The sequence below is a fragment of the Archocentrus centrarchus genome, chromosome 11, assembly GCF_007364275.1.
Source record: "Archocentrus centrarchus isolate MPI-CPG fArcCen1 chromosome 11, fArcCen1, whole genome shotgun sequence".
Lineage (NCBI taxonomy): Eukaryota > Metazoa > Chordata > Actinopteri > Cichliformes > Cichlidae > Archocentrus > Archocentrus centrarchus.
Window position 1 is genome coordinate 36,088,989 of NC_044356.1, and position 142,260 is coordinate 36,231,248.

General features: G+C 44.4%; 7 protein-coding genes and 3 long non-coding RNA genes across 12 annotated transcripts; 7 read left to right on the forward strand and 3 right to left on the reverse strand.

The window, feature by feature from the left end:
• Positions 1-6,151: 6,151 nt before the first annotated feature.
• Positions 6,152-8,974, forward strand: LOC115787783 (uncharacterized). The gene is made up of 7 exons (XM_030740504.1): positions 6,152-6,325; positions 6,407-6,543; positions 6,863-6,956; positions 7,128-7,457; positions 7,537-7,693; positions 7,778-7,902; positions 8,475-8,974. The coding sequence occupies exons 1-7, from the start codon at positions 6,314-6,316 to the stop codon at positions 8,790-8,792; spliced, it is 1,173 nt and encodes a 390-aa protein (XP_030596364.1). The 5' UTR covers positions 6,152-6,313; the 3' UTR covers positions 8,793-8,974.
• A 777-nt stretch (positions 8,975-9,751) lies between these two features.
• LOC115788696 (uncharacterized) lies at positions 9,752-12,055 on the reverse strand. The gene is made up of 3 exons (XR_004020614.1): positions 11,989-12,055; positions 10,489-10,584; positions 9,752-9,778 (listed from the first exon to the last, which is right to left on the reverse strand). It is a non-coding gene; the product is annotated as an uncharacterized LOC115788696 (long non-coding RNA).
• An 11,132-nt stretch (positions 12,056-23,187) lies between these two features.
• psmb8a (proteasome 20S subunit beta 8A) lies at positions 23,188-36,033 on the reverse strand. Its single transcript, XM_030740332.1, has 6 exons — positions 35,597-36,033; positions 35,254-35,395; positions 35,051-35,162; positions 30,501-30,630; positions 25,775-25,979; positions 23,188-23,890 (listed from the first exon to the last, which is right to left on the reverse strand). The coding sequence occupies exons 1-6, from the start codon at positions 35,738-35,740 to the stop codon at positions 23,796-23,798; spliced, it is 828 nt and encodes a 275-aa protein (XP_030596192.1). The 5' UTR covers positions 35,741-36,033; the 3' UTR covers positions 23,188-23,795.
• Positions 35,283-39,530, forward strand: LOC115787586 (uncharacterized). Of its 3 annotated transcripts, none has more exons than XR_004020519.1 (4): positions 35,283-35,403; positions 38,150-38,370; positions 38,475-38,635; positions 38,852-39,530. It is a non-coding gene; the product is annotated as an uncharacterized LOC115787586 (long non-coding RNA). The 3 variants fall into 3 exon arrangements; XR_004020518.1 differs by having other exon boundaries at positions 38,494-38,635; XR_004020520.1 differs by lacking the exon at positions 35,283-35,403 and adding an exon at positions 35,428-35,551 and having other exon boundaries at positions 38,494-38,635.
• Positions 37,015-41,889, reverse strand: LOC115787583 (proteasome subunit beta type-7-like). The gene is made up of 8 exons (XM_030740330.1): positions 41,730-41,889; positions 41,398-41,485; positions 39,236-39,333; positions 38,832-38,972; positions 38,626-38,741; positions 38,487-38,545; positions 38,081-38,232; positions 37,015-37,821 (listed from the first exon to the last, which is right to left on the reverse strand). Exons 1-8 carry the CDS (start codon positions 41,789-41,791, stop codon positions 37,710-37,712), a joined length of 828 nt encoding a protein of 275 aa, XP_030596190.1. The 5' UTR covers positions 41,792-41,889; the 3' UTR covers positions 37,015-37,709.
• On the forward strand, positions 41,742-46,583 carry psmb12 (proteasome 20S subunit beta 12). The gene is made up of 6 exons (XM_030740333.1): positions 41,742-41,944; positions 42,580-42,650; positions 43,159-43,290; positions 43,395-43,524; positions 43,605-43,749; positions 46,191-46,583. The coding sequence occupies exons 1-6, from the start codon at positions 41,897-41,899 to the stop codon at positions 46,316-46,318; spliced, it is 654 nt and encodes a 217-aa protein (XP_030596193.1). The 5' UTR covers positions 41,742-41,896; the 3' UTR covers positions 46,319-46,583.
• A 1,638-nt stretch (positions 46,584-48,221) lies between these two features.
• LOC115788736 (uncharacterized) lies at positions 48,222-48,740 on the forward strand. Its single transcript, XR_004020616.1, has 2 exons — positions 48,222-48,255; positions 48,354-48,740. It is a non-coding gene; the product is annotated as an uncharacterized LOC115788736 (long non-coding RNA).
• Positions 48,741-52,724: 3,984 nt separating this feature from the next.
• LOC115788541 (uncharacterized) lies at positions 52,725-55,167 on the forward strand. Its single transcript, XM_030741603.1, has 2 exons — positions 52,725-55,059; positions 55,143-55,167. The coding sequence occupies exon 1, from the start codon at positions 52,770-52,772 to the stop codon at positions 54,735-54,737; it is 1,968 nt and encodes a 655-aa protein (XP_030597463.1). The 5' UTR covers positions 52,725-52,769; the 3' UTR covers positions 54,738-55,059; positions 55,143-55,167.
• A 799-nt stretch (positions 55,168-55,966) lies between these two features.
• Positions 55,967-66,869, forward strand: psmb9a (proteasome 20S subunit beta 9a). Its single transcript, XM_030741841.1, has 6 exons — positions 55,967-56,356; positions 56,484-56,551; positions 56,771-56,902; positions 66,135-66,264; positions 66,384-66,525; positions 66,639-66,869. Exons 1-6 carry the CDS (start codon positions 56,306-56,308, stop codon positions 66,764-66,766), a joined length of 651 nt encoding a protein of 216 aa, XP_030597701.1. The 5' UTR covers positions 55,967-56,305; the 3' UTR covers positions 66,767-66,869.
• Positions 66,870-67,876: 1,007 nt separating this feature from the next.
• Positions 67,877-93,322, forward strand: tap2a (transporter associated with antigen processing, subunit type a). The gene is made up of 11 exons (XM_030741601.1): positions 67,877-68,443; positions 68,700-68,814; positions 68,897-69,027; positions 69,113-69,318; positions 69,630-69,827; positions 69,937-70,065; positions 82,913-83,101; positions 83,194-83,367; positions 83,549-83,708; positions 83,894-84,030; positions 92,762-93,322. Exons 1-11 carry the CDS (start codon positions 67,933-67,935, stop codon positions 92,954-92,956), a joined length of 2,145 nt encoding a protein of 714 aa, XP_030597461.1. The 5' UTR covers positions 67,877-67,932; the 3' UTR covers positions 92,957-93,322.
• Positions 93,323-142,260: the final 48,938 nt, after the last annotated feature.

The window sequence follows — 142,260 nt, forward strand, 5'->3', positions numbered from 1 at the left end:
TTACACAGATAATGGGCAGAATGTTGTGTGTGCCATCACCAACCATGAGCTCTGAATAGAGTGTAGCTAGAAAGACAGCACTATCAATTCCATCTGCAAGTGCTAAAGTCTCTCCAGCTAACGTGCTTCGTACCACTCTCTTGATCCGTTTTGACTGCCAGCATATAGGTGAAAATTTTCCATCTTCTCCCATCAGCATGATGAAGTGTCCACCTTGTGTTCCTCCATCCGCGAGGTTTCCCATAGAGGAATCACTGAACACCAGTAACTTGTGGTTTTTGTTGTCTCCCAGATATTGGAACTTCAGGGTAACTTCTTCGGATTTAAGTTTTCTGACCAGTTTGTTTGCACAGTGCAATGTCTGGATGGTAGCATGTTTTGTATTTGACGCCAAGATGGATATGTCACACATGATGTCAGGTCTGCTCTGTCTTGCTACCCACAGAATCTGTCCAATCTTGGATTTTAACATATCCATCTCTGTGTTTGTTAAAGGAGCCTCCCGCTGTGGTGCTCTGGTGGGATTTATAAGAACGGGCTGTAGGTTTTTTATGTATGCACGCTGTTGTACTTTTATTTCATTCTGCAGAGAATGAACCTCCATCCCAATGTAGTTGAAGCTGTTATGTTCTTCTCGTCCAACTTGAAAAGCAGCTTTCAGTTTGGGAATAACAGCTGAAGAGAACATGTCTGACCCACCCCATACAAAGTCATCCACATGGCATGCAAGGACTCCTGTCACCTTACAGAAGTCATCTTGCCAGTAGAAGACAGCTGGATCGACTTTTGACACAGTGCCTCCCAGTTTCTGCATGGTTTCTCTCACCTTGTTGTACCAGAACAAGGAAGCATCTGCCAAGCCATACACACATTTGTTTAGCTTCCATACAAATCCTTCACTTTCTGCCTCTTGAGGTGGACGGATATACACATCCCGGGTTAAATCTTTACCTTGCAAGAAGGCTGCTTTGATGTCCATGGAGTTCATTTTCCATTTATTCTGACATATGACGGCTATGACCATCTTCAGGGATTCGGAGGAACAAGTGGGTGAATCTTTAGGAAGTTCTTGAGTGTTTATTTCTTCAAAGCCTCTTGCAACCAGTCTAGCTTTGGGTACAATGCCCACTTGTGTTTTCTTGAGTGTGCACACCCATCTCGTTGATATGCATTTCTGACCTTCATCTTTTTCCTCTGTAAATACATTGTTCGTTTTCCAGTTGTCAAGTTCAGTTTGTTTGGCATGTGAGAAAATATCCTCATTCACCATTAATATTTCATCTCTGTTGCTGTCGGTGTTTGACTTGACATTTTCAACTATTTCAAGGTTGTTTACCTGTCCCATATCAACTGATCCTGTGGATCCAGCTTTTTCCTCTGGCTCACTGTATTCCAAATTGTACCAGTTTCTGTGTTTCCCACTGGCCTTTCCTGCCCGGCTGGTTATTCTTCCAGAATATTTTTGTCCTGTTTCTTTGTCTGTATATTTAACTACTTGTCCAGCTTTCAGTTTCAGTTCTTCACTGACGGTTGTTGAGTGTGCCAGTGGGAGATCACCCTCTCCAGGCTGTACTGATTCACAGGAGGATTCGTTGTTTTCTGTAGTGCGATGTGGTCCATCCCTTGTCGATGTCACCTCTTCATGTTCGCTTTCAAAATCAAGTCCTGCTGCTGGTGTTTCAAAAGTTTTTTCTTCCGTTTTGGTCAGATTTTCCTTCTTAGTTTCTTCCTGTTTTTCTTGTGTTGCATTCACTTTTCTTAGCTTAGACTGGTGTACTCTGACATATGTTCCACCATGCCTGACAAATATTACTACGCCATCTTGGCCAATAACCACGCCTGGACCTTTCCACTCTTGACAGTCTGTACGTTTATAATAGACTTTGTCTCCTGTTTCATATTTTTCATCCGTGGGCCGCAGCTGTTTTCGAAGGGCTCTTCGTATCCTCTCAGAACATTCAGCCTCAGCAAAAGCCTTTCTCATGCAATGCAGTGTTGCAGTCTGATGACCCATCCATGTGTTGACATTAGTTTCCAATGCTGGAGGTCTATCAGTTAGGACTGAAGGTAGGTTTGGGTTTTGTCCAAAGACAAGTTGATAGGGGCTGTAGCCGTGTACATTGTGCATGCAGTTTTTTGCCATCAAAGCCCAGTCCAGAGCCATTTTCTAGTCACATTTGTTGTCTCTCTTTACCTTAAGTAACATTTCAGTGAGGATCTGATTGTGTCTTTCCAGGAGGCCGTTGCTCCATGGACTGTATCCTGCTGTGGTTTTAACTTCAATGTTAAAATGTTCAGCCATGTCTCTTATTTCTTCGTTGTTAAATTCACCTCCATTGTCACTGAATAGTCTGCGTGGTGGACCATGAATGCTTATCCAGCAGTGAATAAAGTGCTTCACTATCTCTTTGGGTCTTTTCGTGGTGATAATACTTCCTGCACTGAACCTTGTAAAATGATCAATGGCATGTAGATACCACAGTCCTGGCTCAAGCTCATGCAGGTCCACAGCTACGGTTTCATTATATGTTGCAGCCATGGGTAAACCCACTGCAGGTTTGTGTTTTGGTTTACTGTATCGAATGCATATTTCACAGTTTTCTACAATTTCCTTCAGGATTGTAATGCTTTCCTCATCAATGTTGCCTGAGCAGGACAGGAGTTTTTGCAATCTGTCAACTGAGGCATGTCCAAATTGTTTATGCAGCTTTAGCAGTACTGCTTTTTTTTCCTTTGTTGTCATGTTTTCTGTCACGATGAGAATTTCATCTTCATCATTTGATGTCTCGTTTTTTTCAATCTGACTTTCATTGTTGTTCCTTTCCTTTCTTAAGTTTACACAATAATGTCCAGAAGATGTCAGTTCGAGTTTTACAGGTTGGTCAAACATTGTTGCCTTGTCTTGAGCAATGTCCAAAACGGCACTTGCTCTCTTCAATGATGTTTTGCTCAAAAGCATCGGTATATCTGCTGGAACCACTTCTGTCTCTATTTTGCATCTAGTTTCTCCAATTTTTGCTGGAATGGTCACTTTTCTTATGGATTGCACAATTTTTCCATCCCCAAACCGGAAGGGTTTTGTACTCTTTTCATCTTTAATTTTTAATAATTCTCTCTGGGGTAGTCCACTTACATAATCTGCAAGCCATTTTTCACCACACACAGTTCTTGTACAGGCAGTGTCAATCACAGCAGATCCTAAAGCTTCTACCATGAAAATGTGTGCATCAGAAAAGGATTCGTTTGAAAACAGAGTAATGTTACATTCTTCCACATCATCTTTTGATCCCTCAACATTTGTTAGTTTTACATGTTCTCTTTTGTTGGGGCAGTCTTTTGCCCAGTGGTAAGTGCTTTGGCATATTGCACATTTAGTTCTTCTCCCGTATTTGTCAAGTGGATTAGTTCCTGCAGCTATTCTTGGGCTTTGCTCTGAGTTAGAACTCCGTTCACGTTTGCCTGTGTATTTGGTGAAGAAGGCGGCGTCGCCCTCTAGTGGCGAACAGCCGTTATCGCCAAAAATTCTTTTCAAGGCCGACTTCATGTTTGTAAAAGTAATGGTGGAACAGGCGGTTAGAGCTAGCTGTTTGTCTTTAACGTTTAGCCCTGCGGTGTCTAGGAGCTTGAATGCTAACACTGCATCTGGCAGTTCCATTTTGAACTTACGTAACTTGTTGTATCGTCGTTCAAATTCGATAATGTAATCCATCATGGATGTGTCGCCCTGTCTGTTGATCCGATCAAACTCGGTGTAAGCCTCGTACTGTCGATCCTTTTCTTCTTTTAAAAACACTGAGTCCAGCTTGGTCAAAAGAACAGTCATTCCCGTATCGGCGTTAAGGTCTTGCGCCGCGATTTCCAGCGCGCTTTCCCTCGCTCTTCCTGATAGCGACAGGGTAACCGCTAGAGCCTGCTTCTTTTTGTCCAAGTCTGTAACGAGTCTCCAGATTTCAATCTCATTTTTCCAACTTTCGTAAGACGTCTTCTCATCGAACGATGGAGGAAATTTGTAATTCCCAGCAGCGGCCATCCTCTGCTACCAATGTTAATTCAATAACCACATCACTGACGATAGTGTACACTCTTTATTCGTTGCCATCAACAAAACCTACAAAACTCCCAGCACCCCCTGCGCACTCCTCACTCCACCCTCCGACACATGCGCAGTAGGATAATACAACTTAACAGCAAGACCTTAAGACCTCACTGAAATAGTTCACTTATTGGGTAATCTTTAAGAGGACCAAACTGAAACCTTTGAAAGTAAAAATTCTCCCAATGAAAAGCCAGCTGCCTCTGGTGCTTCTTTACCAGTGTTTTGGTTATGTTCTTAAAGTTTTTTACAGATTTCTTGAAGAAATTGTGTTTACCTTCAAATCTCATACACCACACATGGATGAGTGGTCCTATTTTTCTGATGCATCTGGGGTAATGAATCATCAGATGATGTTTTGGGATCAGCTTCTTGTCTGTAAATACAGACTTAAAGAGTTTATGATGGTCAGAAATCAAATGCTTTAAGAAATAAGTCATACCATTTGTGATTTTTGGTGAGAACACAATATTGACGATTTGAATCAAGAGAAGAATTACCCTCCAGTAGCTGTTATTCCTATTAATTATATCTCCAAAAATCAAGGGTGTATTGCGTAAGAGGCACCATGACTGAATAGCATTGAGGCCAAGGTCATTGCTACCATCAATTTTGACTGCACTAGGTCTGTTGTTTCTCTCAAGGTATCCATAGTTAAAGCTCTGTATCCTTTCTGAAAGGGTGTTTAAATCTATGGAAGTCCTAACCATGTACTGAAAAAGAAGCTGAAGTTCATACTGCACAAGACCCCTAACCCTAACCCTAACCCTAACCCCCCTAACCCTAACCCTAACCCCTAACCCTAACCCTAACCCTCTAACCCTAACCCTAACCCCCTAACCCTAACCTCCAGGAATGGTAACTTGTTGTTCCTGGACTGTGCGGTGCTTATCAAGGAAGATGGAAGCCTCAACATTGAAGTTTACCGGAAGCCCACACACACAGACCAGTATCTCCTCTTTGACTCCCACCACCCTCTGGAACACAAACTTGGGGTGATCAGGACCCTACAACACCGTGCGGAAAGTGTTCCCTCTAAGGCAGAAGGGAAGCATAAGGAACACACACACATTGAGAAAGCCCTCAAAACATGCGGTTACCCCAACTGGGCCTTCATCAAATCAGCTAAGATGCACAGGAATGAAGGCCAAACACAAACTACAGAGAATAGGAAGGACAAGAGGAACAACATTGTCATCCCATATGTGTCAGGCTTGTCAGAGAAACTCAGAAGGATTTTCTCCAAGCATGACATCTCAGTATACTTCAAACCAAGTCACACCCTAAGACAAAAACTGGTTCATCCCAAGGACAAACCCGCCAAACACAAGATCAGCGATGTAGTGTATGCTGTTCAGTGCAGTGAAGAGTGCTCGGACCTCTACATTGGTGAAACCAAACAGCCTCTTCACAAATGAATGGCACAACATAGAAGAGCCACCTCGACAGGACAAGATTCAGCAGTACATCTGCATCTGAAGGAAAAAGGGCACTCTTTTGAGGATGCCAATGTTCACATTTTGGACAGGGAAAACAGATGGTTTGAAAGAGGAGTGAAAGAAGCATCTATGTCCACTGTGAACAACCATCATTGAACAGAGGAGGTGGATTACGTCACCAACTTTCCCCCGCTTACAGTGCTGTCCTGAGCTCCCTTCCCAGACGTCTCAACCCCCATTCACACCTTTGTTCCAGTGACCTCAATAGGCCACAGGAAACAATGGAGCGGAGTCCTAAATTGGTTTCAACTGAAACCACTGATTAAATATGACCCACGCCCCCTTCACACCTGGGCACATGTGTTCAAGCACATGATCAATAGAGGGTCATAACCACCTCCAGGGGACTACGCCCACAGGGGTTTAAATACCTGGGTCTCTCCACCATTTGGTTGAGAACTGAAGAAGCCTTTCGGATGAGAGGTGAAACGTCTTCAAGAAACAAAAAGAAGTCCAGTCGCCTTTTTCAAGCTCCAGAGAATGCATTTAAAAATATATATAAAGCGAAAGTTATTTTAATTTGTTTACTAATGAAGTTTCTAAACTTTATACAGTGGCCCCTGTTGATCAGAGTGAGGTCACAGATGCTTCCTTCAGTTCTGAAGATGGCTCATTCTCGTCAGTCGAGTCTCCAAGCTCAGCAAGCTCATCTTCTACAGTGATTACAGAGAACACCAAAGCACAGAGAAGACGACTGGTTGAAGGACCACCTGACAGTGAGATGGCAAAAAATGTGAGTTGGTTCAAGGTTGGAAATAGAACGTTGATCCATTTTTAAAATTCATAGCAGGATGACATGTGAAATCTGTTGCAGATTGTCTATGTAGCTCTGCACCAAAAACCAGGAGGAGAAGATGTAATAAAAGAGTACAACAAGACCAGAAGTCTCTCTGATCCAACAAGAAAGAAACTTGTCAACATTTTAGTGGCGGATATGATTGAAAGTCATGGGTATGTAATCAATAAGTCTCAGCCATCTGTATGGGGGCGGAATTTAACCTTTATTTTTTTCAACTGGTTGCACTGTAATTTCATCTTAGTTAAACACATACATGTATGAAATCCACAGAAATGTCAGAATTATTTGAAAAACAATTAACATAATGATTATTCAAATAGTTTGTAATTGCTGAGAAGGGGCTTAAGAGGTTTTAAGTTTACTTATTGAATACATTAAATATATAATTTCTATTCATAACCCTTTGCACAGTTGGTGTGTTTGTTTAATCCCTATGTGAAATGGCAATATTTTTATTAAATTGTTTTTTAGGAGAGTCCCTCCTGTCAACGTTCGCATTACCTACACCCTGGGAATTGTCACCCTCTTCCCCAGTTTGAAAGATAATGGCTCACCGACTGGCTATGTGAGTATTAATTTGCAGGAACCCTGAATGTTCTCTTCTTGGGTCAAAATCTGTTTGGACTTTTATTAATTTTGGGGGGGAATGTCGATTAACCGTTGCAGCCCAGCTGTAATTGTCCTTTTGCATGGAATGTAATAGACAGTTTGTCTTGTCTGTTCTGTTCTGTGATAGGAGCATTACTATGATCCTCTCAGTGGACAGGGCTATCTGGCCTATCGATTGAAAACAGTTCAGCGTAACACTGCAAGTGACTTCAAGAGGAGCTCCAAGTCTGCTCATCAAGGCGGTCCGAGAACTCTGAGGGAGACCTTAACATCTAAACAGCTGTTTGGTGATGGATGCAAAGAAGCAATGTCCATGATGAAACATTCATCAGACCAGGAAGTTGTCAAGGAGAAAATGAAGGCAACATTTAAGCATAGACAGAATATGCTTCATGATCTGGACCAGTCATCACTCATCTTGGATCACTTCCCAAGATTCTTGGATACACCAGGCTTAGTAAGAAACTCAGACAGATTTAATTAACTGATTGATTTGTTGAATTGGATTGTGATGGCATTTTTTTTCTCTGTGCTAGATTGAGCAGGACTTCATCATGCTCTTTGGAGAAGACATCTCGGGGAAGTTCATCGCAAGATGGCCAACATTCTATAAACCGAGGGTCACCACTGTCAGCAAAAGCCTTCGACAGAGTGCTCATCTGGATGACCTTCTGTCCACTCAGGAGGAATCAAGTGATTATAGTAGGTATTCATAGATCTCTCTACATATGCATTTGCATGCTGTGACTCTTAAGATGGTGTGTGTTATTTCATTAGAATGGGATAGTGACCTGGCAGCTATTCTCCTGCTGGTTCATCTCTTGCCTCCAACCGCGAAGGGGAAAAGACAGGGAAAAATTAGTGCACCTGAGGCTGCTGACCGTGTTATCAAGTTCATGAAGGTATGTTTTTGGCATGAATTACTTTGCTTCACTTACAGTAAATAGGTCTCACTTTTCTAAAACTAAATTTAAAAAGTGAAATATCCACCCATCCATTCACTTCTGCTTATCCTATTCAGGGTTGCGGGGGGTGGCTGGAGTCTATCCCAGCTGACATAGGGTGAGAGGCAGGGTACACCCTGTACAGGTCGCCAGCCTGTTGCAGGGCCAAAACAGGGAGACAGACAACATCCACACTCACATTCACACCTATGGGTAATTTAGAGTTTCCAATTAACCTAACCCCAGTAAGTGCATGTGTTTGGACTGTGGGAGGAAACCGGAGTACCCGGAGGAAACCCACGCAGACACGGGGAGAACATGCAAACTCCACACAGGGAGAGAGGGAGGGGCCTGGGCCAAGGTGGAATCAAACCCAGGCCTTCCAGATGGTATTCTAACTGAGGCAGCAGTGCTAACCACTGTGCCCCCCCCCCCCCAAAAAAAAAAAACCAAATAATAAAATGTCCTTAATTTGTTGCTTGTGAGGGAATAAGAGCAATCATTTCTAACATGCTGTCTCTCAATCTTAGGTGGGGACAAGCATGGCGACCTTCCTTTCCAAAGTTGGATCTGCACAGCCCTTCCTCCTCTGCGTTGGAGAAAAGAAGAGCAGGATACAGAAATTCTACATCATCCTGGATCAGAAGCCCATTCCCTGTGTGGCACAGACTGCAGTGGCTGCCTTCGATGAACTGTTTAAGGCACACTTTGTGTTTGCTGTGTCCTATGATGCAACCCTCCTCAACTTCTACACATTCATCCAAACAACGGTTTATGGCATTGATGTTGCAACAACAAAGGAGAGCCCCAGAGTCAGGGAAATTAGAGTGAGGATTAACAACACTTGAATATGCTAACATGTTACATTTGTAAGGTTCAGCACAGAAATTGTTCAACTCTTTTCCAGCATTTGAAATTTAGTCATGCTTTGTATCCAGGACACAAATTGCGTTTGAAATGTGGCGAACATGGCTGTTCATCTGTTTTTTACACGTATTCTGGGTTCAAGAAGCACTTGCTGAAAGCACATGGAGACACATTTGCCACAGATTCTGTTTATAAGGACAATGTTGGTACAGATAGTGTTGAGACAGATGATGTTTCTGCTCATGACCCATTGAGTAGCTCTTCTGTTGGTCAACAAAGTCATGCTAAAAAGAAGCAGTTAATGGATATGTGTAGCTCTGTTATTGCCCAAGTTCAAGCAGCTGGAGTTTCTGAAAATATTGTGCAGTCTTTAACTTGTTCAATGGAGGAGGTTGTTAATGATGTTCATATTCAAGCACAAGATGCCGTTCTTAAGTGTCTTTCATCTGAGGTGAATGAACAAACCTTAAACAAAGTCAGAGAATGTTTTGAGAACATAGAAAATCCATTCACACACCTTAACACTGAAACAAAGAGGCAAAAGTATTTTGAAAGAAAATGGAAAATTGTTGAACCAGTAGAGCATGTTCTTGGAGTACGTTATGATACACGTTTGGATAAAACCACAGGTGTATACAGTCAAATTCCTGTTAATGACAAATTTATGTATGTACCTATTTTAGGAACTCTTGATTCATTGTTCACCAACCAAGAACTCAGTACCTGCTTTCAACAGGTAAAGTGTCATGAAGATGGGATATATAGAGACATCAATGATGGTTCCTATCTCAGAAATCACTCATTATTTTCTGGATCAGCATAGTCTTACCAAAGCGCTCAGTGACTACTTTGAAAGATACTGTAGCAGACCTCAGGAGTTCATCAAAAATATCAGCATCCACATCGACTCCAGATGAGTCCTTCAGGTCTACAGAGACTTCACTTGCCAAGTTGAATTTAGCATGAACTGGAAGGGAACAAAAATACTCATCTTAACCTGCTAATTTAAAACATGGTTAGAACTGTAAAGGGACAATCACATTTATAATTAAAATATATTTCAAATAACATTTTCAGACAATGAGCTGCTGGTTAAAATAGTAAATTTTATCATGAAGTGTTGCCTCTATTGTTGTCACACAGTTCACCAAAATTTTACATAACCATTTTTATGAACAATAATGAATGAATTATTACTCCAACAAAGCTCATTACTTCAATAAAGAGAGGGTAATTAATAAATAGGCTGGACATGAGGAACACATAGATGGGCCTAAATCTTTCTACTAAGAATTGTTAGACAAATCCACATCTTCTTTTTTGGGCAACATAAATTATCCCTGTCCAAGTTTTGACATGCCATCCTCCAAACCAATAATAATTTATGCAGTGACCATATTTTATCCTTTAGGTCCAACATGCAATTACATTTAGCAGAACCCACCAACATATTTTGAAATTGGTTAAGAGTTGTTCATTTTTCAACTCCATTACATGACTTCCCAGAGTTTATGTCCCAGACTGTTGGCAAAGGCACGGCACTGGTGCTGATTAAAATGCAGATTCCTAAAGGCCAAAAACTATCTTTATGATGGGGAAAGACATTTGAGTTAGAAAAACTAAGCTTGCTTTATTTAATGGCAGCTTCCATATCAACATAATTAGCACTGAACTTACCCTCTTGAATGAATTTCAAGTAATCATAGCAGTCATCTGTCACTGGAACCCGAACCCATTTCTGGACTGCCTGATGCTCCACCTGCACCAGCATTTCTCCAGAACAAAAATGGACACATTCCAAGCTTTGACAACACATTACAGATATTTTAAAGAAGCACTGGTGCTGAAAACTAATGTTTGACTATAGCTTTCTGAACACAAGTAGCGCTGCAACTATGGATTATTTTTGTAATCAAGTATTTTATTGATTACTTCATCCATTAATCAAGTAACCGGATAAGAAATTATTTTTCATATTAACAGTTCATCTGCATATTTTAACTTCCATACTGCTCATTTTTCCCTGTGTCTCTGTAAGTCTGTAACTGTGTTTACAGGAACAAGCCCTGCTGTTTTGGACTAGAAAAACGTTTCCTTTCAGGCCACCTGAGCTCACCATCTCAGTAATGGCTGCGCAAGTGCAGCCATCACTTAAAACAGCTGCTGAAAAGAAAAAAAAAAAAAAAAAAAAAAGAAACTAACATTCTCTGCACAGCAAGTACAACGCACATGCGCACACCCACAGCACAGCGCAGTGGGGGCGTGGAAAAACCTGTCAGCGAATATCCACTCCAGTTAAAGGGTCCCTAATGTGAATGAAATGCTCCGCTTACACGGAGACACCTAAGCTGCAGCATTAAAAGGAAACATCGAAGCAACAAATTTGTATCGAAGATTTTTAGGATTATTTGAGTTACTCGAGGAATTGTTGCAGCCCTAAATTTTGCATTAAATGTTCAATTTGTGTATCAAAATACATGAAGGTTGGTATTTACCTTTCATGCTTTGATTTTTTTTTTTAAATAGAAAGCCTGAAATTTTCCTTTGCTCTTCCCTTTTCCTCTAACTTCTCCCGTTTATGCCGGTTGTCATTTTGATTTCTGTAGCCCACGAAATCAAGTGTGCGCACACCCGTTGTGAATGAAACTGCCCCTGCTCTGTGGTAGATGGCAAATTTTGTTTAAATGATATAAGCGCAAACGGCGATGATAGCGAGCTAGCCCAGGCGGAGTCAGCTCCTGTTTGTTAAATGCAATGACAGCAGAGGTCCAAAAGTAAAACCATGAAATCCTCAGCCGTGCGCGAGGGCGCCTCAGCAAGGTTCAGAGCCTGGCGATCAATGGCTAGCTAGCATGGTTTTTGGAGGGAACGTCCCCCACGTCCTCTTGAAGGCTCATTAGCATTTTGTATTGCTAGCTTTGTAAATGCACACATCGACAATATTTAAGGCCATACCACCAGACGTGTCATATTTACGCTGTAAAATGACTACTAGAACTGACCAAATATAACATTAGAATTCAAATTTACCGCTCCCTAGATTTGGTAAAATGGCGGGACCTTGAATTTGGTGAACTTTCCATTCAAAATAGGTTAAATATAGTATATTTTTTAATGTCACAAACTAAAAAGCACATTTCTATCAAAACATTAATCAAGTCTGGACATTTAGCTTACCTTTAGGAAGTAATTTTGTCTTCTGCGGGTTAAAAGAAACGGTAATGTCCGACCGAGCGACTGCTGGCAACCGACAGAAAGCAGACGGCACTTTGCAGCCGTAAAGCGAAGGCGTGGCTTAAGCAACACCAACCAATTAACGCTTGAATTTAACAACTTAAATATGTAAGAACTTACACCGGCAGTGTTATTTTACAGCTGTGTGTTGTTAATACAACACCAACACTTTTTATTTAACACTACACCTAAGATTTTAACACTGGCATTTTTACTGTGTGGCTAACTACAGAGGTACTGGTACACACAGCAGCACTGCCAGTATTTGTTAGAATGTTTAGGGTAAAGATGAACTTGCTTTCAATATAGGTGCATGTTGAGGGTCAGTCTGTGAAGTACAGCTCCTGTGAGCGCCCGATTGGCCAAGACAAGTGCCATCATATGGCAGCGTTATTGATTTGGGTGGAGAGGAATGTGTCTCGCACCGACGTGGAATGTGTGGAAGAGAGCGAAGGCGTCCAAAGCAGACGAGATTGTTGCCAAGAGGGAGTCTGAGATGACACCATCAACAACACAAGGTGAGCCAGTCATTTAAAGTTTTCATTATTCTCAGCTTTAAGGTCAGCCTTGTGTTTTATAAAGACAAATGTATTCAGTGCACATAAACAAATTTTTTAAATGTGCATTAAGTGAATAGTCCTAATAAAATGCTGTTAATTTTGATATAGCATCCTCCCTTGAAATGATTACTTATTTGATTACTCAAAGTATGTTTGTTTGTTTTTCAGCTGGAATCAAAAGACTGATCACTCAGGAGGACAAAGAATGGGCTCTGGCGTCACTGTCAAAACTCGGGCGTTTTACAGGGATGGGGTGGATTTTGAGTCCAGAAAGGCCACAGGTAATACTTCGGTTTAGACATTTACTTTGACTCCTTTCATAAATTTGATAAATATAATGTAAACTCCTTTAAATTACAGACATCAGACTGGCCTTGTCCATGATCTCCACTTAAATTTAGATGTATATTGCATACGCTACACTCTACTTTGTCAACTCTGTGGCCAAAACTGTGTGGTTCCACTAAAGGCTTTACTGACTCATTTGTATTTTTTTTTCCTTTGGCTTTAAATCTAGTCTGTCAGTCAAGACATTTGACGGACTTGTTAAGAGTACAGGTTTTATTGAAGTTGAGGACAAGCCTTTTTATGTCCTTGCATCAATGGCTGTAACCGAGGAGGAGAAGAAACAGATAGAGGAGGCCACAGTTGGGCAAACAACAAGTGCATTGTGGTAAAAAAGTGCATTGATAAAAAACTTTCGTGCCCCTGCAAACAGTTCAGTGCAGCTTAAGAAAACACATGGAAATCGACTTTATTTAAATATACTTTGTTTGGCAAAACTTGCTTGTGTTTTGTCTTTTTCATGTGTTTCTAAAGCTGCTACAAAACACTGACTGCACTGGTGCAGCTATCAAGGAGAGGGGACTGTTTTTATCTGACAGTGGTCTGCTTGGTGGTTCTCCAGATGGGACCATCTCTGATGACTGCATCATCGAGGTGAAATGTCCATGGTCAGTCAGAGCCAAAACTCTCTTGCAGGCAGCAGAAAGTAAGGACTTTTTTCTGGAAGTGGATGAAGCAAGTGGTTCCCTGGCACTCAAAAAGACTCATAACTACTGGCATCAGATCCAGGGAAACCTACATCTCACAGGAGCTAGCAGTTGTCACTTTATTATTTGGACTACAGTTGACTTTGTGAACTTGCCTGTTCACAGAGACCAAACTTGGGCTGTTAACATCCAGACTTTGGAAACATTTTACCGGGATGTTTTCTTGCCCAAGATTTTATCAGAACTATAATTTGATATCTGCATTTGGGATGCACCAACCCAGCTGTTTCTAGTTCATTTTTAATATTTATTCCTTTGCTTTGGATACCCTTGTTATTTGTAAAATATAGAAAAATGTATTCAATGATTAAAAATCAATAAACTGCACCAATGTTATATGAATTGTTAGTGTTTACATAAATTAAATTTTGGTATTTCATAAGATAAACGTTTGGCCCAAAATGTTTCTGAAAATAAAGACTAACACATTTATCTGGTATTTTGTATTTTAATGAAAATTTTCTCCAAAACAAATAGTCATCAGTCCAAAGACAAAAGGGGGTCAAAGGGCACCTGTCTCCTGCCACAGTAAAGAGTAAAGAAGCTGGAATAAAATGAACAGAACATAAGCCAAGGATAAGAACATCAATTAGAGCTAAATTAAATATTTTACAAACTACAATTATCACCTTGAAGCTATGCAAATAAGTTGTATATGAAGTAACAGTATATAATTTACATTAAAGCAAACAGAACACAAAATTAGAAGCTGTACTTATTCAACAGTCTTACATTAAGATCCCTATGTATTTGGACATTGACAATATTTGTGACTTTGACTTTGCCACAGTGGATTTTTAAACTCAAACAAGGTGTGATTCAATTTCACGGAGAATGGGTGTCTGCAAATTTGAAAGACACGCAGACTTTCAGTGTCTGGTTAATGTTTTTTTGAAGTGATGTGGGATGTGATCTAAAATGGAAAAGCGTTTCAGCCTCTGAATGGAACGCTCTACATGTATTCTTGCACAGGAGATCAGCCTGTTATTGTTCACTTCCTCCTGTGTGAACTGACCATTGACAAGGAAAGATGGAACGTTCAGTGAGACCCCCTCTGGCAAAATGTCCCGAATTGTGAAACCCTTATCTGCAATGTTCATGTCACCTGGTTTCAGATGTTGCAGAACTCCACAGTCTGCTGTTATGGCCTTGTCTGAGGCACTCCCACCATATAAGTCACTGGCGAAGGTTATTACACCATTGGGAGCCACACCAATTAGAGCTTTTAGCATGGTATATCCTTTGTACTGGCTGTATAAATGACTGTGTGTGTCAAGCCTCTCTGTGTTAGAGACAGAAACTTCTGTGCAGTCAAGCACAATCCTGCAGTTGGGAAATGGCCGGAAGCAATCTGGCAGTGATGTCTGATTCTTGGCTCTCGAGGGAATGTTGTTTTCCAGCATGCCAACATACAAAATATCATACAGTGCACTAACAAATGTTGTAAATATATTGGTTACTGTGGCTGTGCTGCACTTAAACCTTGTTGCAAGGTCTACATGACCACAATTAAGTTTGAGCTTCATCAGGGTCAGAAATAACTGGTCAATTAGAGGCATCATTTGGACAGTCCAATCAGAATGATAATTGAGGTCAAATTTGGAAAGAAGGGCTTCTAAAAACAATACAGTTGCAGCATCAGGCAATCCAGTATAATACTGCACCCTTTCAGGGTTGTCATATATTTGACTGAATGAGAAAGTCTGCTTCTGCTTCTCCAGTTTTTTTAGTTTTTCATTCTCTTCTCTTAGCATGTTCTTCTCAATCTGTAGCAACATAAGACTGCTGGAAGAACTTGTACTTGCAGTAGCTGTCTGTGTGTCTGCATTGTCAGCTACACGTTCATCTGGTGTTTCACCCCGATATTCAGCACTAGCTGGGACCAGCGCTTCTTTCTGATTGTGGACATTCTTGTTGTGGTCTGGAAAAGACTTCCCCTCATTCAATGCAAACCTTGTTGGCCCAGCAGCTTTTCCTTTAGGGAAGTGCCAGCTGCACACCTTTGAGTTGCAGTTTGGGGTGAAGTTTTCACGCCTGTGGAAGTGTTTATAAAAAAAAAAAAAAAAAAGAGAGAGACAGTTCTCATCATTATGTTAGCTCTTCATTAATCATGTTCACAACAATAACATCAACCGTAATTACTATAATCTTACACATCCTTCTGCTTTTGGAAAGTGAGGAAAGGTAAGTGCTGACAGTTAGCTGGCTATTTGGTGATTCTATATTTTGGTGGTAAAGTCACACAGACTATGCAATTTAATGTGTTTTTATACTACAAAGACATCCCCGTGTTTCTGGTGTCACTGACAGCTAAAATCGCCAGCTAAGGCAATCTTAACTTGGAGGCACAAAAAATGACACCAGAAACACGGGGATGTCTTTGTAGTATGAAAACACATTGAAGTCCATAGCCTATGTGTGCCTTTACCACCATAAGCCGGGTATTTTCTAGTGAGTGCTAATTGTTCAACGCTAGCAACATTAGCTAACTAACGTAAGAACTCACTTAAATTTTTCTTCATTCAGAAGATTTTAACATACCTTATCAACTGCAGCCATTTCCTCTTCTTTTTCTCATCGCAAGGAAATCGATAAAATGACAGCTGAGAGTGTGTTTTTGATTCTGATCGATTAAAACAACGAGGGACACAGCATTGCGGCATATTGAACACAGGAGAGTTTGGACCCGGAAATGGAATTCTACGTCATCACTTAACAACCGGATCAGGGTCACCTGATCCAGCCCTAACTATAAGCTATAAGCTAACTATAAGCTTCATCATAAAGGAAAGTTTTAAGCCTAATCTTAAAAATAGAGAGGGTGTCTGTCTCCTGAATCCAAGCTGGGAGCTGGTTCCACAGAAGAGGTGCCTGAAAGCTGAAGGCTCTGCCTCCCATTCTACTCTTAAGTATCCTAGGAACCACAAGTAAGCCAGCAGTCTGAGAGCAACGTGCTCTGTTGGGGTGATATGGTACTATGAGGTCTTTGAGATAAGATGGTGCCTGATTATTCAAGACCTTGTATGTGAGGAGAAGGATTTTAAATTCTATTCACAACAGATATGAAAGATATCAGAATAAATTAAACATATTGAATTGAATCACCCAAATAAAACATATAATAATAAATTATATAAGTAAATAAAGTTATTTGGAAACATTCCTTTGGGCGACTTGTTCCTTGCCTCTGGTTTCAGGTGACTCTCAGTTAGCACAACAACCAGATCTTCTCCACCAAAGACCAGGACCTGGCGTTCTTCATCACCCGCTGTGCCATGTCTTATCGAGAAGGCTGGTGGTACAAGAACTGCCATGAAGCAAACCTCAACGGCCTCTACGGCAGCAACACCAAACACCAGGTAACCTCATCAGACAAATCTGAACCCACAAGTCTGTTTACACGGATGCAAGTTATGCTGGATTTGATTAAAACGATGGCTGCAGCTTTTGAATGACACAAACATTTTATATCAGCAGTATAAGGTGTGTGTGTGTGTGTGTGTGTGTGTGTGTCAGGGGGTGATCTGGGCTGCGTGGAAAGGAAAAGACTTTTCATCCCGTTCACTGAGATGAAGATGAGACCAGCAGCCTTCAGGCCTCCGTCCCGAGCATGAGCGTGAAAGATGGTGATGATGATGAACTGCTAAACACACATGCACAGACTGCAATGTGTCAGCATGTGTGAACACACTGAAACAAGGAGTTCGATCTCCTTTAAGAACATTTGTATAGAGCCAGTTATCAGTATGTTACTGCAGATTGAACAGGTTCCTTCTTTGCACCAATATTTTAAAGTGGGGCTTCTTCCTCCATATTTGACAGAGATTACAGCACAGCTGGTGTCTAGTTAGGCAATTCTACTCTAGGTTTAACAGGGAGCCAATGAAGAGAAGCCAATATGGGAGAAATCTGCTCTTTCTTTCTAGTCCCTGTCAGTACTCTAGCTGCAGCATTTTGGATCAGCTGAAGGCTTTTCAGGGAGCTTTTAGGACAGCCTGATAATAATGAACTACAATGAATTTTGCCAGTGGCAAAACTACAGACCGGAAAACAAAACACTTGACTGGACTGAAGCAAAACCATAAATCCAGAGCAGGGAGCACACACAGCAGGAGACCAATGATGAGGATGCAACAACAAGCAGAGAAAACACAGGACTTAAATACAAGAGGGCTGATGAGAGGAATGGAAACAGCAGGGAACACAGGTGAACCAAATTACAGTGATGAGACTAGGGGAAGCAAAACTGAACACAACAGACCAGGACCAGACAACTATCAAAATAAAACAGTTAGTCAGATGGGGGAACAAAGACCCAGACCTGACACAGAACACTGGGCAAACACAAGGAACTAGAAATAACAAACTAAACCCCACAACCAAAAGGAACCCGTAACAGACCTAATAAAGCAAAATCAAAATACACAGGATCAAAAGGACCCCGGACCATGACAAGAACTGTTATGGGAATAGTTCATTTTTAGCTGGAAATTTATAACCAATTTTTATTTATATTTTTGAAATGCTAAAAAAAAAAACCAAATATAGTGGTGCACATGTGCATCTGAGACCCCCTTATGGAACAGACACTTGCTTACACTTGTTTCAGCAGTATAACCTGTATGTTTATGTTGACCAAATAACCAGGTAAGACTTTATGTTTTGGAGAGAGCTCAGGGTTCCAGTCATCGGTTGATCGCCTGACGCTGCCCTGGGCTGAGAATTTTAGGTGTTAACTATGGTGCAGAACAGTGCAGCAAAATGCTAGTTAGCTTGCTAACCAGTGATGTCAGTAACGCGCTACTTAGTAACGCGTTACTCTAATCTGACTACTTTTTCTCGGTAACGAGTAATCTAACGCGTTACTATTTGCAGTCCAGTAAGCAGATTAAAGTAATTTATCCAAGTCACTGTGTTACTATTTTTGTCATTTTCCTCAGTACAAACATATATTTTTGCTTTCTTCTTGTGTCTCGGGGAGTGACGTATGGCAGATGCGACAGTTAAGTCCTGTTTTCAGCATGAGGACAATAACAGCACAGACACACAAACGTAAAAAGTGGAGGGAGGAAAGAGATGCGCGTTTTCTAGCTGAAATTCAGGCACTATTTTGAGTTTGTGTCAGCTAAAGATGACAACATCAAGGTTAGTTGTGCACTCTGTGCTGTGACAAAGTGCTGTCTAGCTTCAAAAACACTACGTCAAATATGAGGAAACATTTGGAGTCATGGCGCAGTCACACTTACAGAGCGAGTCGCAACAGGTGGTGAAGCAGAGCTGCGGCTAAAGCAGGAGCCCCCCAGCACCCAAACAACAAAAGCTGGACTTCAGTACAAACCAGTAAGTGGGGGGAGCTGAAAAAGTTGAAAAGCCCTCTACTACAGTATATAGTAGAGGCTGGTATTGTGCCAAAAAGTGATCGTCTGCCAAACAGCCATTTTCTTTATTTTCCAAAAAATCATTCCCTGTATTTAAACGACTGTAAATGATTTGTTGAACTATAATCTGTGAAGCATATATCAAACTTATCTCTCATGAATGATATCAGGTCATTTTGAGTGAGAAACAGCATTTCTATCACAAGGTAGAAGCTGCACTCAGTTTTTGGCAAAGTGACTTTTATATATTTGTTTTTTTTTTTATCAAGGTAAAAACTGTCTGACATTAAAAATGTCTTTTTAAACAGAAATCTGTCTCAGAAAGCTGCAGAAATCACAACAAATATAACATCACAGATCTATAAAGATATTTGAAGTGGCCAAAAAGCTCTGGATTGATTATAATGTAGGTACAATAACACAGACTCCTAAAGATTGTTGAAAAACAGATTATTTCTGCATTTTATATATAAGCCCTTCATAAATCATGCTGACTGCACTCTGTTTACCAATATAAGCAAAGACATTACACATAAAAACACACAGAAACATCAGGATCACTTTATGACAGACGATCACTTTTTGGCACAAGACCGGCCGCTGTTGAAAGTAACTAATAAAGTAACTTGTAATCTAACTTAGTTACTTCTTAAATTAAGTAATCAGTAAAGTAACTAAGTTACTTTTTAAAGGAGTAATCAGTAATCAGTAGTCGGACTACTTTTTCAAGGTAACTATACCATCACTGTTGCTAACAAAAACAGGACCCAAGTTGTACAGAAAGTATTAGCTTTAATGCAGACACACACACACACACACACACACACACACACACACACACACACAGACAAAAAAAAAAAAATCATCCCAGCTCACCCCACAGGTGGTCTTTATCCAAAACTCGAGTCCTCTACCTTAGCTGTTCCCAGGACCGAGCTCTTCTGGATGTCGTTCCTGGACTCTGCTGAAGCCATTCTCCTAGTTCGGGGGTCACTGCCCCCTGTGATCCAATTATCACGGGGGCCACTGTTACCTTTACCTTCCTCGTCCTGTCTAAGCTCTTTTCAGAGCCCTTCATATTTTTCCAGCTTCTCGTGTTCTTTCGTCCTTATGTTGCTATCACGTGGTATTGCAGCATCTATCACTGCAGACTTCTTCCTTTGTTTGAAAACAACCACGATGTTCAGTTGGTTAGCCATCACCAGTTTGTATCTGGAAGTCCCACAGGATCTTAGCTCTGTTATTCTCAACCACCCTTGGGGGTGTGTCCCATTTAGACCTCAAACTTGTTCCTGTGCTGCCATGATTAGTGCCTCTGTGCTGCCTCCAGCTTTGTCCAGACACTTCTATCTGTCGGTGGTACATGCTGTGCAGAGTAAGGATGGGAATTGAGAACAGGTTCTTGTAGAGAACCGGTTCCCAGTAATTCATTTCCTTGGAATCGTTAGTCTGTTTGTTTAACGATTCCGCCTATCGATTCCATTGACGTGAGGATGCATTTACGTGATTACATCACACACGTGCCTTATTTGGTTCGGAATATATCCAACAACGTGAAGACAGAAACGTCAAGATAAAAAGCATTACAAAATTATGTTCAGTGTTTCAACAAAAGCAGGAATAATGGAATGGGAATCGCTTTCCCTCCTGCTCTTGACAGAGATGGTCACATTTTATCTCTCTCTCCCTGCTGTCCCTATCTCTCCTACTTGCTGTGAGAGCGTCTCTTACACACTGTCCGAATAAGAATAACATTGAGAGCAACATGGATCTGGCAAACTGGGCCCCAAATACCATTGATCGAATTTTCTCCACTATGAGATCGGGGAAAGCGGAGCCTGCGTGTCCGAGTGGAACAGATCCAGTTGGATATGTCATCGATTGTTGGGGTTCGTGGAGACCTGTGTGCCTCTCAGCTCTGGAGATCGAGGACGTTGAAGACGCCTACATATTCGGCTATTTGGTAGCAGTATCTCTTCTGTTTGGACTCGGAGGATACCTGATTTACCGGGAAATTAATAAAATCTGGGCAGCAGTTCGACATCAGCCGAGGCTGCAGACCCAGGTGGATGGGCTGTGCAGGGCCGTACAAACTCAGACTCAAAGCTTGTTGGACCTGAGCCGTAAAGCGTGCTCGCAGGCGAGAGGGTTTAGATCTGGAGATAAGGTTCGGTTCTGCACGGTGAGGACGGTAACTAATGAATTTGGAATATTGGATTACTGAATGGGTTCCACAGTGAGACTGAAGGCTGTTGGAAAAAAACAAGTAGCCAAAACAACATCTGCATTATCAGGAATTCGGCTCCCTAGCCGGCCTTGGGCTGGCAATCATATCTCTCCAGGGCTATGTGTGACGGTCGCTCTTCCCCTCAGCCCTCTCTGTGATCTGTGAAGCTGGATCTGGTGTACCACGGCCCCTGATGAACTTCCATCACTATCAGCGAACTGTTTTGGCTAGGAGCTGGCATCTGGCTCCACAATGCCCCCACCCTCTCATCTCCATCTGCATCCCCTCCTGCCCCCCTCCTCCCACACCATATTGCTATCCTGGCTTTAAATATACAAATATGCTTTGCTAAGGTGGTTTTTTTGGACCCTGGTACGGTGGTCAACATGAGCAGATGACTTTGACTTTTTTGACTTTGACTTTGACAGATGACTGTTTTTTTTAACCTAACTACCCCATGATGTGTGTTTGTTTCCTTTTCTGGGGACTGATTGTAGCGGTGGCACCAGTGAAAAACGGCAGCGGCTGCGGACACCCATCTCCCCTATGTTAGTCTTGTCTGTTTCTTCTCTGGATGGCTGTTCCGAACGGAATTTCGTTATATTGTGATGGAATGTCGTTATATAAATTGTTGTATAATGATTAATTTCATTGTATGTATAATGACAATAAAGTTCTATTCTATTCTAAATTCTTATCAATTCCCATTCCTAGTGCAGAGGCCTGTCCTACTGTGATGATGCGGTCAAGGTTTCTCCAAATACAGCGGTACCTTGATTTGCGAGTGTCCCAACTAACAAGTTTTCTTTGAGATACGATCGGTCACTTGGTCAAATATTTGCTTATGTTGCGAGTGAATATCTGAGTTACGACTGAATGAAAATACACCATCCACGCGTTCAGTTCAGGGTTTTTCCCCTCTCGCTGTGCACTCCTTTTTGTCAGTGGTTGTTGATGTGTTTGATTATTTTCCGCATTTATTTTTTATTTATTTTAAAACCATGGATCCAAAGAAAGCGAATGCCAAGATCGGTACTGAAAAGGATGATGACGATGGATATAAAGCATAAAATTATCGAAACACATGAGCGAGGTGTGCATGTTACTGTCGTGGCGAGGGTAAGAGTGTGCCAAAAAAGGCAAAAGAAGGAGATTACGTGAAGTGAAAAAAGGAGCACTTAACTTTAGCGATCTCCTCCACTTACATCTCCGCCAACATCTTTGTCTTTCACTTCAAACCAGTTTCTTTACATTTTCTGACTTGTGCAAGCGAACAAACAGATCTGACCAATCATAGCGCTGCATTTAGTAACACCTGAGCTAACAGTTCAAATGGCGTACTGAATAAACAGTGATGTGGGAACAGTAAAATAATAGTTTTTCCTCAGACACATAACTATAGCTGCTCCGGGTCAGTTGGCTTCTCTGACATTGTTCTCTGCCTCCTCAGATGTGATCCGAGCTCTGCCAACAAGAGCTCAAACTGCCCCCTGACATCCTGGAGTATCACAGGCTTCAGCATCAAACCATGAAACTCTCCCTGCCGCTGCTTTCTTAGGAGTTCAATGCACCCAGGATCTGTTTCTTCCATCTCTTGTTTAGAAACATCAGGACCTCATTACATCATTTTTTCAGTGTGTTTTATGAGGATCATTTATGCATAAAAACACAACGCGTCCGGTGTGTATGTAGGTTACACAAGTTCACATCACAAAGATTCTGAATTGTGTGGTGTTTAGACGCAACGCGTCCAATGTGTAATGGCCTTTAGTTTCAAACTTGGTTTTTTGTGGGTCGTTATTTTAATTGTGAGAAGATACAACAAGGTGCTAATCACAGGTGGGCAGGTTTGAACAGGTGAGGTAAGACTGAAATAATCGTTGACTAATCAACTAATTGACGAATCACGTGCAGGAATCCAAATATTTATAAACCTTCAGAGATACAGTCGATCATTGTTTATTTGACAGTCAATTCCCCACTGAGTTAAAAACCTGTGAGGCTGAGTTCTGCATGGAAACAGATGACATCACAGCTGCTGCGACAACTCTACGGTCCATTCAATAAAGAGCTTGTGTTACAAATTATATGATGAACCTTGTGTTAAACTACAAAAGAACATTTCATTCACATTTAGTGACAAACTGTTTTCTTTGAGAGGAAACCTTTTGGAAAATATTTCAACAGATTAAAACCTTTTTGATCACAGGTCGATACAGATGTTAAATATTCTTCTTCAAAGCGTACAAACTGAATCTGTGACAGTATACAAACAGAAATGAATGACTGTGATATTTATAATTTACATCACTGATCTGTTGACAGATTTTAGCATGTGATAATAAATTGCTTTTTAAGTTTTTATATGACTGTAATAAAACATAACTTGATGTAATATTTCTTGTCTTGGTAAAATGTTTTGATGGTGTTGTCAGCAAAAAATGCACTCTGAACCATTCAGTTTGCAGAACAACAGTATCAACATATTTGAATAAAAAGAACAATAACCACTGGAGCTCCTTCAGTGTGGAGCTTAAACTCGGAGCTTCTCCTTCCTGTATCGGTGCAGCAGCTCAGATACGTCCTGCTTACACACCTTTATCCAGCCGTCCTTCTGCATGTGGTACACTGGAAGAACACACAAAACACAGACACACACAGCTTGAGCTTTTATTTTGAGTTTATAGTGTGTGTGTGTGTGTGTGTGTGTGTGTGTGTGTGTGTGTGTGTGTGTGTGTGTGTGTGTGTGTGAGATGATCGTGAGAGCGAGACAGCCTGGTTCATGCCTGTACAGTTTTGGTGTTGTTATGGCCAACAGTAACCGTTATGAATTAAAGACGACTTTTGTTGGCAATCTCTCGTCCTGACAGACGCTGCTGTATCAAGATGGACACGATGGCCTTAAACCAAAAATTTTTGTGGGGTCTTGCAAATGTGCTTTTTATTTTTCCTATGTCCTTTGCAGGGTTCTGTAAAACCCTAACACCTACACGCTAACATGCTGATATTTAGTAGCTAAATGTTTATTGTCTAGCCTAGCATGCTAGCTTGCTATTCTGTCAGTTAACACTAACAAAATAAACCTCAGATGCTGATCTACTGGAACACCAGGCTGCAACTAGCTGTGGAAATCTATTCAAATGTTGACACAACATTTCACTCAGAACATCAATGGCCGACTTAAAAAGGGTCAAAGTGCACAGAATCGATCTTCTGAGGAACACGAGTATCTGTACAAAAAATTTCATGCTAACCCATCCAATGTGTGAGATCCCAGTGTCGACGAAGGACACTGTAAATAACCGATGGATAGGGCTGGGCAATATGGACCAAAAAGTAATATCTCGATTTTTTTAAATGAATATCTGTCAATATTTTTATTTCCCAAAGGTTTAACCCTTGTAATGTCCTCCCGATTTCCCAACACCTATTACGAGGGATAAACAAAAAGCTGCTTCTGAGTCAAAGCTAATGTCCCAAATGTCACACAGACACTTTTATTAACATTCAGCTGTAGATGTACAGGAGAAATTACTCAAAAATCAACTATTGGTATATTTAAATAATAATGCTCCTCAACAAATGAATGCTTTTTTCCTCCACAATAAAAGACTCACAGCTGTGATATTAAAATGTAAACAGAAAAGTTACAGAAGGCTGACTGATTCTTTTAAAAGCCAGTCTACAGTGAAGTAGACTTCACCAAAGTGCTTCCTCCTGTGTGTACTCCTGTACATCCAGTGAAAATAACAAACATGTAAACAGACTGAATGAACAAAACTCCATCCTTCAGTCAGCAGGATTTTAGCCAGCTCAGTAACACATTTAAGAAGCCACGCAGACATATGCGCTGTCTACGTATCCGCCAGCTCCATCATGAATACAGGAAAAAGACCAACTCCATCTACTAAGGTCATGTGAATTATGTGCAAACCAACTTCTGCTATAAAGTTGTGGTACGGCAGGGCCCCCTTGCCTGCAGCCAGGGACTCTTGGGGTTCCGGGCGATGCCAAAGTGTACAAACAGATGCAGTACAAAGGCTGTATGTACACAAAACACAGCAACAGCGGAGGATTTCAGGTTTCTAAAAGTCGCCAACGTCACCGGAAAAAGTCACAAAATTTGTCATTAGCGTTTTTGGAAAAGAGTCAACAGCAGGGTCTGAAAAGCTGCTAAATCTAGCTACAAAGTCACTAAGTTGGGAACGCTGCCATGCTGTCGCTTCCTGCAGGATGAAGCAGAGAGAGGCGGACAGTGTGAAGCTGTGCAGAGACAAACTGGGAGAAGAGAAAGGTGAACTGGTGGAGCTACACATGTTTGTAGATGCAACATAGACTATAGATATAAACGCTATAGTCTCATCTTATATCACATATGAAAATATATCGATATTTTTTAAAAACTCGATATATCGCCCAGCCCTACCGATGGACCACAAGTGCCAACAATGAATAAAAATACAAACTGCTCTCAAAACTAAAGCAGACGTTAGTGTTTCAGAGCGTACTCACTGTTCACCACTCCTCCAGAGTAGGCGTCCCTGTGTGTAGCATGAGCGATGGCTCGACAGCCGAGGTCGTAGGCCTCCTCCACCGTCAGGTCCTCCCTGTAGCCGCTGTCCATCACCCCGTAGGCGTAGCTGTTCCCAGAGCCGGTGGAAAACATACGGCCGGACAGACGGGTCCCATTTTCATCCACATAATACAAACCGGGACCCTGCAGAGCACACAGCCTGTTATATGGTCTGTATGACTCGTATTACTTAGTGGGAACTGTTCTTTGTAAGTCTTCAAATAATAATAATAATAATTTTTATTTTAGGCACCTTTCAAAAACACTCAAGGGAACTTAAGTTAAAGGAAAAAACAAGCAAAAACAGTACAGATATAACTAGAAACAAGTTTTTAGTGTATAAAACATTAAGAAGGAATTTATGTACAGAGGGGGGAATAATAATCTGATTCTCTACTAAATTTGTAAAGTTGGTCACTAACAGTGTTAATTTTGTTGATGAAATATTTTCGTCATAGTTTTCATCAACAACCCTTTTTTTCATGACAAAAATGAGATGATAACTAAATAAAAACTAGCTAAAAGGATAAAAACGATGACAAAATTAATTGACACTTTTGGCAAGGAATGAAAATGAGACAAAAATGCTTGGTGGGGACGACATCCAATCAGAACTGATTTAATTTTGTGACAGGGTGGGACAAGTTAGGAAAACATCCAATCAAACGCACAGTTCTACAAATTTGCTCTAAACCCGGGAAGACCAAACTAGCCTGTGATTGGTCGTTCCTTCCGATAGAACTAAGCGATGTAACCAATGTCAGCAGGGAGAAAGAGAAGAGCCGATGTATGGACACATTTGTCCTTTGACTTGGGACAAACAAAACGATGTGTAAACCATGTGGGGCGACTATCTCGGGTTAAAACACCACAAATCTTAAACGACATCTGCAAACCAGTCACCCAGATCTCCATGCAAAGGTCAGCATTGTAGCCCCTTAACTGGCAAGGGCCCGGTGACGGGCCGTTTGTAGTCCCTTTTATATGGCAGGCTAGACCCTCCCATTTTTATTGACACGTCATTCGGCCAATCATGTAACTGGCTGCACCAAATCACCTGACAAAGCTACGTGACGCCCTCTGAGTATTATTGGCTCTGGGAAACCCATTTCTTAACATGATTGGCCGAATGAGGTGTCAGTCAAAATGGGCGGGTCTAGCCTGCCATATAAATGCACTTCATTCGGCCCGCGGACCAGACGCAGCCGATTAATAGGCTATGAAATGGGTTGTTCAGAGCCAATAATAACCAGAGGGTGTTATGTAGTTGTTTCAGGTGATTTTATTTGCTGCCAGTTAAGGGGTTAATGTCATGCAGGGTAAAGTGTTTTTCCCAGTTTGTGTTTAGAGAAAATCTCCACACCGCGGTGGATTAGCCTTTATAATCTTAGTCCTGAACACTGCCCTGTACCTTTCAGAGCGTCCTGCTGGAAAACGCTCGGATTATCTCAGTAAGGTGGTGTTAATGATCAGGTGTGTGGGAAGCAGGTGAAACGCTAGTGTTAATATTATTAATAATATTCCATAACTTTGAATAAATGTTTAGTTTTGTGTAAGTGTGTATAATGACTAATTCAAGGGAACTGAAGAAAAAGCATTTACATTTTACACCCTTTATATTTCAGTCGACTAAATCGACTGTAGATTTAGTCGACTATATTCTTACCATAATTCATCGACTAAAACTAAAACTATTCAGATGACTAAATTATGACTAAAACTAAATCAAAATTTGCTGTTAAAATTAACACTGCTACAGAAAAAATAAAGTCTCTTATTTTTTTGGTAGATTTGCATTGAGTGAAGTAAGGATGCAGAAGCCCTTGTTAGCGTGCACAGTGGTGAGACGTTTCTGTTAGTTGGTCACCAGGTTTGTATACACGTCCACGTTATATAAACTCTAAATCCTTTAAGTTTTTTGGCTGCTGCAGCTCGAAGCTTCAACTCCCCCACAGCCAGTCAGCTGCTACTTTCCCACCGCCGAGGAGCCGGTGCTCATGCCAGTGCTGGTTTCAATGAACCAGCGAAATGCTTAAGAACGAGCCTGTGTTTCCACTGTGTTTCTGTGAACTGCTCCTTTACGTATGAGTGTGGGCGGGTCCTCGTCTGGACACGAAGCCGAAGGTCACAAACGTGGGAGAACACGCTCTCCTTTCTGTGCTGCAGATACATTTTAGGGTCCAAACCAAACTACTGCAGCATCTGTGTGCAGCATAGAGGGAAACACAGACAGCGATTAGAGCAAGACGACAAGTACGCACTTTGTGTCCTTTTATCTGTGATATGAACTGATACAAAGCAGCAAGTTCAGCCTTAGAGCCCAACCTAATTCACAGCCGTCAAAATTGCTTCGCTTTTCTCATTAATACACATGTAATATGGTAGAAAACTTGATGTTGAGACGGCAGAGTCACGCCCTTCTGCTGCTTTCGTCACGCGTTCTTGGTTCGAGACCAGCTAGTTTGTGGGGCCGGAGTTGAACCCGTTTTTCGGCCGAGTGCCGAGTGCTTCCGCGGTGGAAAACCCGCCTAACGGTTCAAATAAAGGCACCGGCACCGGAACCCTGTTGGTGGGAAAGAGGCTTGTGGGAGTCAGATCGGTTGATTTACCATTAAACTGAGCAAACTTAACAATTCAGATCAAATAATTATTTCTCCCACTGTAACAGATGGATGATGGTCAGAGTTAGTATGCCAGTTAACAGGGATTCAGTGTTGGAAATATTGGAGAGGGAGATCCATTGGCCGGTCTCAGTCTTCCCTTTGTCTTGTTGTCACTGTGGTTGTGTCCTGTGCTCCTAGTGTTCCCAGTTTTCCTTAAACAGCCTTGTTTAGTTCACTTTTGTTTTCAGCCACAATAAAGGCTCACCTTTTTACTCACGACTGCCTGCTCCTGAGTTCTGCATTTGGGTCCTAACCTTTCCACAGGGTTTGCTTTTGGCACCATGACCATGGTGAAGAGCATGGTTTGGATTCATTGCTCCATCAGACCTGCTGCCACTGATTTTCAGTCTAGTGTGTATTGTGGCCGACCTCAGCCTTTTCTCCATTTCCCTTAAGAACGGCTTCCTGACAGCTGCCCTTCCACTGAGACCTTCTCTGATGAGGCTTCAGTAAACAGCAGGTGGATCAGCTGAAGGTCCAGATGATCTCTCAGGTCATGTGTCAGGTCTTTGTTAGGGTTAGGGATTTTTTTTCCTGTTTGTTAAAGACGTGACTTTCAGATCCTGTTTATCTGCTGTAGAGAGTTTTTTAGGCCACTTGTTTTCTGCTCCATGTGTCCTTCAATCTTTAAATGACACGTATTTTTATATTTTAATGATTAATATCTAATCATTTCCGTATTATTATCACAGTCTTACCAGGCTGTCAATATGTTGCAGTATAAAGTTCTACCCATAATAACAGCTGGTGTAAAAACAAGTATCCTGCTCCTACAGGTTTATACCTTCTTCTTTAGACATCTCATTTTAGGGGTCGCCACAGTGGATCATCTGCCTCACTCCAAACTATAATATTAAACTCTATGAGCACATCCATCCATCCATCCATCCATCCGTCCATCCATTCTCTTCCGCTTATCCTGTTCAGGGTTGCGGGGGGGCTGAAGCCTATCCCAGCTGTCATAGGGTGAGAGGCAGGGTACACCCTGTACAGGTCGCCAGCCTGTCACAGGGCCAACACAGAGAGACAGACAACCATTAGCCAAACCTCAGTAACTGCATGTCTTTGGACTGTGGGAGGAAACCCACGCAGACACGGGGAGAACATGCAAACTCCACACAGGGAACTGCTGGGTTCGATTCCACCTTGGCCCGGGCCAAGGTGGAATCGAACCCAGCTGTGAGGCAACAGTGCTGACCACCACACCCCCAATGAGCACAATGAGGAAATTTCTTTACAGCCGTGTCGGGCAGTTCTCTGGCACATGGGGCCCTATTGCCACGAGAGATGCAGGGGCTGGTCTCTCAGGGTTCTCTGGGGCCCTTGCCCCTCAGCTGGAGGGGCCCCATCTGGGACCTCCGTCTCCCTTCTGCATAGCTTCTTTTTGAATGTTGTTTTTTCTTCTTTTACAGATGCAGCAGTTGATGAACTATTATGGTTTATTTACTATCTGTTATGTAGCGGACCCATGTAGAGGCAGAGGACCCCAAAGCAGGACACCCAAGGTGAAAAGCTTCATTTAAATATAAGCTTCATTAGCAAGCGTGGAACAAAGGAAGGGCGGGTCAGGAGTCAGCAACACAAACATCAACTCTCTTAACAAAACTTGATTAATTGGCATTAACTGAAGCATAACCATAAACATGAACATGAAGTGAACAGCAGGAGCAGATGACATCAACAATGATGACAAGGAACAAAGGGAGACTGAGGCAAAATAGACACAAAGGCAACAAGACAATAGAGAACACCTGGGAGGGAGACACAGGAAGCAAACTAGACACAAAGCCTCAGCCTGCAAACTCTGGCTAATAAATAAAAGGACAAACAATAAAAAGAGCAGCCTGTAGAGAATCTATAGAGCTCATCTTGGAAGAGCAGATATGTTTGACACAGCAGAGCATTCAGATTATAATTCTGATTGTAAAGTCTGATGTATAAAGTATTCAGCTCAGCTTAAAGTGATACAGGAGCCGTTCATTGGTCGGGTGGTAGTTCTTACCTCTTTGTCCCATCCACAGATCATGCTCCCCACTGAGAGGCCCATTCCTCTGTAACCCAGCATCATGTTACATAACAGCTTCGAGGCAGCAGCCACAGAGATCCGCTGGTTGTTCCTCAGCCTGTACAGCCTGGAGTCAGATAAAGAAGCCATCAGTCCATGAGCTCATAAATAATAAAAATATTTATATCGTATACATCTGGATAAATGGCGTAGTTTTTTCAGGTGATTTTGGTTCGGCCAGTTAACAGGTTAAAACGTTCACCGCTATGTTTAATGTAGGTCTGCTTGTTACAAAATATCCCAATTAAAAGCAAAGAGAGATTAACTAATTATGTTTCATGTTATTCTGCTCAATTTCAACAACACAGCACAGCTCCAAAACACTGCCTATGACCAGATTTCATTTACACTACACAAGAGCACATTCACCTCCAAAACAGTGGTGGCCAAGGGGATTGAGCAGGGCAGAGCCAGGATGCATGGAGGTGGTCATGGCACTCAGGTGAAAAGAGGAGCTGGGCCGTCACCTGGTGTTGAGTCAGATCAGCTGGAGGAGAGGATGCTGTACAGTGGGGGTGTGCTGGGAGTTTCAAAATGACTTGATGCTATTTAGCAGCCACCTTTTCGGATCATAATCCTATCAAACTCATCTGGATGATAGATAGACCACAGCCATCAACACGTAGATGGAGATTTAAAAATTATATGTTAAAAGACCCTGATTTCATTTCATATGACTACTAATATTGAAATATTTCTTGATGCTAATTCTAACACCTCAACACAAGCTAATATCTGGGAAGCTCTTAAAGCATATATGAGAGGCCATGTTTTGTCATACAGCGCATACAAATTTAAAAAAATAGAGAAACATTAATTAACCTGGAAAATGATATGAAACAGTTGGAACAAAAATATATCGCCACAAAAAAAGAGGAATACCTTAACGCATTAATAAAAACAAGGATGCAATATAACCACTTATGTACCAACAAAGAGGAAGCTGACATGGCCAGGACCAGATATCACTACTATGAATTTGGGAATAAAACAAGCAAACTCTTGGCCTGGCAAATTAGAAAGGAAGTTTCCAAAAAATTTATACATTCAATAGTAATGGAGGAGGGCAGAATTCTTGATAGTACAACCTCAATAAATGCGGAATTTAAAAAGTTTTATGAAAAACTGTACAAATCTGAGCATGAGGCTGGAAATACTGAAGCAGGAACATTTATTAAAGAATTAAATCTCCCTAAATTACCAGATGAGGACAGGAGATTTTTGGATGATGATATATCAGAGCAGGAGGTATTTCAAGCACTTAATTCTTTAAAAAACAATAAAACTCCTGGGCCAGACGGATTTCCTGCTGAGTTTTACAAAGCCTTTTCTAGACAGCTGCTGACTCCACTCACAAATATGATTAAGGAACCCCTTGAGATTAAAAAACTACCAGATTCATTGGAAACTGCAACTATCATTTTACTTCCAAAACCAGGTAAGGATAAAAAGAAATGTGACTCATACAGACCCCTTAGCCTTTTAAACACAGATTATAAGATACTATCCAAACTAGTTTCTCTTAGACTTGAAGAGGTGATACCAAAGTTGATACATGCTGACCAGACAGGCTTTGTGAAAAACAGGTATGGTGCGGATAATGTGCGGCGACTGCTTCACATATTAAACATTGCTCAAAAAGACCAAAAACCTATGCTAATAATCTCCATGGATGCAAATAAAGCATTCAACAGCATTGAACCAAGTTTTTTATTTCATACGTTAGAAGCTATGGGCTTTGGAGAGAAATTTATTCAGTATGTTAAAACACTATTCAGGGCCCCCAAGGCAAACATTCTAACTAATGATGTCTTGTCTAATACTTTTCCCCTGTTTAGAGGATGTAGACAGGGATGCCCTAGCTCCCCATTACTATTTGCACTGGCAATTGAACCCTTAGCTATTGCTATCCACTCTAATACTTCTATAACTGGAATTAAACTTGATTTAGATGAACATAAACTTTCACTATATGCAGACGACCTATATATATATATATATATATATATATATATATATATATATATAAGTAATCCAAATATATAAATTCCTTCCTTGATGGACTGTCTTAAAACATACAGTGCAGCTTCAGGATATAAATTAAATTACAAACATACAGGACAACAGTATTAGAGCCCTTATGAACCCATTGAAATGGTGCAACAATGGTCTGAAGTATTTGGGTATTCAAATTGGCAAAACGGACGATTATATATTCAAACAAAATTAAAGTTATTGGAACAAACCAAACTTAACCTCCACAGATGGATGGACCTCCCATTGTCTCTTATAGGCAGAATAAATACTATTAAAATGAATATTCTTTCTAAGTACATTTATCTATTTCAATGCCTCCCAATAAATGTCCCCAAGAACTTTTTCAAAGAGCTTAATAAAACCATGATTCCTTTTATATGGCAAAAGAAGAACCCTAGGGTCAAACTAACATCGTTACAGGCTACATACTCAAAAGGAGGACTTAATCTTCCGAGCTTTAGAAATTATTATCTTGACTCTCAATTTCCTCCAATCTGAGTTTGGCTGCATGCAGAAAATTGCGAAGTTACATGGCTATCAATAGAACAACATGAGTTGTACCCTATATCTTTAAAGAATGTTCCTTTCATAGGGGGGAAAAAAGGCTTGGCCACATTAACAAACAATCCAGTAATTTTGAATACCTTCGCGGCTTGGCATGAATCTCACTCACTCTTAGATATAAACATCTCTTTTCTCAGAAGAACCCCTTTGTGGGGCAATCCCAATCTCTCACAGCATATTGCTGACTCAGTTTTACGGAGTTGGACAGACAGGAAAATTCAAATAATAGCTGATTTATATATTAATGACACCTTAGCTAGCTTCCAGCAATTGAATAAGAAATTTAACCTTCCTAAGAATAGTTTCTTAAACTTTTTGCAAATTAGGGATTGGATTAATGAGAATTCTAGCGTAACATTTCCAGCCATTCCAGAAGAAACTCACTTTGAATTTCAATTATGCAATAAACTATGTAATTCCTCAAAAAAAATAACTTCCTCCATATATGGAATAATTAATGGAAAATTACCTATATATAAGACAACTATAAAACAAAAATGGGAAATAGATCTTGGATGCGTATATGAGGAGACTTACTGGAGTCGTTTACTGGAACAGGCTCAGATGGTACTAATATCCACAAATCATAGACAGATTCAATTTAATATATATCATAGGACATACTACACACCTTACAGACTACATAAAATTGACAGTAAAATCTCCCCTAAATGTCAGCAATGCAGGGTGACTGATGGTGAACTTTTACATATGCTGTGGAGCTGCTCAACTATAGAAGAATTTTGGAGGCGGGTTATTGATATAACTTCAAAGGTCTTAGGCAATCAGATTGAATTGGATCCCAAAATATGGATCCTAGGAGACACAGCTTCCATCAGTGTAAACTATTATAAGCGATATTTTATCCTACTTGCAAGTACTGCTGCCAAAAAATGCATCCTGATTAATTGGAAATCGAAAAAGTCGCCATCAGTAAAACAATGGGCTGATGAACTGATCTCTTATTGCAAACCTGAAAAGATTCTCTATAATGTGAGAGGACGTCAGGCAACCTCTGAGAAGATTTGGGCCCCCTTTATAGACAGTCTACCCTTTCTAGATTTAACTGATAAGGCTGTCATATGAACACTCTAGGACTAGCCTCAAAGTAACCCATTAAATCAAATTTTATGGTATTCCCTCAATGATTCTTATTTCGTATATACAAATATTTGAACGTGTATTGATGGATATAGGTCTAAAATGTGCATGTAAATGTGTAGGAATAGAAATGCTTGGAATCTGAGTCTTGTGGGGAGGGGGGGGGTTAAAAAAAAAAAGGAGAAGGGTGATGTTGTACATGATATATATGGTTATGTTTTATTGTTGGTATTCTGCTCTGTGGTGGAATGTTGCTGTTTTGTTTTGTAATCAGTGTAAACATTTACCATGTGAAAGCTTAAAAAATAAATCTTTAAAAAAAATGACTTGATGACTAATTATTAGTAACTTAATAATAACCCTAATAATTAGGAGCCACTCCTGTACATACCTTTGGACTTCTATACTTTATATTAAGTTGATTTTTTCACTGATAAAGATTTAAAGCATATTTTATGGCTCTCGTTGAATCATTCTTTTATAACCTGTCAGACAGGTGTGCAGGCCCCACCTGAGCCCCTCAGCTGCTCTCAGTTCTCTTTGGACTAAGCCTCATCCCATGAGCGGCACAGTCTTGTTTGACTTTAATAAATATGTGTAATGTTTTTCTCAGGAATATTGAATGATCACAACCAAGCTGAATTTCCAGGGCAGGTTACAGGGTGTCCACATGATGTCACGGCACATTAGGACGTCTGAGAGAAACTCCCTGATGATGGTGCGTGATGTGTGTGTCTGTGTGAGTGTGTGCCTGAGAGGGAGCACAGACACTGTGTGGGACAGACCTGCACTCTTTGGCCAGGAGTCTCTCCCAGTACATGCAGTCTGCAGCGCTGCCCGACATGGTGCCCAGCAGGTACGGGTTGATCTCTATCACCTTGTCGTAATAGGTGGATGCTGCAGACACACAACACATTTAAGAAGATGAGCACTGACCAAGAATGCAAACTGTAGTATGCAATAAAGTTAATAAAACCTGCATATTTACATATATATCGGCCAGATGAAGCCCTGGAGTCCACAGCCACGATGACTCCGTGTCTGAACTTGAAGGCCAGGGTGGTGGTCCCGTGGTCCATTTCAATGCGCACGCCTCCATCACTGCTGCAGGACTCCAGAAACCCTGAAGGCTGCAAAGGTACCAAAAAGAAACTAGATCTGTAACAGCAGAAAGATGAGAGCATTTCTGACCGCCGCATATCCGTGATGGTTGAGAAGGAAGCAACAAGCTGAAAACAGGACACGCACAAAGTAACCTGAACCACGCCGCGTCTGACGCCTCTCAGGTTAATTTTAGCATTTTAATGTTTCCCAAATGTGCTGATACTCACGTCCACACCGGGAGGAACAGCGAATTCTTGAAATTTGCTCCCAAAACTGTAGTTGTTGGCTCGGTCGAGGACAGGAACCTGCGTCGATGGAAGAATCCAGGCGCGGAGATCCGAATTAAAGCCGCTGACGTCAAACAGAGCCATGATATTAAAGTCGATCTGAATTATAATCTGGGGGGGTCAAGTTTTCCAAAATGACGACGGCGACTCAGCCGAGGAGGATTTCCTCAAACGCGACTCTGAATTCGAAAGTGAAAGAAATTAAAACCGATTTAACCGAAACTTTTTTTTTTAACATTCAAAACAAAAATGATCGTTTTCAAAGCCTATAAGAGCGAAACTTTATATTTATAAATATATATTAAAATAAAAACTGTTGTTAATCAAAATAAGAAACTTTATGACAGTCAGCTTTTAAAAAGTTGGCTCAAACCCCTGTGAACCAATAAGAGCGCTCTACGTTTACCGGCGTCTGTTGCTAGGCAGAAATGCAGGACTGAGGTTGTGGGAACCTGGGAGAGCACCATGCGCACTACATTTAATAACATGCAGTACAGTGTGTGTGTGTGTGTATATATATATATATATATATATATATATATATATATATATATATATATATATATATATATATATATATATATATATTAGGGGTGGGACTCGATTAAAAAAATTAATCTAATTAATTAGGAGCTTTGTAATTAATTAATTGAAATTAATCGCATTTTAATCACATTTAAATATTTAACATGATAAATATTAATTTAAGTTTGGTTGATGAATGAATCAATATACATAAGCTTAAACTTCAAAATTTTGTTTATTTTCCCACCAGTCTACTACACAGACCAACGAAGGGTGGAAGTGCTCCTGAGCTACACAGAGGTGAGGACAGGTGATGCTGATATGAAGGCTAGCCGCTCACTTCCAGCCTTTGCAGTCTTCGGCTGCGAAAGACTTGGGCCGGGTCCTTGGAACGATGCGGCCACTGAATTTTTGACATCGTGCGTCGATATAATCTGTATGCCTGGAACTCGTGCACCGAGAAACGTTCTGGTGCAAAGTGCGATTAAAATGCGTTAAAATCTTTAACTCCTTAATTTCCCCGTAATTAATTAATCGAAATTAACGCGTTAAAGTCCCACCCCTATACATATATATATATATATATATATAGGGGTACCAAAAATCAAAAGCATGTGTGGGTTAGTATAACTCCTGATTATGAACATGGGTCTGAAATGTTGTCTGTCTCTATGTGCCGGCTCTCCCAGCTGTCCCTGCCTCTGTGTTGGGGTGGGGCAGGCTGCCCCTTTACCTCCTGAAACTAAACCTGATGAGTGGAAGAAGATGGCTGGAAAAGAAACTCAGCAGCAGGACTCAGAGGAGTTTGCAAACAGGATTTTTATTCAGTGTTTTTAAAAGTTTTACTGTAGCAGCATCTATGTGTGCTACTGCAGGAGCCTCAGTTTCAAAATGAAAACGGTGTCGTTTTGATGCGTTTCGCCCTTCCGTTTACACGACAATGGAGTGAAAACGATGTGTTTCGGAAACAGGGTCCAGAGTGGAGCATTTCAGAAACGCACTGGCTTGTGTTGTCCTGTAAACGTTTTAACCGGGGTGATTTGGAAACGGGTGACTCGCACATGCGCACTATGGTTGTGACGGCCACAGTTTTTCGTGGATGCACAAGTTGATAAACAGTACTTGCGGATTCAAGAGTGCTTCTTGTGCTTTTCTTGTGTTCTTGCCATTTTGTAATTCAGCGTTGTGTGCAGCAGCGATCCAACCTCATCGTCAGTCCACACAAACCTCTCACATTGGCCGTTTTGTTAATAATGAGCAATTTGCCGCACTTCCTACTGTGTCCCTCCACGCATGCGTGTCTTCCGTAAACAAATTTTGCAACAAAAAATCAACGCCAACTTGTGGCCTGGCATGGGAACTACATCGTTTTCATCATTTCATGCATCACCGTGTAAACGGTCATCGTTACTGAAACGGTACTTTGTAAACAGAAGGCTGAAACGCATCAAAACGACAACATTTCTGGTTGAAACGGTTAAATCTGTAGATGAAAGGTATAAAATGTGGTGTGGTTGTGTGCTGCAGCTCAGGCCGTCTCCATCTGCTGCACCGTCTCCTGCACAACCTCCAGCTTTAAAGGGACGACCTTCTCTGTGAGGACAGGTGTTGTACCTGGACCGTATTTGTACTTCATTGTCCTGTGACAGAGACAAACACATGGGTCAAACATTTATAAACCTGTTTTTAAATCATTTGAATCATGGTTGTTCATTTCTTTTATATGAAAACATCTTTAGAATAAAATCTAAATGTGATTTTTTTTAAATCAGACTTTCCTTTGTCTCTCTCTGAGAAAAGGTCCTGCAGTGTGTTTGATGCAGCTTTAGCAGTGAAGTAGTTTTACACAGTATACACAGCAAACCATGAGACCCTGATGTGATTAGATTTAAGTCCCACCTGTTGTGTTTGAACTGGGACTCCTGGTACGGTCTGATGTAGTCCACTCCCTGTTTGGTGATCACACAGATGTCGATGTTGCTGCCTGAGCCGAGGTCGCTCATGATGCCTGCGTGGATCGCCGCTCGCACCAGCTCCTTCGCCGGCTCCAGCTGAGAGGACAGAAATCAGACGGACATCAAGAACACAGAAGCACTAATCTGCTGTAGCAGCTCCCAGTTTATATCCACGTCCTCTATTTGTTAGCAAAAAACATTTAACCAGAAGTTTGTATAATGGGGAGATTTACTGTAAGTACTGCCACACTGAAATTATTCAACTTAAGCTGATGGAAACTAATAAATATGTTTGTGATCAGGTTGAAGTAACTAAATATCATCTCATTGTGTAACAGTGATTTGTGTACCTCTAAGTCAGGTTTGAAGCCGTCCTCCAAAATCCCCAGAGCAGCCAGATCTCCAGATCCTGCAGGAGGACAGAGTAAAGTCAGATAAACGGACCTGATGAAGTCTGAGAGAATCAAATGCAGCAGAAACATCACGTACCCATTGACAGGTAAGGCACCTTATTCACACTCCCGTACGGCCCCACGGTGTACAGGTGGTTCCCAGTGCAGTCGACTCCCCCCAGAATGAGATTGGCCCCAATCTGGCCGTGATACCTGAGAGACAAACACACCTGATTAACACCACACACATGACCACTGCTTTAAAGTATTAAGGATCCACACACCTGTGAGTGAGTCACTCACCTGTAAAGCATATCCTGCAGTATGTTCACGGCCATGACGACACGAGGGTTCCTCCCACTGTTCAGAGAGAAGATGGTGAGGTTGGAGTAGAGGAGGTCAGTGGTCTTCTCTGTATCTGCTGCTGTACCTGCTCCACAGCAGCTGGACACACAGAGGGAGGAGCAGGTGAGACAAACAGAACATTTAAATTCACACATTAAAGACAGAGAAAAGCAGAGACATTACTCCTCTGAATAAAAACAGACTGATTTCTCTCAGTATCCCACAGTGCACTGCTTCTCCCATACTACTGTCATCAGTCACATGCTCATGTGTTTGCATGGCCTGTGGATTATTTAGTTATCAGTCCACTGAAAAGCATCTGCATCCATACTGTAAAGGTATTTCACCTCTATGAAACTTACTACATATTTGGAGCGATGTAATGGATCTTGGCACACATCTTGTCGGCCACCACTTCACCGGAGGTGGCTCTGGTATCGGCTCCCAGCACCACCCCATCCTGCAGGAACACGTGAACTGGGACATTAGCAACACTCAGGTTATTTTTATTGGTCAGAAAAGCTTTCAGAGAAAGCTCCATCCTTATTCGGCCTTTGGGCAAGGCATTAAAATCAGAGCGTGTCCAGTGGAGCTGCAGAGAGACCCACAGTCTGTGATAGCAAATGAAAGTGGGAATGTAAATGAATGATAATTCCTTTGTTGAGTATAACTGTTTGTTTTTCTTCCTGCTCTTGTCGGAGACGGTCGCATTCTATCTCTCTCCCTGCCCTCCCCATCTCTCCTGCTTGCTGCTTGCTGTGAGAGCGTCTCTCACACACTGTCTGAATAAGAATAAGATTGAGAGCAACATGGATCTGGCAAACTGGGCCCTCAACACCATTGATCGAATTTTTTCCACTATGAGATCGGGGAAAGGGGAGCCTGCGTGTCCGAGTGGAACAGACCCGGTTGGATACGTCATTGATTCTTGGAGCTCGTGGAGACCTGTGTGCTTCTCAGCCCTCGAGGTCGAAGACGTGGAAGACGTCTACATATTTGGCTATGTGGTAGGGGTATCTTTTCTGTTTGGGCTCGGAGGATACCTGATTTACCGGGAAATCAAGAAAATCTGGGCGGCAGTTCGACATCTGCAGAGGCTGCCGACCCAGGTGGATGGGCTGTCCAGGGCCGTACAAACTCAGACTCAAAGCCTGGTGGACCTGAGCCGTACGGTTGGTGAGAGGGGTTCGATCTGGAGATAACGTTTGGTTCTGCACAGTGAGGACGGTAACAAATGAATTTGGAATATTGGATTACTGAATGGGTTCCCCAGTGAGACTGAAGGCTGTTGGAAAAAACAAGCAGCCTGTTCCAAAACAACATCTGCATTATCAGGAATTCGACTCCCCTGCCGGCCTTGGGCTGGCAATCATATCTCTGCAGGCCTATGTGTGACGGTCGCTCTTCCCCTCAGCCCTCTCTGTGATCTGTGAAGCTGGATCTGGTGTACCACGGCCGCTGATGAACTTCCATCACTATCAGCGAACTGTTTTGGCTAGGAGCTGGCATCTGGCTCCACAATGCCCCCACCCTCTCATCTCCGTCTGCATCCCCTCCTGACCTGACCTTACCCATCATATTGCTATCCTGGCTTTAAATGTGAACCTCGTACGGTGTTTATAATGAATACAGTATGAGATGATTTTTTTTAACCTACCTATCCCAGTGTATCTCTTTCTGTTCTTCTGCTAAAGGTAGCGCTGCGAGTCAGCTGCATGACCTCAGGACACCTGTCCCCCCTGTTTGTTCTGTTTTTTTTATATTTCTTGGATGGGTGTTCTGGAACGCAAATTTCATTATATGTTTTCATTATATGTTTACATATATATGACAATAAAGTCTTCTTGATTCTTGATATGATTTTATACTGTGGCTCCGCTGATGCTCACTTTTTAAGCATGAAGATCCATAAAACACCTTTTTGTTCCAGTTCAGTCATTTCTGTCTGTGATTTCAGGAATTATAAACTAATCTTATATAAGGACCTGTGTGACTAAGATCAGAGCCGAGGCAGAGGTGTGTTATTAGTGCTCATTGTGTTATTAGATGCCTTTTCTCTGGCAGCACTGTGCAAAAACCACTGAGATGAATGTCATAAAACTTGGTGCAGAGGTGCTGCATCATAAGCAAAGGAAGAACACAGTCTGCCCTGGTGAACTTTAACCTTGGTGGAGGATCCGCACTCAGTCTCACGGTGTCCAGGAAATGTGTGTGTGTTCACTGGGTAGATTCAATGAGGTTTCAGCATGACACACTTAAAACAAAGTGGTAATTTTTTGGTAACATCACTCATCAAATGCCATCTGCAGGTTGTGCAGACCTGAGTGCAGTGATATGGAGCATGTGCACGAACACCTGCAGCCCCATAAACTCTGATATCAAAGTTAAATAAAGGATCTGATGCAGTTTGTGTTTCCACGTTTCCTTGAAAACTGCAGTGATGAAAATGAGTTCATTATTCTTAAAAAAAAAAAAATAGTGTTTAAAGTTTTATCAGAGCAGTGTACCCCACAGGTGTACTCACCTTGAACACCACCCCTGCTATGGTGGTGCCTGTTTTCAGAGGTTTGGGAGTCTGTCCTCCATCAAAGAGCCCCTCTAACGCCGCGTTTCTACACAGAGGAGAGAGAGGGGGGGTGTTAAAAACTTATTGCCTACATTTCAGCTGTAAGAACAATTATAGCTGTAGTAAGTGCATCTCTGCGCTGTCTCGCTAATTAAAGTGATTTCAGAGCAGGAAAAGTTACTTTCGTTTTTGATGAAATTTCAGTCTGAGGGTTATGGTTTGGGTTTTCATGTCTTTCTGTCCTCTCTGCTTCAGCCTGCAGCTCACAGATCAGTAAAGTAAACTCCTACCTTGCTGCATTGTCGAAGTTAAAGCCAGGTGCGGGGGTTTCGTAGCTGTTTGATAGCGCCATTGTGGATGCGGCTGCGGCTCCTCTGCGCGTCCCGGAGCGCCTGAGGTCGCCTGAGGTCGCTGTTCTGAGCTCAGCTCCTTCCTCTCTTTCGATTTCACAGCGAACATGGAGAAACTCTGCACGGACCCACGAACCAGAGGAGTCAGCACAGGGGTGAGTAAACCCGGAGCAGGTACCGAGGGTTTACCTGCTGATGAAACACTGAAGTTTTCATCATAAAAGTTTAAATATCTGATCGATGTGATCGGACAGGTGAAGCTTTTACCTGAAATGAGCCTAAAACAAAGTGAGACCAAACCGAGCAGAGTTTAGAATCACTAAAAAGTTCAGGTGTTATTTCTGAACGAGTTTATTATTGACGTTTCTAAAATAAAACTAACGATCAGCGCTGCTTTCTGTTTCATCCTTCCCAGAACTCCAAATCCCAGAATTCATAGCGCTGTTCAGGCTCCGTGAATGAGCCGCAGACCATGAGAAAAAAAACAACTTAGATTTGTCTTGTTGTCGGTAAATGTTTGATTAGTGATGGAAACTCAGAGCTGCCCTTTGTAACGTGAGTAGAGGAAGAGGGTTTATGACTCAGAGGATGCTGGTTCGAATCCCTGGACTGGCATGGATGGACTGAAAACCATCAGGAATCTGAAACTGGGGGGGCAGTCATCCCCCACCTGCCCCCCACCCTGCATGTTGTACTGTGTGTGTGTTACATACTGCATGTGTGAAGGGTTAAATGCAGAGACTTTCACTGCATGTAACAATAAAGTTGTTCTTCACTGTCTCCCCCTCAGACCACCATCCTGGCTGCCATCTTTGATGGGGGGGTCGTCATCGGCTCAGACTCCAGGGCTTCTATTGGAGGGTGAGGAAGCTGCCTTTAGTGTTATCATTCATACAGCAGAGGGGCTGCTTAATAACCTTTATGGTTAGGAAGAGGATGACCACACACCGAGTTCAAAGGTTACACTGACAGCCGCAGCTTTAACAGCTCTTTACTGAATGCATGTTGACTCTGAGAGGACTCACTGCAGTCAGGATCAAAGTAGAAGGTTGTTCATGCATCCTTGTCTTTGGTATGATAAACGGTTAAACATCTGATCGATGATACGGCAGGTGAAGCTTTTACCTGAAAGGGAAACAAAGGGAGACCACAGGAGTGATAGTGTATAATATCATACTTGTCTGAGGAATGAATGTCCAACCAAAACATCATTCAAAAATATGTTTTAAACCTTTATTAACAATCAAAATCACTGCTCCAAACCATGTGACCAAATAAACCAAAACACAATCAAACCAACATAAACACAGAAAAATAGTTTTTAATCTTTCATTTTAAATTTGTACCCATGTTCACTCTGACTCTGCAGGGAGTATGTTTCATCTAAGACCATCAACAAGGTGATTCAGGTCCACGACCGGATCTTCTGCTGCATGGCCGGATCACTCGCAGACGCTCAGGCCGTCATCAAGGCTGCAAAGTTCCACCTGTCCTTCCACAGGTGAGCAGTCTTAGAGATATCAGCACAGATAAATCACATACAGGTTTCCTTTCTCATACACACTGTAACCCTGGCTCTGTGTGCTCCTCCTGGATCTCCTGCAGTGTGCAGATGGAGAGTCCTCCTCTGGTGATTGCAGCAGCATCGGTGCTGAAGGATTTATGCTACAAAAACAAAGAGGAGCTGCAGGCCGGCTTCCTCACAGCAGGCTGGGACAAGAAGAACGGACCACAGGTGGGTGATCACAGTGATGATCACGATGATGATGACAGTAAGTCCACGGTTCTACCTGTAACTGCACCACCTGTCTCCAGGTCTACGTCGTGTCTCTGGGGGGGATGTTGATCAGTCAGCAGGTGACCATCGGCGGCTCAGGGAGCACCTTCATCTACGGCTACGTTGATGCTAAATACAAACCCAACATGACCAAAGAGGAGTGCCTGCAGTTTGCCACTAATGGTAGGGTTTATTTTTTAATATTAATCTAATGAATTTGAACCTGATTGGTCACAATGCTCATTTTGGGCTGGCAGTGGCGCAGTGGGCAGGTGCTCACCTTGCAACTGGAGGACTGCTGGTTCGAGTCCCTGTCTGAGCGCATGCTGTCATTGTGTCCCTGGGCAAGACACTTAACCCACATTGCCCTAGTGTGAATGTGTTTGGTGGTGGTCGGAGGGGCCGTAGCCACGCCTCTATCAGCCTGCCCCAGGGCAGCTGTGGCTACATTAGTAACTCACCACCACCAGGTATGATTGCGGTGTGTGAAATTGTAAAGTGTCTTTGGGTGTCTAGAAAAGTGCTATATAAGACTAATGCATTATTATTATTAAAAAAATTACAAAACAGCTTAATGATAATTTCTCTATGAAAATGAAGGAATATGCAACATGATGATTTTCCAACTGATTGTTGTCCTGAGACCAACAGTTTTATCTCCAGGACGAGTGCCTCAGCCAATCAGAGTTGATCGTATCGTCAGTGCGCTGTGCTGCTGATGCAGACAGAATTAAATAAAGTTTTCACATTTACGGTTTAGTTTACACCTGCAGCTCTATCACAGTGATATATTAAAATGTATATTAGTGTATCACTGTTTTCCACCATGTAAGTAAGATCATCAGCTTACACACCAATCAAACAGAACATTGTGACCTCTGAGAGGTGACGTGAAGAACTTCATCGTGGCTCCTGTTAGTGGGTGGGATCTATCAGGAAGGACGTGAACATTTGTCCTCGTGAGGATTTGAGCGGTGAGTTAGATGACTGGTTCAGAGCATCTCCAAACTGCAGCTCCTGTGGCTGTTCCTGGTCTGCAGGGGTCAGTGTCTCAGAGTGGTCCAAGGAAGGAGCAGGGATGAATCAGCCATGGCTCAGTGATGCATGTGGGCAGTGAAGGCCGGCCCGTGTGGTCCCATCGAACAGATGAGCTGCTGCAGCCCAGTTACTGAAAAAGGTCATGCTAATTCTTACAAACTGAAGGCTAAGCTAAAAATGATGCAGCTATTAAAAATGAGCGCACTAGCACGTTACAAAGCTAACAGTAACCGGCTTTTATGCATACCATAAATACACATTATATTTGACTGAAAACATTTTGTTATATTTAAGAAACAAATACAAAAATATCAACTGTTAACAAACAAATCAGAAGCTTCCCTCTGTTATTAATGCTGGCAGAGCTTAGCATAAGGATGCACTCACAGTCAGTCTCTGTCCATTATTAGGAATACTCTGGGAATGATCTGTCTCAACCCTAACCCTAACTATCAGTGATGAACCCTAGAAAAAGTTTTACATTTAAGCTCATATTATCTGCAGCTGTGCACTTTTTAATCTTTCCAAGATTATTTTGATTTTAGACGATTATTTCTGAATTTTTGAAGCATTAATAGTGAGTGTAAAAGCTATTTATTAATAGAAATATGTTGAATCACTTTGGACGTGTGTTGACTTTTATAAGGCTGTTTTAGTTTGCCACTTAGTTCATAGTTTGATCTGCTTTTGGGTTTTGTAGGAATGTAAGCAGTCTGTGGGCAGGTAAAGGTGTGCTGGCAGGTACAGTATAAGGCTGGGGAGGGTCAGTGGTTGTTTTACCAGCACAGTACAGTACAGTGGATAAACAGTTATTTCTTTTAATTATTAGTTTGATTTTGAATTTTGACAGATATATTCAGTTTCAGGGAGAATACATGATGTCACATCCTTCCATATCCTAACCATTAGGGTATGGATGGAGATTAAAGATAACAGCCAGAGGTCACAGTTACAATATTAGGTCTTTATCACAGCAGAGGGAATCATCATTATATGTACATTATATATACATTATGATGGTCTTAACTGTAACACTGTAAATGGACCCCATCAGAAAATAAGGCATTGACTGTAAACCATCAGTGACATCATGGGATGAGAAAATCATCATCATCTTTTTTCCTGCATCTATCATGGCTATGCATACACTGCGCCCCCCCCCCCCCCCCCCCCCCCCCCCCCCCCCACACACACACACACACACCCCAGAGTATCACACAAATGTGAGTCTCAGGATAACATTCACTTCATGTTCAGAGTTTTTACAGTTTGAGATGTGAGGAGAGTTTCAGAGAATCATTAAACTTCAGGTTTTAACATCTTATGATCTGTAGCAGAACGAAGGGTTCGCTCACACATCAGTGAAATGACTCAGTTCTCACTGACCTAATTATGAAGAATGAACCTGAAATGTGTGGTTATTGTTATACTCATGGAATGACTTCATTTATAAGAACACATTAAAGTTAAATGATTTACAGATTTACAAACAGCTGAATGATTGTTGGTGAAGTTACAAACTGTGTTTCTGCTTCTTCAGCTTAATATTTTCCTCCTCCTCTTCCTCCCTCTGCTTCATCTCTCAGCTCTCGCTCTGGCCATGGGCAGAGACAACGTCAGTGGGGGTGTCGCTCACCTGGTGGTGATAACAGAAAAGGGGGTGGAGCATGTGGTTGTACCTGGTGACAAACTGCCCAGGTTCCATGATGAGTGACCGCCTTGGCTCCTCCTACCATCAAACCACCAATGAAAGGACAGAGCATTTCTTCCACGTATTACCTGTTTGGTCTGTTTAGCATGAGTATGTCAGACACCTGAGAAGCAGGTTAATATTCTGGTATGATATACACAGAAATAATCAATATGAAATCATAATCAGGCTCATTTTTACAGAATTAAACCATCTGCCCTGTTTTGATGCTGATGTCATGTTTTTGTGTTCTTATGTGGAAAAAAAAATTAAACATATTTACATTTTCCAAAGCCTTGTGATTTATCTTCTTTTAGACAAAATAAAAACGTTAAAATCGAACATAAATAAAGGTGATCGGCCACCAGAACAGCTTCACTGCTGCTTGGTTCGGGTGTTTGAACTCTGCTGAAGGGAAAGAGCACCATTCTTCCCAACGATGTTCCCCTGCTTTGATGATGATGTTGTTGTTGTTGATGATGATGATGATGATGGTGATGATGATGGTGATGAGAGCACTGTTGGTCCATAATCTCTGAGATATGATTGACACCATTTTCAGCAAATCATCCTGTAATTGACACCGAATTGTCTTGGAGTGGCCACAGGAGGCGGTGTGTGTGGTGGAGAGGAGGTGAAGGACCAGCAAAAGGGAATTAGGTTTTATGGCCCTCACCTGCTTTCTGTTGGCATGCGTTGCCTCATTTTCGTTTGTTTGGTGTGGCGTGGTGTCCGGTTTCCCCGTGGCTTCTTTTTCCTTGTTGGATGTTTGCTTGGTGAGTTGTCGGTTTGAATTTTTATCTTCGTTTCTTCTGAATTGTATGGATCGTATTTAAGGATTTTTATTGTTTATTATTAGTCTTAAGGTGACGGGCAGCCTTAAGAATCAAGAATCAAGAATCAAGAATCAAGAATGCCTTTATTAGTCCCACAAATGGGGAAATTGCAGTTAACAGAACATCCATCCAAAACAAAAACATAACACAGACAGGGGAGGACAGATGTCTGAGGTCATGCAACCGTTTCACAACGGCGCTACCTTTAGCAGAGAGACAGAAAGAGATACATTGGGATAGTTAGGTTCAAAAAAATCATCTCATACTGTGTTCATAAAGAACACCTTACGAGGTTCCAAAAAACACCTCAGCAAAAAGCATATTGCACATATAAAGCCGGGATAGCAGTATGGTGGGTAGGGTCAGGGTCAGGAGGGGACGCAGACGGAGACGAGAGGGTGGGGGCATTGTGGAGCCCAGATGCCAGCTCCCAGGCAAACAGTTTGCTGATAGTGATGGAAGTTCATCAGCAGCCTTGGTACACCAGATCCAGCTTCACAAATCACAGAGAGGGCTGAGGGGGATAGCGGCCTTCACACATAGTTCTGGAGAGATATGATTGCCAGCCAAGGCCGGCTAGGGAGCCGAATTCTGATAATGCAGGTGTTGTTTTGGAACAGGCTGCTTGTTTTTTCAACAGCCTTCAGTCTCACTGGGAAACCATTCAATAAATCCAATAATCCAAATTCATTAGTTACCGTCCTCACTGAGCAGAACCGTACCTTATCTCCAGATCGAACCCCTCTCACCTGCTACTCCCCAAGTCTACGGCTCAGGTTCATCAGGCTTTGAGTCTGAGTCTGTACCATTCTGGTCAGCCCATCCACCTGGGCCGGCAGCCTCTGCAGATGTCGAACTGCCGTCCAGGTTTTCTTGATTTCACGGTAAATCAGGTATCCTCCAAGCCCAAACAGAAAAGATACCGCTACCAGATAGCCAAATATGTAAGCGTCTTCCACGTCTTCCACCTCTAGGGCCGAGAAGCACACAGGTCTCCACGAGCTCCAAGAGTCGATGACGTATCCAACCGGGTCTGTTCCACTCGGACACGCAGGCTCCCCTTTCCCAGATCTCATAGATCTTATAGATGATCCGTAATATAGCACCCCTCGGTGACGGAACGAGGTACGTTTGCCTTTTGTGATTTAGTTGTTGTGATAATTGTAAGTTTCCTGTTGATGATGTATTGTAAATAAATTGTTTTTTTTGTATCTGTTTTTAAGTTTTCACGGTGCACAATGAAGTGGAAATAAAGAGTTGAAGCACCTGTCGAGACTCCCGTTTATTGACCCAGGGGCAGCTACAGTGAAAACTCGACCATCGGAAGAGTAAGGCTTCAGCTAAGAAAATCAACGTTATTGCACAAGTATTTGATAACGGCGGTCCGGCCCAGTGTACGCCCCTTTCGCGCACCGGCGAGCTCAGCCAATGGACGGTATTTGTTACGCTTCTAGTTCAAGCGAACTGGGTAGCGATACATAAGAGACTGGTGATAAAGCCTATGATTAAGTGCTTAATGTTTAGGGTTTGAATGTGTTTTATAATGTATTCCTTTTCTCCTTTTTGGGGTTGAAGGGTAAAGTTATATTGATTAAAATATTTGTAGTTTATTGTTGTGGTTTAATGTCGAATTTTAGTATTGTTTGGTGAATTTGGAAATTGTAAACTAAAGGGTAAATGAGGTAAAATGTCCATTAAAAATCAAGTTTTAGATAATACTGCCGACCAACCAAGCAGGTCCAGCTCCCGTCAAAGAGTTTTGACCGAGAAGGGTCAGGAGCTGCGTAGAGAGAGAGCCGAACAACATGAAAGGTCTTTTATGAAGGAATATGATGTGTGGAAACAAACAGCTCGAGATTCCAGGACGAAATTGAAGCGATTTTGTACAGTGAATGACCTTAATGTAATCCAGCAGAATTTAAAAACTAATTATGATTTAGTATGTCAGTCCTATGAGCCCATCAGGCGTAACTGCACTGCCACACCAGACATTATTAAGAAAATGGATGCTTGTTTCTCTCACCGCCGAAATCGGCGAACTTGTAGTTAAAAGAAAGGAAACTATTGAAGAAGTTTTTAATGATGAATTGGAGAAAGAACGAGTGAGGATGACCCTAAATAAAGGGGAGTATGGGTCCATTTTTGGAGGTACAGATACAGAGACTGTGATTTCTGAAATGTCGGTAGCTTGTCCTCCTTCCTCCCATTCAGTGGTTTCAAGTAAATTAGCAGAGGCTGAGGCAGAGTTCGCTGTTAAGGTGGAACAGGCAAAGGCGGTGAGAAAAATTCAAGCTCAACAAATGAAAATGTGCAAATTGGAGAATGAATGGAAATTAGAAGAAGCGAAGATGCTGGCTGAAATTAAACAGAAGGAAGTTGAAATGCGTTTCAAACAAGAGGAGGAGAAGCTGCGGTTAAAACAAATAGAAGCAGAAAATGATGTGGAGGTGGCAGTGGCGCGTTTGAGGGCTTATAGGGATTTAGAAGACGGTTTGAGGAATCAGGGAGAAAAGGGTGATCAAGGAGATATCCGGTCTAGTCACCAAGGGAAGGATATCGGGGATCCATCAAATTCAGGGGTTGTACCGCTTCAATCTCAACAGACATTAATCGGAGTTAAAAATCAGGAGACAGCTGACTTAGCTCAAGCCATTGCGGGTTCCTTGAGCATGTGTCACCTGTCTCCCCCCGACTTGGCAACCTTTTCCGGGGACCCCTTGAAATTTATTGACTGGAAGATCTCCTTTATGACTCTTATTGGTAAGAAACCCCTCCCAGTCTGTGAAAAAATGTTATATTTGAAACATTACCTTGTAGGGGAGGCACGCAAGGCTGTGGAGGGATTTTTTTATAGAAATTCTGAGGATGCCTATCACAGTGCTTGGACATTGTTAGAGGAGAGATATGGAAATCCATCTATCGTCCAGAGAGCTCTCCGAGAAAGGCTTATGAAATGGCCTAGGATCAGTGAAAATGATCCCTTGGCCCTTAGAGATTTTGTGGATTTTTTAAAGGGGTGTGCTGAGGCTATGCCTTATGTCAAGGGATTGGACATTTTGAACGATTGTGAGGAAAATCATAAATTGCTTAAGAAGTTACCGGAGTGGATTGTACGTAAATGGGGTAGGTTTGTTGTTGATGAGTTAGATGCATCCGGTAATTATCCAGGCTTTTTGCATTTTGTGGATTTCCTGCAAAAGGAGGTCCGTATTGTATGCAATCCTATTGTTTCCCCTTTCTTATTGAACTCTAAGGCAGCGGAAGATAAGTCAAAGCGAGTCAGTACCTTTAATACGAGCTCTCAAAGTGATGCCCCCCCTTTTGAAACAAATGTAACAAATGGTTCTAAATCAAGAATATCTTGTTTGGTTTGTGAAAATGAAACGCACGGTGTAGCAAGATGTCCCATCTTCGCAGAGAAAACAATTGATGATAAGAGAACCTTTATTCGAGAGAACCGACTCTGTTTTGGTTGTTTGTGGGGGGGGCACGTTATGAGGAATTGCAGGAGGCGGCACACGTGTGCTACTTGTGGACGGCGTCATCCAACCTGTTTGCATAGCGAGAGTGACAATTCGTCTGCCACAGCACTGGAGCCACACCTCTCTCCGGGGGTGGATGACGCCGGTCAGGAGGTACGTAGTGTATCGTCTCATGCTGTGACTAAGGGCCTTCCTTCCACATCTAATATCGTGCCAGTGTTCCTGTCATCGGTGGAAGAACCACGTAGGGAGGTGCTCACTTATGCCTTACTTGACCCACAGAGTGATACAACCTTTATCTTGGAGGATTTAGTTAGCAAGTTACATGTAAATATGCAACCAGTACAATTAAAACTGAGCACAATGACAGCTGTTGACACCGTGATTAAAAGTGGGATTTCACATGGTTTGCAAATTAGAGGAGTTCATTCCGAAGCCTATACTAAATTGCCTAAGGTTTATTCGAGGGATTTTATTCCGGTGGATAGATCTCATATTCCAACTGATAGTACCGCTCTGCAGTGGCCTCATTTGAAGCATTTGGCTGGTAAGCTGTTGCCATTGCAAGAATGTGAAGTTGGATTGCTTGTGGGTTATGATTGTACGTCAGCATTGGTACCGTTGGAGGTTGTTAGAGGGGGTGAGAACGAACCCTTCGCGCAAAGAACGGTACTCGGATGGAGTATAACCGGGTCCTCCAACCCACTTTTTTATCGGCAAGGAAATCAGAGCTTTGTGCATCGAGTTACGGCAAGAGAGGTGTTCGCACCACCCGGTAGTGATATTCTTAAGGTTCTTGAGTCGGACTTTAATGAGAAGTCCTATAAAGATCAGTGCGTTTCTCAGGAGGATATGCTTTTTATACAACTTCTCCGTGATAATATATGGCAAAGAGAGGATGGACATTATGAGCTCCCCCTGCCCTTTAAGAGTAATATACCCCCCATATTGCCAAATAATAAGGGCGTAGCTATTGCTCGTTTACAGCATTTGAAGAGGAAACTAAGGGCTAATCAGCAGTATTATGATCATTATCAGACCTTTATGGAGGAAATCCTCAAAAGGGGTAATGCAGAGTTAGCCCCCCCACTATGTGAGGGAGAAGTAGTGTGGTATATACCGCATCATGGTGTATACCACTCGCAGAATCTGGAGAAGTTGAGGGTGGTTTTTGATTGCTCAGCAAGGTTTCGGGGAGTTTCATTAAATGATGTTCTATTGACTGGTCCTGACTTGATTAACTCTTTGATAGGAGTCCTTTGTCGCTTTCGGAAAGAAAATGTAGCTGTGGTATGCGACATCGAAAGGATGTTTCATCAATTCTTTGTTCCCCCGGCAGCGCGGAACTATTTGAGGTTCCTGTGGTGGGGTGGTGCAGATCTGGAAGCGGAACCGCAAGAATATCGGATGACAGTTCACCCCTTTGGCGCTACTTCATCCCCTGGGTGCGCTAATTTTGGCCTCAAGTATCTGGCCCAGAAACATAAGGTGGATTATCCTTTGGCATCGGCTTTCATTGAGAAGAATTTTTATGTAGATGACGGCCTAACTAGTGTTCCTTCTGTTAAGGATGCAGAGGATTTGATTATAGAAGCACGGGAGTTATGTAAGAAAGGGGGCCTACGTCTGCATAAATTTAACTCAAACAGATTGGAGGTACTGGATTGTGTTGACGCTTCTGAGAGAGCGACGAAGGCTGGAAGCTTGCATCTTGGTTTAGATGAGCCGTTAATAGGACGTGCTTTGGGCATCCAGTGGTCAATAGAACAAGATAGTTTTAGTTTTGATGTAAACCTTAAGAATCAGCCTTCTAGTCGTCGTGGCATTCTCTCAGTTATCGCCTCTATATACGATCCGCTCGGGTTTATTTCCCCCGTTACCTTATGCGGAAAGCGTATTCTGCAGGATTTGTGTCGACAGGGTGCTGGATGGGATGAGCCTCTTCCTGAGGATTTAGGCTCTCGATGGGAGGAGTGGAAAGGGGACTTGCCCAAATTGCAAGAAATTATAATACCCAGATGTTATCATCCGCCAGATTTTAAATCTATTGTTCGGATAGAGTTGCATCATTTTTCAGACGCCAGTAGCGTCGGTTATGGCGCATGTTCATATGTGAGGTACATTAATAACGACAGAGAGGTTTACTGTAGCCTAGTGATGGCTAAAGCAAGAGTAGCACCCACGAAGCTCCTGAGTATACCTAGAATGGAGCTTTCTGCTGCTGTGGTTTCCGCCAGAATGAGTGCCATGTTGAGGGTTGAACTGGAAATGAAAATCAATGAGGAATTTTTTTGGACAGATTCCCAAGTGGTATTGGCCTATATTAATAATGACGTGAGAAGGTTTCATGTATTTGTGGCAAATAGACTCCAAGTAATAAAGGGAGAAACAAACTGTAGCCAGTGGCATTTTGTTGATACATCTGAAAATCCAGCTGATCATGCCTCCAGGGGTTTAAATGCTTCTGGCCTTTTATCAACTAACTGGATGATGGGACCAAGTTTTTTGTGGCAGCATGAGCTGAAGTTAACATCCCCTCCTTCCGCTGTGCTGTTGGTGCATGATCCAGAAGTGAGGGCAGCACAAGTGAATGTGGCGATTACAAGCGATTGCGATGATATGCTTGATAGGTTGAGCCGATTTTCCTCTTGGATACGGCTCCTTAAGGTGGTGGCGAGAATCAGGAGGATGACATCCAGACAAAGGCATGATAGTGATCACATTACGGTAGAGGAAATTGAGAGCGCGACGGAAGTGGTAGTTAGACTTGTCCAGCAACAAGCCTTCTCCGAAGAGAGAAGAACGTTGGAGAAGGGGGATAGTCTTCCCCACTCCAGTCCCCTTTTTCGTTTCAATCCTATTTTGGATAAGGGAATTCTTAGGGTTGGTGGGAGGTTGAGGCAGTCATCTCTCAGTCAAGGGTTGAAACACCCAATTATTCTTCCTAAGAGTTCACACATTACCGAGCTTGTGCTTCTTCATTTTCATGAGAGGATTTGTCACCAAGGTCGAAGCCAGACTCAAATGGAACTTCGAGCAAATGGGTTTTGGGTCATTGGTGGGAGTAAATCCACTGCTAGGTTGATACATCATTGTGTGACTTGTAGGAAGCTTCGACGTCCGGCAGAGGAGCAGCAGATGGCTGAGCTCCCGGAGGCACGGGTGGAGGCCTCAGCACCATTCACATATTGTGGGATGGACGTGTTTGGTCCCTTTATTATTAAAAGGGCACGCACGGAACACAAGAGGTACGGATTGATTTTTACTTGTCTTTCCTCAAGGGCTATTCACATTGAGACGTTGGAAGATTTGTCAACGGATGCGTTTATAAACGCTTTAAGATGTTTTATCAGCCTCAGGGGGGCTGTACGTCAGCTTTATTGTGATCATGGCACAAATTTTGTGGGGGCTAGGAACGAGTTTAAGAAGGCTTTGAAACAGTGTGATCCCAAGAAATTGGAGGCTTATCTGGCAAATAAACAGTGTGAATTCATTTTTAGTGCGCCAGCGGCGAGTCATGCGGGTGGCGTTTGGGAGCGGCAAATTCGAACCGTGCGGAATGTTTTGAATGCCACGCTTTGTGTCTGTCCAGGTAGGCTCGATGATTTCTCACTTCGAACACTCTTTTATGAGGCTATGGCTATAGTGAATAGCCGCCCCTTGAATGTGGACGGTATCAATGATCCCAGATCATTGGAACCTTTGACACCTAATCATCTTATTTTGATGAAGTCTCAGATTGCCCTTCCTCCTGCTGGGAAATTTGTAAGAGAGGATGTATATGCAACGAAACGATGGCGACGAGTGCAATACTTGACTGAGCAGTTTTGGGGACGCTGGAAGAGGGAATATTTATTGAATATTTCCCTGCGTCAGAAATGGCATAAGCCTCGGCGCAACCTTAAAACAAACGACATTGTCATCGTCATTGAGGATACACTTCCGAGGAATCAGTGGCAGTTGGGGCGAGTGGTGGAGACCATTCAAGGAACTGATAAGTTGGTTCGTAGGGTTAGGGTTCAAGTCACAGATCGGAGGCTGCATGGGAAATCGGACCCCCCTTTTAGGACCGTCATCCTTGAGAGACCCATCCAGAAGTTAGTGTTGTTGCTTGGAAATGAATGATTGGAAAATTTGATTCCTTATTTTAGTTGTGAGACAGTTCGGTGTCAGAGTTTTAACTGTTTGTGAATCATGTATAATTCGATTGATTATGAATTTATCGTGGTATGATTGGGGGGAGTGTAATTGACACCGAATTGTCTTGGAGTGGCCACAGGAGGCGGTGTGTGTGGTGGAGAGGAGGTGAAGGACCAGCAAAAGGGAATTAGGTTTTATGGCCCTCACCTGCTTTCTGTTGGCATGCGTTGCCTCATTTTCGTTTGTTTGGTGTGGCGTGGTGTCCGGTTTCCCCGTGGCTTCTTTTTCCTTGTTGGATGTTTGCTTGGTGAGTTGTCGGTTTGAATTTTTATCTTCGTTTCTTCTGAATTGTATGGATCGTATTTAAGGATTTTTATTGTTTATTATTAGTCTTAAGGTGACGGGCAGCCTTATAGCTGATCCGTAATATAGCACCCCTCGGTGACGGAACGAGGTACATTTGCCTTTTGTGATTTAGTTGTTGTGATAATTGTAAGTTTCCTGTTGATGATGTATTGTAAATAAATTGTTTTTTTTTGTATCTGTTTTTAAGTTTTCACGGTGCACAATGAAGTGGAAATAAAGAGTTGAAGCACCTGTCGAGACTCCCGTTTATTGACCCAGGGGCAGCTACACATCCAGTGTCCCCTTGGGTCCTGTGGATGGGAGTGTCGTCACACTGGAAGAGACCAATCCCATTCCATCACAGGATAAAGGTGGTCAGCGGGGGGGTAGATCCTGTATGACTCCCTCGGTGTACAACACACATTCATTCGTCTCTTTATTGAAAATATGGTGGCTCCTTCCACCTTTTCCCCCATATCTCCGCAGACCTACTATAAAATAAGATGCTCATATGGAACATCAGTGGACCCTAACCCGAGTCCTGCAGTTACATTATCAGTCCTCTGAGGATTTCCCATATTTCTTTGCTTTCAAACCTTTTGTCTTTCCAATAGATTGAAATGCTGATGTCACCTTAGTCACTGTTAAACAGCATCCACCTTTAGCTCTGCCATCTGTGTCTCAACCAAGTCATCAACATGACCCTCAGAGTCAGTCTGCCGTTATACAGCATCATCAGGCCTTACCTGTTTAACTGTATAAGGTGCATCACCTGCACGGAGGCGTGTCTGCTTTGTGAATTATATTCTGCTTTATTTTGTCACCTGTTTATACACCTTGTTATTCTTGTCCCACATCATTTTCTGTCCTAACCCTGTTAGATTGTTGCACCATCAGCCCAATATAGACTGACAGAGCGCTGCAGCTGCAGCCTAACATTGTTCAGTGAAGCTCCGCTGATTGAATTACAGGCTGTGACGCTGCAGAGAATAATTTAACTTTCAGTTTCGACCTCATTCATGAAAAAATGGCGTCCGTCTAAAACTTGATTACAGAGCTGATCTGATCGGAGGAGACAGACAGAGCTTCACTGGAGGTTTGTAAAAACCTTAAAAACCAAATAAAACCGGAGCTGCTCGGCGGAAGGTCTCGGGTTAGTTTCCAGCTGTCCGCGAGTGTTACCGGAGTCTCTGCATCACAGCTTCACCATGCTGGGAGAAACGGGACCGGAGTGGCTGTCCGAGGAAGTGAAAACAGGAGTGAGTATGAATCTGATTTCATGTTTCTGAGCTCTTACAGTCCTGCAGACTTTCTGAGCTCGCAGCTAAATCACTGACTCAGGATCAGCGGGATTCACTCTGAACTTTACTTTCTCCTTGTTCACAGACGACCATCATCGCCATCGAGTTTGATGGTGGGGTCGTGCTCGGGTCCGACTCCCGCGTGTCTGCTGGGTACGTTTCTGAGTTTGTGCCTGCGCGCACGCGCACGTTTGCATTTTCTCCACAATCCCATCATTACTACACCCTATCAAACATAAATCCAAACGTTGGTTGTTACTTGTTATTATAACATAAATGATTGTTTCGGGTCTTCTGAAGTCGCTCCTTGTCTTTGTTTCAGTCTCTCACAAACACAGTTACAGTCACTCTCTCCCTCCATCCTCCACGCAGGGCCTCTGTGGTGAACAGGGTGATGAACAAACTGTCTCCCCTCCATGAGAAGATCTACTGCGCTCTGTCAGGATCTGCAGCAGATGCTCAGACCATCGCTGAGATCGTCAACTACCAGCTGGATGTGCACAGGTAAACACAGCAAGTAGTAACTGAAGGACGATGGACAATGAATTACCACTAGATGTGTTAGATAAATATTTTGTTTATTCTAAAAGATGATATATTACTGTTACAGCAGCCAATTGAACTGAAAATACAGAAAGAGCTCAAATACAGTCTAATGTGCCAATAAGGAGTTCATATCTAAACTGAATGCTACGGCATTAGTCGACGGGTCATATTCTAAAACCTGAGTGATTTTGTAGCTGCACTTTACTACCGGAAGATATGGGGGCAGTATTGCCTCCATTGTCTGCCAATAACAACAATACCAACGAAGAAGAACCTAACAAGAACAGTAGTGGTGTGCGATACTGCAAATTCTGGTATTGATCCAATACCAAGTAAATACAGGGCCAGTATTGCCAATACCAGTACTGATCTTTGGAAACCAGGGACCTGCACTACGAAGAGAGTTCAGGGGAAACTTTTGGTTATCTGGAGTCACTTATCCTAACACTGGCAATCAGGATAAACAATGGTTATCAACGTAAATTAATTGGTTAACATAGTTAATTACTGGTTTGTCCTGCAGGTTAACATGAAAGGATGGTGTTGGCAGCATCTAGCCAATCCAAAAGAGGCGATTCAGGGGTCATGTGACTCCTTGCACAGAAAATACTTGAGAGGGAATGGCGTCTCACTAAATTAGAAGATGCTCATTTAGCCTGGAAAAAGAGTTTGTTGCTCTATAAAAAAGCCCTCCGTAAAGCTAGGACATCTTACTATTCATCATTAATTGAAGAAAATAAGAACAACCCCAGGTTTGTTTTCAGCACTGTAGCCAGGCTGACAAAGAGTCAGAGCTCTGTAGAGCCGAGTATTCCTTTCACGTTAACTAGTAGTGACTTCATGGATTTCTTTACAAATAAAATTTTAGACATTAGAGAAAAAATTATTCATAACCATCTCAAAGATTATTCTTCATGTTCGGCTGCTTTCAGCACTGCTGGTATTTGTTTAGACTCTTTGGCTCCAGTTGATCTTTCAGAGTTAACTTCAATAGTTACTTCCTCCAAACCAGCAACATGTTTATTAGATCCCATTCCTACTAGACTGTTCAAAGAAGTCTTTCCAATTATTGATGCTTCAATCCTAAAAATGATCAATCAGTCTTTATTAGTTGGCTGTGTACCACAGACCTTCAAGGTGGCTGTAATTAAACCTCTACTTAAAAAGCCATCAGTGACCCAGCTGTCTTAGCTAATTATAGGCCAATCTCCAACCTTCCTTTTCTCTCAAAGATTCTTGAAAGAGTAGTTGTAAAACAGCTCACTGATCATCTGCAGAGGAACGGTTTATTTGAAGAGTTTCAGTCAGGTTTCAGAATTCATCACAGTACAGAAACAGCATTAGTGAAGGTTACCAATGATCTTCTTACAGCCTCTGACAGTGGACTCATCTCAGTTCTTGTCCTGTTGGACCTCAGTGCAGCTTTGATACTGTTGACCATAACATTTTATTACAGAGATTAGAGCTTGCTATAGGTATTAAAGGTACTGCACTGCAGTGGTTTGAATCATATTTATCTCATAGACTCCAATTTGTTCATGTAAATGGGGAGTCTTCTTCAGACAGTAAGGTTAATTATGGAGTTCCACAGGGTTCTGTGCTAGGACCAATTTTATTTACATTATACATGCTTCCCTTAGGCAGTATTATTAGAAAGCACTGCATCAATTTACATTGTTATGCAGATGATACTCAGCTTTACCTATCAATGAAGCCAGATGACACACATCAATTAGTTAAACTGCAGGAATGTCTTAAAGATATTAAGGCCTGGATGACCTCTAATTTCCTGCTTCTAAATTCAGATAAAACTGAAATTCTTGTTCTCGGCCCCACAAATCTTAGAAACATGGTGTCTAACCAGATACTTACTCTGGATGGCATTACTTTGGCCTCCAGTAACACTGTGAGAAATCTTGGAGTCATTTTTGACCAGGATATGTCCTTCAATGCACATATTAAACAAATATGTAGGACCACTTTTTTGCATTTGTGCAATATTAAATCTAGAATAGAATTTAAAATCCTTCTCCTCACATACAAGGTCTTGAATAATCAGGCCCCATCTTATCTCAAAGACCTCATAGTCCCATATCACCCCAACAGAGCACTTCGCTCTCAGACTGCTGGCTTACTTGTGGTTCCTAGGATACTTAAGAGTAGAATGGGAGGCAGAGCCTTCAGCTTTCAGGCGCCTCTTCTGTGGAACCAGCTTCCAGCTTGGATTCGGGAGACAGACACCCTCTCTATTTTTAAGATTAGGCTTAAAACTTTCCTTTATGATCAAGCTTATAGTTAGGGCTGGATCAGGTGACCCTGAACCATCCCTTAATTATGCTGCTATAGGCCTAGGCTGCTGGGGGGTTCACATAATGCACTGTTTCTTTTCATTCACCTTATTTACTTTGTTTATACTCCACTCTGCATTTAATCATTAATTGATATTAATCTCTGGCTCTCTTCCACAGCATGTCTTTCCCTCCCCTCAGCCCAACCGGTCGCGGCAGATGACCCCCCCTCCCTGAGCCTGGTTCTGCTGGAGGTTTCTTCCTGTTAAAAGGGAGTTTTTCCTTTCCACTGTCACCAAGTGCTGCTCATAGGGGGTCGTTTTGACTGTTGGGTTTTGTCTGTATTATTGTAGGGTCTTTACCCACAATACAAAGCGCCTTGAGGCGACAGTTTGTTGTGATTTGGCGCTATATAAATAAAATTGAATTGAATTGAATATTGGGCATGGGTCCGGCCAGAACCGTCACTCGGTACAGGTTCGGACCGAGGTCCGCCATTTGGGGATGCCTGGTCTAGAGCGAGGAACCACCAGCAGATTTTGGTCAGAAGACCTCAGCGTGTGTTATATATGGGTGTAAGAGCTCAAACTGGAATCTGAACTTTATGGGGAGCCAGTGCAGAGATGACAAGATAGGTGTCACATGAGACCACTTAGGGGATCCATTAAGTAGCCACCCAGCAGCATTTTGAACCATCTGCAGGCGATCCAAAGATGATTTACCGAGACTGATGCAAATCCAATCTCAGGCTGACCCAGAGATGCCCACCCATGTCCTTAACCTGTCAAATAAAATGTTATGATCGACTGTGTCAAATGCTGCTGTTAAGTCCGGGAGTATGAGAACAGAGTATTCACCTGCATCGCTTTTCATTAAAATATCGTTATACACTCTAAGAATAGCAGTTCCATTTAGGGATGTGCGATATTGATTAAAAATAATATCTCAATATTTTTTGTATAATTTTGTCTAACAATAATAAATGATGTTTTGCTTTATTAAAAATGTGTTCCTAAAAGAAGTGCAAGCTGGTAAAATATAAGACTAAATCAGTGTTTTTGACACATTAACTTCTGCAAGTTTTTCAAAAGCAATCGCTCAATACGGAAGACTTAACAGAATGGAAAAAAATTAAAAAGAGGCTGTTATAGCAAAAAAAAACTCTTTATATTTCTCATACTCATTGATGGAACAGGTTAGCTGTTGAGCTATCCGCTTTCTTACAAAGTCTGCAAACTGCCGTCTTTTGATCAATGTCTGTCTTTTCAAATCCAAACCACCTCCTCACCTAGGAGTTAAATCTAAGGCGGTAGACTGCGAGGCTGGCGATGTCTGAATTTCTTCCCTGGTGCAGTGTGTTCACTCATTTCTAGCTTTAGGTGTGTTGTTTAGGCAGCTATGCTAGCACACAGTATGGGCACTCTCAATGTGCACACGCAGCAGCCTATACAAAAGCATGAAATAGTGAACACATGGAGCCGAGGTGTTTTGATTGTTGTTTTTTCCCCCAGTCATTAGCATACTTAATAACGTCACTCGCACGTCGTTAACACGGCAATTAAGACATTATCGTAGATGATATATATCGCACACCCCTAGTTCCAGTAGAGTGCAGGTGATGAAACCCAGACTAAAACTTATCGAGTATATTATATCCATCCATCCATCCATTCTCTTCCGCTTATCCGGGGCCGGGTCGCGGGGCAGGAGCCTAAGCAGAGAAGCCCAGGCTTCCCTCTCCCCAGCCACCTCCTCCAGCTCATCCGGAGGGACCCCAAGGCTTTCCCAGGCCAGCCAAGAGATACAATCTCTCCAGCGTGTCCTGGGTCTACCACGGGGCCTCTTCCCAGTGGGACATGCCCGGAACACCTCACCCAAGAGGCGGCCAGGAGGCATCCTAATCAGATGCCCGAGCCACCTCAACTGGCTCCTCTTGATGTGGAGGAGCAGCGGCTCTACTCTGAGCCCCTCCCAGATGGCCGCACTCCTCACCTTATCTCTAAGGGAGAGGCCAGCCACCCTTCGAAGGAAACTCATTTCTGCCGCTTGTATTCGCGATCTTATTCTTTTGGTCACTACCCAACGCTCGTGACCATAGGTGAGGGTAGGAACGTAGATCGACCGTTAAATTGAGAGCTTCGCTTTTACACTAAGCTCCCTCTTCACCACGACAGACCGGTGCAGCGTCCGCATCACTGCAGAAGCAGCCCCGATCCGTCTGTCGATCTCCCGCTCCCTTCTCCCGTCACTCGTGAACAAGACCCTGAGATACTTAAACTCCTCCACATGGGGCAAGAACTCTTTTCTGAGCCGGAGATGGCACTCCACCCTTTTCCGGCTGAGGACCATGGCCTCAGACTTAGAGGTGCTGATTCCGGCCATTTCACACTCGGCTGCGAACCGTTCCACTGCGAGCTGGAGGCCCCCCCCCTGATGAAGCCAACAGAACCGCATCATCCGCAAAAAGCAGAGATGAGACTCTGAGGCCACCAAGGAAGAAGCCTTCCGCCACCTGGCTACGCCTAGAAATTCTGTCCATAAAAATTATGAACAGAATCGGTGACAAAGGGCAGCCCTGACAGAGTACAACACCCACAGGAAACGAATCCGACTTATTACCGGCTATACGGACCAAGCCACCTTATCGTGGTGGAGGGGTTTGTGTGTCCCAGTGATCCCAGGAGCTATGTTGTCTGGGGGCTTGTCCCCCTGGTAGGGTCTCCCATGGCAAACTGGTCCTGGGTGAGGGTCCAGACAAAGAGCGGTTCAGAAGACTCCTATGTTCGTAACAGCAAGGGAACAGTTTACCCTGCTCGGGATAGGGTTACCGGGGCCCCACCCTGCAGCCAGGCCTGGGGAGGGAGCTCGAGGGAGAGCGTCTGGTGGCCAGGCATTAGCCCGTGGTGCTTAGCTGGGCGCAGCCCTAAGAGGTTACATGGGCCCGCCCTCCTGTAGGCCCACCACCCACAGGAGGTGTCGTAGGGGTCGGGTGCAGTGTGTGTCGGGCGGTGGCCGAGGGCAGAGGCCCTGGCGGACCGATCCCCGGCTATCGAAACTGGCTATTGGGTATATTATATTTAGCTAAATAACATTTAACTGTTTGGCCACAACATTTTCTAAGATTTTTGATATAAAAGTCAGCTTTGAAATTGGTCTAAAATTCTGAGGGAGAGAAGGATCAGCATTAGGCTTTTTAAAAAGGGGATGAATAACACCCTGTTTAAAATACTGGAGACACTAACCAGTGACCTGTTAATTATTGTTAACACACATGGACCAAGGGTGCAGAAAACCACCTTAAATAGAAATGTGGGTAATACATCAGTTGAACAAGAAGAGGTTTCATGCTATGAACCACATTTAGGGGATCTTTTAATGATATCAGTGAAAAGTTCTCCAGGATTGAAGGCCAAGCTGGAAATAAGGCAGGAGAAGATAGAAGGATTTATGTTAGCTCTGATATCATTAACGTTCCCAATGAAAATGTATGAGTAGTTTTCTTAATCTTCATTAGTCTGAATGGCTGTGGCAGGAGAAGCAGGTGTAACAATCTGTTTGATTGTGTCAAATAGCAGTTTTTGGATTTCGTCTACTGTTAGAAATTAACTGAGAGAAATAAGCAGCCCTTATGTGGCCCAGGTCAGGTGGAAGGCCCAACCTACCACACAGTCCAAAAGGAACTGCCGTAGGCGGGCATTCAGTGAAATACAAATAAAACTTTATTCACAATATAAAAAAACAAGTCTCTGGGTACACTCCAAGTTAAACAACAAACATTAAAAACCATGTACCGATCAATAAGATAAAAAAAAAAAAACACTAAGAAGATGAAAAAAACGTAATAAAAACCCACGGCTGCTTCAGTCGCCAGCCGTCCTGTCATAAAAGGGAAAAAAAACAACAATTACGCTGGGAGAGGTACAATATATTCTACAGTTAGTGCAGACCCTGCTACACACAATAAAAACACAGGTTAACTTAAACCTCCATGCAAAAAAGGGCAATTCCACTAAACTAATTCACCGCTACGAATGCACAAGAGGAGGCTAAACAAGCAAAAAAGGACTTATAAAAGAAAGGGTCTTGCACTAATTTCCCCTCGCTCCTCTGCGTATTTCCCAATGATAGGAAAAAGTAAAATAAAATAAAACCATAAATTCACATGATGCTCATCCACACAGTCTACAGCAGCATCATAAAACAACAAGGGCGAAAACACTGGCAGGACAACACCAGGCAAGGCAAAACAGCAGCGTAGTATTCTGTACTTGTCTCCGATTTGAGAATCCACCCGAACGGGAATAAAACGGAATGGCGCCGCTCACCACAACATCACCTGGTGTGTGAGATTCACACTTCCTTAAATACAAGGACAATGAACTTTTCTTTCAACTACCAGCGAAAGGAAAAGGACCCGCTGCATACGTTAGGGATAAATTGCTCCGACGTATGCCAATGCTCCCGAGATTTCGCCACAGACGCCATGATGATCGGCACCTGTGCTTATAAAAAGAGGGCCCCGCCCACCAAGGGCGGGCACTAGCCTCAGGTCACACCCATTACACTTACATCCTTCACCATGCTAGGAAAAGAAAATATAAGTTACTTTAAATGAAATAATTGCACTTGGAGCTTTGTTGTTTACCGCAGGCCGGGTCGCGGGGCTGCAGCCTAAGAGGAGAAGCCCAGACCTCCCTCTCCTCAGCCACCTCCATCAGCTCATTTTGGGGGACCCAGATCAGCTGAGAGATATAATCTCTCCAGTGTGTCCTGGGTCTGCCCAGAACATCTCACTCAAAAGGCACCCAGGAGGTATGTGGAGGAACAGCGGCTCTACTTGGAGCCCCTTCCGAATGGCTGCACTCCTCATCCTGTCTGTAAGGTTGAGGCCAGCCATCCTTCAGTGGAAGCTCATTTCTGCTGCTAGTATCCACTATCTCATTCTTTCGGTCACTACCCAAAGCTCATGACCATAGGTGAGGGTAGTGAAGGAATTTAAATAATAAGAGTGTGTGCTGCTTAAGCCTTTAGGTTTCTGTGTGTTCGTTTACCGAACAGGAATGACACCAAACAGGAATAAGGAGTCCAATTATTAAATTTAATAAAACCATTTCAAACAGTTTACAGATATCTCGGTCAGACTGCATGCCATGAGATGGCAATGAAGTACTGGCACATTCTAATTCAGCTTACAGTTTCATATAGTCACAGCTTATCAGTCTTGGTTACATCATTTACAAAACAGAATGTGGAAAACAGAGAATTTCAACAGCAGGGTGACCTCGAAGTCTCCATTTCTATCATTGTGTAGTCTTCATCAGTGTGGTTCATTGTACAGTCAGAACACAAAGTTCATGATGACACAGAACATTATAAGCTTCTGTATTTGTAATCAGTTGTGTTTATCTTCCAATCAAATTTCTCAGCTCCTTCTTCACTATGACAGACCGGTACAGCGTCCGCATCACTGCAGACGTAGCCCCAATCCGTCTGTCGATCTCCTGCTCCCTTCTCTCGTCATTCGTGAATAAGACTCCGAGATACTTGAACTCCTCCACCTGGGGCAGCAACCCATCCCTGAACTGGACTGGGCATTTGACCCTTTTCCGGCTGAGGACTATGGCCTCATGCCAGACACACTCACCTGGCAGGCCACCATTGATGAAGCCAACAGGACCACATCACCCGCAAAGAGCAGAGACGAGATTCTGAGGCCACCAAGGCAGAAGCTTTTCACTACTTGGCTACACCTACAAGTTCTGTCCATAAAAATTATGAGCAGAATCTGTGACAAAGGGCAGCCCTGGCAGAGTCCAACACCCACAGGAAATGAATGCGACTTATTGCCAGCAATACGGACCAAGCTCTCACTGCAGTTGTACAGGGACTGAATGGCCCGAAACAAAGGGCAGGACACCCCGTACTCCCACAGGATACCCCAAGGGATGCGGTCAAATGCCTTCTTCAAGTCCACAAAACACATGTAGACTGGATGGGTTTTATCCTCAGCAAGTCTTTAAATGAGAACTAGTTCTCAAACATTTTACCTGGTAAAATAAAGGTTTAAAAAAAAAAAAAATCCTCTCGAATGTCCACGACCAGGACGAAAACCGCATTGTTCCTCTTGGATCTGAGGTTTGACTAACGGATGGACCCTCCTTTCCAGCACCCTGGCATAGACCTTACTGGGGAGGCTGAGGAGTGCTGTCTGCTGGAGGTGGGAGTTGAAGATCTCGCAGACTGGGGCCTCTGCCAGGCGTTCCCAACACACCCTCACAATACGTTTAGGTACGCCGGGTCTGTCCATCATCCTCCCCTGCCACCTGATCCAACTCACCCCTAGGTGGAGATTAGTTGACAGCTCAGCTCCTCTCTTCACCCGAGTGTCCAGAACATACATCTGCAGATCTGATGATACGATTACAAAGTCATTAATGGACTTGCAACCCTGTCATCTACTGGTGAAAACTCTGACGTATGGGCAGCAAGCTGGGGGGATACAAGAATACCCACCCCAGCTCGCCACCTCTCACCAGGGGCAACTCCAGACTGGAACAGAGTCCAGGCCATATGTTGAGGTGAGCTTGACTATATCTAGCTGGTTTGTCCCAATAGCCAGTCTTGATACCCAAGGATCGGTTCGCCAGGGCCTCTGCCCTTGGCCACCGCCTGACACACATTACACCCAACCCTTATGATTTCTCCTGCAGGTGGTGGGCCTACAGACGGGTAGGCCCATTTTTCCTCTTTGGGGTGTGCCCAGCCAGGCACCACGGGCTAATGCCCGGCCACCAGATGGGATTTCCTGCTTTAGACCAGAGTTGCCTTTAGCCTTAAGGCAACTTTAGAATCGAGGATGTTGTGATGCAGTTTTGTAAAGTTAATCTTGTCTCTTCTGTTAGCATAGAGATAGGTGAGGATCCTCAGGTTCGCTCAGCTGCCACTCTGGTGAGAAACATCTCATACAAATACAAAGAGGAGATGTCAGCACACCTCATTGTAGCCGGCTGGGACAGAAGAAATGGAGGGCAGGTCAGTAAACACGTGTAGTTAGCTAAAAGATCACAAGTAAACATTTATGTCAATCATGTCTTACAGCTGTCTTACACTGGGTGGCTTGTGACGCTGCTTATGTGACCTTTGACCTCCAGGTGTTTGCAACTCTAAAAGGGCTCCTGACACGTCAGCCTTTTGCAGTTGGCGGTTCTGGCAGCTCGTATGTTTACGGGTTTGTTGATGCTGAGTATCGCAGAGGCATGAGCAGAGAGGAGTCACAGCAGTTTGTTGTCAACAGTAAGTTTTTTGGTTCCACAGGGTTTTTATTAACATTATTTTATTTGACTGCTTAAAATTTTTTTTCGTTATTGTCCTCCTTACCACTCGTATTAATTCCTTTATTCTTGCAGCTCTCTCTTTGGCAATGAACCGTGATGGCTCCAGCGGGGGCGTGGCCTACATCGTCACCATTGATGAACACGGCACGGAGGAGAAAGTCATTCTGGGAAATCAGCTTCCTACATTCTTTGATCAGTGACACCTTTGTTGTCCTCACAGTCCTGGCTCAGCTTTTTTTCATAGCTGTCAGCTGACTCAGTTTTTGAAACACTGAACAAAATCCAAAATTAAATAAAAGAAAATAACCCCTGTGTTTCTGTTTGATTATTAAAAGCATTTATAGAATATGCACAGTAGCCATTTTGTTAGTGTTCAAAAGGGAGAACATGCAAGCTCCACACAGAAAGGCCCCAGGCTGGATTCAAACCCAGGAACTTCTTGGTGTCAGGTGACACAAGCCAAAAACCCACACCTTCCTCCCACTGAAGACTCCTCATAGACACAGTAGCAACAGCCGCTGCCTGAAGTATTCAGTCTGAGAAACATTTCACTGATAAGTGAAAGAGTTGTTACTCTTCTTTAGGAGAGCCTTTCCTCAGAAATAACTGATACTGTTGTTTGGATTGGAGGACTTGTTGCTTCAGGATTATGTCAGTAACTTCTCTGTTGAAGAGTCATTAATTCAGGGATCCTCAAATCCAGACCTCAAGGTCCGGTGTCCTGCAGCTTTTAGATGTGTCCCTGATCCAACACGCCTGAATCAAATGGCTGAATCACCTCCTCAGTATGCAGTCAAGTTCTCCAGAGTCCTGCTAATGACTTCTATCTTTGACTCAGGTGTGTTGACGCAGAGACACATCTAAAAGTTGCAGGACACCGGCCCTCGGGCCTGGATTTGAGGATCCCTGCATTAATTCTTCTCAGTGTTTAATGGTTGGCCACCTGCCTGTTTAAAGACCTTAAAGTTATAAATGTATGTCCTATGCTAGTGTATAAGCTTACAATGAATCCCATGTACTCCTTTGGTGAAATTGAAAATGAAACTGCTCAAAGATGGACTGATCCTCCTTATTTCAGCTACTTTAAAGGCTGTGTAGCATTAGTGATGCTGTCTCAAACTCTGAATGCAGTTTTAAAGAGGGTGGTTGTTAGTTTAAAATGTAGTGATTATGCAAATTATAAAGTGAATGAAAAATGCTTCAGTTAATGAATTATTTAGCAGTCATCCCCTGCCCCGTTGCCTTCTGGATTTTGGATTTCAGGGAAACCCCCCCTTCATATAAGAAAATGAAAGTGAAAGTAACCTAAACCTAAAGCGCTGCTCCTGCAGCACAGCGGGTCATTTGAGGACGACTGTTGCCGACGATGGCAGCGATCACAGCAACAATGAAGCGCAAAGTCGCTGCTTTGATTGCAGCAGTTTGCGTTGACCTGTTCTTGTTTTACGCGTCCGGATCTGCGGCCGCTCTCAGCGTCTTTGGGCAGTTTCCGCGTCTCTGGCTCTCTGCGGCGCTCCGCTGGTTGGCTCTTATTACTGTAGCTCTGATCACACTCGGAGACCCCACACCGCTGCTGATTCGGTTTATAACGGCGCACAGTCTGCTCCCCGCGGTGTTTGAGACCGGGACCAGCGCGCTCTATAACGAGGAGAGTCAGTGCGGGCAGCTGGGGGATGTGCGCTGCTGGCTCATGTTCACCGGAGCGGCGCTCGCTGCTGCGCTGTTTTGGGAGATCACCATCCCGGACACCGACGAAGAGGCCGTCGGTAAACAGAAGCAAAAGGCGAGGGTGCTGTTCATGAGAGTCCTCCGCCTGTACAGACCCGACTATCCCCTGCTGCTCGGAGGACTCGTGTTCCTGTCGCTGGCTGTAATCTGTAAGGAGCTATTTTATCTAATGAAGCTAAGGCGCAGAGTGATGGCTTATGACACAATCATTAAACTAACAATATTCTGATTTAGTATAATTATTTTACATATCGTGTTTTTAAAATAGGCTTGGAATCTATTACGCTGCTATTGGAATACACAGGGCTGCATTTAATTGTGGCTATCATCATCATCATGTTAGTTTGAAGCTGATTTTTCTGCCTGATGATTCTGATTGTGTCACCTGTGTGCATCTCCTCTCAGGTGAGATGTTCATCCCCTTCTACACCGGCAGAGTCATTGACATCCTTGGCAGTAATTACCAGCAGAATGACTTCCTGTCTGCTCTCATCTTCATGGGCCTTTATTCTCTGGGAAGGTAGGAGGCAGTGTTTTTGCTCCATATTGCTCCTCTGTCTGTTCTCCACAGGTAATATCTAACTGAGCCTCTCTTTGATTAGTTCTGTCAGTGCCGGCTGCAGGGGGGGTCTCCTCACTTGTGCCATACACTCCTACACGTGCAGAATCAAAGTTATGCTGTTTGGGGCTTTGAACAAACAGGAAATTGGATTCTTTGAGAGCACAAAAGCAGGTAAGATGGTCATATCCATATAAAAGTATATCATAGGACTGAAGAACAGGATGGAACTAATAACTTTTATTTATTATCCCTGCAGGTGAAATCACATCCAGACTGTCTAAAGACACCACCCTGATGGGAAGAACAGTGTGTCTGAATGTAAATGTGCTGCTGAGGACTTTCATCAAGACGATGGGGATGATCTCTCTAATGCTGAGCCTCTCATGGAAGCTCACATTCCTCGTACTGATGGAGACCCCCATCACCGGCATCATACAGAACATCTATGACACTCGCTACCAGGTAAGAGCAGAAATCTACAAATCTACAGATTCATGTGTGTGATAGTCACTGTTTCAACTTATCAAATAATCCTTCATTTGAAATAAGTGGTCAGTCAGTCCTGTTGAATATGCACAACTGTCATAAACTATCATAAACCGTTTGTTCAGTCTTACAGACTAAAGCAAGTTTCTCTTACATGTAATCATGAAGTCTGAACATCTCTGCTTCCACTACAATGATTATTTTGCTCCCTGTCATAAAGAAAGATTATTACTATTATTATGGTAAAACTCTTCATTATGTTTCCTTCTCTTGTATCTGTTCCTCAGAGGTTGTCCCTGGCGACGCAGGACTCGATGGCTTCAGCAAATGAAGCTGCAAACGAGACTGTGTCTGGTATTCGTGTGGTACGAAGCTTTAACACAGAAAAACATGAAACTCGTCGCTATGGCGACCGCTTGATGGACACACACAACCTCAAGACTCAACAGTCCACCGTCAGGGCTGTTTACCTGCTCGCACGGAGGGTGAGGACTTAGTCTGTTTTTGTGTGCGTTTCTCAGAAATCATTTTGTATCACTATTTTTAACACTATGCAGTGTGTGTGTGTGTGTGTGTGTGTGTGTGTGTCTGCAGCTGACAGGGTTGGCCATGCAGGTCTTTGTGTTATACTATGGTCGGCTTTTCATCCAGAGGGGGCAGATGACCACGGGCCACCTGGTGTCCTTCATCCTATACCAGTCGGATCTTGGAGACAACATCAGGGTATCCCATAATGCTTTGTGCCCTGTTAGGAATCAGGACATCTGATAAGATAAGATAAAACTTTAATGATCCCACGACGGGGAAATTTGTGCATTACAGTACAGAGAAAAATGAAAAGGATGAGTAAAAACAAATGAACTAAAATAGAATAGAATAGAAAAACTATACACATATACATAAGGACTATATACGTAATATATTTATCAATGTCAATACAATACACACATATACATGTACACACACATCAAAACACTATATACAGATATCAAAATATTATATACATTTGTAGCCGGTAAGGTACACAGCATACATGGTATGCATTATATGGGTGAGTGTAATAAATAAAATGTATCTGACTGTATGGATAAAGTGATGCAGAGGAGGTAAAGTGTCCAAGTGACTCAAGACATTATGAAGTGTTGTACAGTCTAACTGCTGTTGGGATGAATGAGCTGTGAAAGCGCTCCTTCCTGCAGCGAGGATGTTTCAGTCTCTGACTGAAGGAGCTGCTCAGCTCACCCACGGTCTCATGCAGAGGGTGATGGGGGTTGTTCATGATGGATGTCAGCTTTGCTAACATCCTCCTCTCACCCACCACCATCACAGACTCCAGAGGACATCCCAACACAGAGCTAGACCTCCGCACCAGTTTGTCGATCCTGCTCCTGTCCCTTTGGTGCATCCACCCCCCCCAGCAGGCCACTGCATAGAAAAGGGCAGATGCTACCACTGTGTCATAAAAGGTCTTTAACAGAGTCCTGCAGACACCAAAGGACCTCAGTCTCCTCAGCAGGTGGAGTCGACTCTGGCCCTTCTTATACAGGACGTCTGTGTTTGTACTCCAGTCCAACTTGTTATTGAGATGAACACCCAGGTACTTGTAGGAGACCACTGTCTCCATGTCCTTTCCCTGGATGTTCACCGGTGCTGTAGGGGGTGGCTTCCTCCTGAAGTCTATGATCATCTCCTTCGTCTTGCTGGTGTTGATTTGGAGTGCGTTGTTCTCACACCAGCCGACAAAGTCACTGATGACCCCCCTGTATTCCTGGTCGTTCCCATCTGATGCACATCCGATGATGGCCGTATCATCTGAGAACTTCTGTAGGTGGCAATGGTCTGAATTGTACCTGAAGTCTGAGGTGTACAGACTGAACAGAAAGGGTGAGAGGACCGTGCCCTGTGGCGCCCCCGTGCTGCAGACTACTACATCCTGTTGCACAGCGCTAACAGCTGATCCCAGCTGTAAACAATAGAGTGGCTCACAGGTTCTCCAGATGAAGTGGTGAAAAGTCCCAAAAAGAGTAGAAGGAATGTCACTACTCTAATGAAACTTTGCAGGTCCATGGCGGGTTTGATATTGAATATAACTACAAAACTAAGAGTCTGAAAGAAAAACTTAAAACACAAGAAGAACACACAAGAAAGGGAAGTAACCTGGGAGCTGTAGTAGCAGGCTGCCTACCGTGGCGCCATCTTGGAGAAAAAAAAAAAAAAATTTCAAGCATCAGGAAGCAACAGCTTTTGAGTTAACAGTTCTATAGAATATGAAGTACATTTAATACAAAAGGGGAAACTTCACACACGCCCACCATACACACATACAATACTCAATATTGTATGTTTGGTTGTCACTTGGTGTTGGCTCACCTGTTGGTTAAGAAGTCCTTTATCCAGGAACATGTGAGGGGCGGGGGGGGTGTGCAGTTTGGTGGTGAGAATATTTGGGATGATTGTGTTGAACGCTGAGCTGTAATCCACAAAGAGCATGCGAGCGTAGCTCGCGGCTTAACACAGAGTGGAGAGCTACAGCGATGGCGTCCTCTGTGGATCTGTTTGCATGATATGCAAACTGATGGGTGCTGAAAGTAGGGGGAAGGTGGGCCTTGATGTGCTGGAGAACCAGCCTCTCAAAGCACTTCATGATTACCGGTGTGAGGGCCACAGGGCGGTAATCATTTAGGCTGGTGATGGATGACCTTTTGGGCACGGGGATGATTGTGACTGTTTTTAGGTGTGTGTGTGTGTGTGTGTGTGTGTGTGTGTGTGTGTGTGTGTGTGTGTGTGTGTGTGTGTGTAACTGCTTGGGCCAGGGAGAGGTTGAAAATCCTGGTGAGAATCAGGGTGAGATGGTGGGCACACGCTCTGATCACCTTGCCAGGTACTCCGTCTGGTCCAGCAGCCTTCCTGTGGTTCACTGCCAAGAGCACGCGCCGTACCTCATGCTCCTGGACAGTGAGTGGGGTGGAGCCTGGTGGGGGGAGCAGGGCAGATAGAATAGAATAGAAAATCCCATTATTTGTCCCACAATGGGGAAATTTCAGTGTAGTAGCGGCAAGAGACTCTCACTGCGGTATTGTATCACTTCCTGTTCCTGTTTCGGAGCACAGTCGTGTTTTGCTGTCTGTTAGCTGTTATATCTGTATAGCTCGATCTATCTGGATAACAACATATTTTAGTGTAATCTTCACCTCCTTTAGCAGATCCCGAGCAGCAGGGAAAACAGGCCAGCTGGGTGACGGTGAGGAGGAAGCATAGTCCTAAGCAGAAGCCCCGGGTACACCACCAACCTGTTCACCGCTTTTCTCCACTCGGCGACACACCCGCCGAGGAACAAACTCTGGTTATTGGCGACTCTGTCTTGAGAAACGTGAAGCTAGAGACACCGGCGACCATAGTCAAATGTCTTCCAGGGGCCAGAGCAGGCGACATTCATGGAAATTTGAAACTGCTGGCTAAGGCTAATCGTAGATTTGGTAAGATCGTTATTCACGTCGGCAGTAATGACACCCGGTTACGCCAATCGGAGGTCACTAAAATTAATATTGACTCGGTGTGTAACTTTGCAAAAACAATGTCGGACTCTGTAGTTTTCTCTGGGCCCCTCCCCAATCAGACCAGGTGCGACATGTTTAGCCGCATGTTCTCCTTGAATCGCTGGCTGTCTGAGTGGTGTCCAAAAAATGACGTGGGCTTCATAGATAATTGGCAAAGTTTCTGGGGAAAACCTGGTCTTGTTAGGAGAGACGGCATCCATCCCACTTTGGATGGAGCAGCTCTCATTTCTAGAAATCTGGCCAAATTTATTAACCCTCCTAAAAACTGACTACCCAGGGTTGAGACCAGGAAGCAGAGTTGCAGTCTTACACGCCTCTCTGCAGCTTCTCTCCTCCTGCCATCCCCCCAAAACCCCATCCCCATAGAGTCGGTGCCTGCTCCCAGACCACCAAAAAACAAAGCTAAAATCAGCAAAAAACTAAAAACAATAAATAATACAGCTTCATCAACTGCACCAAAAAATAAAACAATTAAATGTGGATTGTTAAACATTAGGTCTCTCTCTTCCAAGTCCCTATTAGTAAATGATTTAATAATTGATCAACGTATTGATTTATTCTGCCTTACAGAAACCTGGTTACAGCAGGATGAATATGTTAGTTTAAATGAATCAACACCTCCGAGTCACAGTAACTGTCAGAATGCTCGAAGCACAGGTCGAGGAGGAGGAGTAGCAGCAATCTTCAATTCCAGCTTATTAATTAATCAGAGACCCAGACAAAGTTTTCATTCTTTTGAAAGCCTGACTCTTAGTCTTGTCCATCCTAATTGGGAAAATCAAAAACCAGTTTTATTTGTTATTATCTATCGTCCACCTGGTCCCTACTCAGAGTTTCTGTCTGATTTCTCAGACTTTTTATCTGATTTAGTGCTCAGTTCAGATAAAATAATTATAGTGGGTGATTTTAACATCCATGTAGATGCTGAGAATGACAGCCTCAACACTGCATTTAATCTATTGTTAGATTCAATTGGCTTCTCTCAAAATGTAAAGGAGCCCACCCACCACTTTAATCATACTCTGGATCTTGTCCTAACATATGGCATAGAAACTGAAGACTTAACAGTATTCCCTGAAAGCCCCCTCCTGTCTGATCATTTCTTAGTAACATTTACATTTACTTTATTGGATTACACAGCAGTGGGGAATAAGTTTTATTACAGTAGAAGTCTTTCTGAAAGTGCTGTAACTAAGTTTAAGGATCTAATTCCTTCATTGTTATGCTCTTCAGTGCCATGTGCCAACACAGTGCAGAACAGCTACCTAAACTCTGCTCCCAGTGAGGTCGATTATCTCGTCAATAGTTTTACATCCTCACTGCATATGACTTTGGATACTGTGGCTCCTCTGAAAAGGAAAGCTTCAAATCAGAAGTGCCTGACTCCGTGGTATAATTCACAAACGCACAGCTTAAAGCAGATAACCCGAAAGCTGGAGAGGGAATGGCGTCTCACTAAATTAGAAGATGCTCATTTAGCCTGGAAAAAGAGTTTGTTGCGCTATAAAAAAGCCCTGCTTCAGCACTGCTGGTATTTGTTTAGACTCTTTGACTCCAGTTGATCTTTCAGAGTTAACTTCAATAGTTACTTCCTCCAAACCAGCAACATGTTTGTTAGATCCCATTCCTACTAGACTGTTCAAAGAAGTCTTTCCGATTATTGATGCTTCAATCTTAAAAATGATCAATCTGTCTTTATTAGTTGGCTATGTACCACAGACCTTCAAGGTGGCTGTAATTAAACCGCTACTTAAAAAGCCATCACTGACCCAGCTGTCTTAGCTAATTATAGGCCAATCTCCAACCTTCCTTTTCTCTCAAAGATTCTTGAAAGAGTAGCTGTAAAACAGCTAACTGATCATCTGCAGAGGAACGGTTTATTTGAAGAGTTTCAGTCAGGTTTCAGAATTCATCACAGTACAGAAACAGCATTAGTGAAGGTTACCAATGATCTTCTTAGAGCCTCTGACAGTGGACTCATCTCTGTGCTTGTCCTGTTGGACCTCAATGCAGCTTTGATACTGTTGACCATAACATTTTATTACAGAGATTAGAGCTTGCTATAGGTATTAAAGGTACTGCACTGCAGTGGTTTGAATCATATTTATCTCATAGACTCCAATTTGTTCATGTAAATGGGGAGTCTTCTTCACACACTAAGGTTAATTATGGAGTTCCACAGGGTTCTGTGCTAGGACCAATTCTATTTACATTATACATGCTTCCCTTAGGCAGTATTATTAGAAAGCATTGCATCAATTTTCATTGTTATGCAGATGATACTCAGCTTTACCTATCAATGAAGCCAGATGACACACATCAATTAGTTAAACTGCAGGAATGTCTTAAAGACATAAAGGCCTGGATGACCTCTAATTTCCTGCTTCTAAATGCAGATAAAACTGAAATTCTTGTACTCGGCCACACAAATCATAGAAACATGGTGTCAAACCAGATACTTACTCTGGATGGCATTACTTTGGCCTCCAGTAACACTGTGAGAAATCTTGGAGTCATTTTTGACCAGGATATGTCCTTCAATGCACATATTAAACAAATATGTAGGACCGCTTTTTTGTATTTGCGCAATATTTCTAAAATTAGAAACATCCTTTCTCAGAGTGATGCTGAAAAGCTCATTCATGCATTTATTACTTCTAGGCTGGACTATTGTAATTCATTATTATCAGGCTGTCCTAAAAGCTCCCTGAAAAGCCTTCATCTGATCCAAAATGCTGCAGCTAGAGTACTGACAGGGACTAGAAAGAGAGAGCAGATTTCTCCCATATTGGCTTCTCTTCATTGGCTCCCTGTTAAATCTAGAATAGAATTTAAAATCCTTCTCCTCACCTACAAGGTCTTGAATAATCAGGCCCCATCTTATCTCAAAGACCTCATAGTATCATATCACCCCAACAGAGCACTTCGCTCTCAGACTGCTGGCTTACTTGTGGTTCCTAGGATACTTAAGAGTAGAATGGGAGGCAGAGCCTTCAGCTTTCAGGCCCCTCTTCTGTGGAACCAGCTTCCAGCTTGGATTCAGGAGACAGACACCCTCTCTATTTTTAAGATTAGGCTTCAAACTTTCCTTTATGATCAAGCTTATAGTTAGGGCTGGATCAGGTGACCCTGAACCCTCCCTTAGTTATGCTGCTATAGGCCTAGGCTGCTGGGGGGTTCCCATAATGCACTGTTTCTTTTCATTCACCTTATTTACTTTGTTTATAGTCCACTCTGCATTTAACCATTAATTGTTATTAATCTCTGGCTCTCTTCCACAGCATGTCTTTTGTCTTTTCTCCTGTCTCTCTCCCCCTCAGCCCAAGCGGTCTCAGCAGATGACCCCCCCTCCCTGAGCCTGGTTCTGCTGGAGGTTTCTTCCTGTTAAAAGGGAGTTTTTCCTTCCCACTGTCACCAAGTGCTGCTCATAGGGGGTCGTTTTGATTGTTGGATTTTCTCTGTATTATTGTAGGGTCTTTACCCACAATACAAAGCGCCTTGAGGTGACTGTTTGTTGTGATTTGGCGCTATATAAATAAAATTGAATTGAATTGAATTGAATTGAATTGAATTGAATTGAACAATAGATAATAACAACCCAATAAGAAAGTATGAAAAGATAAAAATAAATAAGAATACAAATACAGAATATACAAATAATAAACTGTATACCCTATGTACAGTATCAGTATAGACAATATAGAGATTGTGATCAGTATAGACAATATAGACAATGTGACCAATCAAATGTCAGCAGTGTAGATATATACATAGTAAAACAGTCTTATGTCTGGGAGCACTGCTGGTTAAAAAGTCTCACTGCTGCAGGCAGGAAGGACCTTCGATAGCGCTCTCTCAAACATTTGGGGTGCAACAGTCTGTCACTGATGGAGCTCCTCAAGGCTGTCACAGTTCCATACATGGGGTGGGAGTGATTTGACAGCATAGAGTACAACCTTCTTGTCATCCTCCTCTCCGTCACCACCTCCACAGTGTCCAGGGAGCAGCCCAGGACAGAACTGGCCTTCCTGATGAGCCTATCCTGTCTCTTCCTGTCAGCAGCAGTCATACTGCTCCCCACCACACTGTAAAAAAGAGCTGATGCCACCACAGAGTCATAAAACATTTTCAGGAGTGCCCCCTGCACTCCAAAGGACCTCAGTCTCCTGAGCAGGTAGAGTCTGCTCTGACCTTTCTTATAAAGTGCATTGGTGTTGTCTGACCAGTCCAGTTTATTTAGATAAACACCCAGGTACTAATAGGATGTGACCCTATCAATGTCCATACCTAGGATGTTCACCGGTGTGGGAGGAGTGCACTTGTGCCTGTGGAAATCCACCACCACCTCTTTGGTTTTGCTTGCATTGATCATGAGGTGGTTCCTTTGACACCAGACCGAGAATCTCCGTATCAGCTCTCTGTGTTCCTCGTCATCCTCATCTCGTATAAGACCGACGATCGCAGAGTCATCTGAAAACTTCCGCAGATGACAAGTGGGTGAATTATAGGAGAAGTCAGCAGTGTATAATGTGAAGAGGAATGGGGCTAGAACTGTTCCCTGTGGGGCCCCTGTGCTACAGACAGCTGTGTCAGAAACACAGCCACGTGACCTCACATACTGTGGCTGATTCGTGAGATAGTCCAGCATCCAGGATGTTAGGTGGTGGTCAACTCCAGTGTTTTCCAATTTATTCCCCAGAAGTGTAGGCTGGATGGTGTTGAAAGCACTGGAGAAATCAAAGAAAATTATTCTCACAGAGCTTCCAGGCTTCTCCAGGTGAGAAAGAGCTCATTGTAGGAGGAAGATGACGGCATCATCCACTCCACTGCACTGCTGATATGCAAACTGGAGTGGGTCCATTGAGGGTCCTACTACCCGATGCAGATAGGCAAGAACCAAATGCTCCAGGGTCTTCATCAGGTGGGATGTTAGCGCCGCTGGCCTATAGCTGTTAAGGTCCCTAGGGTGGGAAGCCTTTGCACCGGTACTAAGCAGGATGTCTTCCAGAGCTGTGGCACCTTCCTCAGCACTAAGCTCAGGTTGAACAGATGTGTAACTATCCCACTTAGCTGGTCTGTGCAGGACCTCAGGAGCCTGGAGCTTATACCATCAGGACCCGCTGCTTTCCTCACCTTGACCTTCCTAAGCTCATTTCTCACCTGGTGTTCCATGAAGGACAGCTGAGAGCATGGTGGCCGTGTGCTGGGAGGGGGAGGGGACAAGTAGAGTGTAAGAGGCGGGAGAGGTAAGGGTGGTGGAGAAAGATACAGGAGCCATAGGTAACTGCAGAGGGGCTGGGGGCAGGGCAGATGCTTGGTCAAATCTGTTGAAGAATAAGTTCAAGTCGTTCACCCACTTTTGGTCCCCCTCAGCTTGTGTGCTGGAGTCCCTAAATCCCGAGATGGAGTTCAGGCTTCTCCAGACTCCCCTGGTGTTGTTCTGCTGATGGGTGGTCCTGAGGTGTCTCAAAGCGAGCAAAGAAACAGTTAAGTTCCTCTGCTAGTGACACGCTCAGGTCTCCTGCAGTCACATCACAGCCTCTGAAGTTTGTGATGTTCTGAATGCCCTGCCACACCTCCCGTGTGTTATTGCTGGACAGATGGGACTCTATTTTCCTCCTGTAGTCCGTTTTGGCTTTTTTAATTCCTCTTTTCAGGTCAGCTCGAGCAGCACTGTACAGAGCTCTGTCACCTGACCTGAAGGCAGCATCGCGGGTTTAGAGGAGTGAACGGACCTGGCTGTTCATCCAGGGTTTCTGGTTAGGGAAAACCCGGATGTTTTTGCTGACACATTTCCGATACAGAACTTAATGTAGTCCAGTACCGTCCCTGTGATTGTTTCTAGGTCCTCGTGTTCGAATAAGTCCCAGTCTGTGTATGCAAAGCAATCCTGTAGGTCGGAGAGTGCATTTTCAGGCCAGGTTGTAATGGTTTTTACAGTAGGCCTGGCTCTCCATCTGAGGGGGGTGTATGCTGGGGTGAGCAGCAGGGAAAGATGGTCGGATTGGCCGAGGTGGGGGAGGGGTTTGGCTCTATAAGCGTGCTTAATGTTGGAGTAAACGTGGTCAAGAGTGTTCTCCCCTCTTGTAGAACATTTGACATGTTGGTGGAATTTCGGGAGTACAGTCTTTAAGTTGGCCTTGTTAAAGTCTCCCGCGATAATAAGAACACCGTCGGGGTGGACCCGCTGCTGTTCGTTAATGGCATTCAGCAGGAGAGAGAGCGCCATGCTAACGTTAGCATCGGGAGCTATATACACAGCTGTGACGATCACTACTGTTAGCTCTCTGGGTAGAAAAAAAGGCCGACATCTTACAGACATGTACTCGAGGTCTGAGGAACAATGTTTGTCTATGATTGTTCCGTTGTTACACCAGTCCTCATGCACGTAAATACAGAGACCCCCTCCCCTGCTCTTACCGGAGTCCTTGGTCCGATCCCCGCGTAGCAGAGTGCGGCCTGCTAGCTCCACGCTAACATCGTGGATCTGCGGGTTTAGCCAGGTCTCGGTGATAATCATTACACAGCAGTCACGAACATAGTGATTTCCAGCCAGCTCTAACTCTAGGTTGTCCGTTTTATTTACCATGGACCTGGCGTTGGAGAGATACAGGCTCGGCAGAGGAGGCCTGTGTGGTTGGCATTTCAGCTTCAGCATAGAGCCGGACCTGCAGCCCCGCTTCTGCTTCCTCTCCCTCCGCCGTCGGTGGCGCCTTCCAGACCTGATAACAATCCACGGAGCGCCCGGCGGTCTCGCTATGTCGCCTGGGATGTTATGAGTGTAGTGAAAATCACTCGATACTGATATCTTGTGCCGGTAGCCAATGTCCACAAGATCCTGGCATGTGTAGCAGTTGTTCGCAGAGACAGATGCACAAAAACTAACAAAGAAATACAAAAAGTAGGGGTAGTTGTTAATCTCTGTGTTTGAGGTTTTCTGAGTTATCTCCTTCTACAGTCTGTGTGGTTTTGCATTGCTTAGAGTCCATTTTTTTGCTTCATCTGAATATGTGTGAACTTTACTGGGACAAACTTGTAAAGTGTGTATAAAGGAACCTGCAGCAATAATGTTTTCAGAGCGCTGAATGTTATGATTTTTGGATACATAAACATCACAAGCATGTGAGTGAAGCTGTTAATTTCATCTCTTAGTTTTAAGTAATATAATTCAATACATTGATTTTACTCATAAAAACAATGCCTGGTAGCTAATCCTAACTGTTATTCATCCATTTCATAGTAGATGTGAGAGGTGCAACTCTAGTTTGAGTAAAACTTTGAACAACCTTTCAAGTGTGCTGTTAGAATATAGCTGAAGCTTTTCTTTCTTATACAGTTGGTTTAAACCAAATAGGAGTGTGATACAAACTGTGGAGATAAACAAAATACTTTGTGTGTCTACACAACCACTAGTCCCAATTTGGAATTTGTGACACAGTAAAATGGATGCTGTGATAATCTACAGATTATGAACATATCTATGCAAACAAAACATCTAAAGACTTTATGGATCCCCACCTGATGAACAGATGGGTAATTATCTTTTAAGAATAATGTTGATAACAGCTGTAAAGTGGAGATGCTGCAGCAATGCTGGAGTACACCTTTAGCATTTATGAGTAACGTTGTGTGTATGTGTGGACTTTTTTTCCTTTTAAGCTCAGTGACCCCTGTACCACATGGCAGAAATACAAAAATATATAAATACATCATGTTTTGATCTTTGTGGCATGGATCATAAATGAACCATTGAATGTCTGATCAATACTTTGACAGGTGATATTGTGCAGATTTGTGTATAAAACCGCAGCTGTCTCACCAGTACTGCATTACAAACTTTTATTTTAAAAACATGTGGTTGCAGACTTTGACCAACAAACAGTGATATGATACTATGAAAAATATTTAAGTCCACTATAGTGAAATCAAACTAAGGTGTGTTTAGTCTGATTAAATATAGACAACCTGTCTGTGTGTGAGTGGAAAAAGTGTTGTTGTACCACGCAACACACATTCTGTGTGCTGTTTTGTAAACAAAGGTTAATGAGACAGATACAATAACACAATATGATCGTGTCTTATATCGTTTGGCATCGCCTGATCTGTGTATGGACAACAATCAAGGGTGTAGGAATGAGTTTACTATTGGGGGGGGACATATCGGAAACCTCACAGATCCATAAATACTCTGAGCAAAGCATAAAAAAAAGCTATATTGATCACTATTGACACTAAGTCCACACAAGTCACCACTGAAACAGACTCGATAGAAGGGGCGGAGCGAGAACACATCCGGGTATTTTGAGCGAACTTGCCTTTATGCGTACTTTGATTTGGAACAGTACTTGGGCAGAGTGATGACGTTTCACAAGTACACAAGTCCGCACAGGTACCCATATTGAGAAACGGCCTTGGTGCAGCCAAGAATCCCAAAAAACTTTTATGATGTTTTGGTGTTTTTAGTATAAACATCAAATATCTGCTCAGTCTATCAAGATATCACTTAATTGCAAAAGTGCTCTGACATCAGCCGTTTTCGTTGGCCGGACGAGGTTCATGGGGAAAACGATTCCGACTCCCAGCACATCATTTTCAAAACTGCCGCTGGTTTTTGCTGCTGAGTGGAAGTTAAACACACATATAATTCACTCAGATGATCTATAATCTTTATTTCAGTGTTTCATTTGTTCTTGAGCAAATCGATAAAACTTATATTAAAAATATTTTACTCAGGAAGGAACACGAGAGCATTTTCAGTGGGAAAGGGAAAATTGGTGCATGTTGTTGTTCATGGAGATCGTGAAGACTGATGACGAGCCTGCTCCAGAAATGATCAAAATATATGTTTTGAATTTTAAATATTTATTCAAGTGTATTCTAAACATCATCTGTCTGTTGTAAGTGGTGGAAGTCCTCTGGAATAGAAACATCATTTTAACCTCTGACCTTTTTTTTTTCCTTCAGTAAGCAGCAGAGCTGTGTATATATGTATAATGTTTTTATCCAGAGATGAAGTTTTTAAAACCAAGCATTTAATTTAATTTAATTTAATCTGTAAATTTAAGCTGGAAGGTGATAGAAACACTGGAGCTGAGCTGTGATGTCATCAAGTATGCTGGTGTTCCAACTGAAAAATAATCCTGTACTTGGGCGGCCGGTTCCCGTTCATGGATTAAGCTAGACTAGACTAAAAGGAAAAAGTCAATGAAGACCACAATAGGAAAAAATATTTAGTCCAGGGTTAGACATAATCCCTGTACGGGAAACTGGGCAGTTCAAACTTCTTTATTTGTGTATTGAGAAATGGCCATGGAGACTCAGCACAGTGACATCATCTCAAATCGGCGATGTCATTTTGACGCGCCGGCGCGTCCATCGACCCCAGAGGGGTTGGGGGGGTTTGTGTTTTTTATTTTGCTGTAGCAGCTGTGAGGTCAGTTTTAATGCTGTTCAATCTGTTTCAGACTTCTTTATTTCAGCATAACTAATACCAAATATCATTGTGAGCTTTTCCATAATGCTGTACAATAATAATGATTTAGATGTGAGGGATTGTGGTGTTTGTTGTACCCTTTGTTTATTAGCAGATTCTTAAATATGTTTTACTCCACAATCTGTAACAAACTGATAATAATTTATAACACATATTAAACCTCTAAACTTAATCTTAAATACTTATTTTGCTGAATCTAACATAAATCAGAAAATTAGTTGAAAATGAAGAGTGAACTTTTTTGAGATGTGACATTTTCACTGCGACGGGGTCGAAATGTTCCCCCGTGGTATTAAAAATGGTATCAAGTGTTTTCCTGGATATTTGAAGTGAGTTTGAAATTCCCAGTCATCACATCCTGGTTCATACTTCATAACAGCTGCCTCACCATCCTTTCAGCTGATCCTCAGCACAGAGTAAAACTGTATGTCCTGTCAGTCTTACACCATTTTAATAGACACTGTAAATTAAAGCATGTTAAAATATGTGCTGATCCCATCCTCTGACTATACTCTTCCAGACTCTCACCTACATCTTTGGTGACATGCTGAACTCGGTGGGGGCTGCTGGGAAAGTCTTTGAGTACCTGGACCGGAAACCTTCGGTCAGCACAGATGGAAAACTCCAACCTGCTCAGCTGAGAGGACACATCAGCTTCAGGAGTCTCACCTTTTCCTATCCTGCCAACCCCAACAAAACAGTGCTGCAGGTGAGTGTGCAGGGCAGGTGGGTGTAGGTTTGGTGTCCCCATTTATTCTGTTATTGTAACCACCGTTATCTGTCATGTTCCACTGGTTTCAGGACTTCTCCTTGGAGCTGAAGCCTGGTCAGATGACAGCTCTTGTTGGTCCATCTGGAGAAGGAAAAAGCACCTGTGTGAGTCTGCTGGAGCGATTCTACGAACCTCAGGATGGAGAAATCCTGCTGGACAGCAAACCGCTGAAATCCTACGACCACCGTTTCCTCCACCAGAAGGTGATTCATCCTCAGAGCTTCTCCCTGATGGAGCAGGATGTTCTCTGAGGAGCTTCTGTTTTTTCAAATAGAAGAAAAAAACATTAATGGGAGAAAACTGTGTGAATTCAAAGATCATCATATTAATAACATCTGTGTGAGAAGCTTGTCTACATACTTATATAACATTTGTGTTTGTCAGATCTCTGTGGTGAACCAGGAGCCCGTGCTCTTCTCTGGCTCTATCAGACAGAACATTGAATACGGGCTTACAGGCTGCTCATTGGACCAAATCCAGGAAGCAGCGATGAAGGCCAACGCCCACGACTTCATTGTGCAGCTGGAAAAAGGCTATGACACAGGTGAATGATGTAACTTCCTGTCATGGCTGCAGACCTGCTCTGTCTGAGGAAAGGTGACAAATGAGGGCAGGAAGTATGACGAGGAGATGAGGACACTGCAGATTCACTCTGTGCATTAAAAGGAGTAAATATTTTGTTTGTTTGCATTAATCCTGAATCTGTCTGTGGTGGTGTCTGTGTCTCAGAGGTGGGTGAAGGTGGAGGTCAGTTATCTAAGAGTGAGAGGCAGCGGATCGCCATCGCTCGAGCTCTCGTCAGACGGCCACAGGTCCTCATCCTGGATGAAATCACCAGCTCGCTGGATACTGACAGTGAGAATAAGGTGTGTCAGAGTCAGTGGTGCAAAAAGTGGTTATGCACAATATGGAATGCAGAGGGGCGCCGCGCAGGGGGGGGTTAAAGAGATGAGGGGAAATGGGGGTACTTACTGAACCACTTAGCTGGCTCTCACCTTCTGGGGTTAGTATTGATGTTGGATCTTTCTTCTGCTTTTGACACTGTAGACCATGAAGTTTTACTTGATAGACTACATCGCTGGGTGGGTATATCTGGATCTGCCCTGAAATGGTTCACTTCATACTTGTCAAATCATGTGGCAGTTTCTGATTTCAGATCCGACTCTGCTAATCTTGCGTATGGCGTCCCCCAAGGTTCTGTTTTGGGCCCTCTGCTCTTTCTGTTATATTTGCTCCCTTTGAGAAATGTTCTAAACACTTTTGAGGGAATATCGTACCATTGTTATGCCGATGACATCCAGCTGTGTATTTCTTTCAAGCATGAACATGTCTCAAAGTTGCAGGTATTAATAATGTGTTTAAAATCCATTAAAAGCTGGCTAGCCGAAAATTTTCTTCAACTTAATGAGGACAAAACTGAAATTCTGATCTGTGCTCGGGATAGATCTGTCTCTAATATAATGATAGCCCTTGGTCCTCTTGCTAAATTCGTTAAGCCTTCTATTAAGAACCTTGGGATAACCTTTGACCCTACCTTTATGCTTGACTCTCATGTTAAATCTTTGACGCATTCTTGTTTCTTCCATTTTAGGAATATTGCTAAGCTTACCTCCATCATATCTCATTCTGAACTTGAGATGGTTATTCATGCATTTATATCTTCTCGCCTGGACTATTATTATTATTTCTTTATTTCTTTATTTGTTTAAGAAGGACAACACATATTGACAAACATCTGTAACAATGTAAAATATGCCAGATTATAGCCTTAAAGCTAATTTCCATCCGTAGTCCTCCTAACAAAACTAATATCACCTCATTAGAAATATACGTACATGCTTAAAAAAAAATAAATAAAAAATTACATCACTACATCATCATCATTAAATGCATTACTATTGTAATGCATTGTTTACCTGTCTTAGCAAACATTCCCTGGAGCGTTTACAGGCTGTTCAGAATGCTGCTGCTAGGCTTCTGACTGAATCTTCCAAATATTCTCACATCACCTGCTTCTGATTCAGTTACACTGGCTACCTGTGAAATTTAGAATACAGTTTAAGATTCTGGTACTTACATTTAGAGCTCTTCACGAGCAAGCCCCATTGTATATCAGTGAACTCCTTCACTTATATACTCCTTCTAGATCACTGCAGTCATGTGATCAGGGACTACTGTCTGTGCATTCTACAAGACTGAAAACGAAAGAAGACAGAGCTTTTAGCTCAGTGGCTCCCCGTCTCTGGAACTCTCTCCCTGTCCATCTTAGAGCGGCGGACTCACTGATGCATTTTAAAGGTCTTTTAAAAACAAACCTTTTTAATTTGGCATTTGTTTAATTTGTTTTTATTATTCTTTGTCCTGTTGTGAAGCACTTCGTAACATCTGTTTTGAGAGGTGCTATATAAATAAAGCTTTACTTACTTACATACTTATTCTACTCCTGCTCTTATGACTCCTGGCCCTTCTTCCCCCCCACTCCCAATATAACACATCACTCACACATGTAGGTCCTTAGGGGCGGGGCATGCGTGGAATATAGGCCACAGTGAGTAAGGCCATTAACATTGCTTTGCTTGCTGTGCCACATTGCCACCCTCCCCTCCCCTTTTTAATTACACTATAGACATTATGGCTAATGACAATTCACCATACACATCAGGGCAGACGTGTGCCCCAGAGGTTTCACGGTGGGACTACGGAAGTGTCTCCACTCGCTGCTTCACTGCTGTCTGCCCCTCAGTTTTATTTACACTTTAGACATTGAGGGTTTTGGGGGGGGGGTAGGTTTTGGTGAGCACTGCTGATTGACAGTCGGGTGCTCATCAGGTGTCTGTGCCCTGAATTTTAACAACACTATAGTTTTCATACAGACATTGTCATGTCCTGGGCCGTTGGCCCAGCGTTTTGTGTTAATTTCCTGAGTGTGTCCTCCCAGTAGGTTGATGTGTTATGATATGTCTGCGTCTCTGTCCTGAGTCTGTGCCTGTTTAGTCAGTATGTTCCTTGGTTTGTCACTTCCTGTTTATTTTGACAGTCTGGTTTTCCTGTGCTTTGTGTTCAGCTTTGCTTCCCCTGTGTAATTAGTTTCATTTGCCTCACCTGTTGTTCCCTGCTGTTTCCTCTTGCCCTGATTACCCAGGGTGTACTTAAGCCCTCAGTTTTGTTTTGTTCTCTGTTGCGTCGTTGACGTTGTGTGTCCGTGTGTTCCTGTGTTCCTGTGTTCCCTGCGCCTGCCCTTCGTCTCCCTGTGCCTCCCTTCCAAGGTTTTTGTATTTTTGTGTTTCCCCGGTGGAATAAACGCCCTTTTAAGTTACCTCTGGAGTCCTGCGTTTTTGCCCTTCCTTGCCCGTTTCCTCCCCGGCCATGACAGAACGACGCGACCATACTAAAGACCTGGCTAGCTCCGGCTGCTTCAACGGCACTCGTCTGGCGCTGGGGGGCCCAGCATTTCAGAACAGTGCCCGTCAGCGTCCTTCATCTGCGGCTCCGCTCACTGGCTTCCCCCTTCCACTGCAGTCGCGGCGGCCACGGAGGAGGGGGAGTTCCCGGCAGCATCGGTGGGGGGCCCCCCCAGACCCGAGCGGTATAACGCCGCGGATATTGTCACAGCGTCATGCGCAAACTACCGTCTCTGACCCCGCTGCTTTTCCCCTCCCTGAGGTGGCAAAGCAGACCATCATTCGGTGGGTGGACTCGTTGGTCTTTGAGCTGCTGTCTGACCCATGCGAGATTGAGCAGAAAGCTATCACAGCCAAACTGCAAGGGCTAGTGTGTGACCATCCTTGGCTGCTGGACTCTCTGCATGGGCTCGTGAAAGACTTTGTCATCACCACCCTTCATCCACAGCCAGCGCCACAGACCTCAGCTGTAGCTCCAGCTCCTCCTCAGTCGCAGTGTTCCCAGTCAGCTGTAGCTCCAGCTCCTCCTCAGTCGCAGTGTTCCCAGTCAGCTGTAGCTCCAGCTCCTCCTCAGTCGCAGTCTCAGACCCCTCAGTTAGCTCCAGCTCCTCCTCAGTCGCAGTCTCAGACCCCTCAGTTAGCTCCAGCTCCCTCTGCTCACCCTGCTCCCGCTCCCTTGGCTCCAGCTCCCCCTGCACCCGTACCTGTTCCGCGGGTGGGGGCAGCCACGGACGGGCTGACCGCTGCACCCGTACCTGTTCCGCGGGTGGGGGCAGCCGCGGACGGGCTGACCTCTGCACCCGTACCTGTTCCGCGGGTGGGGGCAGCCGCGGACGGGCTGACCTCTGCACCCGTACCTGTTCCGCGGGTGGGGGCAGCCTCGGACGGGCTGACCTCTGCACCCGTACCTGTTCCGCGGGTGGGGGCAACCAGGTCCAAGCCTTCGCATCGGTTTTCAGCGTTAGCAGCAGCAGCAGGGTCTCCCTCAGCCTCAGCTCTCCCTAGCTCTCAGTCTGTCTCCACGCAGTCAGCTCTCCCTAGCTCTCAGTCAGTTTCCACGCAGTCATCTCTCCCTAGCTCTCAGTCAGTTTCCACGCAGTCAGCTCTCCCTAGCTCTCAGTCAGTTTCCACGCAGTCAGCTCTCCCTAGCTCTCAGTCAGTTTCCACGCAGTCAGCTCTCCCTAGCTCTCAGTCAGTTTCCACGCAGTCGGCCCTCTCTAGCTCGCAGCCTGCTCCCACGCAGTCTGCCCTCTCTAGCTCGCAGTCTGCTCTTTCTGTCTCCCGGCCTGCTTCCACGCAGCCAGGGCGTCACGCAGCCAGTCGTCTCCCGGCCTGCTTCCACGCAGCCAGTCGTCTCCCGGCCTGCTTCCACGCAGCCAGTCGTCTCCCGGCCTGCTTCCACGCAGCCAGTCGTCTCCCGGCCTGCTTCCACGCAGCCAGTCGTCTCCCGGCCTGCTTCCACGCAGCCAGTCGTCTCCCGGCCTGCTTCCACGCAGCCAGTCGTCTCCCGGCCTGCTTCCACGCAGCCAGTCGTCTCCCGGCCTGCTTCCACGCCGCCCCCTGCCCCTCGGCTATTCCCCGAGCAGCCCCTGCTGCTCAATAAAGCAGCAGTGTGTCCTGTTCCGCGGTCCCAGCCTACGCATCCGGTGCCTCACTATGTAGGCCCCGTTCAGCCCATGGGCCCCGCTCAGTCCGAGCCGGTGGGGGTCTTCGCTCAGTCCGAGCGCCCCGCGCCAGAGGGTCCCGCTCAGTCCGAGCGCCCCGCGCCAGAGGGTCCCGCTCAGTCCGAGCCGGTGGGGGTCTCCGCTCAGTCCGAGCGCTCCGCGCCAGAGGGCCCCGCTCAGTCCGAGCCGGTGGGGGTCTCCGCTCAGTCCGAGCCAGGGGGTCCCGCTCAGTCCGAGCCGGTGGGGGTCTCCGCTCAGTCCGAGCCCGGGGGTCCCGCTCAGTCCGCGCCGATGGGGGTCTCCGCTCAGTCCGAGCGCTCCGCGCCAGAGGGTCCCGCTCAGTCCGAGCCGATGGGGGTCTCCGCTCAGTCCGAGCGCTCCGCGCCAGAGGGTCCCGCTCAGTCCGAGCCGATGGGGGTCTCCGTTCAGTCCGAGCCGATGGGGGTCTCCGCTCAGTCCGAGCCAGGGGGTCCCGCTCAGTCCGAGCGCTCCGCGCCAGAGGGTCCCGCTCAGTCCGAGCCGATGGGGGTCTCCGCTCAGTCCGAGCGCTCCGCGCCCGGGGGTCCCGCTCAGTCCGAGCCGGTGGGGGTCTCTGCTCAGTCCGAGCGCTCCACGTCACCCGAGGGTTCCCCACCAGAGCCCGGGGTCGCCCTTCTCCGCCGCCGCATGCCCCGCGGTCGGCCTCCAGTGTCTGCTCCCCGTCGCCGCCGCCGCACGCCCCGCGGTCGGCCTCCAGTGACCCCTCCTCGTCGCCGCCACCGCTGGGAGCGCGGTCGGCCTCCAGTGACCCCTCCTCGTCGCCGCCGCATGCCGCGCGGTCGGCCTCCAGTGTTTTCTCCGCGTCTCCGCCGCCGCCGCTGGAAGCACGGTCAGCCTCCGGTGCCTGCTCCCCGTCGCCGCCGCCGCTGGGAGCGTGGTCGGCCTCCAGTGACTCCTCCTCGTCGTCGCCGCCGCCGCTGGGAGCGCGGTCGGCCTCCAGTGACTCTTCCTCGTCGCCGCCGCCGCTGGGAGCGCGGTCGGCCTCCAGTGACTCTTCCTCGTCGCCGCCGCCGCTGGGAGCGCGGTCGGCCTCCAGTGACTCCTCCTCGTCGTCGCCGCCGCCGCTGGGCGCGCGGTTGGCCTCCCTCGTTGGGATTTTGCTTTGTGGCCCCTTGGCCTCTGCGGCCTCCTGAACTATGTTTTCTGTTTTGGGCCTTCCCCTGAACTCTTCTGACCTGTTTTTGGATTCCTGTGTTTTGTTTTGGTTTTCCCATGGACTCCCCTGCACTTTGTACTGTTTTTGGCCTGCCTTGTTGTTTTTTGTTTTGTCCCTGTGTTTTGGTTTGTCCCTGGGCCTTCTTCCTTGTTGCTCCCTGCCGGGTTTTTGTTTTTTTGTTGCGGGCCCTCCTTCCTGGGCCCCCGCCTCCCGCCCTGGTCTGGTTTTGTTTTCTTGTTTGGGCCGTCGGGAGCCGGCCTTTGAGGGGGGGGTACTGGCATGTCCTGGGCCGTTGGCCCAGCGTTTTGTGTTAATTTCCTGAGTGTGTCCTCCCAGTAGGTTGATGTGTTATGATATGTCTGCGTCTCTGTCCTGAGTCTGTGCCTGTTTAGTCAGTATGTTCCTTGGTTTGTCACTTCCTGTTTATTTTGACAGTCTGGTTTTCCTGTGCTTTGTGTTCAGCTTTGCTTCCCCTGTGTAATTAGTTTCATTTGCCTCACCTGTTGTTCCCTGCTGTTTCCTCTTGCCCTGATTACCCAGTGTGTACTTAAGCCCTCAGTTTTGTTTTGTTCTCTGTTGCGTCGTTGACGTTGTGTGTCCGTGTGTTCCTGTGTTCCTGTGTTCCCTGCGCCTGCCCTTCGTCTCCCTGTGCCTCCCTTCCAAGGTTTTTGTATTTTTGTGTTTCCCCGGTGGAATAAACGCCCTTTTAAGTTACCTCTGGAGTCCTGCGTTTTTGCCCTTCCTTGCCCGTTTCCTCCCCGGCCATGACAGACATTCTCACTTTTTACACTTCATACACTCACATTTTCTGACACATGCACCCAACATTTCATCTTCCAGATGAGTGGGGAGGGAAGTAGGCAGGTCTTTTCATTCCCCTGTTTCCTACACCTGACCTGGTGGGGGGGGGGGGGGGTGTTGGCTAAGGCGTTGGGGATAGGGCTGGCTGCGCTCTGCAGTGACTGCTGGCTTTGGAGGCACTCATTTACCCACGCGTTGGAAGATGGGTTGATAAGTGGAAGTATGTGTCCCGTGTGTGTGTGTGTGGGGAGGGGTGCATGTGCAGGTGTGTGCGTGTATGGCTTGTCCTGGGTCTGGGGTTTGCTGTGCCCAGAGTGGCTCTCCAGTAATTACCTTGTTTTAAATGCCAATAAGACTGTACGTATATTTTAAATGAGGTGATATTAGTTTTGTTAGGAGGACTACGGATGGAAATTAGCCTTAAGGCTATAATCTGGCATATTTTAAATTGTTACAGATGTTTGTCAATATGTGTTGTCCTTCTTAAACAAATAAAGAAATAATAATAATAATAATAATAAGACTGAGACTATGATCATAGCTCCTCCTGATCTATATCTGAAAGTCAGTCAGACTCTTGCCTCTTTTTGTCCCACTGCTAAGTCCAGCATCCATAATCTTGGAGTAATATTTGATTTTTCTTTGAGCTTTGACTCGCATGTAAGATCTCTGTGTCATTCCTGCTTCTTTCATTTAAGGAACATCTCAAAGTTACGACATATGGTCTCCAAGGCTGATCTGGAAAAAATTATCCATGTATTTGTGTCTTCATGTTTAGATTATTGCAATGCCCTGTTTACTGGCTTGGACAAATCATCTCTTTCACATCTCCAAGCAATACAAAACACTGCAGCCAGATTATTAACAAATTCTAGCAAGCAAGCTCACATTACTCTGATTTTACGTTCCTTACATTGGCTCCCAATCGATTTTAGGATTCATTTTAAAATTCTCGTTTTCACATACGGAGCATTAAACGGCCAGGCTCCAGATTATATTTCCCAGCTTCTCATAAAATTGTCTTCGTTCTGTCTTCGTTCGCAGGCTCAGAATTTGTTAGTTGTTCCCCGCACACGACTAAAGACCAGGGGGGGGCAGAGCCTTTCAGTCAGTAGCACCAAGGCTGTGGAAGCGTCTGCCTCTACATCTACGCTCAGCTGACTCTGTGGATTCTTTTAAAAAGCACTTAAAAACTTTTCTTTTTAAAAAAGCCTTCTGCTGAGAATTTTTTATTGACTTTTTAATTTTTGGCTATTATGATGTTTAATTATTTTAGCTTCACATTATTAGTTTTTAGCTGTTACGGTGTTTGATTACTGTCTTTTTTGTTTTTGCATGTACAGCGCTTTGTGACTACTGTCTGTGAAAAGCGCTAAATAAATAATAAAAAAAATTAATAAATTTACTTATGCAAAAAAGAAAGCTCTCCGGGGCACAAAACAGAAAACAGAAGAGGGAGCAGGTAAAAATGTTGTTGGGATGAAAAAGCTTTTCAGAGTGGTTTAAAGACAGTTAGTAAGTTATGTCATAGAAGTCTTGTATTTTATTTTATTGTATTTTATAAGTCTATGAATAAGTGAGATCTGCACACATGAACACAGTAAACACTGAGAGGGGGCGTTGTACAGAAAGTGTTCAGACCCCTTTAAATTTTTCACTCTTTGTTTCATTGCAGCCATTTGCTAAAATCAATAAAGTTCATTTTATTTCTCAGTAATGTTCACTCAGGACCCCATCTTGACAGAAAAAATCAGAAATATAGAAATTTTTGCAAATTTATTAAAAAAGAAAAACTGAAATATCACATGGTCATAAGTATTCAGACCCTTTGCTGTGACACTCATGTTTAACATGCTGTCCATTTCTTCTGGTCCTCCTTGAGATGTTCGACTCCTTCACTGGAGTCCAGCTGTGTTTAATTAAACTGATTGGACTTGATTAGGAAAGGCACACACCTGTCTATATAAGACCTCACAGCTCACAGTGCATGTCAGAGCATGAGCTGAGTGAGTGAGTTGGGGGGGCTAGAAATGTGCCTGCAGACTCCTCAGACAGTATTTAGCTGTGCCCCTGGTCAGAGTTAAAGGGTCTCTGTTTCAAACATGTCTGATACTAAAGATCTTTGACCAGAAATCCATCAGTGCTGATTAAAAACAGTCTGAACATGAACTCGCTGATAAAACTGAAAGATGTCTCTGTGAGATTTAGGAGGAAAATCAGAGTCAGACTCATTCTCAAAACTGCAGAATAAAAAACTAATCAGCCTTTTATCATTTCACAGAATTTGATGTCACTCCTCTTATTAAATAATTTATTTCATGAAAAAAACAGTAAATTCTGTTAAAAGTTGTAAAAATATTCTTATTTTTCTTCCTGTTACATCAGCAAGTGTTTTATTATTAAATGTATTTATTTACAAACTGTCAGCAGGATGTTTAATTCCTCGTGTGTGAACAGTCAAAGTTTCTCCTGATGATCTCAGTGCTGAGACCCACCCGGCGATCAGTAACGTAACTACATATCTCTGCCCCCTCAGATTCAGCAGTCCCTCTCTACGATCCCGGACCAGACCCTGCTGGTGGTCGCTCACAGGCTGAAGACCATCGAGAACGCCGATCAGATTGTTGTTGTGAGCGGCGGCAAAGTCAGAGAGCGAGGGACTCACCGGGAGCTGATGGAGATGAAGGAGAGCTACCACAAGCTGAGAGAGGAGCTCTTCACTGAGGGTTAACCCTGACCCCCCCGACCCCTGTAACCCCTAACCCCTAACCTTAACCCTAACCCACGTTAACTGCTGGGTCTTTGCTGCAGCTCGATGTTCTCAGAGTTCTGCTGTATTAAAGTGAGAGAACGAGCTGGAGTTTATGTAAATACTCAATAACTGCTGGTTTATATATATATATATATATATATATATATATATATATATATATACAGATATACTGGTAATAAACTGTTGATTAAACTATAAGAGTGATTTTTTTTCTTAGACATTTATCTCCATGATATTTTCTTGTTCCTGGTTTTTGATAAAGGTGACACTGATGATACCATAAACCTCAGAGAGGTCAAAGGTTACTTTATTCCACAAATAAAGGCTGATAAACAGCATCAGATCTATCTGAATGTGTCATGGATGTTTTTTAATGCTTCATGTCCCATATTATAAAAACACTTTCTCAGAATATTTGACGGCCTCGAGGAGATCAGATCGTTTCCACTGAAGTTGAAACTGAGATCATCACATGTTCTAAATACCACAAACTCAAAGTACAGTGTTACTGCACTGTGGGACGAAGAGAAATAAAATAACTCGTGAATTAGTGCTGAGCACCATAATGCAATAGTCTGTATGGTTATTCGATCCTCTGTGGCTTTAACCCAGCTGACTGCAGTTTCATCCTCTGAATGAAAATGAAAGAAATTTTGTGGCATCATCGTGACTCATCTAAACTTGGCTGCTTCCCATCAGCGCTCACAGGCCGCCATCTTAGGCTGAACAAACACCAACTCACAAAATGGCCGACGAAGAAAATCAGATACCGATACAATAAAAGATGACCCCCCCCACACACACACACACACACACACACACACCACAATCACTGTGGCATGAAAGGAAAGAGTCAGTGTGCACCTGTAAATATGTTTATGTGCTCTGTGTGTGTGTGAGTGTGTGTGTGTGTTTCTCGCAGCTTTTGCCAGATCAGGTCTGCCCCCCCCCCCCCCCGGGATGGAAAGTCCCTCTTCGTGCTTTCACTTTCTTTTCTTTATTCTGTCCTCAGTGCCAAACTCATCCAACCACAGACACGCCCACAGTCATGTGACTGTTCTGTCTGTGAGTCTGTTTCACCAATAAAACACACTCTGTGTTGTACAAGTACAACAATCGGCCTCACCTACCAAAGTAAAGAGTACTGGTCATCGAGGTACACAGATGCAGGTAAACATATTCTCCAGGTGTTGATGCAGATGTTCCTGTGGCCCCACCCACCGACCCAACCACACTGTGCTGCAGTGCAGCTGTCACAGGTCTGTGCAGCTTTAATCAGCTGAGGTCACCGAGCAAACATCATCCCTCTCCCTCCCCTCCAGCCTCATCTCTAAACATCAGTCTTAGAGAAGTTTGAACCGATATCTCTTAATGCTCTCGTTGATAAAATGAAACCATCCTCCTGCCCACTTGACATTTTACCTGCTTCGGTGGGAAGCACCTCTTTGAACACTGAAGCAGGTAAAATGTCAAGTGGGCATTGTCCCGTCATATTTTAAACAGGCTGTTATTCACCCTGTAACAGGTGGTAACATAAGTGGTTGCATTTTCCCTGGGTTTGAACCGTTGTAGTGTTTTATGCGGGTGTGTCCACCTGAAGTGGTGTTCCAAATTCGGGTCAAATGTTATTTGATTAACAGTGAATAGAAAAAAAGTTCAAAAGGGAAACCCCCTGTTTGTGTGACAATAAATACTATTATTGCTATAACTTGTATTTATTCTTTGTGGTTTATTCGGGCCGCGGGACCCGTAACAACCCTCTTTTAAAAAAGCCAAACGCCGACCCTTCCCTCCTTCAGAATTTTAGGCCAGTTTCAAAACTGCCTTTTATCTCCAACATTTTAGAAAAAGTTGTGGCCAAGCAGCTAACAGAGGTTTTAACTGCTCATAACACCTTAGATAAATTTCAGTCTGGGTTTCACCAGATGAACTCTACTGAAACTGCTCTCTTTAAAGTTTCAAATGATATTTTAATGCGTAGATGCAGGTGAATATTCAGTTCTTGTATTTCTGGATCTCTCAGCTGCCTTTGAACTATTGATCATGGTCTCCTGATTGACAGACTTAAAACTTGTGTGGGTATCTCTGGGTTAGTGCTTGACTGGTTTTCTTCTTATCTCTCTCACAGGAGCTTTTTCGTTGCTTCTTCCAATTTTACGTCCTCCACTGCTAACCTATCTTGTGGTGTGTCCCAAGGCTCGGTCCTGGGACCAATCCTGTTTGCTCTATATATGCTCCCCACTTGGGCACATCCTGAACAACTTTGAGCGCATCTCATACCATTGCTACGCAGATGATATTCAGTTGTACGCGTCTTTTAAACCCCAGAATGTAGCCAAATTATCTGTTCTTCAAGACTGCTTTCATGTAAAGAACTGGATGGCAGCAAATTATCTCTGAATACACAAAGAACTGAAGTTCTGATCTGTCCCCTGACAACTTTGTTCCCACAGTAATCCAAAATCTTGGACCCCTTTCATCATCTGTTTGCCCCACTGTGAGAAATCTGGGTGTTACTTTTGATCAGGCGTTCACCTCGGAGAAGCATGTTAGCTGTCTTGTACAAACTTGTTGTTATCATCTGCGCAGCATTGCTCGTCTTAAAAATATTGTGTCTCAAAGTGAAATGGAAAGGCTCATACATGCATTTATTTCATCTCACCTTGACTATTGTAACTCATTTTTCCTCTGCTTAAACAAATCATCTCAGGATTGCTTACAGATGGTCCAGAATGCTGCTGCGAGACTTCTCAGCAGGTCCCCTAAAAGGTCCCATATGACACCAATTCTGGCTTCTTTACACTGGCTCCCCATAAAACTTAGGATTCATGTTAAAGTTTTGGTGATCACTTTCAGAGCCCTCCACGGTCAGATGCCTCCATATATCAGTGAGCTACTACAACCTTACCAACATCTAGATCTCTGAGGTCTGCTGATCAGTGCTTGTTGGCTGTACCTGGATCCAGGTTAAAGACAAAGGGTGGCTGTGCTTTTGAGGTTGTGGCCCCCACGTTGTGGAACTCACTTCCACTGGATTTAAGATCTGTGGACTCTGTTGATACCTTTAAAAAGAAACTGAAGACCCACATGTGCAGGCTAGCTTTTATTTAATTTTAACTATTTATACCATTTTTAATGTTACATTTTATTCTGTACTGTAAAGCACTTTGTGAACTCTGTTCTTGTAAAGCGCTATATAAATAAAATTTACTGACCTACTTTTGTGGAAGAAGCAGCTGCAGGAATGATGACATAGAAACATTCAATCAGGCTTCAATGAACCCTGAACATGAAGAGCTGTGAGCTCACGGTGCTGAGCTAACCCCCCCCTTCAAAGGCTGCTTTGGATCCACAGAGGCTCAACCTGTAACCCCCCTGGGACCCAAAGGCTCACAGCAGGACACCCCCAGAGGTCCTGATGGTCACTGCTGCACAGTATTAGATATTTAAAAGCAACAAACTTACAACTTTCATTGTGTTTGCAGGCTTTGGTTTGGCCACAGTAACAGAAATCTGAGCAGTCATTTATGATCCTGGAAATTTATCTATAGATTTTTATAATTCAAGTTTTTTTATTGGGAATAACATGAAGAAAATGTTTCAACTGATCACCAAGTGTAATACAATATTTTACAATTCTCTTATCAGTTGGTTTTAATAATGTAGACATTGTACCTCTTCCTGTGGTTGTTAAATATTCAGTATCCTGTATTCTTTTTTTTTTAGTCAAACAGTAGAGTAGCTAGGGAACAAAGGGGGGCACCTCGTTTTCATTTGTTTCAAATCTGGTGTTTGTGAAAGTCCACCATGGCTTCCAACATTTTTCAGATCTCTCATGTTCCAGTCTCAGTGCAAATGTCAGTTGTTCCAACCGGAGAATGTCCTGAATGACATTTGTCCAGTCTTCTAGTGGAGGTGGTTTGTCAGCCATCCAATTCCGAGTGATTGCTTTTTTACTGGAAGTTAGGATTGTATTAAAACATACTATATATCTTATAAAACCCCTTTACACAGTTGGGCCATTTGCCTAGGTACAAAGTCTCAAAGTCTAAATCAATATTGGCCCCAATAATGCTCTCCACACTCTGCTTGATTTTCCCCCAATAAGAAAATAACTTTGGGCAGCGCCAAAAGATGTGGAAATGACCAGCTTGTTTCGACCCGCATGACCTCCAGCATGATCTATGTGCATTTCTGCCTCTCTGGGATGGTGTTCTGAAGAAGCTTGTAACATTCTTCCAGGCACATTCCCTATGTTAGTGATGATGTACATGTCCAACAGGTTTTCAATATATTTAACCAGTCTTCGATGTGGATTTGATGGTTGCCCTCCTTCTCCCATTTCTCCTTGATATATAATGTATCCTCTCCCTCCAGGTTTTGTAGCTCATTATATATTTTGGATGTTAATTTGTTAACGGAAACTGGCTGGTATGACTTTAGAAAGATATTCAGAATACCAAAAAAGGCCCGTCTGGTTCATCTTTGTATTTTTCTAAATAATGCCGGGTTTGTAGAAAAGAAAGAAAGAAATCTTTATTATCGAGACCATATTTCTGTTTAATGTCTTGAAAGCTCCTCAGGGAGCCTTTATGGTAGAGATCGTTATATTTTACCAGGCCCTTTTTAATCCATTTTTTAAAGGTGCTGTCTGTTTTATGTGGAGAAAATCTTGGTCGTATGCTATCCATCTAATTGGCAAACAGGATTCTTCATTTTCCTTTACTAATTTTGACCAGGTCTTAAGTGCTATTTCTGAGCACGGGCTGAGTTCCTTAAAGTCTTTTAATAACTCTATATTACCAATTATTGCTTGCAAGGGGATACTGATATTTATATATTCAATTTCTTTCCATTTTGCTGTGTGGGAGAGATCACACATCTCCATTAGTGGATTTATTTGTGCTGCCTTCTAATAGTTTTTCATGTTAGGGAGTGAAAGGCCTCCTTTATCTTTAGCCAGCTGTTAAGTCTTGAATATAATCCTTGGCTGTTTCCCTTGCCAGATAAATCTGGATATCAATTTATCAATTTCCTAGAACATAGATTTAGCTGGTTCTGCTGGTATCGTCTGAAAAAAATATAGTATTTTTGGCAGCATCATCATTTTGATGGCTTCTACTCTTTCCATGAGTCCCAGGTAAGGTACAAGGCTCCATCTGGATAGGTCGTTTTTTATTTTAGTCATTAAGGGGCTTGATGTAACAAAGTAACAAGCACAGTGAGCTGAGGGAAGTCCCACAAACACTAAAACTGATCTGCTGCCTGTTTTTTAATTCCAACTGATCCTCTGTCAGTGAAACAGAAACTCTGATCTGTGATCGAGCCTTGAAGGCAGAGACGAGCGCCTCGCCCGGCTCTGTGTGGCACCTTTACCAGCAGTCATGTGACTTCCTGGAAGCCCAGAGCTGGTTTGGTGAAAGTTAGGGGATTCCTCAGTGAGAGGACTCACAGCTCATGACTGCCCCCTACTGACAGAAACTAAACAGAGCTGAAAATGGAAAAACCCAAACCACAACAACCACAGCAAGAAGCAGTCATGCCCCACATGCCTTTGAAGGGTTGTGTTATGTTTTGTGCAGATACAGGAAACCAACATGATGTGTTTGTGAAGCCACAGAAGCCAACAAACCAGCTCCAACAGGAGGAAACACACAGAGACTCAGCTTATAGAATCAGTGAGGGTTTATTTTTAATGTGTGGCTCTTTATATCTATTTATTTATATCTCTTTATCTCAGCAGCTTTATAAATACTGACTGTTGTTTGACTATTGAAGACCGCTTTATTCAGAGGTCACATGAGGACAGCCTCTCAGTGTGTTCAGCAGGATGATGTCATCTACCTAAAATAGAGCCATAATGAAGAGCATTAGAAGACCAACAGCACCCCCAGTGGCGAACTCCAGCATTTTCACCACAAAGCCAACCACGTGATTTCCTGTAATTACAGTGAGTGTCTGTGTGTGTGAATGATAGAGCTCAAGCGCCTCCATGTGGCGATAAAAAGAATGAATTAAATGCTGTGACTGTGCGGTAGTGGTGGGCGGATCGATCCAAAATATTGATACAACACTGGTATTAGTATCGAACAATACTAGTGTGATAGGATCGATACTTTCTCCTGTAAGTTCAGCGTGTTGCTCCTGTTCATCAGGGAGCAGATATGTCTGTGCAAACAGCTCCTCTCATGCAGGCACTCTTTGCTCCGCCCCCTCCTTCCTGCACTGCTGTGATTAGTTGTCTGCAGTCACGTGACTCAGCGGCACTGAGCCGTCATGTCGGCTGCAGTGAGAGAGAAAGCGGAGCGTCCTGCAGCTGTACTTTACAGCTGAAAAATGAAAACAGTGTTAACAGTGATGCGTTTTGGGAGGAAATTCTCTAGTGTGGGAACATCGTGGACTTATTTAAAGACGTGAGAGAGCACGAAAAGAAAAAGATTTGTTCCCGAGGAGCAGGAGGAAGGAAATCCCTCAGAACCAGACCTGGAGACAGAGCCCACTGTCACAGTCCTTTCAGAGAGGCAGTGAGGAACAGATGTTTTAATAAATGCACGAAAGGACTGTGACAGTGGGCTCTGTCTCCGGGTCGGGGTCTGGGTCTGAGGGATACTCTTCCTCCTTCCTCTAACATAAATTAAGAAAAAGAAGTGCATGTTATGGATTAGCCACAAAAATTTGCAATTTAGATTTAAAAGCACTCAATGAAAGGAACTCCGTCATTTTCCAATCTTTCTGTAACCTTTTCCATGAGGAGGGGCAGAATAAACTTCCAGAGGGCAGCTGGTCAAACAGTTCAAAGCCAGGGTGTGAGCTGTCTTTGATAACATTAGCTCTATTACATGAGAATGATGAGCAATGATTGATTAGTATCAATATTTATTGGTATTTGCATACTTCCCAAAATCTGGCAGCCACGGCACCTTAATCTGATAAACTAGCAAACAGTCAAGGCTGAGAAGTGTTGGATGATCAGAAAGTGCCCATTTTAGGCTGCATCATGTTGGAAAACCTGGAATGATTAAAATACTCAAAGTTTTACTGCAGATATTTTTACTTTAACAAAGTGTGAACATTACTGTGAATGAGTGATTATTTTCCAATCAAAGCTCTGCTGCTGTTTGTGCTGTGGTGATGCAGACATTACTGAACAGCAGTGAACACATGGAGTCAAAATGACATAAAATACAATTGTTGTTTACTTAAAACTATGTGATGATTTGGTGACATCATAGATCGACTTTGTGTAAACTGTAAACTGACTGCAGTGTAACAGTAAACTTAATAAATGAGGAAAAACTGGATATATTTTTGTTTTTCTTAAACCATCTCAGGCTGTTCATCTTTCTGTAAATGAGTCACTCATTAAATGAGGACGTGAATGTTGTCAGATTGTTACAGATCATGTCCATTATTATGCAGAGGTTTTTACTGATTGGTCCATTTTAAACTGGACCGCCTGCAGCCCATCAACTAAATGACTTTGACACTTCTGTGTACATCAGAACTTAGAGATAATGTGTAAAATATAGTGCAGGTTTCCATGAGACTGTATGTGAGTGGATCGTGCTGACCTCTGCACCTCCTGTTGCAGCAGCAGGAGCAGGGAGGAGATCAAACTGCAGCTGGAGGATCTGCTGACAGAGGTGGTGGGTCTGCAAACCTTCTTTTTCACCAAGAAAGACCTTGAAGAGATTTGGAGCAGATAATGACAGGTTAGGCCAACAAATGCAAAAACAAGGCTCATATTTTACTTCATATTCAGTCATTACTGTAACTAAAGGATGCTCCAATCCAATTCTACATTGTGTGTTTTAATGGAATTTACAATAATAAAATGCTTTATTTCTGATGACACTGATGTTTGCATAGTGGGAGCTGCTTGGTTTGAAGATGGCATTTGTTCTGGAAATGTTTAAAGTACTAATAAAGTTTAATATTTGAAACTTTGTTGATAATGCTGCATTCTTTAGTAGTTTCTGAAAGCCAGACTCTTACTTGTAATGGAGTATTATCTAAGTATATTATTAATAATTTTCCATAAGTAAATGTTCCAGTCAGTCCTGACAGAGGTCACAGACTGCTGCACAGAAGCATCCCTCTGTATTTACTGTGACTGGGTGTAACAGAGTTAAAAATGAACTTCATTAATTATTATTTCTAATTCATGTTATGTTGAGTATTTGTGAATTTTATCTCACTGGGCTTTTTTTAATTTGTCATTGTTTTATTGATTTAGCTTGTGGGTAATGCCTTCCTGCACTCTGCCTTGTTTGTGTCTCCTGGGCTTCCTTAGCCCTCCCTAGCGTGTGTAGCTTCCCCCCTCCCCCTTCCCCTCACAGTGTTGTTCTGCGCTGCTGAGGGTAAGTCGCGGGAAAATTTGCTGCTGTGATTTATCATTGTTTTCTTCATGAAAGTAGCTATGTATGCAGAAACCTCTGGCACATGTTGTTTACCATTGTTTATTTGTATGTTGTGAGGCATTTCTGGGCTGTTTAGACCACTGTTATAACTTTTATAGATGTTTTTCTTGTCGATCTTTTTTTGCGCGAACATGACCACTAGTTCGCCGTCCAGTGTATATTCATGCAGCACAAGTTGCTTAGATACCGTTTTTGTTTACATGTTTAGGAGCAGAGTGCATGGAAAAAGGCAGACAGAAGTGGATTAATGTGGTTTTAATCTCTTCTGCAGGTATGTGCTTTTATTTTAAGTTATATGTTTTATTTCCGCTCATTTCTTTAACTCTGCCAACCATTATATATTAATGTGGCCACTAGGTGGCGTTTTTCTCCTCTTGTTACTTTGTGAGGAAATTTGTTAAAGCTTGAATTTAAAAAGAAAGAAAATATGTTATAGTCAGTGTTGTTCTGCGCTGCTGAGGGAGCAGAGTGCATGGAAAAAGGCAGACAGAAGTGGATTAATGTGGTTTTAATCTCTTCTGCAGAAAATAAATATCTCAAGTCACATGAGTGAGCTGTCTTCTTCTGCAACCTATACGATCACGGAACAGACCCGTTACACTGGTGCCGTGACCCTTTGGATCTACAGATCAGCTCAACGCTTTTCACCGTGGATGCTGTGCAGCTGGCCTGATCGACGTTTCAAGATCCTTTTGTGGTCAGGTTAATAATAGACTCTGAGTTACAACGCTATTCTTTTGCAATCATTGAGTGAAAAAACAAAAAAACAAAAAAACAAAAAAAAAAAGGGGTTCATAGTGTGTGATTTTTTTTTTTAACTTTTGCTCCTGTTTGGATGCTTGTTCTGCTTTGTTTTTTTGTTTTGTTTTTTTCTTTCTATTTGTGAACACACCTGTGATACAGTTGGTAGTTAATGGTAGCCAGTGTGTTAACGATGGATAGGTTTGCTACTCCTAAGTTACCTAAAGGTAGGGGTGTATGGTTCAGCGATCCTGCTGACAGTGGGGCTGTGGGACATCCAAAGCTCTCATATGATGGTTGCACAGAATCAGGGCTAGGTCAGAGCCAGGCTTGTACCTCTATTGATGGGTTCATGGGGGAGAATCCTCCTACTTCCACACCCCGCAGCGATGTTGATGCCCTTCATCACCTCACAGACATGGTTGGACAGTTAGGGGCACAAATTGGTGAGTCAATTGTTTCCAAACTAATGTCAGCTGGTGTTGTAAACACAAAGAGTGAACCTGAGCCTACCCTTGCCACTTAGAACTCATACTGCGACAGTAACAGACATGACCTACCTCATGTGACAGTCCATGTTAAACCTGATAGGATACTCCAGCCATACAGAGGCGACAACACTGACAACTGCTCAATCCGAGACTGGATTGACTTGACTAAAATGCACCTCAGAAAACAAGACATACCTGCCTGTAGTCAAGCAGAAGAGATCATGTGCCACTTAATGGGCAAAGCCAAGGATGTGGTACAGATTGCTTTGCGTAGTGATCCCTCATTGGATGTTAAGGAGAATCCTGAACTGATATATGACGTTCTCCTCCATTACTTCAGTGAAGCCACCTCATGTCTCCCTCTCGCCGACTTCTATGCCACTCTGCCCAGACACAGGGAGAATCCCGTTGACTATTGGATAAGACTAAACAAGGCAGCAGACCTAGCTCTTGACGGCCAGCGTAAACGTGGGAAGCAGACGGAGAGCATGAATGATGAAGTGGCTCTCATGTTTGTCAAACACTGCCCTGACCCTGAGTTATCCTGCATTTTGAAGTGCAAACCAATTCATGAGTGGACTTCACGTGATGTTCAGCTAAGGATTGATGACTACCAGAGAGAGTTGAGGGCAGCTGGCAGAACCACTAATGCCCCACAGCTAAGAAGCCAGGTCGCTGCCATTACTCCCGAGCAGCCCGGCCCAGCGTCACCTAGCCTGGCAGCTTATGAGCATTGTAATACCCCCAGCTCTCTATCGTCAGCCTCCCTTCGCCAATCTCAACATCGGGCAGACCGTCCTTCATACTCATCTCCAGCTTTGGCCTCATTCCAAGGTGGCTCCCAGGATGGTCAGAGCCGAGACACTGTTCCAGTTGTTACACAACATCTTCAACAGTCAGAAGAGAGACTTCTCGCTCGAATGGTTGACATGTTTCAACAGGTGATGGAGAGAATGCAGCAGCGTGATACTCCTACTCGGGGTGGGAGGTCCCAGCGTGCACATCGTGAGCAACGCACCAGAGAGACAGGTTGCAGAGTCTGTAACGACTCAAGTCACACCACGACGTCACACTGCATGTCTAAGAGACTGTGTTTTGCCTGTTTTGCTCCTGGCCACACTAAACTGAACTGTCCTGCAAATAAGCCTTCCCAACACCAGTCGGAGGGAAACTAGCAGACCTGTATTTGGAGGGAGGCAGTGCAGGTCACATCACAAGCTCCCACACTGATGACATGTCAGATGCTGAGACTTTATACGCATCAGAGAAAGATTCTTGTAGTGGCTCTGGAGTTGTTGTTTACCAGAATGTTCACCGAGTAGGCAGCAGTGACAGTCTTTTCTACACTTCTGTGAACATGGGTGGGACATTTAAGATGGGTGGAATGTTGGACAGTGGTTTGATGGCCTGCAGCATCAGTGAGGCAGCTGAAATGAAGCTTAGAGAGGCTGGTGTAATAACTGAACAAAAGCTAATTGATGTTGATGTGGTCTTAGTTGGATGTGGTGGACTCCGTGTTAAGCCTAAATGTGCTTTTGATGTGGAAATGGAAGTATATGGTTGTAAAATGGTGGTCCCCACACTCGTTGTTCCGGGCCAGCATGATGATTTGATACTAGGCACTAATGTCATAAAACACATCCTACATCAGTCCAAGCTTTGTGAGTCTTACTGGAAAACAGTGTCTGCCCCCTGCTCATCTGGGGATCCAGAAACTGAACACTTCCTATCCATGCTGTCTGGTCTCAATCCCTGGAAAGGCGGAGATGTTCCTCATAAGGTCGGCACTGTGAGATGTAACTCAGCTACTTGCCTTGAGCCTGGGCGAGAATATCTTGTGTGGGGGAAACTGCCCAAAAACACTCCCGTGTCTCCAGGCGGCACCATCATGACGGAGCTCACATCATCCCGCTCAGCACCCAGAGGTATTCTGGTTGCAAAGATTGTGACTACATTGTGGGGAGACAGGTGGGTCCCATTAAAGCTCATTAATATGTCTGACAGACCTGTGTTGTTGAGACGCAACGCAAAACTGGCTGATGTCTACACTGTTGTGGCCCTGGAGGACATGGGTGGTGCTGAGTGCTCAGAGGTTCCACTTGCTTGTTGCCCTCAATCTGCCAGGTCACCCGCTGCAGATGCCAGTTTGGCCAAAGACAGGCTCAAATCAGTTGGGCTCGGTGATGTCGATGTCGAGTCTTGTGAAGTTTCTGAGGACTGCAGGACTAGAATGGCTAACCTTGTTTTGCAGTATGAGAGTTTATTTTCCCGCCACCATCTTGACTGTGGGGAAGCGAAGGGTTTTGTGCACCGCATAAACCTCTCTGACAGCAGACCTTTCCGGCTTCCATACAGGCGAGTGCCCCCTGGCCAGTACCAGAAGCTGCGCCAAGTACTGAGTGAAATGGAAGAAAAGGAAATCATCAGAAAATCCACAAGCGAATACGCATCACCCTTGGTGCTGGTGTGGAAAAAAAATGGAGATCTCCGCATCTGTACAGACTTTCGCTGGTTGAACAAGAGAACCTTGAGGGATGCCCATCCTCTTCCTCATCAGGCAGATTGTCTGGCAGCACTGGGAGGAAACAGTCTGTTCAGTACAATGGATTTGACCTCTGGGTTCTACAACATGCCATTACACGAGGATGACAGGAAGTATTCAGCCTTCACCACTCCTATGGGCTTATATGAATACAACCGCCTGCCGCAAGGTCTCTGCAACAGTCCTGGGAGTTTCATGCGCATGATGACCAGCATATTTGGAGACCAGAACTATCTAAGCCTACTTTGCTATTTGGATGATCTGTTGGTGTTTGCACCTAATGAGGAGACCGCCTTGCAACGTCTGGAAATGGTGTTTTCTAGGCTACATAGCCACAATTTGAAACTGGCCCCCAAAAAGTGTTTCTTCCTCAGGAGGTCTGTTAAGTTTCTTGGCCATATCATTGATGAACACGGTGTTTCAACAGACCCCAGCAAGGTTGAGACCATCTCAAAAATGACAGCTGCCCAACTCATGGAACCAGATGGTGTGACTCCATCTCAGAAGCGGATAAGATCCTTTTTGGGGATGATCAACTACTACCAACATTTTGTACCCAGGTACTCTGCCATTGCCAAGCCGCTGTTTGATCTGCTAAAGGGTGGCAGAAGGAAAGGCAAACACCAACACAATAAACTGTCAGCCAGGAAATTACATGCCTCCGACTGGAAACTGGAACAAGAACATGCATTTGAACACCTCAAGTCCTCACTGACACAAAGCGTTGTCTTGGCTCACCCAGATTTCACTCGTCCTTTCGTGCTGTCCACTGATGCATCCTTGGATGGCATAGGTGCTGTTCTGTCTCAGGTCCAGGAGGGCGAGACACGAGCCAGGCCCATTGCTTTTGCCAGCAAGTCTTTGTCCCAGTCACAAAAGAACTACCCAGCTCATAGGTTGGAGTTTCTGGCATTGAAGTGGTCTATCTGTGACAAGTTCAGCCACTGGCTGAAAGGTCACAAATTTACAGTCTGGACTGATAACAATCCATTAACTCATGTCCTGACGAAGCCGAAACTAGACTGCTGTGAACAACGCTGGGTGGCTAAATTGGCGAGTTACGACTTTGATATCAAGTACATCCCAGGTCAGCAAAACATTGTGGCCGATGCACTTAGTCGTGTGCCATTTGTTCAGGAGACTGTTGGTCACAGGCTGCTTGCTGAACCTTACGCCAATCTTCTCACTGAAGTTAGGGATATGTCAAACTCCTCTGTCCAGAATGCCTTTCGGTCATCCAGTGGTCACAAAGAATCCTCCTCGTTGAGTGTTAACGTCCAATCAACATGCAGCCCACTACAAGTGCTCCCCGAGACTGTTGCGAGGGAGGATGTGTCTGCTGTATTACGCTCACACATTGAGTGGGATGCTGGTCCAAGAACCCGTGCCATTGAACTATTGCAGCATCTACCTCAGTTCATTCCATCCAGACAAGACACCCTACCTGCCTACACTGAAAAAGAACTCCGCGACAGACAGTTGGAAGACAGAACTCTCTCTCATGTTCTGCACTATGTTGAGAGGCGGAGGAGGCCCTCTAGGAGAGAAAGATTTAAAGAATCTGTTCCTGTAACAAAATATTTAAAGCACTGGGACAAGCTAACTGTACGAAACGGTGTGCTATACAGGATTTCTCGGGACCAGAAAACCAAGGCGAAGAGATTCCAATACATTGTCCCTGACTCACTCAAAACCGAGGTGCTTCACGGGGTTCATGACCGAGCAGGTCATCAGGCTCAGTTCAGGAGCCTCAGCTTAACGAGGCAGAGATTTTTCTGGTTGAATCTGGACAGGGATGTCAGAGAACATGTTCGACATTGTCAGCGATGTATTGTCAGCAAGTCCATCGAGCCTGAAGGTAGAGCTCCATTGGAGACTATAACATCAACCAGGCCGCTCGAACTTGTATGTATTGATTTTTGGTCAGCTGAAGACTCCAGAAACAGATCTGTCGACGTCTTAGTAATTACTGACCATTTTACAAGAATGGCTCAAGCATTTCCATGCAGAGACCAAACAGCTAAACAGGTGGCGAGGGTTCTCTGGGACCGTTATTTCTGTGTCTTTGGCTTTCCTGAGAGGATTCATAGCGACCAAGGGGCTAACTTTGAAAGTCAGCTGATAAGTGAGCTCCTCAGGGTTTCAGGTGTCAAAAAGTCCCATACTACCCCATATCATCCAATGGGGAACGGGAGCGCGGAGCAGTTCAATCGAACCTTGGGTGGCATGATCCGGGCATTGTCCCCTGAAGAGAAAGCTGACTGGCCAAGACGGTTGCAGACACTAGCCTTTATGTATAACTGTGCAGTCCATGAGACAACAGGCTATCCCCCCTTTTACCTCATGTTTGGTCGGGTTCCTCGCCTGCCTGTCGATGTCCTCTTCCATGCCGTCCTTGATGACTCTGCTGTGGGGAACTATGACAAGTATGTGGCATGCCTCGCCAGCGACCTGAAGGAGGCGATGATGATTGCTCAGGACCATGCTTCCAAAGAGCAGAGCAGACATGCTCAGTTGTACAACAGGAGGGTTAAGGGTACCAGCATTACTGTCGGTGACAGAGTACTCCTAGCCAACAAAAAAGAGAGGGGCAAGAGGAAGCTCGCCGACCGGTGGGAATCAACCATTTACACCGTGACGGATGTTAACCCAGCAACACATACTTACAGGATCTGTGACACAGTCACTGGACAGGAGAAGGTGGTTCACAGGAACCTGCTCATGCTGGTCAGCTTCCTCCCTGTGGATCCCACTTGTGATGTATCTGACTCTGCTTCACTGTCTGCTAATGCCTCTTCAGCCACTGAATCCGACGACATTGGAGGAGATGGAGGAGTCTTGGATGAGAGTGACAAAAGGACTCTTCATGAAGCAAGTGTGAGCTGTGATCGTGGCAGTATTGGGGACTCGCCTGAAGTTGTGGAAGAGGAAGAGAACCCTTTATCTGATTCGGAACCTGTGGATTCTGAGAGGAGAACGATTGAATGGATAACACAGCTGTCTGCACCCAATTCATCAGTTGGGGATGTTGCTGACTTACTGAGCATGACCTCTGACCTCAAACACTGCTCAATATTACCTGAGAGCCACACGACTGTTCGATCTGTGGGTGGCAACTCTGCCCCGGTGTCTGTGACTGACATCCCAGCAGGTGTGAGAAGACCTGACCCCGCTCTTAGTGTTGTGGCTCACACAGACGATGCTCCAGACATTCTGCATACTGTTGATCACACCTCAGCTATGCACTGTGATGGATGTACTACACAGACGCAGGTCAGGTCCAGATTCGGCCGCCTAGTCAAACCAGTGACCAGGCTCATACAAACTATGTCCAGGCAGGATGTTGTTCAGAACAAGTTCGATGTTAAAGCTGCCTGCAAATCTATGTTCCAGGCTTTTACTGATTAATTTCTTAACCAACTGACCTATAATCTTTCTGGGTCTGCCATTTTTGTTTGGATGAGATGTTAAAATGTTTTCATTCTGTACTGTGTAATGGGTACTGTGAATGCACTATGCTATATGTTGGGGTCTTGTGGGGTGTACAAGGCACCCTGTAGACAGTTGCTGGATTGAGGGATAGGCGCTGCCCTCATACCACTTCATCCTTATGGGATACATTAGTTGTCTGTGTTTCTATTGTCAACCCCAGGTAATCTGTGGACTCGCATTGTCTTCGATGATGTATGCTGTGTGGTTGGTGCTCATGTTCGATAAAATTCAGTGGGGGTGAGTGTAACAGAGTTAAAAATGAACTTCATTAATTATTATTTCTAATTCATGTTATGTTGAGTATTTGTGAATTTTATCTCACTGGGCTTTTTTTAATTTGTCATTGTTTTATTGATTTAGCTTGTGGGTAATGCCTTCCTGCACTCTGCCTTGTTTGTGTCTCCTGGGCTTCCTTAGCCCTCCCTAGCGTGTGTAGCTTCCCCCCTCCCCCTTCCCCTCACAGTGTTGTTCTGCGCTGCTGAGGGTAAGTCGCGGGAAAATTTGCTGCTGTGATTTATCATTGTTTTCTTCATGAAAGTAGCTATGTATGAAGAAACCTCTGGCACATGTTGTTTACCATTGTTTATTTGTATGTTGTGAGGCATTTCTGGGCTGTTTAGACCACTGTTATAACTTTTATAGATGTTTTTCTTGTCGATCTTTTTTTGCGCGAACATGACCACTAGTTCGCCGTCCAGTGTATATTCATGCAGCACAAGTTGCTTAGATACCGTTTTTGTTTACATGTTTAGGAGCAGAGTGCATGGAAAAAGGCAGACAGAAGTGGATTAATGTGGTTTTAATCTCTTCTGCAGGTATGTGCTTTTATTTTAAGTTATATGTTTTATTTCCGTTCATTTCTTTAACTCTGCCCCCCCGCATTATATGTTAATGTGGCCACTAGGTGGCGTTTTTCTCCTCTTGTTACTTTGTGAGGAAATTTGTTAAAGCTTGAATTTAAAAAGAAAGAAAATATGTTATAGTCAGTGTTGTTCTGCGCTGCTGAGGGAGCAGAGTGCATGGAAAAAGGCAGACAGAAGTGGATTAATGTGGTTTTAATCTCTTCTGCAGAAAATAAATATCTCAAGTCACATGAGTGAGCTGTCTTCTTCTGCAACCTATACGATCACGGAACAGACCCGTTACATGGGCTTTGGACACAGAGACATTCATACACAGTTATTCTGATTATTCTCCTTTCATAATTCCTTCATAAAGCTTTGAGTACTTCTCTTACATCAGTCATATCCTAGTCTGCCTCTACTGATCAGATCCTCCACTGACTCCTACAGTCAGTTTTAGCTAACTGCTTCAGCTAGCTGACATCAGTTGGCTGGTGAACCATCAGCTGATAATCAGCTGTTCCAGTTACAGTCTCCATTCCAGCTTCACAGGGCTCCAATACCAGCTGCTGATGAAGCTCCTGAACAAACAGAAAGAGGTACTTACAGTTAGCATGAGGTGAATCCAGTGAAGTGTCCATCTGAGCCAGCCTTGCATCGGCACAGCCACCGCTACCAGCAGGCTAATGTGACGCTGTTAGAGCGAGTAATAAGTCCCAGCGGACCTGAACGCAACCCGCCTGTGAGCCTGACTGAGGGTCAAAAAGCCCTCGATTACGCACAAATCTGTCACAGATTCTGCGGCGGCAGAAGTGTAGCAAAAGTCACGTGTGTAAAAAGAGCCAATTGTAAAGCTTGGCGGCCTGAGGTGTGTTTTCAGTGACTTGAGAAAAACTTTAAGACTTTGCAGATTTCTTTGCACATTTACAAATCTGATTACAGACAGATCAAAATACAGATCGCGATGCAGACGTGGATCCAGTTACAGACAGATCCACTTACACACACACAAATCTCTACACACGTGGATCCAGGTATGGACAGATCGCGATACACAGTGGATTCATTTACAGACACAGAGCTTTTGCTACAATAATAGCCCCATACACTACAGTCTGCATCAAGCAGAAGGTTAGAAGAATCAGACTACATTGGAAATCACATGCTGGTAAGTATAGAAGAGCTTACAGAACCATCAGACCATCATCCACATAACAGAAGTGACACAACCTTCAGACACCTGAAGGTTTCTCCATGCATGACACGTGCATGATTACAGCTGAAACTTGTAATTAATTCTTTTTGAATAAAACATTCATAAATTAGTAGAAAAACTACTGCTGAACTTCACAGAGCTGCTGCTGCACAGCATCCATCACACTAAATAACCTCAGCTCACACTTTCAGAGTGAAACCACACACACCAACTCTAAATTTTGTATATATTAGGTTTAGCTCTAATTTTGGACTTTATAATTCCGCCTGCTCTGTGTCATATCACGTATGACAGACAGACTCTTTTTAATATCAGAATACAGCACTCTGGCTGTATTCTGACACCTTTTTCTCCCGACCCGGCTTGGCCCCAGGAGATCCTGCGTTTCCAGTGGGCCAGCTCAAACAAAGGACGGCGCGGAGCACCCAGGTCACGGACAAGGCCCCGAGGGAAAAGAGCCGGCGTAAGAGAGAGGCTGAGGCGCAGAGCGCACCAAACGCCACTGCCGAGCATCCTGTTGGCTAATGTCCAGTCACTGGATAACAAGCTGGACGAACTCAGGGCCAGGATACAGTTTCAGAGGGACATAAGGGACTGCAACATCATCTGTCTCACGGAGACATGGCTGACCCCCCTCATACCGGACCACGCCGTACAGCCGTCGGAGTTCTTCAGTGTTCATCGCACGGACAGAACGAGTGAGTCTGGAAAATCAAGAGGAGGAGGTGTGTGCCTAATGATTAATAACAACTGGTGTGACAGTAGGAATGTTGTCCCTCTGAAACAATCATGTTCACCTAACCTGGAGCTCCTAACCCTGAAATGCCGTCCCCACTACCTGCCCCGCGAGTTCACTTCGGTCATCTTCAGCGCCGTCTATATTCCACCTCAGGCGGACACAAACACTGCACGATCCGAGCTACATGAGGCGATTTCCACCTATCAGGCTAACCAGCGTGATGCGGCTCTCATCGTAGCCGGGGACTTTAACAGTGCAAACTTGAAAAAGGTGATACCGGAATTGATTCAACACATCGACTGCCCCACCAGAGGAGAGAGGACCCTAGACCACTGCTATTCTCCATTCAAAGATGGCTACAAAGCAAAGCCTCTTCCGCCTTTTGGGAAGTCTGACCACACCTCTGTCCTTCTCATGCCGAAATACAAACAACGGCTCAGGCAGGAACCCCCTGCTGTGAGAGAAGTGACACGGTGGTCTGATCAAACAGAGGCCGCTCTGCAGGGTGCGTTGGATTCAACCGCCTGGGACATGTTTCGCAGCAGCGCGGGCGGAGACATCGAGGAGTTTACGGAAACTGTTGTGGGATTTATTGGGAAAGTTGTTGAAGACACTTCACTTAGGAGGACCATCAGGACTTTTCCCAACCAGAAGCCGTGGGTGGATAAATCTGTCCGCGACGCCCTGAGGTCCCGCACCGTTGCCTACAACTCCGGCCTCGCCTCTGGGAACATGGAGGACTACAAGGTTGCATCATACAACGTCCGCAGAGCGGTGAAAGAGGCTAAACATCGCTACGGCCGCAGACTGGAACAGCAACTACAACAGTCTGACTCCAGGGGACTGTGGCAGGGACTACGCACCATCACGGACTACAAAGCACCACACACACACCCGGTGAGTGCCGACGCTTCTCTGGCTGATGAACTCAACATCTTCTTTGCGCGCTTTGAGTCGGGAAGCCGACAGCCCGCTGCGCTCCCGGCCGGAGGGGCGGAGACACTCACTGTGACGGAGCGCGACGTGAGGAGGGCGTTTAGACGTGTAAACACCAGGAAAGCGGCTGGACCAGACGGTATTAGCGGACGTGTCCTTAAGACCTGCGCTGACCAGCTGGCACCTGTGTTTACACTGATATTCAACCTCTCACTGAAACTGTGTGTGATTCCCACCTGCTTTAAAAAGTCCATCATAGTCCCTGTCCCAAAGAAACCACACCCCAGCAGCCCCAATGACTTCAGGCCCATAGCACTCACCTCTGTGGTGATGAAGTGTTTTGAGAGACTCATCAAGACATTCATCACCTCCTCACTGCCCACCACCCTCGACCCACTACAGTTTGCATACCGGCCAGACAGATCCACAGATGACGCCATATCCTTCCTCCTCCACAAGACCCTTTCACACATAGACACTGGTAAGGGGAACTATGTGAGAGTGCTGTTTGTAGATTACAGCTCAGCATTCAACACCATAGTTCCCTCCAGGCTGGTCTCTAAGCTGCTGGACCTGGGCCTGGGCCCATCCCTGTGCAGGTGGGTTCACAGCTTCCTGACCAGCAGACCACAGGTGGTACGAGTGGGTCACCTCACCTCATCCTCCCTCACCCTCAACACTGGATCCCCCCAAGGCTGTGTGCTCAGCCCTCTGCTGTACTCACTGTACACCCATGACTGCGAGGCCACGTCAGAGTCCAACGTCATCATCAAGTTTGCTGACGACACTGCTGTTATGGGACTAATCTCTCACAATGAGGAGACAGCCTACAGGAGAGAGGTCTCCCGCCTGGAGAACTGGTGCCAGGAGAACCACCTCCTGCTCAACGTCAGCAAAACAAAGGAACTGATCGTGGACTTCAGCAGGAAGCAGCAGAGGGACTACCATCCACTTGTCATCAGTGGTGCTGAGGTGGAAAGAGTGGACACCTTCAAATACCTGGGAGTGACCATCTCACAGGACCTGTCCTGGACTCATCACATAAACATCACTGTGAAGAAGGCCAGACAGCGTCTCTACCTCCTCAGGCGGCTGAGAGACTTCAAGCTCCCACTCAAGGTGCTCAGGAACTTTTACACCTGCACCATCGAGAGCATCATGCGTGGGAGCATCACCACCTGGATGGGAAACTGCACCCAGCAGGACTTCATGGCCCTAAAAAGGGTGGTTCGTTCAGCTGAACGGACCATCAGAACCACCCTCCCCAACCTGCAGGACATTTACACCAAGCAGTGCAGGCTGAGGGCCATGAAGATCCTAAAACAGCCCAGCCACCCCGGACACTCTCTCTTCTCCCTGCTCCCATCAGGCCGGCGTTACCGCTGCCTGAGGGCTAAGACTGAAAGGTTGAAGAAGAGTTTTTACCCACAAGCCATCTGTCTGCTCAACTCTGAGCCCTAACTGGACCATTATTGCACAATGTAAATATTATAATTTATAAAAGTGTGTATAGTGTATAGTATATAGTGTATAGTGTGAATTACTTTTTTAAATTTTTTTTTTAATTCTTCTTATTTATATGTGTGTGTATATATGGTTGCAGGTACAAAATACATTTCACTGTGCATTGTACTGTGTATAACTGTGCATGTGACAAATAAACACCATCTTAATCTCTTAAATGCATTTAGCTGAACGTACTGGCCACCAGATGGCGACACAATACAATAAATTTAAATGCCTTCAAAGTGTGACTCAGAGTGGTCAGTAGAAGGCGCCATAAAATGTTCTATTTTTTTTCCTTTGCATTGTAAAAGCACCACAATAATGATAAGGGTCACAATCATTTACCCACATTTTCTAAACCAGCTGAGTTACTGTCATGCCTGGATCATCGAGTTACAGGATCAGTTATCAGAATATCACACAGGAATGTGTACAGAATAGCTTCAAATGGAGAGACTGTAATCTACCTGTGACTGTAATCTGCTGACTATAATCTACCTGAATATAACAGTAATCTACCCGTGACTGTAATCTACTGACTATAATCTACCTGAATATAACAGTAATCTACCCGTGACTGTAATCTGCTGACTATAATCTACCTGAATATAACTGTAATCTACCCGTGACTGTAATCTACTGACTATAATCTACCTGAATATAACTGTAATCTACCTGTGACTGTAATCTACTGACTATAATCTACCTGAATATAACTGTAATCTACCCGTGACTGTAATCTACTGACTATAATCTACCTGAATATAACAGTAATCTACCTGTGACTGTAATCTACTGACTATAATCTACCTGAATATAACTGTAATCTACCCGTGACTGTAATCTGCTGACTATAATCTACCTGAATATAACAGTAATCTACCCGTGACTGTAATCTGCTGACTGAAAAAAAGTGAAAGTCACCATCATCATTGTTTGGCTGCTGCCTGATTCTCCACAGCTGCATGTTTCATGCGAAGCTTCAAAATCATTTATATTAAATGAAAAACATTTTCATATATTTCAGTTCATTCCTGTTTTTCCTCGTTTCCTTCGCCCTTTGGTCGTCTCACCTCTGCTTGTTTCATTCTTTTTCGATGTTCTGTATCCAGGATATTTTGCCAATTCTGGGAGCATCCAGAGGCGTTTTTTTTTCTTCCTGTTTTTTTCTAAGACAATTTAGAGGGGGCGGCCCATTGGCCCATCTTCAATATAGACAGTGGATGGAACCAGTTAGGATATAGGATGAAAGTGGCCCCACCCTTTCTCTGCATGGTGCGAGTGGTAACTCTCGCTAGTAATTTCAGTATTGTTGTAGTACTCGAGATCGGTCTTGGTCTCGAGACCGCTTTTTGATGGTCTCGGTCTTGTCACGGACTCGGACCTTGCGGACTCGGGATTTTATTTCAAGACCAGTCAAGACCACAGCTGTGGAAATATCACTAAATTGCCAGAACATTGTAAATTTATTTGTTAACATCTTTGCTTTTATTGGATGCAAAATGTACTGATTCAAATCCAACAAAGATTGCGCTCCTCCGCCCTCTCCCGGGAGTGCACCGCGCAGACTCCGCCCCGGCTAGATCACCGCTATTATTGTTGCTTACGCCTGTATCATTTCACCACAGTTTGCAATCTACCACAGAGCACGGGCAGTTTCATTCACAACATGTATGTTTGATCTCACTATGGTCACGTCTGCGCCGGATTTTATGGGCTACAGAAATTAAAATAACAACCGGTATGAACACAAGAAGTAAGAGGGAAAATGAAGATCAAAGGTAAATTTCAGGCTTCCGATTCAACAAAAAAATCCCAGCATGAAAGGTAAATACCAACCTTCATGTATTTGATACACAAACTAAAAATTTAATGCAAGTTTTAGGGCTGCAACGATTCTTGGAGTAACGCAATTCAATTATTAAAATTCCTTGACACAAATGTAAAGTGCGTACTTGTCTCTTGCTCTAATCTCTCTGTGTTTCCCTCTGTGCTGCACACAGATGCTGCAGTAGTTTGGTTTGCACTGTAAAGTGTGTTTGCAGCACGAGAAAGGGGAGCCTGTTCTCCCACACTCATGTGTAAAGGAGCAGTTCATGAAGCGCGTTCTTAAGTGTTTCACCGGTTAATTTAAACCAGCGCCAGTACTGGCACGAGCACCGGCACCTCGGCGGTGGAAAAGTAGCAACGGTGAGCTCAGGAGGAGCTCTTGTTCCTGTAACCACCTTAAAACCTTTACTGGGAAACAGCTGGAGGTCCTTCATCAACCAGCAGCATGAAGAACGGAGAACTTTGTAGCTGCTCCATCCACCCTGTTTGTTTCACCCAGAGAAACATCTGCAGTACGGAAGTTAAAATATGCTGATGAATTGTTAAAATAAAAAATTATTTCTTATCCAATTACTTGATTAATTAACGGAGTAATCAATTGAATACTTGTGTAACATTTTGTTTTTTGTGATTTATTCTGGCCACGGGACCTGTAACACTTGATTACTAAAATAATTGATAGTTGCAGTGTCATGGTCCGGGGTCCACAGGACCCCGTGTGTTTTTGTTTTGCTTCGTTTTGTCTGTTCTGTTTGGGATTTCTTTTGGTTGTGAGGTTTAATTATTTCTAGTCCCTGGTGTTCTCTCTATTGTGTCAGGTCTGCGTTTCTGTTCCATCGTGTTACTTCCTGTTTTATTTTGATAGTCATCCAGTTCTGGTCTCTTGTGTTTAGTTTTGCTTCCCCTGGTCTCGTCAGTGTTATCAGTGTCACCTGTGTTCCCACCTGTTTCCTCTTCCCTCATCAGGCCTCTTGTGTATTTAAGTCCAGTGTTTTCAGTGCCTGTTGTCGCGTCGTCGTCTATGTCTCCTGCTGTGTGTCCTGTTCTGCCTTCTTATTTTGCTCGGTGTTTTGCCACTAGCTCTGCCTAGTCCGGCCTTCTGTTGTGCACCTGATAATAAAGTTGAATTACCTTTTACCTGTGCCTGGCGTGTCCTGCATTGGGGTCCTCCTTCCTGCCTGCCACACAGACGATACATGACAGAACGACGCGACCAGAATGGACCCCGCGGATACGGAGGTGTACAGTGGCTCTCGCCTGGCTCTGGGGGGACCCGAATATTGGAAGGGTCCCCGACAACGCCGCTCACCTCTACAGCCTAAGCCGCAGGTTTATCATGGGGACGGACTGTTTTTGGCTCCAGCCGCTCCCGCACCTGCCTCTCCGCTCACTCGCCCCTCTTCCCTCTCGCAGTCAGAGCAACAACGGAGGAAGAGGAATTCTCGGCGGCAGCGGAGGGAGTTTTCTCCGGAGCCAAGTGGGATGACGCCAGAGGAAGCGTTTTCCCGGTACCTGGGATATAAAGGTCCCTGGCCACCCAGTTCACTCTCTTCACTGCCGCCTCAGCCTGTTCCGGAGGGCAGGCAGCTAGACTCCCAGCAGCGGTGGAGAGGATCCCCTCCGGCGCCGTGCGGTATAAAGCCGCGGATTTCATCGCCACCATCGCTGCCGCAGGTTTCCCCGCCGTCTGCACCACCAGTATCTCAGCCCACCAACACAGTGAGTCAGTCTGTTTTGGGTTCAAAAGGAACTATTAAACCACAAACTGTTAGCAAGGCTCACATGGACAAACCTGAAACCATATCATACCGTGAAGCTATGGACTCAGCGGCTCTTGCCCTATTTGAGGAAAAGAAAACAATAATCATTCGGAGAGTGGACACTCTGTGTTTTGAACTGTTGTCTGACCCGTGTGAGGAAGAACAGAAAGCCATTGCAGCCAAGCTTCAAGGGCTGGTTGATAACTCTCCTTGGCTTCTGGATTCCTTACACGGGTTAGTAAAGGACTTTCTGGTCACCACCCTTCGCCTTCAGCCGTCCACACCTGCAGCAGCAGAGCATCTGCCCCAGCTTCAGTCTCCGTCGCCTGCATCAGCAGAGCCCCCGCTGCCACAGCCTGCATCAGCAGAGCCCCCGCTGCCACAGCCACGCACCAAGCCGCCTGCAGCAGCAGGCCCCAAGCCACAGCCACGCACCAAGCCGCCTGCAGCAGCAGCTGCAGCTCTTCGCACTCAGTCAGCTCCCGCTCCTGTAGCTCTGCCTCGCACTCAGTCAGCTCCCGCTCCTGTAGCTCTGCCTCGCACTCAGTCAGCTCCCGCTCCTGTAGCTCTGCCTCTCACTCAGTCAGCTCCCGCTCCTGTAGCTCTGCCTCTCACTCAGTCAGCTCCCGCTCCTGTAGCTCTGCCTCGCACTCAGTCAGCTTCCGCTCCAGTCGCTCTGCCTCGCACTCAGTCAGCTCCCACTCCAGTCGCTCTGCCTCGCACTCAGTCAGCTCCCGCTCCAGTCGCTCTGCCTCGCACTCAGTCAGCTTCCGCTCCAGTCGCTCTGCCTCGCACTCAGTCAGCTCCCGCTCCAGTCGCTCTGCCTCGCACTCAGTCAGCTTCCGCTCCAGTCGCTCTGCCTCGCACTCAGTCAGCTTCCGCTCCAGTCGCTCTGCCTCGCACTCAGTCAGCTTCCGCTCCAGTCGCTCTGCCTCGCACTCAGTCAGCTTCCACGCAGTCAAAGTCCCCAGTGTCAGCACTACCAGGTACCTCACAGTTGTCAATGTTAGCTGTAGCAGTCTCCCCTCAGTCTTGGTCAGCTGCAACTACCCCTCAGCTTCTGCCAGCACCTCTGGTGTCAGTCTCAGTAGCTTCCCTGTCTCAGCCCCAGTCTCTCCCGTCAGCTGCTGTAGAGTCCCTAGTCTCCCAGTCAGAGTCCCAGTCAGCTCCCCTGTCACCATCAACCTCACCATCAGACTCACCCAAACAATGCCCTAAGCAGACCCAGCCGTTGGAGGGGACGACTGCGCGCCCTGCAAAGCAGCCCCAGCCTGCACATCCAGAGCCCACGCTGGAGGGTCCCGCTCAGTCCGAGCCTCCTGTCTCGTCTGTTTGTCGCCGCTGCCATTGGAAGCACAGCCGGCCTCCTGTCCTGTCCCGCGGCCGGCCTCCAGTCCTGTCTCTTCGCCGCTGCCGCCGCTGGGAGCGCGGCCGGCCTCCAGTCCTGTCTCTTCGCCGCCGCCGCCGCTGGGAGCGCGGCCGGCCTCCAGTCCTGTCTCTTCGCCGCCGCTGGGAGCGCGGCCGGCCTCCAGTCCTGTCTTTTCGCCGCCGCTGGGAGCGCGGCCGGCCTCCAGTCCTGTCTCTTCGCCGCCGCCGCCGCTGGGAGCGCGGCCGGCCTCCAGTCCTGTCTCTTCGTCGCCGCCGCCGCTGGGAGCGCGGCCGGCCTCCAGTCCTGTCTCTTCGTCGCCGCCGCCGCTGGGAGCGCGGTCGGCCTCCAGTCCTGTCTCTTCGTCGCCGCCGCCGCTGGGAGCGCGGTCGGCCTCCAGTCCTGTCTCTTCGTCGCCGCCGCCGCTGGGAGCGCGGCCGGCCTCCTGTCTCGTCTCTTCGTCGCCGCCGCCGCTGGGAGCGCGCCGGCCTCCTGTCTCGTCTCTTCGCCGCCCACCTGAGGTCATCCATCGTCGCCGTCGCTGGGAGCGTGGTCGGCCTCCTGAGGACCCTTCTTTTTCCTGGCCTGTGATTTCTGCCCCTTGGCCCGGGCGGCCCCCTGAACATTATGGACTGGTTTCTGGCCTTGTGCTGTTTTTTTGTTTGGGCCCTGTGTTTTTTGTTTCTGGTTCTTTGTGTTTTGTTGTTTTGGTTCCCTGGACTGCTTCGGCCATCTTTGTCCTCGTACCCTGAACTGTTTATTGGACTGTTTTTTTTCTGGCTTGGTGGCGCCGATTTTTGGTTTGCCCTGTGTTTTTGTTTTGTTTTGGACCTTGTCACTTCCCTGGCAGACCCCCTGAACTGTTTTTGACTTCTGTTTTGTCTCCCGGGTTTGGTTTGTTTCGGTCCCTCCGTCCGGTTCCCCCTCCTCCCGCCCTGGTCTGGTTTGTTTTGCTTTTTTTTGTTTGTTTCGGTTGGGACGTCTGGGGCCGTCCCTTGAGGGGGGGGTACTGTCATGGTCCGGGGTCCACAGGACCCCGTGTGTTTTTGTTTTGCTTCGTTTTGTCTGTTCTGTTTGGGATTTCTTTTGGTTGTGAGGTTTAATTATTTCTAGTCCCTGGTGTTCTCTCTATTGTGTCAGGTCTGCGTTTCTGTTCCATCGTGTTACTTCCTGTTTTATTTTGATAGTCATCCAGTTCTGGTCTCTTGTGTTTAGTTTTGCTTCCCCTGGTCTCGTCAGTGTTATCAGTGTCACCTGTGTTCCCACCTGTTTCCTCTTCCCTCATCAGGCCTCTTGTGTATTTAAGTCCAGTGTTTTCAGTGCCTGTTGTCGCGTCGTCGTCTATGTCTCCTGCTGTGTGTCCTGTTCTGCCTTCTTATTTTGCTCGGTGTTTTGCCACTAGCTCTGCCTAGTCCGGCCTTCTGTTGTGCACCTGATAATAAAGTTGAATTACCTTTTACCTGTGCCTGGCGTGTCCTGCATTGGGGTCCTCCTTCCTGCCCGCCACACAGACGATACATGACATGCAGCCCTACTTGTATTCAGAAAGCCATAGTCAAACATTAGTTTTCAGCACCAGTAGAGCTATGAGAGGCCTTCAAGAATAAAATCACTACAGTTCCCAGCAAGATGATGTCACTTCCTGTTGTTGCATTAAAAATGTGATAGTTTATGCTCACAATATGGTGGCTGATATTCAAATGTAGGAAATGCTTTTAGCAGCTGAAGAATCTGGATTATGTTTTTGTTGTGTATTTTTTTTATGTGATTTCTGCAAACACAGTGGAAGGAAACGGCACTCTGGGACACATTAAATGCTTGATATATAAATGTAACTTTTCTGGATTATATGCAAAAATGATCATTCTATCGATCTAATAAGGCCTGATTTAGAGTTCTGCATTGGTTCTATGTACATAACCAAAAATCCTCTCTGAACCAAACCTGACATGCAGCTCGAGAAATGTAACTACATGTCCAAAAAAACTGATCACTGCCTAGGCTTCAGAGGTGGTTTCCAGTTACATCGTAGGCCTGTCACTCAGTTAACAAGCGGGAGCAGCATTTAGCGGTTAGCATTAGCTTACTAATTAGTATTAGCGTTAGCGCTGGGCTGAAAAATATTTCTTGCTAGAACCCTGCAGTAACCATGGCTACCAATGACAGCAGATAAGTAAGTTGTTTCTCCGCCATTAGTACATTGAGCTAATGGTGGGCAGATCGATCCTAATATTGATAATATCAGTACCAACATTGGTACTGGTATTGATCAATATCAGTGTAATGAGATCGATACTTCGGCTTCAGTTTCTCTCCTGTATGCAGTGCTGCGGTTTCATCAAAGATGTGAGCTGACTGTCTAAGTGTCGCTCCTGTCACAGCACAGAGCACTTTGCTCCTCCCCTCCCCACAGTGGTTTGTTTTACTGTCATGTGACACATAACAGATTTTACTTAGGAAAAAAGAAAATTGCTATAAAACATTTAAAGCAAATTTAAATTTAAATTTGTACTTTGTGCTTTGTTAATGTTGTATTGTTTCAGAACAATAACTTTTATTTTGAAAAATTATTTTCTACTTACCTGTAAACTTTGCCCAATTCTATCCTGGGTTTTAACTAATTAATGATCCAAAGGAAAAAAAATCTCAAACCAGTTAAACTTCATGAAAATTCTAATAATTATTAAAAAGTATCGGTATCAGTATCGGCGATAGTGGCCCTGTATTTACTTGGCATTGAATCGATATCAAATCTTGAAGTATTGCACACCACTACGCTGAGCAGCACATACACAGGGAGTGATTGACAGTGATTGACCCTCATTCTGGCTCTGATTGGTTGTTTTTGATTAGGAGCGGTTCAGGGAGGAGGTGGAGGAGCTTGATTTTTTTTTTCACAGATTATCGGTCTCATACTGTCCTGACATGGTGACAGTTTTAAAAAATATGTAAAAAACAGATTTTTTTTAATAAAAGTTACTGCAGCTTTAATCTGTATAAGAGAGAAACTTGTGGCTTTAGTTCTTACTGTCCATGGTTGTTTTGCCAGTTTTACACATTTAGCTATGTGGTTTTGAAATAGCGCACAATTTTACAAAGATTGTTGTTGGTTTTAAAAACAACATAACTTTATGCATTGTTTAAGAAAGGCAGAGAACAGTTAAGACTATTGTGATGAACTCTGAATAATTGTTTTACATTCTGTGATAAATGATGGAGGTCACCCAGGAGTATTAAATAAAGATGGTTACATTTATTTCAGCGCTGAGTGTTTAATATCAGGATGATTTTATGGGAATGTGGATCTTTCAGATCAATTTGAGAAGTGATTTTGATCATGTTTCACATTTTATTGGGTCATATAGCGTCAGGCACTGGTCTTGATCTTGTCTCGGTCTTGCCCTCCCTCGGTCTTCTTCTTGACTCGGTCTTGGACCTTAAAAGTCTTGGTGTTGTCTCGGTCTCAGGTTAAGTGGTCTTGACTACAACACTGAGTTTCAGTGTTGAACGCGTGTGTTAAAGGAGGGGGAACATGGCGAAACCGAAGCAGCAGAAAGCAGGTGAAGAAAAGTTATGTGAGAAGAAATTGAACTGTAGATGCTATAAAAAGTGCAAAGATCACAGACATGTTCGCTGCTGTAGCCTCCACGTCCTCTGTAACAGCAATGCTGCAGCAACAGCAGCTGTAGGCAGAGCCGGCCAGAGGCATAGGCGACATATACAGCTGCATAGGGCCCTCTGACCACCATGGGGCCCCCAAGCTCACCCACATTTGTCATGAAACTTTTTTGGTTTGTTTTAATTTTTTTACACATGTCAGTGTCCTTAAAGAAAGAAGTGACTATTCTAACTGTCCAGATTTGTACACTTGTGGCAATAGTAATTTAATGAGTAGGCTACACTCTAACATTTCTGTCTCAGACTGATGCTGAAAAGCTAATTCATTCATTTATAACTTCTAGGGTGGACTATTGTAATTCATTATTATCAGGCTGTCCTAAAAGATCCCTGAAAAGCCTTCAGCTGGTCTAAAATGCTGCAGCTAGAGTACTGACAGGGACTAGAAAGACAGAGCAGATTTCTCCCATATTGGCTTCTCTTCATTGGCTCATAGTATCATATCACCCCAACAGAGCACTTCTCTCTCAGACTGCTGGCTTACTTGTGGTTCCTAGGATACTTAAGAGTAGAATGGGAGGCAGAGCCTTCAGCTTTCAGGCCCCTCTTCTGTGGAACCAGCTCCCAGCTTGGATTCAGGAGACAGACACCCTCTGTCATGGCCGGGGAGGAAACAGGCGAGGAATGGCTGACACAAAGGACTCCAGAAGTCAGCGTAACTTAAAAGGGATTTATTTCAACGGGAAAAAACAATACAAAAACCGTTCAGAAGGGAGACGAAGGGGAACCACAGGGAGCACAGGAACACACGGGCACACAACATCAACGACGCGACAAGGAACACATGGAAACTGAGGGCTTAAATACACACTGGGTAATCAGGGCAAGAGGAAACAGCAGGGAACAACAGGTGAGGCAAATGAAACTAATTACACAGGGGAAGCAAAGCTGAACACAAAGCACAGGAAAACCAGACTGTCAAAATAAACAGGAAGTGACAAACCAAGGAACATACTGACTAAACACGGGGAACAGGCACAGACTCAGGACAGAGACGCAGACATATCACAACACTAGGAAACAAGACAAACATACTGGGAGGAGAAGCTCAGGAAATAAACTAAACACAAAACGCTGGGCAAACGGCCCAGGACGTGACAGTACCCCCCCCTTAAAGGCCGGCTCCCGACGGCCAAAACCAGAAAACAAAACCAGACAAGGGCGAGAGGCGGGGGACCAGGAGGGAGGGCCCGAAACAAAAACAAAGACAGGGAGCAAAACAGAAATCACAGGGCGTGAACAAAACAAATCAAACCCGTACAGGAAGAAAACAAAAACACAGGACCAGAACAAAAGGCGACGGCACAAGGCCGGAGACAGTCCAACAGGGGGCATCAAAATGAGGCAGAGCAGAGGCAACACAGTCCAAACAAGAACAAAACACGGGGACGAGAAGCAAAAAAAACAACCGGATGAAACAAAAAGCGACGGCACAAGGCCGGAGAGCTCCAATGTCCAAAACAGGGGGTCGAAACAAGGAACAGTCCAGGAGCTATGACAAAACAAAAAACAGCAGGGGAAAAAACAGTCCACAGTTCAGGGGAGTCAGTGGGAAATACAAAAACAAAAAACACACAGTTCAGGAGGCCGCAGAGGCCAAGGGGCCACAAAGCAAAATCCCAACGAGGGAGGCCGACCGCGCTCCCAGCGGCGGCGGCGACGAGGACGAGAAGGAATCACTGGAGGCCGACCGCGCTCCCAGCGGCGGCGGCGACGAGGACGAGAAGGAATCACAGGAGGCCGACCGCGCTCCCAGCGGCGGCGGCGACGACGAGGGGGAGTCACTGGAGGCCGACCGCGCTCCCAGCGGCGGCGGCGACGACGAGGGGGAGTCACTGGAGGCCGACCGCGCTCCCAGCGGCGGCGGCGACGGGGAGCAGGCACCGGAGGCTGACCGTGCTTCCAGCGGCGGCGGCGGAGACGCGGAGTAGACACTGGAGGCCGACCGCGCGGCATGCGGCGGCGACGAGGAGGGGTCACTGGAGGCCGACCGCGCTCCCAGCGGTGGCGGCGACGAGGAGGGGTCACTGGAGGCCGACCGTGGGGCGTGCGGCGGCGGCGACGGGGAGCAGACACTGGAGGCCGACCGCGGGGCATGCGGCGGCGGAGAAGGGCGACCCCGGGCTCTGGTGGGGAACCCTCGGGTGACGTGGAGCGCTCGGACTGAGCAGAGACCCCCACCGGCTCGGACTGAGCGGGACCCCCTGGCTCGGAGCGCTCGGACTGAGCGGAGACCCCCATCGGCTCGGACTGAGCGGGACCCTCGTGCGCGGAGCGCTCGGACTGAGCGGAGACCCCCATCGGCTCGGACTGAGCGGGACCCTCTGACGCGGAGCGCTCGGACTGAGCGGAGACCCCCATCGGCTCGGACTGAGCGGGACCCTCTGGCGCGGAGCGCTCGGACTGAGCGGGACCCTCTGGCGCGGAGCGCTCGGACTGAGCGGGACCCCCTGGCTCGGACTGAGCGGAGACCCCCATCGGCTCGGACTGAGCGGGACCCTCTGGCGCGGAGCGCTCGGACTGAGCGGAGACCCCCATCGGCTCGGACTGAGCGGGACCCCCTGGCTCGGACTGAGCGGAGACCCCCATCAGCTCGGACTGAGCGGGGCCCTCTGGCGCGGAGCGCTCGGACTGAGCGGAGACCCCCATCGGCTCGGAATGAGCGGAGACCCCCATCGGCTTGGAGTGAGCTGAGCCCATGGGCTGAACGGGGCCTACATAGTGAGGCACCGGATGCGTAGGCTGGGACCGCGGAACAGGGCACACTGCTGCTTTATTGAGCAGCAGGGGCTGCTCGGGGAATAGCCGAGGTGCAGGGGACTGCGTGGAAGCAGGCCGGGAGACGACTGGCTGCGTGGAAGCAGGCCGGGAGACGACTGGCTGCGTGGAAGCAGGCCGGGAGACGACTGGCTGCGTGGAAGCAGGCCGCGAGACGACTGGCTGCGTGGAAGCAGGCCGGGAGACGACTGGCTGCGTGGAAGCAGGCCGCGAGACGACTGGCTGCGTGGAAGCAGGCCGGGAGACGACTGGCTGCGTGGAAGCAGGCCGGGAGCCAGAGAGAGCGGGCTGTGAGCTAGGGAGATCTGGCTGCGTGGAAACAGACCGCGAGCGAGAGAGAGCAGACTGCGTGGAAGCAGACCGAGAGCTAGGGAGATCTGGCTGCGTGGAAACAGACCGAGAGCTAGGGAGATCTGGCTGCGTGGAAACAGACCGAGAGCTAGGGAGATCTGGCTGCGTGGAAGCAGACCGAGAGCTAGCTGACACTGGGGCCTGAGAGGGAGCTGACTGAGAGGGCACTGAAACAGCTGACACTGGGGACCGAGGAAGAGCGACTGGAGCTAGAGCTGACTGAAGGCGAGGAAGAGCGACTGGAGCTAGAGCTGACTGAAGGCGAGGAAGAGCGACTGGAGCTAGAGCTGACTGAAGGCGAGGGAGAGCGACTGGAGCTAGAGCTGACTGAAGGCGAGGGAGAGCGACTGGAGCTAGAGCTGACTGAAGGCGAGGGAGAGCGACTGAGGCTGACTGAGACCCTGCTGCTGCAGCTAACGCAAAAAACTGATGCGAAGGCTTGGACCTGGCTGCCCCCACCCGCGGAACAGGTACGGGTGCAGAGGTCAGCCCGTCCGTGGCTGCCCCCACCCGCGGAACAGGTACGGGTGCAGAGGTCAGCCCGTCCGTGGCTGCCCCCACCCGCGGAACAGGTACGGGTGCAGGGGAAGCTGGAGCTAAGGGAGCGGGAGCAGGGTGAGCAGAGGGAGCTGGAGCTAACTGAGGGGTCTGGGACTGCGACTGAGGGGGAGCTGGAGCTACAGCTGACTGGGAACACTGCCACTGAGGGGGAGCTGGAGCTACAGCTGACTGGGAACACTGCCACTGAGGGGGAGCTGGAGCTACAGCTGACTGGGAACACTGCCACTGAGGGGGAGCTGGAGCTACAGCTGACTGGGAACACTGCCACTGAGGGGGAGCTGGAGCTACAGCTGACTGGGAACACTGGGAAGAAGCTAAGGGAACTGACAGGAGTGGCTGAGAGGCTGCAGCAGTGGTCTGTGGTGCTGGTTGTAGGTGAAGGGTGGTGATTACAAAGTCTTTCACTAACCCGTGCAAGGAGTCCAACAGCCAAGGGAAACTGGCAATCAGGTCTTGAAGCCTGGTGGTGATGACTTCCTGTTCCTCCTTACACGGGTCAGATAACAAGTCCAAGCATAATCGGTCCACTCTTCGAATCAGAATTTTCCTGCTCTCCTCTGAGAGGGAGGAAGCAGCAGAGTACATGACGGGCTGAAGTTGCTCTTTCTGCTGCTGAGAGCTAAACTTCCACCCCACGGAAGCGGGCTGTAGACTCGGCTGTGCAGACGGCTGGGATAGCCGCGGCGTTATACCACGCGGCGCCGGAAAAAACTCCTCCCGCAGCTGCCGGGAATCCCTCCCCCTCCCTTGCTGCTCCGTCTGTGAGAGGGAAGAGGGGCGAGCGAACGGAGAGGCAGGTGAGGGAGCGGCCGGCGCCAAAAACAGTCCGCCCACGCGGCAGACCTGCGGTTCAGGCGGGGGCGGTGAGCGGCGTCGCCGGGAACCGTTCAAAAAAGCTGGTCCCCCCAGCGCCAGGCGAGTGCCGTTGTAGCGGCCGGAGCCTGCAGGGTCTTTAGTATGGTCGCGTCGTTCTGTCATGGCCGGGGAGGAAACAGGCGAGGAATGGCTGACACAAAGGACTCCAGAAGTCAGCGTAACTTAAAAGGGATTTATTTAAACGGGAAAAAACAATACAAAAACCGTTCAGAAGGGAGACGAAGGGGAACCACAGGGAGCACAGGAACACACGGGCACACAACATCAACGACGCGACAAGGAACACATGGAAACTGAGGGCTTAAATACACACTGGGTAATCAGGGCAAGAGGAAACAGCAGGGAACAACAGGTGAGGCAAATGAAACTAATTACACAGGGGAAGCAAAGCTGAACACAAAGCACAGGAAAACCAGACTGTCAAAATAAACAGGAAGTGACAAACCAAGGAACATACTGACTAAACACGGGGAACAGGCACAGACTCAGGACAGAGACGCAGACATATCACAACACTAGGAAACAAGACAAACATACTGGGAGGAGAAGCTCAGGAAATAAACTAAACACAAAACGCTGGGCAAACGGCCCAGGACGTGACACCCTCTCTATTTTTAAGATTAGGCTGACTGTGGGGTTTTCTCTGTAATTATTGTAGGGTCTTTACCTTACAGTATAAAGTGCCTTGAGGCACCTGTTTGTTGTGAGTTGGCGCTGTATAAATAAAATTAATTGAAAAATTGAATCGAAAAGGCTGAAACAGTAATGCATCCTAAAAAAATTAATAATCAACTTTAACCCTCCAGCATCAATAATGATTAAGTTCAGGGGACCATGAAGTGGCATGAAGGAGGTCCCAAATCAAACCTTGCTTAGGGCCCCTTCAAGGCTCGGGCCGGCTCTGCTGTAGGTGAAGACAGCAGCAGCAGAGAGGAGCAGCCAGAGATGCAGGCTTTGGAAACTGAGGGACAGAGTGAGCGGGAAAGTGGTACCCATGCAGGTAGTAACATTAGGATAATACAGGGACTTTGAGGTGATGGAGGTAATGTTAGCTCTATTACATGAAAATGATGAGCAATGTGATTGATTAGTATCAGTATTTATTGGTATTTGTATACTTCCCAAAATCTGGCAGCCATGGCACCTTAATGTGATAAAATAGCAAATGGTCAAGGCAGAGAAGTGTTGGATGAGCAGCAAGTGTCCATTTTAGGCTGCATCATAGCATTTTAGATATTTAGGTTAAAGGTGTGTTGAAAGGCTGCACAGTAGTTTGAATTTGTAGCCTCTGTGCTGGTTAAACAGGTTTTAAAAAGCCCTCAAACAGGTGAAATAACAGATTTTAAAACTGCTAAATGATAAATAAAAGCTTTGTAATTTAAGCATTAATAAACTAAGTGTAAAAAAGTATTATTAGCAAAAGGTATGCCCACATTGAATAAGACCGTGTCAAATGCTTTAACACATAGTTGCGGGCCGGTCTAAGCCAAAAATGGCAGGGCCTGCAGCCACACGATTGGCTCCAAACTGCAGGTGAAGCCTCGGTGTATTTGGGGAGAATTAAACCTGCCTGTCTCCATTTGTAGGCACCAAGACCCCTTCATGTGGTCAGTGAACACATGAAGGGGCAACACACTTAAAAATGAAAAGTAGGATCCAAACAAACCTGAGCTGCAGTGAAAGAGAAGCTGTGCTGCTGTTTGTGGGTGAGCCATTCAAATCATCATTAGGCTGTAACACAATGAGTCCTCTAACACAGTGTTTTTCAACCAGTGTGCCGCGGGAAATTATCCAGTTTCACGTAATATGCCACGAGTGTCTGTGCTGTAATAGTGACTGGAGCATAATCATGTAATACTCTTCCATATCACTAGACTAGATAGCAGCAGGTAGAGAATTGCATTGTACACAGAGACAAGAGAATTGAGCTGCGTTTCCATACAGAACGACTCCCCGCGATTTGACGGCATCTCCATTAGAATCAGGAACACTTTGCCGGTCCTTTTTCCTACTCACTCAACCGAGGTTCTAAGCGATCCGAGGCGATACAATGTGACGTGGAGGACAGCATGCCACTGATTGGCCTGCGAGTATTGTCACTAGCAGAGGCATGAGAGAGACTCCTTCACCACAATCATTTTTAAAACCCCACAGCAAGAAACTGGAGGCACGAAAAGCACCGGTTGAATGCCCAGACCGACAGTTTGCAGCAGTAGTTCTGCAACATGAGAGCCATCTGAAACGCACACACAGCATACATATTATAACCCTATACTGCCGGGCGATCACAGCTACCGGCCGAACAGCTGGTTAGCACAGAGCCTGAGGCGGCTGATCAAAGGAACTTTGAGTTACCGTAATAACGTTTGTCCTATCAGAAAAATTCAAACAGTTTCTGAAAGCTGAGAAACTGCACTTCACACCCAACATAGGGGATTACTGTGGTGTTATTACGGTAATTATTGCCGTAAGTCCGCGAACAGCGGCACTTTTGAAGTACACTGAGCCAATTATGACATGTTCGGTGGTATAGGGTTATAGTTAACAATAACCTTCATTAAAACATTGTACGGGGACTTATACATGATGATGATATTAAACTGACATTAGCTGTGAGCTTGCCTCTTTCTCATGTGTTGTTGTGTTGTGTTATTACTGGTAATAGAATGCTTTTGGACAGAATTAGAGTTTGCAAAACACTGAAGTTTTCTACTATCAGACCACATTGTTGTGGCATTTGTTATGTTCAAGCTGTGTTCTTGAAGTGGACATGTTAAGTATACTTTTTATTTGAAAGAAGATATATATTATATGATAAAGTTCTTTTTGTGTTTATTTGATTCCTATTCAAGACACTTTGATAAGAATGACTATATTGTTAATATAGGCTACAGAGTATCTTTTTTTAACATTTTTGGCTGGTGGTGTGCCTCGTGATTTTTTCAATGAAAAAAATGTACCTCGGCTCAAAAAAGGTTGAAAAACACTGATCTAACAGGTATGATGGGATATCAGACAGGTGCATGTATTTTCATATTCATATAGGGCTGTAACTATAAATTATTTTAGTAATCGAGTATTCTATCAATTACTCCATCAATTACTCAAGTAATTGGATAAGAAATACTTCTTTCGTATTAACAGTTCATCTGCATATTTTAACTGCAGTACTGCAGTTTTTCTCTGTGTGAAACAAACAGGGTGGATGAGCAGCTACAAAGTTCTCTGTTCTTCATGTTGCTGATCAGGTGCAGGTCACTGCGACTGATCATAACAACTCATCCACATCATACAGCACTAATTTATTGTTTTATTACATTAAACAGGTAAACGGTGTGAAATTGAACCTGATGCAGGCTTAAAAAGGATGCTGTAGGTATGTGTAGGTTTTCAGTCATCCAGGTCAGAGTATCTCTGAAGCTTGAAAAAAAAGACTGGACTCATGTTGTTTCTTGGAGACGTTTCACGTCTTATCCAAAAGACTTCTTCAGTTCTCAAACCAAATGGTGGAGAGACCCAGGTATTTAAACCCCATTGACCGCCCCACTTACTACCGTCAGTACCCTGGAGAAACTACTCCATGCAAAGATCCACAAAATAGGAATCCCACTCAGACCCATTATCAGCAGCATAAACTCGGTCAACTACAACATTTCCAAACACCTCACCACTATCTTATCTCCGCTTGTGGGCAACACACCCCATCACACAGAAAACGCCACCGACTTTACCAACAATATCCATAATCTCGTACTGAATCCAGATGAAACCATGGTGTCCTTTGATGTGGTTTAGGGTTTAATCCCGGGATCCGGGATTCCCGGGAAATGCGATCAGAACCATTTCCCGTTTCCCGGGAAACGTTAGACGGGAAACCGGGAAAAAAGTCGCGCGCGTTGATTTGGCTTTCAGAAAGAAAAGAAAGCTTCAGAATGTTAAATTTATGGAAATATTGAGAGAAGGGTTCGTTTAATGCAAAAAGCATTACTCTTCATTTCAGGCACGTTCAGCCTCCGTTTAAGGCTTCAGCCTTCATCTCAAGCGTTTTAATAGAGGTATTACACAGTTGTACTTTTTTCCTCTTTAATTTGTTGAAATCGTAGGCAATGTGTTTACCCTAAGGTATTTTGTATTATATAATTTTATATTATTATATATTGTTATATTGCATTATATAGCCTATAAAATATGCCTGCCCTGAACAATAAAGAAATATCTGTTTAACTTTGAGTGTTTCTTTTCCTCGTTTGCAGCCGCTTACTAACAATCATGAATTAGGATACGGGCCTAATGTGTGAAGAAATTATCATGAAATAGATTGCTTTAACATATTTTGCTTTTAAAATGGAGTTGAGTAAAATGTATATTTTTTAGGCTATAAGGATTGGCCAGTTTTTCAATAGACGATTCACAGCGAACCTACTTTAACCCTCAGACACGGTGTTATAAATTTGTTGTTGCCAGAATGGCAATGACCAAGTCGTAGTGCATTACTCAAGGCCCTGTGTTATGCCATATTATAGTGTAGTACGGTAGTTAACTTTTCAATGACTATTACAGCGTTCCACTGGTGGAGATATAGCGCAACAGATGTCGCCACGACAGCGTGGCTGAGCCTTTATCAGTGCTGTGTGGAGATGAGCCGTATTGTTTTGCACCAGCAGTTGTAAAATATCTTGGTATAATTCCATGTACAATGGAGGAATATTCGAATTATATTTGTTAGGGGAGTGTTGAGGAACGATACAACACCGCATAGGTCGAGCACTCGAATGTCCAGATGTAGGTTTTATTGCGTTAATCAAGCCGACGTTGCCCCCCTACTGGGCATAACAGGACATAGCTGGAAAGCTACCTCTACAATATCACAATAGGTTAAGGCCGACACAGGCTACAGAAGGCCTAATTAAAATAAAAAAATAAATAAACTTTTTCCCGGGATTCCCGGGAAATGGCTCGTCATTTCCCGGGATTTGATTCATGTCATTTTCGGGAAAAATGTTAGACCCTAATGTGGTTTCACTTTTCACTTGCATACCCACAACTGAGGCAGTGGAGACCGTCAGAAGACGACTACAGGAAGACGACTCCTTATATAACAGAACCAGCTTCACCCCAGATCAGATTCATGCACCGCTGCCTTACCACAAATACAATGATGGATACTACAGACAGAAGCATGGATGTGCCATGGGCTCCTCAGTGTCCCCCACTGTAGCCAACCTTTACATGGAGGAAGTGGAAGGTAAAGCTCTTGGTTCTTTCAAAGGGGTGGCACCTAGCCACTGGTACAGATATGTAGATGACACCTGGGTAAAAATCAAAACCCAAGAGGTAGAAGCCTTCACTGACCACATCAACTCAGTGCATAAATACAGTGGTATTCATACCCCTTGAACTTTTCCATATTTTGTCATATTACAACCACAAACATAAATATATTTCACTGGAATTCAATGTGAAAGACCAACACAAAGTGGTATATATAGAAAATTATACATGATTCAAAACAGTTTTTACAAATAAAAAACTGAAAAGTGTGGTGTGCAAAAGTATTGAGCCCCCTTTTCTCTGAGTGCAACAATTGCATTCAGAAGTTGCCTGATGACTGCTAATGACTAAAAAGAGTCCACCTGTGTATAATCTAATCTCAGTACAAATACAGCTGCTTTGTGACGGCCTCAGAGGTTGGTTAAGAGAATATTGGGGAGTAAACAGCATCATGAAGTCCAAAGAACACAGCAGACAGGTCAGGAAGAAGGTTGTGGAGAAGTTTAAAGCAGGCTTAGGCTATAAAAAGATTTCCCAAGCTTTGAACATCTCACGGAGCGCTGTTCAATCCATTATCCAGAAATGGAAAGAGTACGGCACAACTGTAAACCTACCAAGACAAGGCCATCCACCTAAACTTACAGGCCCAACAAGGAGAGCACCGATCAGAGATGCAGCCAAGAGGCCCATGGTGACTCTGGACCAAATGCAGAGATCCACAGCTCAGGGGGGGGAATCTGTCCACAGGACAACTATTAGTCGTGCACTGCACAAATGTGGTCTTTATGGAAGAGTGGCAAGAAGAAAGCCATTGTTAAAAGAAAACCATAAAAAGTCCCGTTTGCCAGAAGCCATGTTGGAGACACAGCAAACATGTGGAACAAGGTGCTTTGGTCAGATGAGACCAAAATTGAACTTTTTGGCCAAAATGCAAAACGCTATGTGTGGTGGAGAATTAACACTGCACATGACTCTGAACACACCATCCCCACTGTCAAATGTGGTGGCAGCATCATGCTCTGGGGCTGCTTCTCTTCAGCAGGGACAGGGAAGTTGGTCAGAGTTGATGGGAAGATGGATGGAGCCAAATACAGGACAATCTTGGAGGAAACCCTGTTGGAGTCTGCAAAAGACTTGAGACTGGGGCGGAGGTTCACCTTCCAGCAGGACGACTGTCATGGTCCGGGGTCCTTTGGACCCCGTGTGTTTTTGTTTTGCTTCATTTTGTCTGTTCTGTTTTGGGTTTCTTTTGGTTGTGGGGTTTAACTGTTATTTCTAGTCCCTGGTGTTCTCTCTGTATTCTGTGTCAGGCCTGCGTCTCTGTTCCATCATCTTACTTCCTGTTTTATTTTGATAGTCATCCAGTCCCTGTCTCTTGTGTTCAGTTTTGCTTCCCCTGGTCTCGTCAGTGTTATTAGCGTCACCTCTGTTACCGCGTGTTTCCACCTCCCTCATTAGCCCTCCTGTGTATTTAAGTCCTGTGTTTCCAGTGCCTGTTGTCACGTCGTCGTCTCATCTTCATTTTGTATCTTGTTCCCCTGCTGTGTGCATCCTGTTTTTGCCTTAGCGCTTAGAGTTCAAGTCAAGTTATTTCTGTTGTCCTGAATCTGCCGCTGGTTTGGTCCAGCCCTGTCTTCTGTTCTGCCCTCGCCAAAATAAAGCTGAATTGATATTTTACCTTCCGTCTCGTGTATCCTGCGTTGGAGTCCTCCTTCCTGCCTGCCACACAGCTGTTACATGACAACGACCCTAAACATAAAGCCAGGGCTACAATGGAATGGCTTAAAACCAAACATATTCATGTGTTACAATGGCCCAGTCAAAGTCCAGACCTAAACCCAATCGAGAATTTGTGGCAAGATCTGAAAACTGATGTTCACAAACGCTCTCCATCTAATCTATTCAATTCAATTTTATTTATATAGCGCCAAATCACAACAAACAGTCACCTCAAGGCGCTTTGTATTGTGGGTAAAGACCCTACAATAATACAGAGAAAACCCAACAGTCAAAACGACCCCCTATGAGCAGCACTTGGTGACAGTGGGAAGGAAAAACTCCCTTTTAACAGGAAGAAACCTCCATCAGAACCAGGCTCAGGGAGGGGGGGGGGTCATCTGCTGAGGGGGGCTGAGGGGAGAGAAAAGACGTGCTGTGGAAGAGAGCCAGAGATTAATAACAATTAATGATTAAATGCAGAGTGGAGTATAAACAAAGTAAATAAGGTGAATGACAAGAAACAGTGCATTATGGGAACCCCCCAGCAGCCTAGGCATAACTAAGGGATGGTTCAGGGTCGCCTGATCCAGCCCTAACTATAAGCTTGATCATAAAGGAAAGTTTTAAGCCTAATCTTAAAAATAGAGAGGGTGTCTGTCTCCTGAATCCAAGCTGGGAGCTGGTTCCACAGAAGAGGCGCCTGAAAGCTGAAGGCTCTGCCTCCCATTCTACTCTTAAGTATCCTAGGAACCACAAGTAAGCCAGCAGTCTGAGAGTGAAGTGCTCTGTTGGGGTGATATGGGACTATGAGGTCTTTGAGATAAGATGGTGCGTGATTATTCAAGACCTTGTAGGTGAGGAGAAGGATTTTAAATTCTATTCTAGATTTAACAGGGAGCCAATGAAGAGAAGCCAATATGGGAGAAATCTGCTCTCTCTTTCTAGTCCCTGTGGCCTCTTTCCCACCAACAGGGTTCCAGTGCCGGTGCCGTAATTTGAACCATTAGGCGGGTTTTCCACCGCGGAAGCACTCGGTGCTCGGCCAAAAAACGGTTTCAACTCCAGCCCCGCAAACTAGCTGGTCTCGAACCAAGAACGCGTGACGAAAGCGGCAGAACTCTGCCATCTCAACATCAAGTTTTCTACCATTTTACATGTGTATTACATGAGAAAAGCGAAGCGATTTTCATGGCTGTGAATTAGGTTGGGCTCTAAGGCTGAACTTGCTGCTTTGTATCAGTTCATATCACAGATAAAAGGACACAAAGTGCGTACTTGTCGTCTTGCTCTATTCGCTGTCTGCGTTTCCCTCTGTGCTGCACACAGATGCTGCAGTAGTTTGGTTTGGACCCTAAAACGTATTTGCAGCACAGAAAGGGGAGCGTGTTCTCCCACGTTTGTGCGCTTCGGCTTCCGTGTCCAGACAAGGACCCGCCCACACTCATACGTAAAAGAGCAGTTCACAGAAACGCGGTGGGAACACGGGCCCGTTCATGAGTGTTTCGCTGGTTCATTGGGAACAGCACTGGCACGCGAACCGGCTCCTCGGCGGTGAGAAAGTAGCATGTCAGTACTCTAGCTGCAGCATTTTAGACCAGCTCAAGGCTTTTCAGGGAGCTTTTAGGACAGCTTGATAATTATGAATTTCAATAGTCCACCCTAGAAGTAATAAATGCATGAATGAGCTTTTCAGCATCACTCTGAGAAAGGATGTTTCTAATTTTAGAAATATTGCGCAAATGCAAAAAAGCGGTCCTACATATTTGTTTAATATGGTCAAAAATGACTCCTAGATTTCTCACAGTGTTACTGGAGGCCAAAGTAATGCTATCCAGAGTAAGTATCTGGTTTGACACCATGTTTCTAAGATTTGTGGGGCCGAGTACAAGAACTTCAGTTTGATCTGAATTTAGAAGCAGGAAATTAAAGGTCATCCAGGCCTTAATATCTTTAAGACATTCCTGCAGTTTAATTAATTGATGTGTGTCATCTGGCTTCATTGATAGGTAAAGCTGAGTATCATCTGCATAACAATGAAAATTGATGCAATGCTTTCTAATAATACTGCCTAAGGGAAGCATGTATAATGTAAATAAAATTGGTCCTAGCACAGAACCCTGTGGAACTCCATAATTAACCTTACTGTCTGAAGAAGACTCCCCATTTACATGAACAAATTGGAGTCTATGAGATAAATATGATTCAAACCACTGCAGTGCAGTACCTTTAATACCTATAGTATGCTCTAATCTCTGTAATAAAATGTTATGGTCAACAGTATCAAAAGCTGCACTGAGGTCCAACAGGACAAGAACAGAGATGAGTCCACTGTCAGAGGCTGTAAGAAGATCATTGGTAACCTTCACTAATGCTGTTTCTGTACTGTGATGAATTCTGAAACCTGACTGAAACTCTTCAAATAAACCGTTCCTCTGCAGATGATCAGTTAGCTGTTTTACAACTACTCTTTCAAGAATCTTTGAGAGAAAAGGAAGGTTTGAGATTGGCCTATAATTAGCTAAGACAGCTGGGTCAGTGATGGCTTTTTAAGTAGAGGTTTAATTACAGCCACCTTGAAGGCCTGTGGTACATAGCTAACTAATAAAGACAGATTGATCATTTTTAAGATTGAAGCATCAATAAATGGAAAGACTTCTTTGAACAGTCTAGTAGGAATGGGATCTAATAAACATGTTGCTGGTTTGGAGGAAGTAACTATTGAAGTTAACTCTGAAAGATCAACTGGAGCCAAAGAGTCTAAACAAATACCAGCAGTGCTGAAAGCAGCCGAACATGAAGAATAATCTTTGAGATGGTTATGAATATTTTTTTCTTTAATGTCTAAAATGTTATTTGTAAAGAAATCCATGAAGTCACTACTAGTTAAAGTGAAAGGAATACTCAGCTCTACAGAGCTCTGACTCTTTGTCAGCCTGGCTACAGTGCTGAAAACAAACCTGGGGTTGTTCTTATTTTCTTCAATTAATGATGAGTAGTAAGATGTCCTAGCTTTACGGAGAGCTTTTTTTATAGAGCAACAAACTCTTTTTCCAGGCTAAATGAGCATCTTCTAATTTAGTGAGACACCATTCCCTCTCCAGCTTTCGGGTTATCTGCTTTAAGCTGTGTGTTTGTGAATTATACCACGGAGTCAGGCACTTCTGATTTGAAGCTTTCCTTTTCAGAGGAGCCACAGTATCCAAAGTTATACGCATTGAGGATGTAAAACTATTGACGAGATAATCAACCTCACTGGGAGCAGAGTTTAGGTAGCTGCTCTGCACTGTGTTGGCACTGAAGAGCATAACAATGAAGGAATTAGATCCTTAAACTTAGTTACAGCACTTTCACAAAGACTTCTACTGTAATAAAACTTATTCCCCATTAAAGTAAATGTAAATGTTACTAAGAAATGATCAGACAGGAGGGGGCTTTCAGGGAATACTGTTAAGTCTTCAGTTTCTATGCCATATGTCAGGACAAGATCCAAAGCATGATTAAAGTGGTGGGTGGGCTCCTTTACATTTTGAGAGAAGCCAATTGAATCTAACAATAGATTAAATGCAGTGTTGAGGCTGTCATTCTCAGCATCTACATGGATGTTAAAATCACCACTATAATGATTTTATCCGAACTGAGCACTAAATGTGGGACTAATCTCTCACAATGAGGAGACAGCCTACAGGAGAGAGGTCTCCCGCCTGGAGAACTGGTGCCAGGAGAACCACCTCCTGCTCAACGTCAGCAAAACGAAGGAACTGATCGTGGACTTCAGCAGGAAGCAGCAGAGGGACTACCATCCACTTGTCATCAGTGGGGCTGAGGTGGAAAGAGTGGACACTTTCAAATACCTGGGAGTGACCATCTCACAGGACCTGTCCTGGACTCATCACATAAACATCACTGTGAAGAAGGCCAGACAGCGTCTCTACCTCCTCAGGCGGCTGAGAGACTTCAAGCTCCCACTGAGGGTGCTCAGGAACTTTTACACCTGCACCATCGAGAGCATCATGCGTGGGAGCATCACCACCTGGATGGGAAACTGCACCAAGCAGGACTTCATGGCCCTAAAAAGGGTGGTTCGTTCAGCTGAACGGACCATCAGAACCACCCTCCCCAACCTGCAGGACATTTACACCAAGCAGTGCAGGCTGAGGGCCATGAAGATCCTAAAACAGCCCAGCCACCCCGGACACTCTCTCTTCTCCCTGCTCCCATCAGGCCGGCGTTACCGCTGCCTGAGGACTAAGACTGAAAGGTTGAAGAAGAGTTTTTACCCACAAGCCATCCATCTGCTCAACTCTGAGCCCTAACTGGACCATTATTGCACAATGTAAATATTATAATTTATAAAAGTGTGTATAGTGTATAGTATATAGAGTATAGTGTGAATTACTGTTTTTTTTTTTTAATTCTTCTTATTTATATGTGTGTGTATATATGGTTGCAGGTACAAAATACATTTCACTGTGCATTGTACTGTGTATAACTGTGCATGTGACAAATAAACACTATCTTAACCTAATCTTAAATCAGATAAAAAGTCTGAGAAATCAGAGAGAAACTCTGAGTTAGGACCAGGTGAACGATAGATAATAACAAATAAAACAGGTTTTTGAGTTTCCCAATTAGGATGGACATGACTAAGAGTCAGGCTTTCAAAAGATTTAAAACTGTGTCTGGGTCTTTGATTAATTAATAAGCTGGAATTGAAGATTGCTGCTACTCCTCCTCCTCGATCTGTGCTTCAAGCATTCTGACAGTTACTGTGATTCGGGGGTGTTGATTCATTTGAACTAACATATTCATCCTGCTGTAACCAGGTTTCTGTAAGGCAGAATAAATCAATATGTTGATCAATTATTAAGTCATTTACTAATAGTGACTTGGAAGAGAGAGACCTAATGTTTAATAATCCACATTTAATTGTTTTATTCTTTGGTGCAGTTGATGAAGCTGTATTATTTATTGTTTTTGAATTTTTATGCTTAAATAGTTTTTGCTGATTTTAGCTTTGTTTTTTGGTGGTCTGGGAGCAGGCACCGACTCTGTGGGGATGGGGTTTTGGGGGGATAGCAGGAGGAGAGAAGCTGCAGAGAGGCGTGTAAGACTGCAGCTCTGCTTCCTGGTCTCACTGACTGAGCTTGAGCTGTTTTGCAAAGAAAAGTTTCAGTCACTAGATGTGCAAAGCTGGTGGAGACATACCCTAAAAGACTTGCAGCTGTAATTGCAGCAAAAGGTGGTTCCACAAAGTATTGACTCGGGGGGGCTGAATACTTTTGCACACCACACTTTTCAGTTTTTTATTTGTAAAAAATGTTTTGAATCATGTATAATTTTATTTCCACTTCACAATTGTAACCACTTTGTGTTGGTCTTTCACATTAAATTCCAGTGAAATATATTTATGTTTTTGGTTGTAATGTGACAAAATATGGAAAAGTTCAAGGGGTATGAATACTTTTGCAAGCCACTGTACATACGTTTTACCGGGGAGGACACCAGAGATAACAAGTTACCATTCCTGGACTGTGCGGTGCTTATTGAGGAAGATGGAAGCCTCAACACTGAAGTTTACTGAAAGCCCACGCACAGACCAGTATCTCCTCTTTGACTCCCACCACCCTCTGGAACACAAACTTGGGGTAATCAGGACCCTACAACACCGGGCAGAAAGCGTTCCCTCTAAGGTAAAGTTGAGATTTACCTGTTCAGTCCTTGTCTGTTTCCGGCTACTTTATCAGTCAGAGACAAAGATGTAGGAATGAGTTTACTATTGGGGGGACACATATCAGAAACCTGACAGATCATTAAATACTCTGAGCAAAGCTTAAAAAAATGCTATTTGATTTTTTACTTTCTTCTGTTATTGCATGTATAATTTACATATGTATATGTTTTATAATCATAAGATGTGAGCAAACCACCAACCAAAATGTCTTGAGTCTTTTATCAAGTATAATGACCATATCATTCCAGGGCTGTACGCTTACTTTATCAGGTGACCGCACTGGTACTAGCAAGTTAAATATTTCAGTAGCACAAAAATGATTTAGTAGTACACATACAAGTTCAAAGTTTGATATGTTTTACTGGTCGAAAACATTTAATACTGGTCAAAAATTTATTTATGTAGGTTGACTGGCAATAGAACTGGTTCTTAAATTAAACAACGTTCTGACATGAAAGAACCCTCACAAATAATCAGAGGTGGCAAAAGTACTGACATTCTGTATTTAAGTAGAAGTACAAGTACTTGTGTTAAAAAATACTTTGGTGAAAGTCAAAGTACTGGTTCAACTTCTTTGGTTAAGTAAAAGTAAAGTACAGGCTCTGAAATTTACTCAAAGTAAGAAAGTAAACGTAACTCTTTGGAGGACGTTTCTACCTGATATTTTTGTGTAAAGCTAACTGAACCTCATTATATATTACATCAGAATAGAAACATTATTCCAATCTAGTTTCAATTCTAATGAATGCACTCAGCTTGAATCTGTTCTGTAGGACACAAACTGTGAAAGGGAATTTAACCACAGCTCTGTTCTCTGTGTCCTCCATAGTAGAGGGTGACTGTTTTCACTTTAACTAGTAGTGACTTCATGGATTTCTTTACAAATAACATTTTAGACATTAGAGAAAAAATTATTCAAAACCATCTCAAAGATTATTCTTCATGTTCGGCTGCTTTCAGCACTGCTGGTATTTGTTTAGACTCTTTTGCTCCAGTTGATCTTTCAGAGTTAACTTCAAAAGTTACTTCCTCCAAACCAGCAACATGTTTATTAGATCCCATTACTACTAGACTGTTCAAAGAAGTCTTTCCAATTATTGATGCTTCAATCTTAAAAATGATCAATCAGTCTTTATTAGTTGGCTATGTACCACAGACCTTCAAGGTGGCTGTAATTAAACCTCTACTTAAAAAGCCATCACTGACCCAGCTGTCTTAGCTAATTATAGGCCAATCTCCAACCTTCCTTTTCTCTCAAAGATTCTTGAAAGAGTAGTTGTAAAACAGCTAACTGATCATCTGCAGAGGAACGGTTTATTTGAAGAGTTTCAGTCAGGTTTCAGAATTCATCACAGTACAGAAACAGCATTAGTGAAGGTTACCAATGATCTTTTTAGAGCCTCTGACAGTGGACTCATCTCTGTTCTTGTCCTGTTGGACCTCAGTGCAGCTTTGATACTGTTGACCATAACATTTTATTACAGAGATTAGAGCTTGCTATAGGTATTAAAGGTACTGCACTGCAGTGGTTTGAATCATATTTATCTCATAGACTCCAATTTGTTCATGTAAATGGGGAGTCTTCTTCACACACTAAGGTTAATTATGGAGTTCCACAGGGTTCTGTGCTAGGACCAATTTTATTTACATTATACATGCTTCCCTTAGGCAGTATTATTAGAAAGCTGTCATGGTCCTGGGCCGTCTGCCCAGCGTTTTGTGTTTTTTAGTTTATTTTCCCTGAGTGTTTATTTCCAGTGTGTTTGGATGATCTTGTTCCCTTTGTCTCTGTCTCCCCTGCTCCATGGTCTTGTCTGTTTTGTCCTGATGTCTTGTCCCTGACCTCCTGTGTTTTCATGTTGTTATTCCTAGTGTTGTGACTAGTCTGCGTCTCTGCCCCGTGTCTGTGTGCCAGTTCCCCATATGTAGTCTGCGTGCACCTTGGTTAGTCACTTCCTGCATTATTTTGACAGTCTTGTGTTCCCTGTGCTTTGTGTCTAGTTTTGCTAACCCCTGTTATTAGTTTCATTTGCTTCACCTGTTGCTCCCTGCTGTTTCCTCTTGCCCTGATTACCTGCTGTGTATTTAAGCCCTCAGTGTTCATCTGTTTCTTGTCGCGTCGTCTTCAGTGTTCCCTCGTTGTGTATGTTCCTTCTCTGTAGTTACTTTAGTTTAGTTTTGGCATCTGTCCAGCCCCTGCCTAGCTGTGTTCTGGTTCCTGTTATGTTTTCCCAATAAATCCTCTAAGTCCTGTTTTGTGAGTCTGCATCCTGGGGTCCAATCCTGCCTGCCACACACACGCCATGACAGAACGACGCGACCATTTCAAAGACCCCGCGGACTCAGACCTGTGTGAACGGCAGCTAGCTGTGCAAGCTCACCTGCAGGAAGTGGTGAGGAGGAAGCCGTGGCTGGC

Coding starts and splice junctions, on each gene's coding strand:
- psmb9a (XM_030741841.1), top strand. CDS start 56,306: ATGCTGGGAGAAACGGGACCGGAGTGGCTGTCCGAGGAAGTGAAAACA. Junction 56,357..56,483: donor CCGAGGAAGTGAAAACAGGA/GTGAGTATGAAT, acceptor CCTTGTTCACAG/ACGACCATCATCGCCATCGA. Junction 56,552..56,770: donor GACTCCCGCGTGTCTGCTGG/GTACGTTTCTGA, acceptor TCCTCCACGCAG/GGCCTCTGTGGTGAACAGGG.
- psmb12 (XM_030740333.1), top strand. CDS start 41,897: ATGGAGAAACTCTGCACGGACCCACGAACCAGAGGAGTCAGCACAGGG. Junction 42,651..43,158: donor TCCAGGGCTTCTATTGGAGG/GTGAGGAAGCTG, acceptor CTGACTCTGCAG/GGAGTATGTTTCATCTAAGA. Junction 43,525..43,604: donor ACAAGAAGAACGGACCACAG/GTGGGTGATCAC, acceptor ACCTGTCTCCAG/GTCTACGTCGTGTCTCTGGG.
- LOC115788541 (XM_030741603.1), top strand. CDS start 52,770: ATGGCTAAAGCAAGAGTAGCACCCACGAAGCTCCTGAGTATACCTAGA.
- LOC115787783 (XM_030740504.1), top strand. Junction 6,544..6,862: donor GATATGATTGAAAGTCATGG/GTATGTAATCAA, acceptor ATTGTTTTTTAG/GAGAGTCCCTCCTGTCAACG. Junction 7,458..7,536: donor TCTTGGATACACCAGGCTTA/GTAAGAAACTCA, acceptor TCTCTGTGCTAG/ATTGAGCAGGACTTCATCAT.
- tap2a (XM_030741601.1), top strand. CDS start 67,933: ATGGCAGCGATCACAGCAACAATGAAGCGCAAAGTCGCTGCTTTGATT. Junction 83,102..83,193: donor CCAACAAAACAGTGCTGCAG/GTGAGTGTGCAG, acceptor CACTGGTTTCAG/GACTTCTCCTTGGAGCTGAA. Junction 83,709..83,893: donor GGAAAAAGGCTATGACACAG/GTGAATGATGTA, acceptor TCTGTGTCTCAG/AGGTGGGTGAAGGTGGAGGT.
- LOC115787583 (XM_030740330.1), bottom strand. CDS start 41,791: ATGGCGCTATCAAACAGCTACGAAACCCCCGCACCTGGCTTTAACTTC. Junction 38,546..38,625: donor GGTGCCTTACCTGTCAATGG/GTACGTGATGTT, acceptor GTCCTCCTGCAG/GATCTGGAGATCTGGCTGCT. Junction 37,822..38,080: donor TCCCAGTTCAAACACAACAG/GTGGGACTTAAA, acceptor TCTCTGTCACAG/GACAATGAAGTACAAATACG.
- psmb8a (XM_030740332.1), bottom strand. CDS start 35,740: ATGGCTCTGTTTGACGTCAGCGGCTTTAATTCGGATCTCCGCGCCTGG. Junction 35,396..35,596: donor CTGTTCCTCCCGGTGTGGAC/GTGAGTATCAGC, acceptor GTACCTTTGCAG/CCTTCAGGGTTTCTGGAGTC. Junction 30,631..35,050: donor CTCCTGGCCAAAGAGTGCAG/GTCTGTCCCACA, acceptor ATCTGACTCCAG/GCTGTACAGGCTGAGGAACA.